Source organism: Temnothorax longispinosus, chromosome 7 (genome assembly GCF_030848805.1).
Source record: "Temnothorax longispinosus isolate EJ_2023e chromosome 7, Tlon_JGU_v1, whole genome shotgun sequence".
Taxonomy (NCBI): Eukaryota; Metazoa; Arthropoda; class Insecta; order Hymenoptera; family Formicidae; genus Temnothorax; species Temnothorax longispinosus.
Window position 1 is genome coordinate 13,084,595 of NC_092364.1, and position 144,179 is coordinate 13,228,773.

The 144,179-nt window shown below is 35.7% G+C and overlaps 5 protein-coding genes, 2 long non-coding RNA genes and 2 pseudogenes across 20 annotated transcripts in view; 6 read left to right on the forward strand and 3 right to left on the reverse strand.

Annotated features, from left to right (window-relative positions):
- Nucleotides 1-20,198: 20,198 nt before the first annotated feature.
- Nucleotides 20,199-22,041, reverse strand: LOC139816040 (uncharacterized). Its single transcript, XM_071783331.1, has 3 exons — nucleotides 21,934-22,041; nucleotides 21,500-21,716; nucleotides 20,199-20,736 (listed from the first exon to the last, which is right to left on the reverse strand). Exons 1-3 carry the CDS (start codon nucleotides 21,985-21,987, stop codon nucleotides 20,546-20,548), a joined length of 462 nt encoding a protein of 153 aa, XP_071639432.1. The 5' UTR covers nucleotides 21,988-22,041; the 3' UTR covers nucleotides 20,199-20,545.
- Nucleotides 22,042-28,026: 5,985 nt separating this feature from the next.
- On the forward strand, nucleotides 28,027-33,974 carry LOC139816001 (uncharacterized). The gene is made up of 6 exons (XM_071783287.1): nucleotides 28,027-28,138; nucleotides 29,077-29,244; nucleotides 29,350-29,634; nucleotides 30,107-30,331; nucleotides 30,840-30,960; nucleotides 33,832-33,974. Exons 2-4 carry the CDS (start codon nucleotides 29,242-29,244, stop codon nucleotides 30,236-30,238), a joined length of 420 nt encoding a protein of 139 aa, XP_071639388.1. The 5' UTR covers nucleotides 28,027-28,138; nucleotides 29,077-29,241; the 3' UTR covers nucleotides 30,239-30,331; nucleotides 30,840-30,960; nucleotides 33,832-33,974.
- A 15,118-nt stretch (nucleotides 33,975-49,092) lies between these two features.
- On the forward strand, nucleotides 49,093-67,274 carry LOC139815972 (aromatic-L-amino-acid decarboxylase-like). The gene is made up of 12 exons (XM_071783261.1): nucleotides 49,093-49,219; nucleotides 52,202-52,404; nucleotides 56,262-56,358; nucleotides 57,061-57,181; nucleotides 57,401-57,514; nucleotides 57,873-57,992; nucleotides 58,131-58,260; nucleotides 63,547-63,695; nucleotides 64,011-64,122; nucleotides 64,222-64,430; nucleotides 64,560-64,760; nucleotides 65,017-67,274. Exons 3-12 carry the CDS (start codon nucleotides 56,279-56,281, stop codon nucleotides 65,221-65,223), a joined length of 1,443 nt encoding a protein of 480 aa, XP_071639362.1. The 5' UTR covers nucleotides 49,093-49,219; nucleotides 52,202-52,404; nucleotides 56,262-56,278; the 3' UTR covers nucleotides 65,224-67,274.
- Nucleotides 65,235-71,911, reverse strand: LOC139815973 (uncharacterized). Of its 2 annotated transcripts, none has more exons than XR_011732873.1 (4): nucleotides 71,722-71,910; nucleotides 70,584-70,761; nucleotides 69,907-70,167; nucleotides 65,235-65,371 (listed from the first exon to the last, which is right to left on the reverse strand). It is a non-coding gene; the product is annotated as an uncharacterized lncRNA (long non-coding RNA). The 2 variants fall into 2 exon arrangements; XR_011732874.1 differs by lacking the exon at nucleotides 65,235-65,371 and adding an exon at nucleotides 67,413-69,814 and having other exon boundaries at nucleotides 71,722-71,911.
- Nucleotides 71,912-74,237: 2,326 nt separating this feature from the next.
- LOC139816657 (uncharacterized) lies at nucleotides 74,238-85,231 on the forward strand. Of its 2 annotated transcripts, XM_071784309.1 has the most exons (5): nucleotides 74,261-74,342; nucleotides 74,413-74,672; nucleotides 75,596-75,765; nucleotides 79,517-79,615; nucleotides 84,991-85,231. In XM_071784309.1, the coding sequence occupies exons 2-5, from the start codon at nucleotides 74,494-74,496 to the stop codon at nucleotides 85,014-85,016; spliced, it is 474 nt and encodes a 157-aa protein (XP_071640410.1). In that variant the 5' UTR covers nucleotides 74,261-74,342; nucleotides 74,413-74,493; the 3' UTR covers nucleotides 85,017-85,231. The 2 variants fall into 2 exon arrangements, with proteins under 2 accessions (XP_071640409.1, XP_071640410.1); XM_071784308.1 differs by having other exon boundaries at nucleotides 74,238-74,672.
- A 4,904-nt stretch (nucleotides 85,232-90,135) lies between these two features.
- LOC139816989 (uncharacterized) lies at nucleotides 90,136-94,344 on the reverse strand (annotated as a pseudogene).
- Nucleotides 94,345-97,794: 3,450 nt separating this feature from the next.
- Nucleotides 97,795-109,478, forward strand: LOC139816990 (uncharacterized; annotated as a pseudogene).
- A 17,443-nt stretch (nucleotides 109,479-126,921) lies between these two features.
- LOC139816671 (uncharacterized) lies at nucleotides 126,922-128,850 on the forward strand. The gene is made up of 3 exons (XR_011733057.1): nucleotides 126,922-127,508; nucleotides 127,926-128,207; nucleotides 128,489-128,850. It is a non-coding gene; the product is annotated as an uncharacterized lncRNA (long non-coding RNA).
- Nucleotides 128,851-138,544: 9,694 nt separating this feature from the next.
- Nucleotides 138,545-144,179, forward strand: part of LOC139816446 (peptidoglycan-recognition protein LC-like) — a 7,105-nt gene continuing 1,470 nt past the window's right edge. The window contains exons 1-4 of one of the 12 annotated variants that reach the window (XM_071783943.1): nucleotides 138,545-139,633; nucleotides 139,839-139,941; nucleotides 141,648-142,270; nucleotides 143,847-144,023. In XM_071783943.1, coding sequence (XP_071640044.1) covers nucleotides 141,952-142,270; nucleotides 143,847-144,023 — 496 coding nt within the window. In that variant the 5' untranslated portion in view covers nucleotides 138,545-139,633; nucleotides 139,839-139,941; nucleotides 141,648-141,951. Of the gene's footprint in view, nucleotides 139,942-141,563; nucleotides 142,271-143,846; nucleotides 144,024-144,179 lie in introns of all 12 variants that reach the window. The other 11 variants (XM_071783952.1, XM_071783941.1, XM_071783942.1 and 8 more) reach the window with 11 other exon arrangements.

Below are 144,179 nucleotides of genomic sequence, written 5' to 3' on the forward strand. Positions count from 1 at the left end.
AATAGTCGATATATAATGATTCATTACTTGAATCATTTAATATGGCGGTACATGTATTATTCCACACTTCTGATCCGAAAATAATATGAAAATTACATTTAATTCTACGAACAATTAAACATCACCGTTGAGGTATACTATTGTTGATGCGTTTTTTTTTTAGTGGTTTCCCCAGTAGGCCTATTCCACTGTCAAATAAAAAATGTCCTAACTTTGTGTAGTGGGAGCAAAGTGTCTTTTGTCATTCAAACTTATGTCGTCAATTACAATTATATCATCGGTGATGATTCCGTCACTTTCTACTTTTGAAAGAAAAAATTTATTTTATCGCTTTCAGGGACGAAACATTTACGTCAATAGTTTCATCATGGACGATTTCAGTGGTGACGGTTCCATCACTCAAATTGTCAACGTCTACATTGATAAATTAATTTATCAATTACAATTTGTTTCAATTAAAGACGTATAAATGTAGTAAGTTTTACCTTTTGGTGTAGTGCAGGGATCTTCGACAGATACATCGAAGTGTCCTTTGTCAGTTTTATTATTGAAGTTATTGTCTACATTGACAAAACTTAAGTCATCAATCATGATTAGTTTTTCAGTGATGATTCCATCAACTTACTTATGTTTTTTTAAATGTTTGAATAAATATCCATAGTCCGTTATACATTTTATTACTATTCCGCATTTATTACATTGTTCTTTATATTCTCCTAAGTCTGTGTAATGGTTTCGTAATTTCTCAGGTAATGTGCGATTTTCGGGACACATCTTATGTTCCAACCTTTTTACGAGTTCTTCTTTTACCTATGTAATATTGAACAGGAGCTATAGGTATAGTTGCCACAAGACTTAAAATATGTCATCTGTTGATATTCATTTCTATTAAGGTGATCGAATTGATTTTCTAAACAATGGCCTCAAAAAAACGGAACGTGTTGTGAGAGTATTTTGATACAAACGGAGACGCATGGAAATGCAGAAAATGCGGAGAAGACATTCGGGTGCGTTCTAATAACGCAATAAGAACATTTAGAAAACATTTACTTACAAACTGAAGTAATTGTCATAGACACAATTTTAGCTGTGGATCAAAGCTCAGATTTGCAGCGGCACCTAAAATATTATCAGACACACCAAAATGTGTGTCTCCTACATTATGTGCTAATCGTTGCAATGCGTTCTAGCAGTTATTCATTAAAGTGTCTGCCGTGGTTAAATTTTTGTGACTCTTACCTAACGTCTGCATAACGTCTACAGCTAAATAAAAATGGCGACGCTGCTAAACTTTTATTTATCCATATGTTATTACTAAAATTTAGCTACCGCACGCAAATTCTTGCTGCCGCAGCTAATCTTTTTTTTCCGTGATATATTTAAATTATTAAACATTATTACAAATATTATTATAAATGATTGGTAATTATGCAGTTTAGGGGAAGCACCTCCGACGGACATAAAAGCAAATTTGAAATATGAAGATTGCTCGGGGGGGTGTTAATCGCCCCGGATTTGCGATCGGTCTACGAGATTTCGCGGTTCGAAGGACCAGAGGGGCAATCCCCTCACAATTTTAATTAGGCGAATAAAGCGGGAGCAAGCTAAAAGCGACTCACCGTATCGTTGCCCGATGGTCTTGTCGCGGCCTCGTGGCGTCCGGTCCTCCCTGTCGTGATGGAGATCGGAAGGCGTGCAGCAGGCTAGGATGTGCAGGCACTCACGTACCGCGGCAGGCAGGCAGGCAGGCAATAACGTGCAATACGGCAAGCAAGCGATATAGCAGGCACATGTGCAGGCAAACACTCAAGCCCGAGATTGCTGAGACGAATTGTCGAGCTCCGAAAGATTGCTGAGGCGAATTGTCGAGCTCCGGAATTGCGAGTTCACTCCGTTTACTCCGAACCGTGCGAGCGCCAGGCGAGTGTGTGTTCTCGAGTCCACGTTTGCACAGCGAATCTTCCCACGGTACCCCTCGGCTTGCGCACCTGCGAATAGCGGCCGGAGCGAGTACTCATGGTTCCAAATAATTGCGGGCCACCCGTGGGCGGGCAGCACGAGTCGGGTGAGTCGCGCGAGTGTTGCTATCTGTCGCGATCCGCCAACGTCTCGCGCGAGTCACGAAAAACACGATTTCGTACGTTACTTGTACGCGCAACTTATCAACTAATATATACAACGATTACTAATGACACGGACATCTAATATGTACAGGCGAGCGCCAAACATGCCGCCCACCAAATACAATGCTTTGTATTTTTTTTTTGTTTTTACTCGGAGTCCGCGTCCCGTGGTGTGCCCGTCGGCAAAGGGCGCAGCTTAACCGGGAGACGCGAGATTGAGCCGTCCGCCACCCGAACCGTGGCGACACGCGGGACGCTATCGCTACCGAAATGTAGCGTTTTCTACACGGCCGCGTTTCCAGCGTAACGGGAACGCGTTGTCGTCTTTAGTGGCTGAGTCTGCCGCCCACCCTGAGAAGTCCCGTTGGGTCTAGGAATGGAGCGAGTGAGCTGAGTGACTTGGGTAGTCTCTTCCCGTTCCCCAGTCGATCGATCCCCCTACCGACGGACCCCAGCTGAATCAATTTTACCACCGCTAGTAGCGCCGAATGCGCTTCGAGTTGATCCACGGCCAAGGTCGCGGGCACCGGCTTGGCCCTGGATCGAGTCGCAACCTTATGAGATACGCGATTACCCTACGAATTTTATCTAACGACGAATCTGCTTAATTGTAACGAGATTTGAACGAGTAGATTTGTAAAATCCGTGAAAAGCGAAGGGTCGGACACAAATGGATGCGAGACAACGACGCGACCCGAATGATTGCGCTAATGGGTTTGTCAAGCGAATCGAGATAATAGGGCGCGCGTGTGCGCAACATTTGTTGACGACCTCCGGCGGAGGTCTGGCCGTCTGGCAGCACCCGCAGCCCTCCGTGATCGCGGGAGAAGCGCGAGTCCTACGCCAAGACGTCGGTAATTTTTGGCCTCTGAATGAGGTCCGGCCGTTTGGCGACACCCGTAGCCCTCCGTGATAGCGGGAGAACCCATGGTGAATCGCCAAGACGGAGATATCCACGATACCGGGAGTGTGTGGTGACTCGCCGGTTATGATCTCCGAGTGAGGTCCGGCCGTTTGGCGACACCCGAATGGTGACGCGCCAAGACGGCGGTAATGCGGTCCTACCGTTCGGCGTCACCCGAGTGGTGACACGCCAAAACGGCGGTGTCCTCGGACACCGTGAGTGTCTGATGACTCGACGGTGCACGATAACGGGGCGAGGATGTAGGGCCTCGCCCTCGTTCAGCGAGCTACGATTACGCGAATATCTTCGCCGCGACGTGCCCATGCGACGTGCGGACGAGAGACATCACGCGTGACGGTGTGTGACCTCCGAATGAGGTCCAGCCGTTCGGCGACACCCTAAGCCCTCCGTGATAGCGGGAGGAGCAATAGTGAGACGCCAAGACGGCGGGAGTCGAAGACCTCCGAATGAGGTCCGACCGTTTGGCGACACCCGAATGCCTCCGTGATAGCGGGAGAACGATGGTGCTACGCCAAGACGGCGGTAACAAGGTCCTACCGTTCGGCGACACCCTAAGCCCTCCGTGATAGCGGGAGGAGCAATAGTGAGACGCCAAGACGGCGGGAGTCGAAGACCTCCGAATGAGGTGTGACCGTTTGGCGACACCCGAAGCCCTCCGTGATAGCGGAGAACGATGGTGCTACGCCAAGACGGCGGTAACGAGGTCCTACCGTTCGGCGCCACCCGAGTGGTGATGCGCCAAGACGGCGGTGTCCAAAAGCACCGTGAGTGTATGGTGACTCGACGGTGCACGATAAGTCGTAAGGGACCCGAGACGGGGTGAGTGTGTAAGACTCGACCTCGTCCAAACGAACTACAATTACACGGATATTGTCACATTCAATTACACATATTGTCGCCGCGAACGTGCCCATGCGACAAACGGGCGAGAGACATCACGCGTGGCGACGGGCGCGCGGTTATGTCTCGAGGCAATGCTTGCTTAGTGTCCGCCTGTATTCTCCGGTGCCGCGACGTCGACGACCGGAGTTACCGCCGGAGCGGTCTCGAGAGACGGGACGCTAGCCTGCTCGAAGTGCAGGAGAGAGTGGTGCTTCGCCTGACAGGACCGGCAAGTCCAAAGGCTAGGGCAAGTCTTCCAGTTATGGCCCGCGCGGAGGCAATTCAGACAAAGTCCCCGTTCGCGTGCGAAGCTATACCGTTCTTGGGCCGAGAGCTGAAGGAAAACGGGGCACTTAGTCAGCAGATGCTGCTCCGTGCACTTTGGGCACGCGGCGCTTTGAGCGACGAGCGAAGTGGTCGACGCGGTTTTCGTTGACGGCTGAGGTTTTGCTTTACTCGACTGTGCCGAAGGGTTGGATGCCGACGCGAGAACCGTGCAGTATCCCGCTAGAAATCTCGTTAATTGGTCATACCGCGGCGATTCCACGGTCATGTGGGCCGCTTCGAACTTCTCCCGGAGCGTGGGAGTGAGCTTTTCGAGTAACTGATTAAGCAGCATGAAGTCCCACGCGTCGACAGGATAATCCAGCATACTCAGGGCGCGCGTGTTCTCGGTGAACACGTCCAGTAACGCGCGGAGGGATTCGGCGGAATCCGCAACCAACGGTTTGGCGTGCACAAACGAACGCCAGTACTGCGTCGCTAATTTGCGCCTATTCTGGTAGCGCTCCCGAAGCGCATCATACGCGATCTCGTAATTTTCCGCGGTCAATGGCAGGTTTCTCACCACGCCGAGAGCCTCCCCCGATAGTGAGGCCAGCAAATATTGATATTTCTCGATCGCGGACACACTGCGATTCTCGTGGATCGCCTGGTTATACAGCGCGATAAAAGACGGCCATTTGTCAAGATCACCGTTGAATTGAGGAAGGGCGATCTTCGGCAATTTAATCGCGGAGTGATGCGCCGGCGGCGCGCCCCGTGCGGAGTCGTCGGTCTCCTGCGCGGGAACGAAGCTTTCGTAACGCCCTATTACCGCGAACCGCATTGTGTCAAAGTCATTACGTATCACGTCTTCTTGGGCGAATTCTTCATCCGTAGCGTCTTGGATTATTTGGAGGTGGGCCTCCTCAAAATCCTGAACTAATTGCGCTACCGCCGGATACCGAACAAGGAAGGTTGGCCTCATGGCCACGTTGTCTACCGCGAGCATCGAATATTGATGCACTTCCTGCATGCGCCGAATGCACAGCTCGCGGCGCCGCGCGCTGCTGCCTCGAGTCATCTTGAAATCGGAGTACTAAATGTACTTGTCTCAAATTGAAGGCCGCTCGTGAACGCGCGACGCTATGCTCGTCAGCCGGTAGCGAAAATATATACACAACGCACGAAGCGAAGCAACGAGTTCGAAAGTCGAGAGAATTCAGGGGGGTGGCAGCCAGCACAACAAACGCAAGAAGTATGTCTCGCTCCGGAATGCGGAGACCAAATAATGAGCGAAAGCCGCGCCGCTCGCCAAGGTCGAAGGGGGGCGGACGACTCGAGCTCGAAAACAAAGATTGATGGCGATGAAAGTTCACGAATAGTCGATCGCCTTTCGCAATTAATTTTCCAAATGCAAGATCCGCAACAATTATGCCACGATTTGCTCGAGAGATCGGAGTAATGGCGTGCGCGCGAAAACCACGAATACGCGGATATATTCGCCGCGACGTGCCGTGCGACGTGCGGACAAGATATATTCCGCGAAAGGCACACCCCGATTATCCGATTCTAATGTCCCGATGGACCGCGAGATCAATGTTCGATTAATGAACCAACTAGGTGGTCGAGTGATAGCACGCGCGCAAGCAATTACTCCTACGCGGCTATCCTCGTCGCCCCGTGCCGAGTGCGACGAAGGACGAGAGATCTCACGCAGGGCAAGGGGGCACGCGCCGATCACACGATGCAATAAAATTCGAATGATGGCCCGCACGCAGGCGAGACCACAATAACGCACGCCGATTAGTCGAATGTAATGACAAACGCTCGCGCGGAGTTCCGGTGAATCGCGCGAAAGGTCGGCGGAAGATTCTAGACGCGAGAAGGAAAGAGATCCGGCTCGAAGGACCAATGCTCGGGGGGGTGTTAATCGCCCCGGATTTGCGATCGGTCTACGGGATTTCGCGGTTCGAAGGACCAGAGGGGCAATCCCCTCACAATTTTTAATTAGGCGAATAAAGCGGGAGCAAGCGAAAAGCGACTCACCGTATCGTTGCCCGATGGTCTTGTCGCGGCCTCGTGGCGTCCGGTCCTCCCTGTCGTGATGGAGAGCGGAAGGCGTGCAGGCTAGGATGTGCAGGCACATAACGTGCAATACGGCAAGCAAGCGATATAGCAGGCACATGTGCAGGCAAACACTCAAGCCCGAGATTGCTGAGACGAATTGTCGAGCTCCGAAAGATTGCTGAGGCGAATTGTCGAGCTCCGGAATTGCGAGTTCACTCCGTTTACTCCGAACCGTGCGAGCGCCAGGCGAGTGTGTGTTCTCGAGTCCACGTTTGCACAGCGAATCTTCCCACGGTACCCCTCGGCTCGCGCACCTGCGAATAGCGGCCGGAGCGAGTACTCATGGTTCCAAATAATTGCGGGCCACCCGTGGGCGGGCAGCACGAGTCGGGTGAGTCGCGCGAGTGTTGCTATCTGTCGCGATCCGCCAACGTCTCGCGCGAGTCACGAAAAACACGATTTCGTACGTTACTTGTACGCGCAACTTATCAACTAATATATACAACGATTACTAATGACACGGACATCTAATATGTACAGGCGAGCGCCAAACAAAGATACTTTCATACTTACTTTCTTAAATCAGATTTTATTCTTCATTAACACCATGTATTTATATTTTATTAGAAGCAAGGCATGTTTCGGATACCAAAGCCTACGATGTGTACGTCCACTGCAACGACAATTACAAAACGTCCCAAGCAGGCCCAAAGTTGCCACTACTGCACCTTACAAACTGTGTGCTTTTGTATATAATAGCTGTAGGAGTGGGCCCTTAGTTCGGTGGCGTTAACGGCAGAGGACCCGCGCGCGAGGCGCTTGCGCGAGGACAGGAGTGTAGGTCAGGGAGCGCACGGAAGAGAGAGTAGTCGACCGCGCTCAGAGAAGGACTGTATTACATATATATCCGCATTAAAGTCATTAAGTTTTATTAAAGAAAACGTCCGTTCCTTCACCATCCTCGGTATCGTAACCCTACAGTTGGGGGCTCGTCCGGGATCGAGGCCGACAGCGTGTGTGGGAACGGTGAAGTCGAAAAGAAAGGTCGAGTTACGTTGTAAAGTCGGGCGATTCGGAATCGCAACCAAAAAGTCGTGAGCGGGCTCGAACGTGTCGCACGCGTAACGTTCAGCTAGCCAACAAGTTGTTACAGTCGAAGTTGTGCGGATTTCCATCAAACGTGCGAAACGGTGTGTACCGCGGAAGTCGCCGCGTGCAAGCCAACGTTGAAGTTTGCGTACGTTTGATCGAGTTCGCGATACGGCGGCCATCATAGAACGTGGCACAAGCCGAGCAGTCGTGTAAGAGAGACAGTGGTTTTTGAGACGGTTGTGGACGGAAGACGGTCGCGTACGAGAGGCAGCCGTGTGTCGAGTGCATCATCGTACGCAGGACATAATCGTGCAACGTAAAGTGCCGAAATGTTTACGACGCCGCGGACGCCGCCTCCCAAAGAAAAGGCGCCAACGGTCACCGGAAACGAAGAAGGCGACCGTACGGCGGATACAGAGGGCGCGTCGAACGTCGTGCGAAAGATGGACGGCGTCGGTAATACCGACAGAAGAGCGGGAAAACAAGTAGCCGACCAAGTCGACTCGCAAACACCGCAGATACCGATTGAAAAGATGACAGTGTTAAAACTCCAAGACGATTACGGAAGAAAGGCTTATCGATAGCAGGGAAAAAGAAGGTCCTGACAGATCGTTTGCGAAAAGCAATAGACGACGAGGACGATAGATCGGAGATCGACGCGACGGATGACAGCAGCGACGATGAAGAGGTTAGACAACTGACAGTGGGGCATGGTGCTCAGGATCGAAGACCGCGCCATTCGCAGCCACTGGGGCGTACCACACGTCAGCAGACGAGACGTCATAGCTCGCCGAAGCGAACCGACCGGCGAGTTCGAGCACAAGAATCGGAAAGCGACAGTGAAGACGACCCAGAAGAAACGCAAGACGAAACGCGAGTGCAAGCAAATCGTCGGCACGGCGTGCCAAACGAAAGAGAAATGACACAGGTAAATCACATGAAGGCTGCATTTACTATCAAAGACGTTGAAGGAAGTATCCCTACTTTCACCGGTGACGATAAGATGACCATCCAAAATTGGATTGAGGAGTTCGAAGATACGAGCGCCCTGTTGCAATGGAGCGATTTACAGAAGGTAATTTACGGGAAAAAGATGCTTCGCGGGTCGGCGAAACAATTCATTGCCTTACAGCGAGGATTGGTGTCGTGGGCAGCTCTCAAAGATTGTCTCACTAAAGAATTCGAAGTGGAGGTTAACAGCGCAACAATCCACTCTCAATTACAGAAACGTAAGCGTCAAGCCAACGAGACTCCGCGTCAATACGTGTACGCTATGCGAACGATCGCGAATCAAGGCCGTGTAGAAGACGAGGCCCTTATCCAATACATTATTGACGGCATACCGGATCTCGAAGCGAACAAGCAGATTTTGTACAACTCACGGACGATCGACGAGATGAAGAAGAATCTGGAGCTTTATGACCGCATGCGCGAGAAGTCAGGTCGGAAGAAACCAACAGGTAAAGCTGACGTAAAGGGCGAATCAAGCAAAGATGGTAAGGACGCGAAGGAAAAGAAGGACGTAAAGCAAACGACAAAGAAGGCTCATTGTTTTGCATGTGGATCACCGGATCATGCGGTTAAGGATTGTCCCCACAAAGACAAAGGACCGAAATGCTTCCGATGCGACCAGTTTGGGCACGTGTCAAGTAATTGCGAGCAACCAGCTAAGACAAGCAACAAAGACGAAAAAATCAACCGAGTGACTGATGACGAAGAGACCATCGCGATTCAAGTTAACGGTATAGACACGCTGGCTATACTGGATACAGGCAGTTCCAAAACTATTTTACGGGAAGATGAATACGTGAAGATCGGCAGTCCTACGCTAAAACCGACGGCGCGCTTATTTAGAGGATTTGGAAACGCGCGAAGCAAGGCGAAAGGCGTCTTTGATGCAGAGTTGACAATTCAAGACGAAGTTTATCGCAACGAAGTATATGTCGTTCCAGTCGAAACAATGGACACGAGGATGCTCATGGGGAAAGACCTACTCAAACAGATGGATATCCGTATTCTCGGTGGACAGACAACATTCCGGAAGATAACGGCAATTGAAGATGGAACACCCGCGCACGAGGTCAAGGGCGAAGAGAGTGTGCCGGGTAACCAGCCCAAAGACGAAGATGGCGATGAGGTCAGTGCAGAATGGGAGCGATGTGGTTTGTCTACAATCAACTACGTCGAACCCGATGAAGTCAATGTGCGAGGACCTTACGCAGAAGAGATCAGGAAGCTGATAGACGATTACAAGCCGATCAAGCAGGTGCAGCCTAAAGTCGAGATGAAGATCGTGCTGAAAGATCAAGAACCCGTTCGCGCCAAACCACGGCGGCTGTCAGTGCAAGAAAGACAGATCCTACAGAAGCAAGTCGATGAATGGTTGAGAGACGGAATCATTAAGCCCAGTAGAAGCCCGTATTCGAGTGCCGTGGTACTCGTGAAGAAAAAAGACGGAACTTATCGCGTCTGTATTGATTATCGTCCAATCAACAAGAAGATTATTCGAGGCCAGTTTCCAACACCGTTGATTGAAGACTGTATCGATGATTTGGCCTCAGCCCGAGTTTTCTCGGTGATCGACCTGAAGAATGGCTTCTTCCACGTCCCAGTTGCGGAAGACAGTCAACAGTATACGTCCTTTGTGACGCCTGACGGACAGTACGATTTCCTGTTTTCCCCATTCGGTCTGTGTAACAGTCCGACCGAATTTTTGATATTCATGGAGGAAGTTTTCTATGAACTCATCAGGCGACGCATTCTCCGCAAGTATTTAGATGACGTCGTCATACCGGGTAGAAATGAAGAAGAAGGCACGAACACGATAACCGGGGCCCCTTGATTTGACTGTGGTTTCTGGTAGTATTTTTTACGCTAAACAAAAAATTATATAGGTCTTATAGGGCTAACTGCTTTAGTTTTCGAGATATGCAGTATTAAAGCTCAAAATTAATATAACTTGGTAAATGTCTAGATTAAAGGCGACCTCACCGGTGTGAGGTATGCGTGAACTATTTCGGGACTACCGCACCTCCCCCGAAAGCACGGGGGGGTGTGCGTGAACCTCGGTTCGCGTGGAAAGTGTATGCGTGAACTATTTCGGGACTACCGCACCTCCCCCGAAAGCACGGGGGGGGTGTGCGTGAACCTCGGTTCGCGTGGAAAGTATATGCGTGAACTATTTCGGGACTACCGCACCTCCCCCGAAAGCACGGGGGGGGTGTGCGTGAACCTCGGTTCGCGTGGAAAGTATATGCGTGAACTATTTCGGGACTACCGCACCTCCCCCGAAAGCACGGGGGGGGTGTGCGTGAACCTCGGTTCGCGTGGAAAGTGTATGCGTGAACTATTTCGACATATATATTAGTTATTATGCTTTCCAATACTCAAAATAGCTGCTATATTTTCAAAACTTTTTTTTGTTAATAACTTTTTAATGAATAACGAGCGACGGCTAAAACCTTCTGAAGGTCACTCGGGGTCGTGACTTTGACAACATATATCAAGGTCATTGAAATCGGTGAGGTCGCCCTTAATCTAGACATTTACCAAGTTATATTTATTTTGAGCTTTAATACTGCATATCTCGAAAACTAAAGCAGTTAGCCCTATAAGACCTATATAATTTTTTGTTCAGCGTAAAAAATACTACCAGAAACCACAGTCAAATCATCAAGGGGCACCAGTTATCGTGTTCTCCCCAAGAAGAAGCAATGTACGGACTTCGCGAAACCCTGAGAGTTGCAGCTGAAAACGGGTTGGTGATCAACTGGAAGAAATGCAAGTTCCTGGAACGAGAGGTGGAGTTCCTTGGACATATTGTCGGAGGTGGCTGTGTTCGTCCCTCCAACGAAAAGATCAAAGCGGTGCAGAAGTTTCCGAGGCCCAAGTGTCGAAAGGATCTCCAAAGTTTCCTTGGTTTAACAGGCTATTTTCGCAAGTTTGTTTTAGATTACGCAATTATTGCTCGACCATTATCTGATCTCCTGAAGGACAATAAGGGGTTCGGTTTTGGAGCGGCGCAAGAGGAGGCGTTTGACAGGTTGAAGGCGATATTGTCGAAGGAGCCCGTGCTGCGAATCTATAAGCCGGACGCAATCACGGAACTCCATACGGACGCCAGCAAGCTGGGTTACGGGGCAATTCTGCTGCAGAAGGACTCAGTAGACGACAGCTTCCATCCAGTCTACTACATGAGCCGCAAGACGTCGGATGCCGAGCAGAAGCTTCATTCGTATGAATTGGAGGTGCTCGCCATCGTCAACGCGTTGAAGAAATTCCGAGTCTACCTACAGGGCATTAAATTCAGGATCGTAACGGACTGTGATGCATTCCGGAAGACATTGGACAAGCGTGACCTGCCGGCCAAGGTAGCAAGGTGGGCGTTGTTCATGGAAGAATTCCAGTACGAGGTAGAACATCGAGCAGGATCACGTCTACGACATGTAGACGCCCTCAGTCGCTATCCCGTCCTAATAGTGGACGACACGGTTACGCAGATGATACAGAAACGACAGGACGAAGATGAGAGACTACGAGCGTTAAAACGGATACTGGAGACGGAGCCGTACGAAGATTACATAGTCGAGAACGGTTTATTAATGAAAAGAATCGATAACAAGGTTGTCATAGCACTTCCCAGTAGTATGCACATGGACATCATTCGCAGAGCCCATGAAAACGGACACTTTGGTGTGAAGAAGATGTCTGAAAGTATCAAGGAGGACTTCTACATCCCTAAGTTGAAAGAGAAGCTTGAGAGGTTCGTCGGTTGTTGCGTACCATGCATTCTGGCGGACAGAAAGAAGGGAAAGATGGAAGGAGAACTCATGCCTATCCCGAAAGTTATTGATGGCTTCTCAAAGTTCGTGTGGTTATACCCCACCAAAACAACGAATGCGAAAGAGGTAGTTGCCAAGTTGACGACGCAGCAAGTGACGTTTGGCAGCCCACAACGGATCATCAGCGATCGAGGCACGGCATTCACATCAAGCGAATTTACAGAATACTGCACGTCAGAGAATATAGAGCACATCAGAATCACCACTGGAGTACCTAGAGGGAATGGCCAAGTCGAGAGAGTCAACAGAATCATTATACCAATACTAACGAAGCTGGCTTTGGATCATCCCGACAGATGGTATCGCTATGTGGACCAGGTTCAAAGTTGCCTAAACAGCACATATCAACGGAGTATTGGAATGACGCCATTTGAACTGATGTTTGGCGTAAAGATGCGGCGGAAGGAAGATCCACGTATTCTGGAGCTGATCGAGCAAGAATCGGCCGAATTGTTCGAGAATAATCGAGAGGACCTACGTAGTTTAGCCAAGGCAAATTTGTATAAGATACAAGAAGAGAATCGACGTACGTTCAACCGAAACCGCAAGGCCGCTATATTGTACAAGAGGGGCGACATCGTGGCCATCAAACGGACACAGTTTGGTCCCGGACTGAAAATTAAAAAGAAGTTTCTCGGTCCATACAAAGTATCGCAGGTAAACGGCAATCATCGTTATGAGGTGATTCGAGTCGGAGAAGGAGAAGGTCCGAAAATAACTACTACGGCAGCGGACTACATGAAGCCATACCTGTACCAGGGAGATGAATCTTCGGGGACCGAAGATTAGCAGAATGGCCGAGTGTAGGAGTGGGCCCTTAGTTCGGTGGCGTTAACGGCAGAGGACCCGCGCGCGAGGCGCTTGCGCGAGGACAGGAGTGTAGGTCAGGGAGCGCACGGAAGAGAGAGTAGTCGACCGCGCTCAGAGAAGGACTGTATTACATATATATCCGCATTAAAGTCATTAAGTTTTATTAAAGAAAACGTCCGTTCCTTCACCATCCTCGGTATCGTAACCCTACATAGCAATGGAAGAAAGTGTCAGAATCCAGTCCCAAAATTAGACAGAAGAGATGTCTCGAGTATATCTTCTTGTGGTATCCAACAAGATTTCCAAAACTCTTTTTTGAGAAAAATTAATGCATTTATCTTTTGCAAGTACTGCAGTCGACATTCTAGGAAAGCGCAAATTGAAGTATTAAAAGAGCTTTTGGTGTCGTTTACGTTAGATGATAAAGTCGAGCTTGAATTTGTCTTGTGAAGTTTTCTTACGTTTTCTTACAATATCCATTCAGGATGCAAATCTTTTTCTACAGGCTTCAAAAGGTGAGAATGCTACACAAAACGACGTTGTGAATTGCTACGTATACCGTAATCCATATATTTCTCACCTTTACTGTAAATAAATTTCATATATTATTAAATATATATACTTTCAAGTTTCCTTAATTAAGTTATGTACATCAAGAGACATAAACTCAGCATCAAGATACGTACCATTCATTCTGCCAATCTTTTCTAAATGCCCACAAAGATCTTGGCTCTGCCGTTCTCCGTGAAAACCACCACCAGCCCCTATCACGTAATTCAACAACGCTAATGGAAAAATACCCTGTTTTCTAAATGACTTGACCTTTATATCACCTTGTCTTTTCGACAACTTGGATCCATCTGCATTCAATATTAAAGGTAAGTGTCCATATATGGGAGGATCCCAGCCAAGTGTTCTGTAATAGATAAAATTTATAATACAGCTAATTATAAGAATTTTATACGAGATTTAATTATCTCAAGTTAAACTACTTATATACTTACTTATAAAGCATAATATGTTTAGTTTATATAAAATTTAAATAATAAAATAGTTTTATTAACATTTAAATTTATAACTATAGTTTATATATGCTTGGTATATGTAATATTCCATGAAATTAATAATAATCTATAAAAATTTAATTGTCCTAAGATAAGATTATGATAAGAAATATTCTTTGTTCTATGATAAGAAATTATACTTTTAAAAGATAAGTACATAATATAAATATACATTGGCCTAAGACGTATGAAATGTAGAAGACGTATATGAAATGTCTGTTTGCTTCTCCCGATGTCACACCTCCTCATATGCGGTTATTATCCAATTATCTGGTATAACAAAATCCGCAAAAACCACAAAAGAGATTGGTCCTGAGTTATCCAGGACGGCGCCTTCTTGTTCTTCTGCGTGTTTAGTAGAAGGCAGTCCCTCGTGTGGAGGTGAGATACCAGGAACATTTCTGTTTACGGCACAATTGAAAACAATACATGCGATAGTCATTTTGATTATGATAACTTAATTATAATTTATTTTGCAATTTTTAATAAGTTCTTGAATGTGTACTTACATATCTGGAGACTGTATTGTTTCGTGTGTTTTTAAATGGTTGTGTAAATCGGAGTAATTCCATATATATGAAATTACTTTCTCACATGTATTACATTGCGCCTTATGTTCTGGCAAGTCGGTGTATGAATCCTGTAACCTCTTTGGTAGTGTGTGCTTTTTATCAGGAAAAATTTCATGTGCTCTATCTAAATGTACTCTCATCGTACCAATCAGTGAGGTTTTGTGGGATACTTGTATGTTTTTTCGACATCTTTTACATTTCACTACCAAATTTCCTAATTGTTTGAAGTCATCCCATAGAACACTTTTCTTTGAAATATTATTCCATTTCGATGTTATTATATCCGTCCTGCATTACAAAATGTTTGATACTAAATGTGGTATAAAAATTGCCTCAACAAATGTTTGCAAAATTGTTCAGAGATCGAAGGGAGAAGAATGCTTTATTTATTGGGATGTATGTAAATACGGATGTATAATTTAATTTGTTCAGCTACCAGATTGTATATAATACTGTTTATTACATATGTCCTCCGGGGCGAAGCCCGGGTGACCAGCTAGTATATAATACTGTTATTACATATGTTCTCCGGGGCGAAGCCCGGGTAACCAGCTAGTAATCTATAAAAATTTAATTGTCCTAAGATAAGATTATAATAAGAAATATTCTTTGTTCTATGATAAGAAATTATACTTTTAAAAGATAAGTACATAATATAAATATACATTGGCCTAAGACGTATGAAATGTAGAAGACGTATATGAAATGTCTGTTTGCTTCTCCCGATGTCACACCTCCTCATATGCGGTTATTATCCAATTATCTGGTATAACAGAATCCGCAAAAACCACAAAAGAGATTGGTCCTGAGTTATCCAGGATGGCATCTTCTTGTTCTTCTACTTGTTTAGAAGAAGGCAGTTCCTCGTGTGAAGGTGAGATACCAGAAACATTTCTGTTTACGGCACAATTGAAAATAATACATGTGATAGTCATTTTAATTATGATAACTTAATTATGCGTGCAACGTCACAGTATATGTAACTGTATGTACCTACATCGTAAGCCACAAGAATGAATACTAAAGTCAAGACTACGCGATTATTGTTGTTTTGAAATATTTAATACTTTATAAAATAAATAATTTCGAATATGTTTTTTGCATTCTGACTAATTTTGACGAATGTGCTGTCATCGCACACTGAATCTAGTAATTAAATAATAAAATTAACTGTTGAATATGGCGCTCTAGCGCCTTGAAGCGCCTCTATGTTCGCACAGACACGCCACGCATGCTAGGGAAAATTAAAGTTCCGTTGCGTGAGCGCTTACTGCTTTTCACTATATACTCTCACTATCTATGTACTCTACCTGTCTTGTCGTTCGTTCGTTACGTTGCAGTGTGTATAAAGTTTCTTTTCGTTGCATTACCTTTTTCCAAAAGACACACTGCCTATTGTATTCAAGTCTTATAATTACACGTATCTTAACCCACAATACCTGGCGTAAGTCATTACATAACCCTGCGCAACAGGTTATGGGCCCAGGACAGCCCGCAGAGAGTACTTGTGCGTTATTTACGAGAGAGGTTAGATTCAAGTCTCGTTCGTAAAAGTAAGTCGAGCCTATCTTGCACATTCTTGATAATCCGTTGAAAGCAGATCACAATCAAAATGTCGACTCACGAAGATCTGCGTGTTCCCGTCTTGACGAAAGCATCGTATCAACGCTGGAAGTTTGAGGTTACTGCTTGTCTCAAGAGCGTCGGCGTCTACGAGGTCGTGCATGGCAGCGAGGTATATCCGACGGACGGAAGACCGGAAGAAATAAAAGAATGGCAAAAGAAGGATGCAAAGGCAATGCGTATTCTGTCAGGCGGCTTAAGTGATGATGATCATTCGGCAATACGAGAATGCAACACCTCGAAAGCGATGTTTATAAAAATAAAATCACTTTACGAGACGAAGACTGAAGCAAATAAATATCTGCTGAATCAGGCATTGCACGCCATGAAATTCAAAGAAGGACAGTCCGTCCAGAGTTACTGTTCCGAGTTAGCAGTCATCGTGCAACAACTTGAAGCCATCGGCGAGAAGATCAGTGACGCAACATTGGTAGCGAAGTTAATCAATGATTTACCTACAAAATTCGACACATTCCGTGAGACGTATTACATACAAGCAACAGGTGACAAAACGATAAAATTTGATGACATCCGTCAACAGCTTGTACTGATTGAATCACGAAGAGATGAAACCTGCAGCAAATCAGACAGCGGTGATGCACTTATCACAAAATCACAAACGTCAAGTAAAGATAAAAAACCGAACGTTGATAAGAAGCCACGAAGCAAAGCTGAATGCTTTGAATGTCACAAGCCTGGTCATTTTCGGAAAGATTGTCGCAAATACAAAGCCAGAATTGCAAAAGAGCAGTCACAAGGTAAATCGACCGAAGCAAATCAAACGTACAGCAAGTCACTAATGCTCGCATGTCGGTATACACAGCAGTCAAAAGTCAAGACTCATGGATAGGTGACAGTGGTGCCTCGAATCATATGACGTACCGAAGAGATATATTCACATCATTTGAAGAGATCAACGACGGCTCATATCCAATCACAGTAGGCAACAATGAAGTCATTTATGCTAAAGGCAAAGGAATGGTTGATGTTAAATCGTTATCAGGAGGCGATGTTACGCTAACAAATGTATTATACGTGCCGAAACTTGGTCGTAATTTGCTTTCACTTGGTGCAGCAACGAAGATGCAAGTCAACGTGAAGTTTGGTGAAGATGTGATCGAGATGTCGAAGGATGGTCGACGACTGGCAACAGGACATCGTTTACCAAACAATCTTTACGAGATGGACTTTATTCAAGTCGGCAGTGCAGCTAATATTAGCGTTCAAGAGGCTTCGCTTCAGGTATGGCATGAACGGTTAGGCCACGTAAACTATGGTTCAGTTCGTCAACTTGCAAGCAGTTCAGCGGTTGAAGGTATGAAATTAGCGAAATGCTCAACCAGTGGGAGCGATAATTGTTTCTGCGAAGCATGTGTTTATGCAAAACATTGTAGACAGCCATTTAATGAAAGTAGTACTCGAGCCACTAATCCAGGTGAGCTGATACACTATGATATATGCGGACCAATGTCGACTGAGTCGTATGGTGGTGCAAAATTAATGGCGGTATTCGTAGATGACTATTCTGGTTTTCTGTTTGTCAAACCACTGGCAGCTAAGTCGCAAATACTTGAAGCCATACAGGAGGTAATTGCTGAGGTAAAGGCAACCGGTAACGAGGTAAGACGTACACGTTCAGACAATGCACCTGAATTTCAAAGCGCTGAAATGCGTAAACTAATGAGAAAACACTCAATTGTACAAGAGTTTTCAGCACCAGGCGCTCCACAGATGAATGGACGTGTTGAACGCCAGAATCGCACGATAGTCGAAATGGCTAGAGCGATGCTTACAGGTGCAGACTTACCACGTGGACTATGGGCAGAAGCGGTAACGACAGCAGCGAAGATTCGTAATTGCATTCCGTTGAAGCGATTAAACAACAAGACTCCACAAGAAGCGTTTACTGGATACAAGCCAGATATTGGACATTTGCGTATTTATGGTAGCAAAGCATACGTTCTGATAAATGAAGGGAAGAGATCAAAGTTTGATCGAAAATCTGAAGAAATGTTACTTGTTGGATATGCATACAAAGCATATCGTCTTTGGAAACCAGGTACTCGACGTGTCGTAATTCGGAGAGATGTCATTATAGTCGAACCTCGAACACAGCAAATGGCAAGAATTGTCATACCAGATGACAAAAATGATTCAAAAACGACAGATACAGACATCAAAACCGAAGATGATTACGCTAATACTGAAGAGGAGGCAAGTGAAAAAGAAGAGGAGGCAAGTGAAGAAGAAGAGGAGGCTAGCACGAAACCGCGCAAGAAACGTGAAAAGCGTATGGTCGAAGTTAGAGCTGATAGCATTGCAAATCAAACGCGAAGCAAAACACAATGTGTTACATCAATGACTAGCGTACAATTATGCGCAAGTGCGTTTATTGCAAATGTTGAATTACCTACAACACTTGAAGAAGCGAAAACATCTCCAGATGCAAAGAAATGGAAATTGGCAATGGCAGAAGAGCTTGACTCGCTCAAACGCAACAAAACCTGGACGCTCGTCGAAGCACCAAAGGATCGTAAGCCAATTCGTAATAAATGGATCTTTCGTTTGAAAATCAAACCAGACGGAAGTGTTGATCGGTATAAAGCGAGACTTGTCGTAAAAGGGTGCTCACAGAAACCAGGTATTGATTTCTCAGAGACGTTTTCACCAGTAGCACGATTTGATTCAGTGCGTACGTTACTAGCAGTGGCAGCAGCGAAGGATTTCGAAATAGTCCAACTAGATGTCAAGACCGCATTCTTACATGGCAAACTTACAGAGACGGTTTATATGGAACAACCAGAAGGATTCAACGATGGTACGAATCGTGTGTGTCTTCTAAACAAGAGTCTCTACGGTCTTCGACAAGCGCCACGCCAATGGCATGAAGAGTTTGACGACTTCATGACAGAATTTGGTCTTGAACCGACAGATGCAGATCCGTGCGTATACATTTCAGAGGACGGCGAACTAATGGTCGCATTATATGTTGATGATGGTCTCGTATTTGGCAAATCAAAAAGGAAAATCATCAAGTTATTGAAAGCGATGCAACAACGATTCGAGATAACAAGCTCGGATGCGACATTTTATCTTGGCGTCGAAATTATACGTAATCGAGAAGAGAAAACCATACGGTTGGTACAGACAGCATATGCAAAAGCTATACTCGAGAAGTTTGGAATGACAAATTGTAATCCGATAGCTACTCCGGCAGATGCAGGCACTACATTGAAGACAAACATCAATGAAGATTCCAGAAATGTGCCATATAGACAGTTGGGTCGTTAATGTATTTAGCAGTTGTGACACGACCAGACCTGGCATATATAGTGGCGACTCTCTCAAAATTTCTTCAATCGCCAACAGATGAGCACTGGAACGCTGGCAAGCGTGCCTTGAGGTATCTAGCAGGTACAACGGACTTCGGAATCACGTATGGATGCGACAAGTCGAATGAGCTGATCGCATATTCGGATGCAGATTGGGCGAATTGTGTCGACACGCGAAGAAGTATGAGTGGTGTTGTGCTCTTACTCAATGGTGGACCAGTCACTTGGTTCTCACGCAAACAAGGAGTCGTCGCGACATCAACAACCGATGCGGAATACGTAGCAGTACATGACGCAGGAAAGGAGATTGTATGGGTTAGAAGACTACTAAAGGAGATCGGATGCAATCAAGATAAACCAACTACGTTATTTTGCGACAATGCAGCAGCCGAAAAGCTCATTGCAAATCCAATACTTCATTGCAGAACTAAACACATCGACGTAAAATTCCATTATACCCGTGAGTTGGTCAAGAGCGGAATAATCGAGATCAAGCATGTAAGCAGCAGTGGACAACTCGCAGACATATTTACGAAGCCACAAACGAGGAATCTTTTTGAGGCTAATCGGAAGCTACTTGGAGTATACATAGCGAACATTTCAGCGAGTGGGAGTGTTGAATATGGCGCTCTAGCGCCTTGAAGCGCCTCTATGTTCGCACAGACACGCCACGCATGCTAGGGAAATTAAAGTTCCGTTGCGTGAGCGCTTACTGCGTTTCACTATATACTCTCACTATCTATGTACTCTACCTGTCTTGTCGTTCGTTCGTTACGTTGCAGTGTGTATAAAGTTTTTTTTCGTTGCATTACCTTTTTCCAAAAGACACACTGCCTATTGTATTCAAGTCTTATAATTACACGTATCTTAACCACAATACCTGGCGTAAGTCATTACATAACCCTGCGCAATAATTTCTTTATTTATTCATATGTTATATAACTATACTGTTAATATTGCATTACCTCTCTGCATTCCCAGCAATCCGAGCCCTTCAGCTTTGCTCTGTCAGCTTTACATCGTATGTTAAGATGTTTTGTAATGACCTTTCTTTTTGACCTTTTAAACTTATTCAATAACGTCTTCTTTTCAGGTAGCTTGTTTTCTGTGTCATCCATATCATTTAAATTTGTAACTTGCTCTGCAGGCAGATAAAAAGTTTCGTGTTTGTAGGCAAAATCATTTATATTACAACTTATGTTACTTTTACCTTTCAATGTATTAACTGCAGTATTAATCAAGAATTTATTACTTTCCATTTGCGTAGAAGTATAAGTACTTTTCGAGATATTTTAAATTTCGTCCTGATACTTTTTAATATAAAATATAAAATATATCATATTCACTTTTTGATGACTTTATCTTAACATTTTTAGGCGTTTAATACTAAAAGGAATTGATTAATTAAAAAAACAAAGAATTAGATTTAAAATTTTTATTGGATTTTTTAATTGCATTAGTGGTTTTTGCAAAACTCTATATTTAAAAATTAATTCTATTAATCGATTTCTTTTATTATTCTACATCTGAAAGTATTAAGGTAAAGTCATTGAAAAGTGAATATGAGATATTTCATATTTTATATTAAAAAAAATCAGGACGAAATTTGAAATATCTTGAAATGTAAAAGTTAACAAAAATATACTCAATTATAGTGTTGTGGAAACCTCTCGAGATAAGCTACAAGAATATGCAATAAAAAACATGAGGTTCCATTTAAGAAGTTGAAGGTGACCTTTACGTGACCTTCAAATGACTATCCTTATCTCACTACCTTATGTCCCCCTTAAAACCATGCAATTTTTGTCTAAAACATTTTTTCTATAAAATGTTTTTCTAAAGAGTTACTTCAGTGGATAAATTAAAATTGCCTACCCTGTATACTGATTACATTACTGTTTTACCTGATAAATTTGAAGGCTCGACATTTTGAAAACTATTAGTCATATCAATCAGTATGTTATTTTCTGCATTACGAGTAAGATTTTGATCATTAGATGATACACGAAAGCTGTCAGTCACACTGCCTATGCTTCTACTGCTCTCAAAATCGCCAGTTTCCTCAAACAAATTCCGAAAACTAGCTGTTGTATCTCCTATACTCTGTAAATCAATGTCTTCCTGAAATATATTATAATTATAATTATATTCGGCTAGATCTTATATATGGAAACAGATCTGCTCAAGTATAATAAATTAAAGATAAAATCATATCGCGCCAAATATCGAATATTATTATATGTAATCATATAAAATTAAATATTTTATCAAATTTTTTTATATCTATTTACATCTGATCCATATTACACCCATTTTTTTCGGAGAGAATAAAACTTACTTCAAAACTTGCATTGAAGGATTCTACTGGATTTTCATTCACGTTATCAGACATCTTTATACAGTTTTTAGCTAGTCACAAAGAAATTCTGTAGAATCCTATAAAAATATTAAAAACATATTAGATTTTGGCAAATGGTATTTATAAATAATTTATATAAATAAACGTAATGTATGTCTATTGTAAGGTATCCACTTTGTAATGTAAGGTATCTAGCTCGTAAGATCTAGTTTTAAGGTAACTTAACTTGTATCCATTTAGTTTGACTCTAATTGTAATATGAATCTTCCGTTTAAACATTAACGCGCTTATATTAGTGGACGCACTAGGAGCGCGCTTAACCCTTGTGTCCATGATGCCAGAACTCGGTCCGAGATCTCGGTCCGAGAAACGTATAGTCAATGAAATTGCCGCTTTTTCGTAAAAGCTGCACTTTGATTAACTACAAACTTCTCGGATCGAGATCTCGGACCGAGTTCTAGCATCGTTGTCCTACCCGATCTTTACAATATCAATCAGTACAATAACAATACACAATCCGTAATAAATAATATTGATAATTTTAGTTTCAAAAAACTCGAAAGACACGTATACACGCGCAATTTTAGAGTTATCAAAAACCACAGAAATTAAACAAAAGAAACTGTAAGTACTAAGTGCGCAAACCTTACCTGTGGAAGTCGGAAAATCAATTATAAAGAAACTTCATTCGCGTCAATCGCGCCAGAATCGAGGAACGAAACGGGACTGCGGCCAGTCAGACTTTCCAGATCCGAACCTCTGCCACATAGAAGATCGGATGGTGCGGGGAGACGACTCACATGAGTTTAGCCAGGCAATACAGTGGTGCAAGCTTGTGACCGTCGATACGCAAGTGGCAACTGTGTCCATATGCGCACATAGACATAAAGCCAGTTTACACACACAATGATTAGTGGCGCCAACTGACTGCAATGTCTTTTTCTAACACGCGAGGTGGTGGGGATGCGAAGAGAAGAAGTTGCTATGCGTCTCTGATGTAGCGATTCCCCTCCATACTCCTCCCCGTTCTTTTTAGTGTGCGAGAGAGAGAGCACGATTCGATCTTCCATTGTCTTCCATCACTGAGTTCAGATCTGGAAAGCCTGACTGCCGCAATCGAGGCCGCAATCCTGTTTCGTTTCCCGATTCTGGCACGATCGATGCGAATAAAGCTTTTTTAACCGATTTTCTGATTTCCACAGGTAAGGTTTGCGCATTTAGTACAGTTTTTTTTGTTTAATTTCTGTAGTTTTTGATAACTCTAAAATTGTGCGTGTACACGTGTCTTTCGAGTCTTGAAACTGAAATTATCAATATTATTTATTCTTTTACATCTCTATGATGTCCAAAACTCGGTAAGATATTTTACTATAGTCTCCACATTTTTTGGTAATTGAAAAATAATCTAAAATAAGTAGCGCTTGCATGACAACTATAACCTACAAAATTTAGAAAAATTTAAAAGTTGTAATTTAGTTGTATAAAAGTAACATATAATCTATAACTAAAATACAATCCTATGCAGTCATATATGTTGTATCGTACTTGTGGGGACGACCGATCGTGTACGTGATGAGGGCTTTTTGTGCCCTTCCGCGCTTGCTCTCGGAAAGGCTGCTTCGACAGCCGCGCGGATGAGAAAACAGTGTTTCTCTCGTTTTAAGAATAAACGCACTTTTCGTTGGTGTATGTGTTACACGAACGTCCTTTTTCAATGAGAATTAATACACTCGATCTTCCTTCCAGTGCAACGAACAGTAAAATTTTGAGTTACCGTGCGGCGCGCGCACGCATACAAGAGGCACCAACAAGGAGCTCGTCGGCCAATATGAGGATCACGCGTCGGTGAGCGCGTAGCGACGCAGCTCGCGCGAAGTACGAAATATCGAGTTGGCACTTATAACGATACATATGTTTTCTGCACATTACACACATTTGCATAATTAAAATAATCGCTCAAAAATTCGTTAAAGAAAATGCTGTTCATAGACTACATCTTGAAAGTAAAAAAGTTGAAAGAATTAACATTTTTCATTATAATTAACTTACAGTTATGGCTTGTGTAACACACGCAAAAATAAAATTTTTGAACGCTTATGACAAAGCAGATGTCATAATTGTGAAAATAGAAGAAATTTTAGAATTTACAAAGAAACCTCCAGAACATGTACAAGATTTTAATAAAGAATGTATTTACAATTGTCTGTGGAAGGATGACAAGAATCCAGATATTGTGAAAGTGCCTGTTCAAATTTCGGATTTAGCTGGTAAGATTAGCTAATTATGTATAGTATTTTGTTCCTATTATTGTCATTGCCATTATTTATTATACGTTAATATATATATTGCTTACCATTACTTAACCTTAATAAATATATTTTTATATACATATTTTTAATCTACAGAATAATAATAAATTATTGTATTTCTGTAGAACAATTCTTTTTTGCTTCTATTAATATATCAGTAACTTTTGTGGTCAATATTAGACACAACTAATTATTATGAAAATGTAGTAAAAGTAATTTTCTCTTTTAAGTTATAACCAATGCAGAAGACATGGAAAAATTTAAAAATAAAAGAGGTGTTTTTAAAAGAATTAGTAACACTATATTAGATGATTACTATGCAGAAGACAGCGAGATCGAAGATGATAAAGATGTACATAGTGAAGAAGATGTTGAAATAAATAACAATATTCAGAAAGAAGGAAAAGCAAAACAAAAAGCTGTTAGTTTATATTTCATATATATTTGGTATATGGATACTATATAATTAATTTTGCAAGAGAAAAATGTGTTAAAAAATAAAACTGAAATTTTTTATTTTTTTTTACGAAAAACCTAATTGTAGCATAATCTCTGTGTATATTTTTCGTCTGAGCCCTCAGATGTACTGTACTAAAAATTAAAAGTTGATGGAAAGATTCTATGTAAAAAATTTAACAAAATTTTTTTAGAAACAGGCCAAAATCGCAGTAGCTGAAAAAGCTGCTCAAGAAGAAATTTTGAAAAGAAAAATGGAAACTTTTATAAATAGAACAGTAGATTTTACTTTAGGAAATAAACAAATTCCAATTTACCCGCCATGAGTAGCAGTTCCATGGTCAGTAAAAATGAATATGATAAATTGCTATGCAAAGTTGAAAAATTGCAGAAAGAGAATAGTTCTCTGAAAACTAAATATAATTACGTGAACGAAAGATTGAATACATTACAAATTCTAAATGAACGACTACAGATGAAGTTACTTTATATCTAATGAAGAAGACATAAGCCATAAAGGTAAATAATTTAATTTATTAATTTGCAAAAAAAGAAAAATAAAATATATTAAATGCGAATGAATCATACAAAAATTTCTGACATCTGTTGCATCATGCAGGTAAATCGGTACAATTACCCAGTCATAAAAACCCAGGAAAAAATGGAGGAGATCTGACCATGTCTGATTTGATAAAATGAGATACAACAAGATCTGAAATTCAAGTAAAGTCAGATCTGATTGGATACAATTTTATCTCGCTAGATCTGCATGGCCATATTTAATCACATGCAGCCAGATATGCTGAACTATAATCCGATCTCACCAGATCTGACCATTGCTGCCGTTCAATATTGAATCGCAGATCCAATCGAATCTCTTCTGATCTAATCGGACATTATCTGATTGCTTCAGATCTCCTGAAGTACGAACAGACATTATGCCTCAGATCTTGTTGGATCTGAGCAGACCTAGCCAGACATGTCTTGATCTCACCAGATAAGACCAATCTTGGCTTACAAAGTTGTGTTGCTGATCCAATCAGATCTCTTCCGATCTTGCTGGATCTGAGCAGACCTAGTCAGACATATCTTGATCTCACCAGATAAGACCAATCTTGGCTTACAAATTTGTGTTGCTGATTCAATCAGATCTCTTCCGATCTTGCCGGATCTGAGCAGACCTAGTCAGACATATCTTGATCTCACCAGATAAGTCCAATCTTGGCTTACAAAGTTGTGTTGCTGATCCAATCAGATCTCTTCCGATCTTGCCGGATCTGAGCAGATCTCGCCAGTATAGAACTTATAAAAATTTTGTTCTCAAATCGTCCATTATTAATTTTTACACCCAATGTTGGACATTATATCAAATATAATATTAACTCTGTAAAGGGGAAGCTTTTAAATGATTTTTGGTCAAAAAATCAATTAATTTTTATATTAAAAACAGTTTTCTCAATTTTGAAACATTAACATATATATAATAAATATAGTCCTGCCAATTTAATAATAATTGTTAATTTCGACACCATATTTAGAATTTATTATAAATATTCCATTAAAAAAGTTTCGTGCAAAATTAATTAATAATAGGTAAATATAAAAGATTAATGTGTATATGTATATATAAAACATAAATCTTTTAAATTATTTTGCAAACATACCTTATAATTTAAACTGATAAAATAATATAATCACATATAAACTTATATAGTCATATAAAATTATATATGATCAGATCATAATGTTGCATCTCAAAGTATCCGATAGATGGCATCCGACGGAATCTGATTCTCGTGTTTAAAATTTGATGAACAGTGGTATAAGAACGGTATCAGACACGCCAGTGTCGTGCTAAGTTGCGCCAAGTTATGTAAATCGTGGAACGACGGCACAACTTTTGTATCGTGGAGTCCACTTATAATAAAATGACACATTTAAAAAATAACATTTGAAAACAACAATTTTCTGCAGTGGATGGACACCGGATCGGATCAGATCTACTCATGTCTGATTGGATCTGAGCAGATATAATAGATTATTATTCTCGTTACATATCTGACTCTATCTTCTAGGATCGGATCAGATCTACTCATGTCTGATTGGATCTGATCAGATAGGGCCAATATTTTGATCAAACCAGATCTGAGTGGATTGGATCTGATGAGATCTGCTCAAATCTGTTCAGATCTCTTCTATTTTTTCCCGGGTTAGTTTGCAAATAAAGAAAGATGTACTTGGTGCCGAAGAGACGGACGTTGCAGGATCATCAATAGCAAAAAGTGATACTTCCCCAGAAAGAGCAAACGTACGACAGTTGTTATCAGTAAGGATAAGAAACGATATTTTTTGCATCATCTGATTGGAATAATATGATACCAAATAGTTCATTTTGATTCAGTTGTTTTATCATAGGAGTGCACAATACAATATAAGCTTCTATATTAGAAAATGTTTTAAATTAACTTTTATTTTATCTACATCTGTCTACCGTATGTTTATTTATACAATATCATGCATTTTTAAGATACCATAAAGAGCCTTGGAGCGGAATGTGTTTTGTGAAATCTCATTTAAACCTATAAGTACTTGTAAGTAAAAGAGGTATATGGAGAATCAAGCTATCTATTACTATTATGGGTTTAAATGATACATCATATGATGCACATTCTGCACCATGTAAACGTAGTCTAAGTTACGTAAATCAGATATATTATTATAAACAAATTTATATAAACTGATCTTTCATTTAAATACACTTGCATACACAAAAAATAATTTTTAGAAATCTTTTATTGATGGATTTGAAAAGTGCAACAAATCGACTCCATTAACAAGTATGTAAAGATTAAAAACGAGAGTGTACAGGCTCCGGGTAATGATAGGATTGCATAAATGTAACTAAAAATAAAATATAAAGACTTATCAAAGTAACTAGACCAAAGTTTTAAGGCCATATCTGGTATTCACGTAATCCATTAAATACTCAAGGCTCGTAATTATATTACAACCTCTTATCTGTTATATCTGATGACAGTCACGTAAATCTTCACTTAATACTCATAAAAGTAATTTTATAGCCTATTAAACTAAACCTTCAGAGGCAGTCATGAGTGCCATAAATTTCATCCAAAAACAATATTCTTTGAGTTCAGCAAAATTTATGACTCGGAGACCGTGCACTCTCCTTGAAAAATAATATATAATTGCATGTTAATGATTAATACAATTATCAGAATAAATTCAAAGAAATTTATAGTTATATGTGACATGAATTTAAAAAATATGTATTTTGTTCTTGTATAGCACCACAATCTGAAAAGACATGGAATGAACTGCCAAACGAAGGAAACAACACATTTATTCAATCGCCAAATAAATGGAATGATTTGCCATGCAAGAATGATTCGATTATTGAGGTAAAAATAACTAATTATTTTTAATAAACAATTCACTCAAAAAATGGTTAAAACAAGTTAATTTATTAAAAATTTATCTTAAAAAGTTCTTTTAAGTAAAATATTATTTATATAATGGTTAATATGTGCGCAAAATACATTATGCTTCTGAAAAGCATATTAGTCAATTACAATTGTACAACAATAATGTATACAAATTATTACAAGTCCAAATTGTTTATTCATAATTAATTAATGCAGGAAACATGGGGCAAAGTAGACCTCGAAGAAAAGTAAATCATCCCTTTGTTTGAATCATAAGGGATTTTTATCACCTCATACGTGTCCAAAATATGTCTACGTAACTTTTTAAAATTTGTATCAAGTTACTTGATATACTCAATATTTTTACAATATTTTTTATTTTTTAGTCTTCCTTTTTGATTGAAATAAATAAAAATTGTTTCATTTTATTAAAAAATTATGAGTTTTACGTTATACAGCAAATCACAAACTATAAAAGTCGACTTGAATAGTATTAAATAGCTTCAACCAGGTTGTATGATAAGCTTAAATTGTGTAATGAAAAAAAGAGCATCAAAGCAACGAGTGCACCAGGGAAAAGTAGGCCTACGTAAAGCAATCATATTTTAGCTATTATCATATTTGTTGAACTTAAGTAAAGGAAAATTGTCCATTTTACCCCATGGTTTTTTATAAGTAAAATAATCAAACTTTTTCAATTTACTAAAAAAATTTTATATTTAAAATGAAAAAAATTTCTACTGTAAAAGTCCTTTTAGTAGTTAATATATTAATAAAGAAATCTGGACAATAAAACCTGCATATTTATCTTTATAAATGCATTTAAAATACCCATAATATATTTTTTATATTTAATATATATTTAAAAAAGAATGCAATTATTTTTTACAAGTAATATTTTATTAAATTTGTAGGCAGCATCTTTTCCAATAAATGAGGATGTAACTCCCAAAAAAAGTAAAAACTATCCCTTCCACGAAAGTATAAAACACTTGAGCAAGCAATTATTTAATAATAGTTCAACACAAAATGAAAACTGTAAAGAAAGTGATACAGACAATAAAATAAAAAAGAATAAAATGGTACGTATTTTTACTACTTACAACTACCTACTATAGTGTTCACATAATTATAATTGACCTTTTTTATTTATTTCAATAACCTCTCTTATTTCAATTATTGTATAGAATAATGCACAGATAAAGGAAAAGAAAGACAATAGGAAACGGAAAAATACAGAATCAGAAGATGAAAAAGACGGAAAAATCGAGAAAACAGAAAAAAAAAATAACAAAAAGGCGAGAACGGAAAAAAAGCAATTTGGAAGCAAATCGGAAGATGATGCTACAGATTCGGAAAAAGAAACAGAAAAAGAAAAAAAAGAGAAGAAAAATAGAACAAACGATGGAAAGAAGGAAGAGAAAATGTTATTTGGCGACAAATGGATAAAAGTAGATGAAGATGGGGAAGAGGTAAATATTCTTAGAACTTAAACTACTTTGACTCTGAATATCACTCCCATTTATTTTTTAAACTCTACTTCAGTGAGTGTTTGTATATGAATGATGTATTTTCTAAATTGTTTTTTTTTTACATATTCTCTAAATATGAATGATTAATATTTCTACTTGAAAAGCTTACTGAGGCTTAATTCTGGCATGATTTGAGTCAGTGACATTTCATTTGTTCGGATTTCGAGAGTGTGTACACTTACATACACACACTTACTAAAGTAGGATTTTAAGGATGAATGTATTCTGAAGGACATCAAAGTCAAAAATGTTACAAAGTTCTATAAAAATCAAGAAACTGTGTTTGCTTAATCGATAATTTCCTTAAATATTTACATACTTTTTGAAAATTTTTGGTAAAAACCTTTTTGCAAAAGCAACATTAATAATATGTTAATACGATATGTTGACAATATGTGTATTTAATTTACAGATAGAAATGATTTATTTAGCCGAAGGCATTTCTTGTACTGTACACGACTGGACAGAATGTCTTCGATCAAAAACGGAAAGGTTGTTCGCCAAAATATACTGCGAAACATGTATAACAACACTGAGTTATTAAGTCGGTGTGTTAGTACCGATAAGAATTGTAAGACTCTTAATGGACGCAATTTATGTACAGCGATTAGCCCTGCAAAAGATAAAGTTATAGATGGTAAGAATGTAAAATTTTGTATAATAATAGTAATTCTTAAGGTGACTTCAACGTCTGGTGCTTCTAGTAGTAACAATAGTTAATGTTAAATTTAAATAAAAATATTTTTATGTATAATAATAATTATTATGCAAGTACTGGATATTCTCCCGCATATTATATCACGCATATAATTTTTTCACTTGCTCCTTAACTTTATTTTCAATGTTCTATTACATTTCTCGTAACTTATAATTTACACTTCCAACTTTTTTTCAGTTTTTTTTTTTGTATGCATTAAAATGTAATTTAATTATTGTAAAATAATTGAGTGTCTTATAACAACCTATAGAAAATAATTGAAATTTATAATTTATTTTCTCAGAATTTTGGTCGTTGACCTTCCTTGAAATTTTTCTATCAATAATACAAACGTTCTTTAATTCATTTAAATATCTTGTATTTAAAAGTCTCTGAAGCCACCTTAATACTGTACTTATAAAAATGTAATAAAATATGTTTATTTTAGTATGCATGCGGTATTACATTAAAAAAAAGAAGAAATAAGAACATCCGCAAAATTGAACTGGATGAATGGGTTAAGAGAGAAAAAAATCCTGCCTTAACGGAGGTTATAAACCAAGTAAAAGGTATCGCAAGAAAAGAAATTAAAAAAAAGGGAAGCGTTAGCAAATCCAGAATGAGAAAAATTAGTATATTTAATACACACATATATATTAGTGTAGCGACAAAAGTATTTAACATTTTACAAAGATCTGCTGTAGCCGAACTTGATAAACCGTACTCTGATGAAAATTTTAAAATCGCTAACAATATTTCGGCTTTATTTACAACAAAATTTGTATTAATAGTTTCATTTGTATCATCTTCCTGCAACATTTGTATTAATCTTGTAAACCGTTGCGGAATGTTATGACTATCATTTAAAACTTCATTGTAACTTTTATCCTCTTCACTGGTGTTAAAAATTTCATCATCAATTTCAATATTATTCGAAAACAATGAGTCCTACAAAACCATATATTATCTTCAATCACAAGTAATTTTGATTAAACTAAAAAAAATAAGTTCTATACAGGGTGTCCGATAATTATTGACATAACACTCGTGTGCAGATAGAGTGGACTAAACTGAGTCGAAAAGTCCTCTACCATTTTGCAATTTTCGCAATAGTTAACAAGTTATTAATTATTTATTAAAAATCACCAATTTAGCCCTACTGCTAAATGCAAGCGCGTGCCGAGATACGACCATCCAGCATCATTGTTTCCAAGATCGAGGAGTTGTTTTTCTACAAATAACAAGAAATAGGGGAACAATCACAGCTCAAAACCGCCGCTCGTAGACATAATGCCTACGGGCTATGTAGGCCTATTTCTTGCCATTTGCAGAAAACAATTTCTCGATCCTGGAAACGATGACGCTGGACGGTTGTATCTCGGCACGCGCTTGCATTTAGCAGTAGACTGGGCTAAATTGGTAATTTCAATAATTAATAACTCGTTAACTATTGCGAAAATTGCAAAATGGTAAAGAACTTTTCGACTCAGTTTAGTCCACTCTACCTGCACACGAGCGTTGTGTCAATAATTATCACCCTGTATATATTATTTGTGATAAAAGAAAAGACATGTTTAATTTTATTTTCTAAATGGAATTTTAGTAAAGTATACATAGAAGTAATACAATATAATACAATAATAAAAGCAATTTAATAAAACTAAGTAATGTGTCTGAAGTTTGCAATGTTGAGGGCAACAAAAAAAAATTTTTTTTCAAAATTCGTTACCCAATCAATTTCTTTGCTTTAATTGCTTGCGTTTGACGTAAAACTAAGATATCTACAGTTTCGAAAAATTTACATGTCCGGAAATATCCTTAAGGCTCAAAATAGAGATTAAAGTATCTAAAATTTTTCGAAACTGGGTATTTTTTATTTGCATCAAATGCAAGCAAATAAAACAAAGAAGATTGCGTAAGCAATTTCAAAGAAAAACTAAAAAAAATAAGTTCTATACAGGGTGTCCGATAATTATGACATAACACTCGTGTGCAGATAGAGCGTACTAGGGCATACGGAAGAATGGTAAAAAATAAATGTTTATTCAAGTCTGCAAATAATGTTTGTTATCGATCCGATAATTCATTTGCCCAAACGGTGAACGGTCATTTTATCCACATACAACAATTTATCGTTGATGACGCTAACAATAATGAATACACTGTATATAAAAAGATAAACGTAGAAAACTGTTTCTCTGAAAAATTTACAAGCATAAAAAAAATTATGAATATTAACCCCATTGTTGAATTTTAGAAACAAAAAATGTTGAAAAATTGTGTGTTATCATGACTGTTCACCGACAGCAGTATATATCAGGTATACCCAATATGCATTGGTACAGATAAATGTAAAAATCGGTAAAAAATTTTACAGAATAAAATAAATAATTGGATGAAAAATTGTTTTTAGAAAATGTATTCATAAACTACAAGTGAAAAAATTATGTGTAAAGATGTTAATAATGTTAATGTTAAAAAAGTTTTTATTGTTTAATAACGTTTTCTTAGTACTTTCTCGTTGAAAAGAAAAATTGTAATGCTGTCAAAAAGTCAATGCTGTATTTGTAGGACTATGTATACTTTAGATCTAATAAACTGCATATTTTATTATATTAATTACTGCATATTATATATATATAATTATGTATTACATAATATCATGTATTACATAATAACATTTACGTATTTTAATAATTTTATATTTGTATTTTACACATTTAATAATTATGTATAACTTATGTATATTATGTAAAGTTTAAGTTAAGTCATTAAATACTTATATGAAAAAATAAACTTTCAATATTAGATTTTTTAAATATCATGTTACGATAAAGAGTAGAATTTTTACAAATAAAATATCATTGAATATCTAATGTATTATACATTTTACAAGATCCACGTAGATTTTTGTACCAGAATATCGACAAAATTTTTATAAAATCCATCATAGCTAAGAGAATTTTATCAAAATCTACATGGAAATCTATCTGTATTTTGTAAAAAACTTGTGGATAATCATTTACTTTTTATAACAGTCCATTTGGATATCCATGTTGATTTTGACAATATTTATCTAATAATCTGGATTTTATTTAAAAAAAACGTTGATAATAGTGAATTGTTTTGTCAAAAAACGATATAGAAAACCATGTGGAAAATTATATGAGAAATTATATGGAAACCATGTGAAAAACCATATAAACTGCCATCCAAAAAATGCAGCTGGTTATACATGTGGATAATCATGTGGAAAACCATACAAATCCGACCTGGGATACAGGTAGAAATCTATATGGTTAGCCATATATATAACCATATGAATCTCCATCTGTACCTTTTCAATACAGTTTTCCATCTGGATAACCATAGGAAATCCATACAAAACCATCCGAAATCCATAGGAATCCACATATATATTTATCTAATTATCCATGTAGATTACCATCTGGATTTCCATCTGGATCTTTTCAACGGGGGCGCACTCCACCGGCTCTCGTGGAATCACCACAGGCACGTGGATATTGTCGCTGTCAAGAATTGCTTAGTGAATCTTTAGCCAGATCGAGGTGCACTTTACTTCAAACGTGTGAGTCAAATTTTATTTCAATTTCAGCTGTGAAAGCAATGTGTATTTACATTTCTATTTATCTGAAGCGTTCTGAGAATCAACATTGTAGGAACATATAATATATATAGAATTTTATCTCGCTATATAGGCACTATTGATACGTGTGTAGTATTTAATTTGGAAGCTAATGAGAGGAAAATTTGTTGAATAATTTGTTAAATAAATCATGTCGTCTGCTACCTTCAAAAGTATTTTTAAGCTGCTGTATATGAGTGATGAACTATAAATTGTAGCAATATATGATGTAGATTGCTGTAAAAAAATGTAAACCGATAGTGAATGTTGAAATAGACAAACGATTTGAATAAGCGTGAAAGTATCCTATAATTATGATAAACCGTGATACAACTGTAATAATTGCAATAATTATTATAATTTTATAACAAAATTTCCTTACAAAAAAAAAACGATAAGTTTATATTTAATACTAGCTGCTTACCCGGGCTTTGCCCGGGAGTCGTTTTTCTTCAAACGACTTCATTTGTGTTTCAATATCCTTAATCGAAAAAAATTTCTTTATCAAGCAATGGCTGATAAAATTTAGTCCACTATACACTTTATGACACTCCCCGGGAAATTCTACCCCTGATTCATATACAATTCTTTAAAATTCGGTCAATTATTTCCCAAAAAATTGGAAAAATTTCGAATACCGATTCCCAAAAAGATCGGTAACAAAAAACTATACACTCTATAACACTCCCCGGAAAATTCTACCTCTATTTTATATACTTTGGTAAAATTTTAGGATATAGATAGTATATTTAAGTACACCCGGGAAAAAATGGAAGAGATCTGAACAGATTTGAGCAGATCTCATCAGATCCAATCCACTCAGATCTGGTTTGATCAAAATATTGGCCCTATCTGATCAGATCCAATCAGACATGAGTAGATCTGATCTGATCCTAGAGGATAGAGTCAGATATGTAACGAGAATAATCTATTATATCTGTTCAGATTCAATCAGACATGAGTAGATCTGATCCGATCCGGTGTCCATCCACTGCAGAACATTGTTGTTTTCAAATGTTATTTTTTAAATGTGCCACTTTATTTTAAAAGTGGACTCCACGATACCAAAGTTGTGCCGTTCCACGATTTACATAACTTGGCGCAACTTATAGCACGACACTGCCGTGTCTGATACCGTTCTTATACCACTGTTCATCAAATTTTAAATACGAGAATCAGATTCCGTCAGATGCCATCTATCGGATACTTTGAGATGCAGCATTATGATCTGATCATATATAATCTTATATGACTATATAAGTTTATATGTGATTATATTATTTTATCAGTTTAAATTATAAGGTATGTTTGCAAAATAATTTAAAAGATTTATGTTTTATATATACATATACACATTAATCTTTATATTTACCTATTATTAATTAATTTTGCACGATACTTTTTTAATGGAATATTTATAATAAGTTCTAAATATGGTGTCGAAATTAACAATTATTATTAAATTGGAAGAGACTATATTTATTATATATGTTAATGTTTCAAAATTGAGAAAACTGTTTTTAATATAAAAATTAATTGATTTTTTGACCAAAAATCATTTAAAAGGTTCCCCTTTATAGAGTTAATATTATATTTGATATAATGTCCAACATTGGGTGTAAAAATTAATAATGGACGATTTGAGAACGAAATTTTTATAAGTTCTATACTAGCGAGATCTGCTCAGATCCGGCAAGATCGGAAGAGATCTGATTGGATCAGCAACACAACTTTGTAAGCCAAGATTGGACTTATCTGGTGAGATCAAGATATGTCTGACTAGGTCTGCTCAGATCCGGCAAGATCGGAAGAGATCTGATTGAATCAGCAACACAAACTTTGTAAGCCAAGATTGGTCTTATCTGGTGAGATCAAGACATGTCTGGCTAGGTCTGCTCAGATCCGACAAGATCTGAGGCATAATGTCTGCTCGTACTTCAGGAGATCTAAAGCAATCAGATAATGTCCGATTAGATCGGAAGAGATCCGATTGGATCTGCGATTCAATATCGAACGGCAGCAATGGTCAGATCTGGTGAGATCGGATTATAGTTCAGCATATCTGGCTGCATGTGATTAAATATGGCCATGCAGATCTGGCGAGATAAAATTGTATCCAATCAGATCTGACTTTACTTGAATTTCAGATCTCATTGTATCTCATTTTATCAAATCAGACATGGTCAGATCTCCTCCATTTTTTCCCGGGCATTTACAAGTATATTATACATTTCAGTATGTTTGATAACAGACTGATTGTGAGTAATTTCGAAGCAAGATTGTTTAGGATCTCGCAGGCCCTATAATTGATGTCAAGGAGTTGAACTTTAATAGCGCTTGTTAGTCTCTTGGTCCAACCAATTCACCTTGAGAGTGCAAATTGAAAAACTTTAATTGTGCACATATAACTCGCATATGCAAGGCCAGGTGTCTTGGTTCAACCAATTCACATTAAAAATTTAATTGAAAAATTTCAATTGCATATATACATGACCTTACACATAACATTCTGTGACCCGGATATAATGTAGTATATTGGTTCAAATGATATATTAAAGAAAAGCTATATTCCGAGTATGAACCACCTGTCAATTTCTAAGACAATCTGTTTTTTTCTTTATTGTAACAGGAGGTCACAATGGAACGTTGTGGAAGATAATCATCTTGGGTGGATAAAAGCGGTCATGACTATCCTTACAGGTGATATTATGATAACGATAGGCACAAAGTTATAGCCGGGATTATTATCCGGATGATCACTCGTATGACGATGATTCGTTGGATGACTACGACGGTGAAAATCGAATACGAGGAGTCACTCTTTTCTATTTCGAGTTCCACAGGACGGAACCTGAGTTCTCCTGAGTCAGATGTAGGCAACGAGACTGTTCTAAAGGTTTTCAAAAAAGCGCCATCCGAACAACCATCCGGAGTAACAGGTGATTAAGCAGCTGTAGAAGGGGAAAAAACCTTAGACAAATCGGATGACGTCCGAAAAGAAAAGAGGCTCTCGGCAGAGATCGCATAATGCCGGATAGAATCCTAGCACCGGCGGTGTACAAGGATCTTGCAGTCAGATGAGAAGACATTAGAAAGGGTCTTCCAACTGAAGAGCAAAAAATTCTTTTAAAAAGCCCCCCCCCCCCCGGAAAATTATACGGTAATAGATCCACCAAAAATTAATTTGGAGATTAAGTCTGCTCTAGACAACACTATTGTTAAGAGAGACAAACGTATCGTTGAAGAACCAGCATAAATGGCTGCTGCCATTGCTGGAATTGCAAAGGTTTGGAGTTCTGTGCTGAAAGGAGACCTAGAGAATAAACTGGGTTTTGTGGAACCTTAGCGAGATTATTAGTTGATTTCTGTGATGAGACAATGATTCGCAGGAGTCTTATTTTGAAGCCTATTGTTACATGAAATATGTAGAAAAAACTTTAACATAATTAATTTTGTTGCGATAAATTTCACAGAAACGAAAAGTTATTTGAAAAGGATTTAAAGAGTGGCGCAAAAACCAATTAAAAAAATTTAAAAATCCAAAATACTCGCGGGGGCCATCTCGCTGAAATCGACAGAAGTCATGCGGTCAATCGAAAGCGAGCGGACAAAAATAGACGTACAATCAGCGATAAAACTCACCTTCTTAAGGTCGCAGTACCTATCAAAAGCCGGGGACAAGTGCCTGCGAAAAATAATTAGAAATATTAAGGTTGTAGGTGGACTGGCATAGTTGAAATGTCAATGGTCGTGGTTGATTTCGGATTCAACCATCTTGAGCTAGATTTGAGATATAAGATACTGTTCAAAGGTGAGACAACTCATCCGAAAAAAACACAATGGTCTGAGCAGGAAAAGATTTTGTCCGAGCAGATTCGAGAACAGATTGCGTAGCAATCAAGGAAGCAGGTCATTTCGAAGTGCCTGCCAGTTCCAAATCAATTTATTTCAAGAAATTTTTTCTTTTTTTACTCTTGTGCCTAAACAGAATGGATCTTATAGGCTAATCTTAAATCTACCTTAATCTAAAAACCCCTTAAGCTTATCAATACTGAAAACGATCAAATGAATAATGGCTAAAGGCTATTTCATGACATCGATTAAATTGACGCATACTATTCAATTCGCATGCTCAAGTACAGATAGAAAATGCCCAAAATTCTTGTTCAAAGATGTCTTCTACGACTTTAAATGTACCCTTTGAGTTAAGCACAGCTCCGTACACTTCTACAAAAATTATGAAGCCAGTGAATTATTATATATCTAAGGAAGTCTAATTATCCGTTAATTATTTGGATGAATTGCTTCTTCTAAGCAAGACATATGCGGTGTGTTTGAAAAATGTACGGATAACATGTAGTCTTTTGGAGTCACTAGGATTCATAATAAATAGAGAAAAAGATAAAATAGAGTCGAAGATCGAATATAGGTTTCTTAGTTTTACCCTGCATAAAATGTTGGATTGAAAAGAATTAATTTAAATTCTGCTTTTTAATGCCAAGAAAGGGATTAAAAAGTATTGGTTCGCAAGAATTCACTTAGCTTAAAATATTCCTCGCATTCAATCGCAATCGATAACCTTCAAACAAATGCGAATTCTCGCATTAAAAAGGATTCACTTCTTCTGCTAATTGTTTTTGGATTCAGAGGCATACAAGATTTTCACGTTCTATTCCCAGTATCGCACTGAAAAGTATTGCCCGTGATCCAATCCGAAATTGTTGCAAAGCAGAATTCATGACAAAATCTCGTGAATGCGAAACAATATTTTTGAATATAAGACGTTTTATGCAGGGTAGTTATAATATGACATTGGTTTTATGCCTTGTATTAACATTTCTGAAAGATTTACGATAAAATCTTTCGTTTAAATGTTTCAATTCTTTATTATGTACCAACAAGGGACATTGAATAAAAAAAAAAAAAAAAACAGCTTTATAAGTTTAGCTCGATTATACGATATTCTATTCGAGATTTTCATAGGAACCTTAGGTTCATGTTATACAGTATATAAATTGATTGAGTACATATAATTAAGAGAGGATTCGGACTGATGGGAATCGCATATTGATGCTGCAAAATGTTCCATTAAGAGTTAAACCTGCTCTAGAAATAATTTCGGATGCGTTACTCTCAGGCTAGAGTAATTCCTTGCTAAGATCAACGGGCTCACGGATATTGGAATGCCGTATCAATTATCATCTTGAGTTGTTAGTAGGTTTTTGGTCTTAAGTATTTTGCGAGAAGATTCAGAAGTAGCGATATCTTGTTACGTACTGATAATACGACTGCGATCACTTATATAAACAAAAGGAGCGGCATTCAGTTTAAGAAATTGAGCAAGTTGGCAAAATAGATCCTTGGATTTTCGCATCGTATATACAATCCAAAAAGAATGTCGAGGTAGATTTTGAGTCGAAAGGTCTTGAGCTGAAAGAGGAGTTTACGTTATCAAATGCAGCGTTTTAAATATTAGTACAGCGAGGTTTGGAAAACCAGATACGGAATTATTTGCATCTCGAAGAAATGCGAAATGTTCGCGTTATATCTCGTGAGTAAGAGACCCAGAGACGGTAACTATCGACGCGGTTACGATTGACTAGATATACCTACTTCGAGTTCTGGAAAAGATGAGAGCGGAAGGTTCAAGAGGTATTGTTGTGGTCCCTAAGTGACTGGCTCAGGCATGGTACCCGGTGCCCGGTGTACATACATGACAATGTTACTTTAGTGACTTAACTACTTTAATTTTCTGAAATAAAGATAATTAAAATAAACATATTTTAATTTGAAGTTCTCATAGTTCAAATCTCCTTCTTAATGATATTTATTTGCAAAATAATTTAACAATAATAATGGATGAATAGTAATTGTTGTGTATCGGGAAAAGGAAGAATCTGGCACCTGAGTATTAACTCTTTATTTCCAAGAAAGTTATTGCGCTCTTATAGCTGTCGCGAACGGGAGAGAGAGATCCGCAGCAAGCCAACGGCTACGTATATCAACCTACGTTAGCGCGTGCGTTCCTAGGCTCTCTACTTCCCGGTCGTATTCCCAGCGAGAAATGACCCATCGAATCCCATCGAATCGATGTCTAATCAACGTCGAAATCATGATTTTGATGGGTCATTTCTCGCTGGGTTGTTTCGGGCGGAAACGAAAACAATAATGGCGCGCATCTACGAAATGTATAACTACATAACCCCTCTCCCTTCATGAAAGGAAAAACTACCTTCTAACTAAACTTCGTATAGAAAGCCGCGAATCTCGCGGCTAATTTTCTGTTTCGGGTTGACGGCTCTCTTTGGTTTCGCTTTTCCAGAGGTGGTTGTATTTCCCTTAATTGGTTTTTACTCTTGTGCCGCTTTTTCATCTTACACATTATCGCCTAAGTTCCCTGAGTTGTTTAGTGGCTCCGGTTCTTTTGGATTATCCCCAGCTTCATCATCAGATGGTTTCTCATCGTATGAGTCTCCACCTGAGTACCAGTCTTGTCTTTGATTCTTATCTTCTCCTGTCTTGCAAATTTAGTCTATGTGCCGCTCCCAGATTCGACCATTATCTAACGCGATCGTATAGTGTAATTTCCCGGTACGTTGAATGACTTTTCTAAACGCCATTTAACTCTATTCATATAATCTCTACATTATATTCTCTCTCCCATCTCAAATGTTGTACATGTCTTAAATGTATTTGTATTTGTACATTTCTTTAGCTCGTCCGGTAAACATAAAGTTAAGTTTGTACGCATTCTTCCTTTAGAAATTCGATCATACGCCCGTAATACATTGGGGAGTTACTCTATATTGCACTAAAAAGTCTTGCATTGCATTTTCTAGCGTTATAATAATAATAATAATAATAAACTTTATTAACGGGTAATAAACCCTTTAGCATACAAAGAGAAGAGAAAAAACAAGAACAATAAGATAAAATAAAAATTTTACAACATAATATGGAGAAATTCAGGTTACAAGAGCAGACGAGAAAGTTTTTGTTTAAAAGTTGATACAGAGCCACCAAAAAAGTCAACCCTATTGGAGAAATTACTTGCAGATATTATTAGCCTATTTACACACGAATTTGCGCTATACAAAGTACGGTGATACTCGAGGTGGAAGATGGAGTACTGTCTTAATTCTCTAGTCGGGATGTTAAAATAGATACGTTCCAACAAATCCGGACAATCAATAGAGTGATTAAGAAGCTTAAAAATAAATGTAAGATCGAAGGTCTCTCCTCAAACGTTACGTCATTTTGCCTCCTCATCCTTCAATGCTTCCGAAACATTTACTTTTACTCCAATCACTCCCACTGAGCTTTACAATGTCCTTAAGCGTATACGTCTCACCTCTGCCGGTCCGTACGATCTCTCTGGTCGTATGCTGCTTCTCTGCCTGCCACAATGTCTCGAACCTCTCCTACACATTTTGAATTACTCCCTCTCCTCCAATACTTTTCCCTCCTCGTGGAAACACGCAGTTGTCCTCCCCATTCCCAAAACTCACAACCCCTCCACTTTCTCCTCTCTTCGCCCCATCTCTCTCCCCTTATTTCTCTCCAAACTCCTTGAGCGCATATGCTTCCTTCAGCTATATGCATTTGTAAACAAAGAAAAGATAATTCCGGAGTGTCAGTCTGGTTTTCGTGGCATGCATAGCACCACGTCCGAGCTTCTCTACCTCTCCAATTCCGTCCTGCGGGGTTTTGACTCGGGCTGTCTCACTGCATTGATTACTCTAGACTTCACGAAGGCGTTCGATACGGTCAACCTTTATCTTCTCCTAGCTAAGCTCGAGTACTACGGCTTATCTCCTTCAGCCTTGTCCTTTATGCAATCTTACCTAATAAATCGCTTCCAGCGCGTTCTTTTATATAATCCCTTGCCTATCTTCTCCCCTACTCGCGCTGTTCTCTCGGGCGTACCTCAGGGCTCCGTTCTCGGACCTTTATTATTCATCATTTTCATCGCTGATCTGTGCTCCACTCCTTTCTTTGCCGAACTTCTTAAATATGCCGATGACGTGATTTTTTCGCAAAACATTCCGTGTGTCGGACGTCTCTTCTACCGTTGCTGCATTGAACATCGACCTTGAAGCGGTAGCTAAATGGGCATCCTCAAATGGACTGCACCTTAACCCTTCCAAATCCTCACTTCTCATTGCAGGTTCTCCAGTGCTGTTGTCTCAGCTTCAATCCTTCGATCTTTATCTGAACTCCGTACCCATACCCATCCTCAATTAAAATACTCGGCGTTCACGTCGACTCTTCCTGGTCATTTAAACAACATGTTGACGTAAAATGTCGGGCTGCCTTTGCTAGACTTCGTCTTCTATATCCGTTCCGGCACATACTCTCCACTTCTCAGAAGCTTCATGTATCCCAAGCGCTTGTCGTCTCACTCTTCGACTACGCCGACGTCGTTTATATTCCAGCACTTAACCAACAACTATTGAATCGTATCCAATATATTCAAAACTCATGTCTCCGCTTCTCCTACAATGTCCGGAAATTTGACCATGTATCTCCACTCTATTCTAACTCCCGTTGGTTAAAAATCCAACATCGTTTTATGCTTCATCTCTGCTGCCTGGTTTTCCGTCTTCTTCAGTCTAATACTCCTCCTTACCTCCGACGTCTCTTGCATCTGAACTCTGAGCTCCATGCCGTTAACGCCCCAAATACTCGTTACCCTGACCTTCTTTCCTTTCCATCGCATCACTCCGCCAAGTTTCGTGCTTTGTTCTCCTACTGTGCAGTCAAATATTTCAATGACCTTCCCTCTTCCATAAGATCCTTATCCTCCCTGCCCTCCTTTCGTACAGCTACGTCCACTTTTATTCTATCAACTGCACTTCCTGCCAGAAATGCATCTCAACCTGCGCATTGCTGATTGCTTGCACGGTCGTGTCTGCTAACGCGCACATGTGCGAGTGTTGCGTACGTATATCCTATGCGTTCACTGTGTGTGTATTTTTAGTTCTGCGACAAATATATTAATGACTGAAATTTACTCCCGTGAGCGAATCCATTGTTTCTGTATTATTTATTGTTTCTATATTATATTACATATTTAGTATTTAGTATTGAGTGAATCCCGTGAGCGAATCCATTATTTCTGTATCATTTATTGTTTCTATATTATATTATATTTAGTATTTAGTATTATGTCAACTCACACTGTCTCCACTGGTAGGCATAGAAACAACAATTTGTTGATGCCTTACCATTTGCGTGCACTCATTATACTCTAACTGTATCCACTACTAAGCATCGCAATAAATTAAATTAAATTAAAAAGGTTAGTCTCTTATTTTCTAACGATAGCAGATTTAATCTATTTAATATAGTGCAGTATTCATGGCAAGTAACTGACATGGGATTACCTAGCCGATAAGCAGCCATACGCAGGAATTTGTGCTGCACACGTTCAATCAATAACTGATGACATTCAAAATACGGAGACCAAACTATGGAACAGTACTCCAACTTGGGGCGAACTAACGTACAGTATAATAGTTTGAAAGTGGTTATGTTCTTAAAAAATCTACCCCATCGGAGGATGAATCCAAGCGTTCTATAAGCAGATGAAACTATTGATTGTATATGTGTATTAAATGATAAGTCCGCACTGAACAAGACCCCGAGATCTCGAGCTTCGCGCACTGCTGAGAGAGGTAAACCATCAAGAGTATAGTTATATAAATATGAGTTACGTCTACGAGAAAAGTGAATAACAAAACATTTAGAGACGTTAAGCCGAAGACAGTTCCTCCTACACTAGGCCTCAAGTTCAAATAAGTCACAGCAGGTCCATTAATCCGGCGGTATAATTTAAGGTCATCAGCATACAGTAAGAAAAAGCAGAATTTAATAAAAGCAGCTATGTCATTAATAAATAAAACAAATAAAAGAGGGCCGAGATGTGAGCCCTGCGGCACTCCAGACAAAACATTTATACTTCTGGAGAATTATTATTATTATTATACTATTATAGTCCCTTATTCCTAGGATCCGCAAGCATCTTTCGCAATAGTATATTGTGCACCAAGGGGCAAAAGTAGCGTTTTTCAGACGAGTGTGAAGTTTGCCGCCCTCGCTTCCGGCTCGGGCGGCAAATCACACGAGTCTGAAAAAGCTTTCGCCACGAGGTGCACACGATATTTTTCACAATATCTTTACGAAAAATTCGACCTCCATGCCTAGAGAGAGGCGAGAGTGGCCATTTCACGCCAGGACGGCATAGCGGGACGAAAGTAACCACTTTCCTCCCTAGGGCGGAAAGTGATCACTTTCATCCCGCTAAACAGGGACGAAAGTGGCCACTTTCGTCCCGTTAATGCCGTTCTCGGCGTGAAATTGGTCACTTTCGCCCCTCTCTACAGGCATGGAAAGTCGAACTTTCCGTGGAGGTGTTGTGAAAAGAGTTTTTCATTGTTTGCACGAACCTTTCTGCTAATCCGTTTGTTGACGGATGGTATGGAGCAGTAAATTTCGGTGTAATACCTTTTGATCTTAAAAATTGTAGTAAAAATTCCGTGGAACGGAAATTGCGACCGTTATCCATTTTATTGCGTTTTATAATTACATTTTTAAATTACTTAAATTTTAAATATTACATATGTATTTCAATTAGAATTACCATTAAATATTATTAATTACTGTGATACTTTTAATGAAAACAAATGCTATTTATGAAAGCAGTTGCAATACAAAAATTATAAAAAAAGTAAAATTTTTGAACTTTTTCCAAATAAATAAAACATTTTTAGAAAAAAGTTGCCTTTTCTCTAGAATTTCTAATTTTCGCTTAGATTCTTTTGTATTATCTTCAATTAGTGAACTTTTAATCTCCTTAAGGGGATGCTAAAGCCGTCCAAATTACCGACAATTACATTTCAAAGCTCTCATTTTGAAACGGCTTTATAGATCGCAAAATCCTTTTACAGGAGTAAAGTAGAGGTACTAATGAAGGGTGGGATTGTCAAATAATTAGTAATAATTGAAAAAAATTTTTAAATGTTGTCATCTCATAACTTTATTTTCTGATATAAATAGTTGTATACGTAATATGTACGAAATTAAAGTTTCCCACCCTTCAGAAGACGTGCACAAACAATAACGTACCTTTGAAATTGAGATTGAAAGCCTGGAATAAAAATGAGAGCTTTGAAACGATCGTGTATATTTTTCACAAAAATATTCACGCAGAGCAGCAATTATGTCACAGCAGTAGTTCACGGATCTTGCGAGAGATGGCGAGCAATCGAAAAAAGGACAGATGTCATTTCGTTAGACAAAGACAGATATAGGGAAAACAAAATTAGAAAGGTTGACATTATCGACATCGAGGAAGTTCGCCAGTCACTGTAGGATCCCCTTAAAGTACATAAGCGGATAATATTTAACTGGAAGAAATTAGCGGTTACCACTTCAAATGAAGAATGAAGAGGATTAGACGGAAATAAATCAATCGAGAGTCTGAAAAGAAAGGAGACGCGGACAAGAGTTTTCCATTAACCGGCCACATAGAGTTCTCCGGGTTACATCAAAGTACTTGTTACGTGATTCAAAAGGTAAACTTGTGAGAATTAAAGAATTTCTTCTAATCGTACCCGTAGTAAATCGCTTCTTATTTTCTCTAACAAAACATTATAGATGGAAAATGTAAGGTGCAAAATCATAAGTAAGTGACAAAGTAGCCGTATTACGATTCTGACAATGGCTGAGGATTCACTGTTGAAGCTCGTCACCTCCACAGAGACACACGGTACGGTTGAATAACTTCGGAGCTGGCACTCAACTAGGTAAAGAGCACCAGGAAATTGCCGTCTCTTCAATCTACCCTCTCTTTTGTCTGCTCCTTATGCGGTTGACAATTTCGCTACGTAAATGCGGATTACAGTTAAAGGATGACGTCATACAGTTAAAGGAGATCACCATTGGAAAGTAAAAGCTATAATTTTCCATAAAAGATTAAAATTCTAAGAACATTCTTCTTTTTAAATAAAAAATAAAAATTTTGCTTTGAGTAAATTATGAGATGCCTGACGTCATTCCTCGTGTTTGCAAAATTGATTTTATAACATATTTTTCAAGACTCTCTCTAAGTGGAATTTTCTGATAAAATCATAATAAAGTAATGTGTAGTAAAATAGAGGCAATACATGATAACACACAATCCAAATTAAATAAGACTTTTAAAACAATTCTTTGCCTATGCCGTCAAAAGAACACTCGTTCGCTTCATTTTTATTTACATAATATGATATAGTACTCTTCACTAAAGCAGGATCTCACTGAGACGTTAGCACGTAAAAACCAAATTACTTTTCAGGAAACTGATTGCTCGGAGAGGAACGCCTTTCTCCGCGCTATCTGCGATAGATTATACTTTTCTTAACGCCGAGACCGGCTCTTGACGTCAGAGATACAACTCCGCAGTCGAGTTGAATCTCTGACGTGTGCGAGAGTGGCCCAATCTGACTCGCGACACATTCCCGAAAAGTCCCGGCGATTACTCCGGAGCCGATCTGACGGGTAGCCATGACGACGGCACAGTGTATCTGAGAAAAGTATTCGTATCCGTTCGACTTCTCTCGACGCGTAAGGAGCACGGTAATAAAAGAAAAGAGAAGAAAGAGCAAAGGAGGTGGTGGCGGCTGTAGCGCGGCAAGTTAAAGAGGGAAATCCGACCGAGCGGAAAGTCCTCGGAGAGTCAGTCGACTACTCTAAGCGCGACTTATTCATCCCTCTTTTCTGCCCTCGGGTAAAAGGAAATGACTTTCTTCGTGCACACGCACCGGTTCCTGCTCTCCTCGCGTTCTTATGTCGAGCCGTTTCAAGATTATTATAGACTCTGCATACCAGGCGAATTAACATTTTCCGCTCGGGGGGATTTACCGTCCGATCCTGTACTATGATAAAATCTTCAATCATGGAAAATTATTACGAGCATGCCAGTAGTTCTCATACGTTATGCATGACGTTATTTCGTCTATTTAGTTGCAGTTCAATATTCATATAAGTGTATATATAAAAATAAGATAATCGGGAAGAATGAGATAATTCAAGAAAAAATCTGATTACTTTTTCAGGTGTAAACTTGTAGCATTTAAGATGACATTTTAGTAGCAGAGATAGATTTTCAATCAAATTTATAGAAATAATGAGACATTATTTTAAATAATATTTTAATAGCATTATTTTTACCGTAACATTCGAATATTTGGCGAAATATATATCATTATATTTGTAAAATGTAACAATAACAACAACAACTGGAAGATTACAAACATGTATAATTAAGTTAATACATAAATATTCTTGAAAAGATTGCGCAGATAATTATTTTCGACTCAGGCGGCCTGCAATTGTGTGTTCACTAATGACTAACGCAATCAACATAGCCTGTGTTATAAATAAATATTCATTAACATTGCGCAACACTGTGCAAGTTCTTATGTACTTAGACAATTGTTCTTTCTCATAAAATCGGTGATCTCATAAATTTCCTAACCATTATAGGAAAAAAACGGAGTTTATTAGATGTCCTTCTCTCGATTAAAATAATTTTCGTAACTGTAGAAAGAAATAATAAAGTATTAAAAAAAACGTTTATAAAATTCAAACAATATTCGAGTTCAGCTTTTTTTTATATTCGATTTCTATAGGGAATAACCTTCGTTTACTCAATAATTGTGAAAGAACAGTTGTTTTTCGTTTCTAAAGTTCCTTTCTAGATCACGATCAGATTACCCAAGATCTCATGTCAGCAATGCCAGCGAGAGCGTTAAGCGTTTCTTTCTGGAGTCGTGACAGGAGGTGTACGATTGAAAACCATCAGGATCGTGCTTATCTGGAGTAATTCGATTTACCGCCTGAATGCTTCCTTGATTTCGCACTTATAATCAAGTTACAAATGATGTCGCTTTAAACGGCGACGCCCTAATTTTGCCTTCCAGGTGCTCCTATATGCCTCTTCAATTTCACGATATCGTTTTCTTAACGCAATCTGTGATGCCGTTACCTTGAAAGACGTTAATTAAGAACAGTAAATACATTTCGGCAATAGCTCATTTAAAATAATAAACTGATATATCAAGTATAGAGTAAAACGACGAATTATAAGCTTACATAACATAGTAATTTATTAAACAATAATTAGAAAAACGCTCTCAAGATATTCAATCAATATAATTAAGATAAGGCAAATAAGAGTAACACCCTGTTATTAAAACACAATAAATTCTTTACAGTATTTTAGATGTTTATTAGCATCAATTAATCGGTGAGGGATAGAGGATTTTAATGCTCCAACGAAAACTGTGTTTTAATACAATATTACTACATGCCTCAGTGGTCGAATTGCGTATTACATGGAAGCGGGGAGGTTCCATGTTCGAACTCTGGCTGAGGTAATATTTTTCGCAATAAATTCTCTACAGTATTTTAGATGCTTATTACAATCAATTAATCGAAGAGGGGTAGGGAATTTTAGTGTTCCAATAAAAACTGGGCTTTAAAGTCCGACAAGAAATCGGCGCGCAGTTAAGTAAATTGGAAAAATTTGTGTGCTTGGAAATATATAAAATTATTTCATATCTCTCGTTTTAATAACGACGCGTTGCTCTTATTTGTCTTATCTTAATTATATTAATTTATTAAGTTTGTGATTTTTTCTCTACAAATTTCATTAATTTCATATATGTCTCTTTCGCAACCATGCGTAATTAAATAACACATTCTTTGCGTAATATTATCGCTAAAAGAGTAATACTGAAATCTTGTATTTCTGTTTAGAGAGATTTAATCATCTATTTAATTACCAACCAGTCCATGCATGGCGAAACGTCAAACAAACAGATCGCACGGGCAAGTAAAATTAAATTGCACTTGCTGTCACTGCCAGAGCGCAAAAGTTAACGCGTCCACCACCTACGCATCGCTAACCGAGTGACCAGCTGCTATCGATTGCATATTCGTTATCGATCTTTGACCACGGTATTCGCGACGGGACGAGGCAAGTGAATCCCGACGTGCGACGTGATCGCGCGATTGGTCGAACGGCACCTCTGGTGAACGCTGAAGAAGTGGGGAGTTACATAAAGTCGTGGCACGACGCGGATGCAGCGGCAATTCGTTGTGGAACACCGCCGGTCGCGAGCACTCCACCGCATAGTGTAAGGATACATGGTGTGCTCAATTAGTGTCTTTCTTTCTCTAAATTCGTTTCTCTCTCCTGCTGTTCACGTCGAATTGTGCAAGCAGTGGTACCACCACTAAAAGTAACTAGGAAATAGGAAATTTGAACGGATTATGTTGCAAAACTGCCTCCTGAAAATGTATTGCAACGATGAATGATATTTGAAGATACGTTATACTGTATTTATTAAAAATTATTGAAAAGTATTATTGTTTAGGGCTTTAATGATTTCTCAACAAATGGAAAAGTATTAAAGAAAATTTTAAAAAATAATACTTGTAAAGCCTTATGTACAAAGAATGTAATAGTATTAAAATTGCAATGCTTCCTTTTTTCGAATTTTTTAATGCTTTTGACTATTTTTTCCTTTACTGGTTTTGAATGAATTAACGCAAAAAGACAAAATTATTGTCATCGATTAATGGCATGAACAAAGCCTAACCTTCTGCCCGATGATAATGTATATATTACGTATAAAAGCACTCTAGTATCTTACTGGCTCAAAGGATGTGGCGATAACTTTCGAATGCAGGGGTCATACGTTCGAATCAATTGTTTTTTTTTAATTATTTGTTGCCCGTAAAAGTAACATAACAATTATTAATTTGATATAAAATTGGCGTTTAAAAATATGTATTGGCGAAGTATAATATAACTAATTATAGGTATACATAATCAACGAAAAATTAAATTATTGAAATTTAATATAATTTATTAATTACTTGTTACAATTTCATGTATTTTTGATTTACATTTCTTATTTCTGTTTCAATAATTTTACCTATTTCAAATTAATTTGTTTACAACACAAGGTGGTACATCAATAAACCGCTTAAAAGGAAAGTCGATACACGACAATCAGATCGTTGGAAAAAAATTTGTCGTCACATTTTTTACATTTAAAATATTATTACTGATATTTTTGAAGAGAGAGAGGTGATTAATGTTTGTGAAAAGAAATGCAAAGAAGCAAAAATAATTAGTATAACAACTTTTATTCGTAATTGGACTTTTCTTCTGAAAAGGTAGTTGAAAATGTTTAATATATAACAAGAGATTTAATATTATATTTATATAAATATAATTTTGAAACATTCTTTCAGTGATGTTAGAGGGAATCGTTAGTTACAATTAACGAAATTAAGAACGCATTTCAATGTAATGAAAATAAAAATGCTTGCGTATCAATCGATATGCATTGTATAACAAGGAATGCATTTAAAAGCATGAGAAGTTTGGAAGCCTATGAATTGACTGAAATTCATTTTTGAATGTTCATTTCAATGTACTGAAACTTTCAATGCATGTCAATTAATTTCCGATTGGTATTACATTTTTTTGACATGATAATTAGAAAGGAGAATATGTAAAGAAATCCCAATTTGTTGGCATTTCATATTTTACTATATTTTTGCTGCGAACTTTTAAATCGTGAAATTTATGTTGTTGGTTTCCTATATATACATTAATATTTGAACAATTGTCATTAAAAAAAAATTAGAACAAAAAGTAATATTAATAGAAAAATTATTGTATTGATATTTCATACAATAATTTGTTTACATGTATGACAATCTGGAAAAAAAAATAACTATAATGACAATAAAAAAATTATTTTTTAACAAATGTGTACAATTTTTGGTATAAAATAATATATAATGTCGGTATTAAAAAAATACTTTGTTAGAATGAAGGACAATGTAATACCACATTTATTTTTTTTATCTACATATGAAACTTGGCCCTTTTAAATAATTTCACTATATTTTTTTTTTAACACCGACATTATCATTTATACTTATACCAAAAATTGTAAACATTTGCTAAAAAATAATTTTTTGATAAATTATTGGTAGACAGTCCTATTTTTATATAGATATGGTTTATATATAAGACTTTGATAAGAATACTACTCCACAGGGTACATCTTGGGCAATGCTAATGCCGGCGGTAGCCGATTTAAAACGTGGAAACATAGCAAAAAATTGTCGGACATTATTTGTCGTAAAAATTTGAAATTTTGTTTATTTGGATTAATGCGTCTTGTAGAGCATTAAATTATCCTTAAAATGACAGAAAACAATGTTTTTTTTTTTACCAAAATTGAGGGAGATAATTCAGGTTGAATTCAGAAAAAATAAGGCCTCTCTATTATACAGTTCACATGTTATTCAGAGGAATTCTATTTATTTAAATTTTTTCAAGTCGATTTTTAATTGCAAACTGACCTGATCCCATAATTTCAACTATACTGTCATAAAGGCAATATATACAACATTTTATGTGATTTTTTCAGAATTTTAAAAAGGGTCCTTTCTTTGAAAAATGTACATTAAAAACTTTAAAACAATTTTTTGTCCTCATACAATAATATCTCGTCTAAATGAATATTTTTACAAGAAAGGTCATTAAAAAACTACGAAAATCATATCCTAGTTATTCTACATTAATTGTTTATAATGATACTTTTGCGTCTAAATAAATTAAGTGAAATGAGGACAGAAAATTACATTTTTCCAAACAGACACACGACTTTCAATATAATTGAAATAAAAATGCTGTATATGGTCAACAAGACTTCTTTTGCATGTACTAACGATAATTAAATGATAAAAATTTAACTTTTAGTGGTAAAACATAGCCTCCTATTTTTTTCAGCCATCCTTCCCGCATCACTTCATTTTTAGGTAGCTGAAAAAAATTCACAGCTTCCTCACACGAACCCCCGTTGTTTTATTTCTACAACTTTTAACAATACATCGCACCATTTTTATTTTAAATTTATATATTGTCACTGTTTACCACACAAACAATGTACCGTACTTCTAATTACCGTATATATGTACAACTTGACTTATGATTATACATAAACAAACACGAGTGGCATAAGCGGCATGAGTGTGACAAGAATGCATGAACATGTGCCAATATTACAACACCAAAAATGTTTTACTTCTAGACGTTTGCTACTCTGTTTACACAATTCGACACGAGTGACGTCATTACCCGAATTCCCCCAGGCAATTGAGCACACCATGTAATCCTTACACCATGCTCCACCGGCTCTCGCGGAATCACCACGGGCACGTGGATATCGTCGTTGTCAAGGATTACTCAGTGAATCTTTAGCCAGATTATCGAGGTGCACCTTACTTCAAACGTGTGAGTCAAATTTTATTTCAATTTCAGCTGTAAAAGCAAAGTGTATTTGTATTTCTATTTATCTGAAGCGTTCCTGAGAATCAACATTGTAGGAACATATATATAGAATTTTATCTCGCTATAGGCACTATTGGTACGTTTGTAGTATTTAATTTAGAAGCTAATGAGAGGAAAATTTGTTGAATAATTTGTTAAATGAATCATGTCGTCTGCTACCTTCAAAAGTAATTTTTAAGCTGCTGTATATGAGTGATGAGCTATAAATTTTGTAGCAATATATAATGTAGATTGCTGTAAAAAAAAATGTAATTTATCGATAGTGAAAGTTGAAATAGAAAAACAATTTGAATAAGCATGAAAGTATCTTATAGATCGTGATACAACTGTAATAATTTTTATAATTTTATAACAAGATTTTTTTACAAAAAGAAAACGATAAGTTTATATTTTATATAGTATATTTGAGTACATTTACGAGTACATTTCAGTATGTTTGTAAAGAGACTGAGTGACTTCGAAGTAAGATTGTTTAGGATCTCGAAGGTCCTATAATTGATGTCAAGGAGTTGAACTTTAATAGCGCTTGTTAGTCTCTAAACGCGCAGAGTGTATCCAAAACTAATTATTGAGCTTTCGCTTTGTTACGGCTTTCGCTCCGACATGTAGTCCGATTGAAAAGCTTGCTAATTGTGTTAGCTCGTTAAATTAATCTGTCATTCTCGTCAAAAACGACGATTAAATTTCGGAAGGAAAGATTAAATGGTATTTTGAGATTGTCTAATATTTGCGAGCTATCTTTAACATATTGGCGTGTTATAAATAGGAATTGCCGTCTGAATAATTGTACGAATAAGAGTAACGTTTTCGACGCGTACTATATTTGAGATCCACATAAATTTAACACGCGAGTATCTTGGTTGATTTCATTCACTCCAATAATGCATTTGCGATTTTTTTTTATCTTTTTTGAGATTTTCTTTTATCGCGTTAATCAGTATCTGAGGAAACGCATCAACCGAAAGATTAACAATCGCTAAATAAACGAACTGTATGTAACATTATTTTAACTTGATAAGTTAACGTTATCTGCTTTTTCTTATCAGAAATTATTATTAATGTAATTATCATCAAATTGTTGCTCTTACGACATAATGTCCGTGTGAGCGATATCAATCTTATTCAATACTTAATTACTAAAAAGAAATTCAATAACATTAAATACTAAAAAAAATAATTTCTAAAATCTTGTTTGACATTTAGCTTAAATTTTCTTGTAGAATTTAAAGAAACAGTGAGATTGGTCATGGTCGAGCTGGTTGACATTTCACGTTATCACAAAATACACGGTAGCAGATGCTTCTTTCCATAATGCAATTTCAATCTTTGAATACCTAAATGAGTTTTCTTTTATGTGTGTAATACGAGATATGTAAATCAATGGATACTAAAAAATTTCTTAATAAAATATTGTACGATTGAATTATATGCAAATTGTTGTCTGGTGCGTAGAATTATCTCGCGAGAATTATTCTATCTAGCGAAACGATTCAAATAAATAAATCATGATGGCTTTATGATAACCCGGTGGGGTCAGAAGTAGCTGTATTTATCTCTAATTATTAACGCGAAAAGCGCATTCATACTTTTCTTCCGATAAATATTGGATTATCCCATGAGTAATGCGATTTTTAAGAGATATTTTTGAAATAAAATAAGAAATTTATCATTTTAATTTTAATCCAAAATATATTTTCCATTATTATTTACAACTTTTTCCCATCTTAATCTTAAATTTTCAATTCCTTGGAATTAGAAATCTTTCAGTTTTGAGCTAAAGAGTAAATCAAGCTCCCTTTTATACCGCATTATTTATGAGATGACCCAATATTCTCTGATATCAGCATCAAGAGGGGATTCCCTGACCATCACGAGAGTTTCCTGTATTGTGTGAAAAGGAGTCATTCGTTTTTCTACGTTACTCATTCGTTTTCTTTTTTTTTTTGCTTTTCCTCATGTGCCAGGCCAGGACGTTTCGAAAGTAAATGATTATTATTCTCTATAAATCGAGTATCCTTGAAATAGTTGGAATAAATGCAACGATATTATTCGTGCTTTATTTTTCTATGTTTTTCAGTTCTTAGCAATGCTACTATTCTTGGTGAGCAAACTTTTAATTAATACAATTCATTTTAATTTTCTAAAATAAAAATAATTAAAGTAAAAAATATCTTAATCTGAGGTTCTCATAGTTCAAATCTCCTTTGTAATGATATTTATTTGCAAAGTAATTTAACAATAATAATGGAAGAATAGTAATATATGTCAATTTACTTTTCATATCAATTACTAAGGTATTAATTTAAAGGGAACGATTCAACATTTTAAAACAAGAGCAATGTTATTCTGTGAAGTCAAAATCTGCATAAATATCTTATTAGTTACATGTAAATCACGCAAAGAATTGTTTATTAATCGCTCAAGAATTAATTTATTAAAATTTAACTTCTATTCTCTTGCCACGATCGTTCCTTGAAAATCCGCGTTGCAATATTCCGCGAGTATACGTCATAGCGAGCGAGTAAAAAAAACCGACAAAATCGCGCTTCGACACGATAGATAGGCGGCGGCAAACGGCGCTTCGAACGAAACCAGCTCCATGAAAATGAGTCATGGTCATTACGGCGAGTTCACTCTTACTTCGCTACTATACGCGAAGGCGATTTTGCTGATCGTCACGATCGCTCTTTCGATCTTGTTGTCCTTCTCCTTCCACGATCCCGTGGACATTCTATCCGGTAACATAGACACATATGCATCTCCCTCACCTTCCGGCTGCCGAGTTTCTCAAGACCTACGTCATTGGCTCTACGTCGCCAATTATCGCTGTCTAGGCTCATTAAACATTTCGCTCGAAAGGCCGAACGTACATACACATTTTTATAATTTAAAATTTTTCTTAGGATAAGAATAAAAAGGATGTTCAAACTGACGCAATTAGCGATGTTATCCGCTTTCGTTACGCGGTAAATCTGTGTTATCAACTTCTTTGTTGAACATTAATGCATTAATGAACAACGATGTTATGTATAAAGCAACGAAAGATCAAAGAAGCTACAAATCTTCTACTAATTCTCTCCTAGTAGTAGAATTATATATTACAATGAAATTGTTAAACTTACTAATAATCAAGATTTTATTAATAGCATTGCTAATTACTTGCAAAATAATTTACTATATTTAATAAAAGAAACTATGTTAAAAAAATAATAACTCTTGTATTTTTTATCTTGCTTTGAGAGAGACAGCAATTTAAAATATTAAAAGATAATAAATTATTAAGGTAATTTTAACTCCGTTCCACTTAAAATTATATTAAAATGTAGCACATATGCTTATGTAATATCTTGATAGTACCATCCTTATGCAATTTCTGCGCTTTAACTCTTTTAATCCTCGTCATAATGTCACTTTCTCTTTTTATCTAAAATCGTTGTTTAACACACATCCTTGAATCCAGCAAAACAACTTCAACCGCTTCACACGTTTTCTATAAATTATCACGGTTATCTTGATAACAAGATCTTTATGGTCATTTGCATCAGTCACGTAACATGCGGAAATGCAATCGCTATCATTTCTATTTATTCCGATAAACGTTCACGATCAATCTTGAAAAAAAAAAGAACGGCATATGTATGACATATTCGTACCTTGATTTAAAAAGCGCTCGTGCATATTGATATGCCAAGGATACTACAGAATAACACTTACTCCACTTATGTTAATGCACAACAACACAATTGAACGGATATTTTCGATATCGTTACATCTCCATAACAATCTTATCGATATTACAGGTAAAAGAAAACAAATCATGGATCCCGATAGCTTCAAGGATTACGCCAACGAGATGGCGGAATACATCACAAATTATTTGGAAAATATTAGAGACAGGTAGGTGATAACATGTGATCAAAAAATCGTTTGTTTGAAATCGATGAATCTGCATTAAATAATAATATATATCAGTTTATGTTTTTTATATAAATATAAACTCAACCCTCGTTTTACGATAAATACGTTTCGCGTAAGATAAAATCACGTTATTTGAAAAAAGCCTTTGCTGGTCACTGTGTGTAGTGAGCAATGTAAGCTAATTGTAAGAAGCTTTTAGCTTGATACGTACACCCCTTTCGGTTGAAGGTGCATGTACTATGTGCATGATTTCTATTTTATAAAAGGGGGAAATACATGTAAATGTATAATTTCTATTTTATAAAAGGGGGAAATATGTACACATATGGAAGGCTGTTTTCATGAATAATGAATTTAAAGAAAATATAAGGGTGAACAAACAATATAAATGATATAATCGAATTGTGATTGACAATGACTATCAAGCTGATGAAATGTGATTAGAGCTACAACAATGATTGAAAAATAGTCTAGGGTATTATTCGCTTTTTTAACATTAATAATATGAGAGGGCATATGTCCGAGAGAAAAAACATTGATTCAATATTAGAATTTAAAATTAAGATATACATGAGAAATTAGAACAATTATTTGAAAAACCGTGTAAAAATAATCGCGCAAAAAAGGGCGTAAAAAAAGAGTTGGATGTATCTCGTAAACAGAAATTTCAAAAATTTCCAGGAGAGTCTTGCCAACGGTGGAACCAGGATACATGAAACCCCTCTTGCCATCCGAAGCGCCACAAACCCCTGAACAGTGGCAAGATATAATGGCCGATATCGAACGAGTAATAATGCCAGGCGTAAGTGATTTTTAAGTGCTTCAGATGATCGTAAATCACCGATCTATCTGCAGGATCTATAACTGTAATCTGACTATAACTGTATTAATGACTGACTCGCATACATGTAGCGAAACGGATATAATGATACTAAAAAAAAAAAATTAAAGTACTTTATCATCGGCACTTTCGATTGTTGCGTAAGTAAGACAAAAAATAAATTAAGATAAAATTGATTAGGTTACTCATTGGCACAGTCCAAAATTCCACGCATACTTTCCCACTGCGCAATCGTATCCCTCGATTCTAGCCGATATGTTAAGCGGAGCTATTGCGTGTATTGGATTTTCGTGGGTAAGTACAAAAACTTGCAGTTGAAAATGCGATGTTTTATTTATGAATTACGATTATTATAACCTTCGCGTGTTCATGCTTATGTCACTTAATGTTCTGTAGTGATAGTTTATATAAAGATCCTTAATTTATATCTTTAAGAGTAACAAAATCTATTTCCATGCATGACACATAAAAATCCAAGTTAAAATATTGACGGAAATAAAATCTCTTTTTTTTAAATAAAATATGTTACTAATTTTTTGATAAATAAAAAAATAATATAAATCAAGGAAATATGTCGAATGCTGAAATCAAAACGCTAAAGACACATCATCCTTTTATAGTCACTTTTGATATTAAATTTCTTGTATTCCAGATCGCGAGTCCAGCTTGTACTGAACTAGAAGTGATCGTATTAAATTGGCTGGGAAAAATGCTGGATTTGCCGAAGGAATTTCTTGCCTGCAGCGGTGGGAAAGGCGGTGGCGTAATTCAGGTAAACGACATTTTACGAATAACATTACATTTACAAAAGATATCTGAATAGCTAGAGAAAATAGTCATTATCCCTGACTGACATTCCTAAAGAGGAAGACACTATTAAGCATACTTAAGGTATAATTTTCACCTACAGGGCACTGCTAGCGAAGCCACTTTGGTAGCGTTACTAGGAGCGAAGGCTAAAAAGATAAAGCAAGTTAAAGAACAACATCCCGATTGGATGGAAAACGAGATCGTCGAAAAACTAGTCGCATACTGTTCTTGTGAGTATACTATACAATTATTTTGTTACGGAATCTGCTACTGATATGCGAAGTTTTACAAGACATCAAAAATGAATTTATACGCTATACATACAGAGTATTAAATCGCATAAATTGTCTCTTAATCAATTCTTGTCTATCTTTATTGAACAAAGAAGCAGCGCACAACAATGAGCGTTAAGCGTAACGGTTCAGTGACTTTAAATAAACACTTGAACTATGACATGTATCTCGATGAGCGTTAAATGATCTATGACAGTCGCAATTAAGCCTTATATAGAAATGGAGACAGAATTAAAAACAAAAGGACAATGTTTCGTAAATTTTAAAAATATTGTCACGATAATCCACTAAAATTAATCTATAATATTTCATGTGTTATTTTATATGTGAGATATTATAATTCATTATTAGTTTCTTAATATACACATATAGTATTACGGCAAATGAAAGATATATAGCTAAATAACCCCATCTCGTAATTTTTATTTAAAAACTTTTTTTGAAACACAGCATTAATATAAAATTCATCATTTTATTAGAATATAACAAAAAAAATAAACTCATTAATTTACTTGCAACATTTACTTGCAAAAAGTTATTGTTCCGTAATTTGTTCAGCAAATTATAACTTTTTAATGTGTTATATGATCGCAATTAAAGGCTATTACAACGGGTTATTACAACGTATCACTGATTTAATTTAACAATTTTTCATTCGTATTCATTGCATTACTTCGAGGCGCATAGATATAATGCTGAAAAGTGTCCGGTCGCTTTCAGTGACCGGGCGCACAATCAGTGTAAAGGCATGTGAATAGAGGGGGATGAGAGGGATGGAGGTGATAGGGTGAATATGGGGTTCACGGCACTTCATCAAGCAGCACTTTGTCGCCATGGCAACTCGTAATAACCGCTCCAGTTATATTTCAGACCGAACTTTCTCCGCTATTCTCGACGCTCATAATAATTCCGACGCATTTTATCGAAATGGATAAAAAGAAAGAGAAAATTGTTCTAGAATTCTTCTCCGATACGATGAATAATGACCACGGTGTTTTTTCAATTAATAGTATATTACACTACAAGGGCCGAAAGTTGAATTTTCGGCCCTGCGCGTCATGATGCCCCGAGGCGAAGCCGAGGGCATCATGACGAGCAGGACCGAGATTTCAACTTTTGGCCCGCGTAGTGTATACGATTTTTCTTCATAGCCGGTCGAAATAGTCCAGGAGCTAGCGGAATTTTAGGTGACTGATTTTCTTACGCCTGAAATTTTTTCCACGAGTTATTATGGTCATGTCTGCCAAATGTAGACAGGTGGCAGAGTCTGTCCGCGGGACATAGAGCGAACAGAATTTTTGTAACTTGTATTAATTTCCAAAGACATTGACTGATTTCATTACAGCTGATTTTTTTACAGTTGATTATTTAAACCATTTCAACAAGAAAAAATGAGTTGTCCGACAAAAAAGTTGGAACATGACCCGTGTCTGCCATTTGGAATTGGTAATTTTTTCTTTGACTCTTGACTGATTTTCTTACAGCTGAATTTTATTTTACAGTTTAATAATATATTAAGGATGAAGTATATAACCTTGTCCGACAATTTTAGTGGGACAGAACCGCTCTCTGACGTCTTTATTATGTTAATTAATCATCAATTAATGACTGAAGTATTTATGTCGGACAAAGGAGTCAAATTGTTCGAAATTTTATATATTTTTGATTTTCACACGTGTCTGACGAAAATATTGGGACATATTTGCTCTCTGACAAAAATAATGTTGAAAATATGATTATCGGACATGTGATATTATTTACTGAAGTATTTCTGTCGGACAAAGTGGTCAAATTGTTCGAAATTGTATATACTATCGATATTCACTCGTGTCTGATGAAAATAGTGGGACATATTTGCTCTCTGACAATAATAATATTGTAAATATTATTATTGGACATGTGATATTATTTACTGGAGTATTTCTGTCGGACAAAGTGGTCAAATTCTTTGGAATTTTATATACTAACGATATTCACTCGTGTCTGATGAAAATAGTGGGACATATTTGTTCTCTGACAAAAATAATGTTGTGATTATTATTATTGGACATGTGATACTATTTACTGGAGTATTTCTGTCGGACCAAGTTGTCAAATTCTTTGAAATTTTATATACTTTCGATTTTCACACGTGTCTGATGAAAATATTGGGACATGTTAGCTCTCTAGCAATGATAGTGCTGTGACTATTATTATTGGACTTTTCAGCGACATTTTGACAAATTTGCTATAAAATTTTTATTTACTTATTTATTTATACATATATATATATACATATATATATATATATAATATATATATATAATTCCATAATTCGAATTAAAATTTGATAATTTATCCCTCTCTGCACAATTTTATTGTTAAAATGTTTTGTTAGAACTTAAAATTTTCGTTAAAGGGTTATTTTTTGATGCCGTATGGCCTTTATTGAGCAAACAAAATGGCGGACCTATGACGATAGACCCAACGAAAATGTTAAACCCTTACAAAACATTATATCTCTAAAATTGAAGTGTGTAGAGGGGGTGGTCTTTTTGACGGAGAATGCCCCATATATATATAGTATAAAAATTATGCTATATATATAAAAATTGTATTTATTCATAGGTACCTTATATAAATTATACGTAAAGCTCTTAATTTAAAATTATTTGTCGAAACAACTGAGAAACTGTATTCTGTTAAGCCGCGTATAAGATTTTTCTGCTTTTATATCGTGTTGTCCCACCCAAAATGTCGGACGAATATATCAATGTCTTTCTGTTGGCATTTTAAAAGTACACCATAAAAATTAGCTGTAAGAAAATTAGTCAAACATTAATGATTAATTAACATAACAAAGACGTCAGAGAGCGGTTCTGTCCCACTAAAATTGTCGGACAAGGTTATATACTTCATCCTTAATATATTATTAAACTGTAAAATAAAATTCAGCTGTAAGAAAATCAGTCAAGAGTCAAAGAAAAAAATTACCAATTCCAAATGGCAGACACGGGTCATGTCCCAACTTTTTTGTCGGAAAAACTCATTTTTTCTTGTTGAAATGGTTTAAATAATCAAATATAAAAAAATCAGCTGTAATGAAATCAGTCAATGTCTTTGGAAATTAATACAAGTTACAAAAATTCTGTTCGCTCTATGTCCCGCGGACAAAACTCTGCCACCTGTCTACATTTGGCAGACATGACCATAATAACTCGTGGAAAAAATTTCAGGCGTAAGAAAATCAGTCACCTAAAATTCCGCTAGCTCCTGGACTAAAAGTACGTTATTAATTTTACTTTTTTTAACTTTAAATGTTAATAAGCATGTTTTTGATGCCTGCCCCCGACATTTGCGGCACGAGCGAAGCGAGTGCTGCTGGTCGGGGGGGCAGGCATCAAATACTTACATTCCAAGAGTCAAGTCTTGTCATATTTTGTAAAAATAAATTCACGTGCGTGCCAACGGGGTGACCGTTGGTATGTGTGTGCACGTGTGTCGCGCGGATTCGCACGCCAGGACGATCGATAAGCCGTCCGTCGTCGGGATCGCGTCTTCCGGCCGGTGCATTGAATTTAATGTGCTTTTCAAAATTGACCAAACACTCCATAAAGACGGCTTTAATTTTTTAGATAGGTCCTTAAAATACACAACCAAATTATTTTCTTCACAGTTTGACAGTGAAGTTTTGTGTTCTATCTGCCACTTTTTATACGTGTCGTAAACAAGATTGTATTGATCAACAGACTTCTTTGGCAACGTATCTGTATTTATTATCAATCGCGCTTCTGCATCGAAATTTCGTATAACTTCTTCCTCGTCTACGGATTCATCAGATGACATATTGACAGAACAATGTTGATGACTATTTTTAAGGTTAAAGGGCGTAAAGGTTTAAAGTTATAGAGAGCGCGCGTGTACTTCTCACAGGGAGTAAATGTTAAACTTTCGTCCCTGCTATTAGGGACGAAAGTACGTACTTTCGACCGAGGTATGAAGAAAAAAAATATTGAATGGAACAATATTATCAACGAGCCGCTATTGTTCTAAAAGAATGGAGAATTTTTTATATCCTTTTTGCGCTATAATCGCGATTGAAGATGAGACCGACAATTTCGTCAATATTTATAAACAAGATTCTCTTCTCCAAACATTCTATGAGACATTAAAGAGTTACAAGATTCTTATAGAAGTAAAAATTAGAAAAAATTTGGGAAGATGTAAAAAGTTGTAAATTAATAGGAGTATGAAATTTTTGTTATGTATGTCTATTATAAGTACACTTTTAATAATATTTTGGTATAAAATAATTTGATTTTGTAGTAAATATTAATATCGCTGTGTTCATTTTCTAGAATAGCATTTTTTAAAACTATAACCACGATAACTTGAGAACGGTTTATTCGATTAACTTCATGTTTTCACAAATGTTTATCATAATTTGTCTACATCGGTTCACGAATGTGTTTTAATATCACATAAAACTTGTAAACTACTCTCTTCTCAACTTAGGCATTTATACGGTTACGTAATTTATTTACCGTAGCTTCTGTTATTCCCAGAAGTCGAGCAACTTGCATTTGACTTTTAGTTAACTCCATTGTCACATCATCCTAGTAGATACTGCTGACTAAATAGGGACAGAGTTTTCGGTATATTTTAGTCGATTCTATCGATTGTAAGTGTTGTTTATTAAAACATATTTCCATTTTAAGGTATTTAGCAAGAATTTCTATCGTATATTTCCTCACTTCTGACGTCGCAATCTGAGATAATAGGTGATAGATAGCTGAGTGACATACATTGTTGAAAAATAAAATATATTAAAGAAATAGAGATGTTTGTCAAAATTTATAAAATTTATATACCGTATTCATATGGTATTATGTATCTTACAATTAGTTTTACAAGTGCAAGTTACTCTAATGCCCGTTTTCACCAACGTCGTTTAACTTGAACCTTAGTCAAAAAATTCACTCTTTGCCTATTTCTAAGGGAGACTGTTAGAAAGAGACAAAGAGTGAATTGTACTAACGTTCAAGTTAAACGATGTTGGTGATAAAGGGCATAAATCTAGTTAAATATTAAATATCGACATTGCATAAATTATAGGTATAATATAATGTAGTAATAAAAAGAATATGTGTTACGTCAAATCGATATTGCGAATTTCTCGAAAATCGAACAATTATAATAAATTAATCGCAATAAAAATATGCGACAAAATATTGTATTTTTTAGGCCAAGCACATAGTTCAGTTGAACGCGCTGGACTTCTCGGTGGAGTAAAGTTCAGACAATTGGAAGTCGATGAAAAACATAAGCTGCGCGGCGACACATTTGCCGATGCAATCAGAAAGGATAAAGAACAAGGATTCATACCGTTTTACGTAAGTTCAGCTTATCCAATATTTCTTTATTAATCGAATTGCTTCTTCCATTACTTCTATTTGTTAAAAAAAACTAAATAAAGAAAAAAATTAAATGTATTATATAAACGTGAAATAATATAATATAAATATTTCTGAAATAAAAATAATATTCCCAGAAAATTCTCAGAAATACAAAAAATTCTTGGAAATTAAATAATGCAATGTGTTTATTATAACATCACAGAAAAATATTGATATCGCGCTTAATAAAAATTTTTCTCTATAAATAATCTGTATAATTTTCTCTATAAATAAGCTGACTTCTTATCGTAGGCTGTCGCTACTTTGGGTACCACTGTCGATTGCGCCTTTGATCGTCTGGATGAAATGGGTATCGTAGCGAATCGTGAAGACATTTGGTTGCATGTGGACGCTGCTTATGCAGGTATAAATAAATTTTCTCATTTTAACATGAAAATAATTATGGATTCTTCAAATGGCAATTTATATAAAACAGAACTAAAACAAATCAATTTGATTATAGGATCCGCTTTTATCTGTCCGGAATTCAGATATTTAATGAAAGGCATCGAAATGGCGGATTCATTTAATTTCAATCCTCATAAATGGATGTTAGTTAACTTCGACTGCTCTGCCATGTGGCTTAAGGATCCGACATACGTCATAAACGCTTTCAATGTCGATCCTTTGTATCTCAAGCACGATATGCAGGGTTCAGCGCCGGATTATAGGGTAAGGTATTAAAAATCTATTACGAGTCACTTACGTTGATATTGTCGAATTTACATTATTTAATTAATAAAATCAATTTGAAAAACAATTAATAAATACTGTCGTTAATCTGTGTAATTGTCGTTACAGCATTGGCAGATTCCACTTGGACGTAGATTCCGATCTCTGAAACTTTGGTTCGTATTGAGGCTCTATGGGGTCGAGAACCTTCAAAAGTTTATCAGATCACACGTCGCTCAAGCACACGAATTCGAGGCACTAGTCCTCTCCGATCCTCGCTTCGAAATCGTGGGCGAAGTTCTCATGGGATTGGTTTGCTTCCGATTAAAGGTAAGTCAATTACTCTTCACCAATATATTTGAAAATAGGTCTTTTTAAACAAATATATGTATATGTGTTCAATATTGTATTTATTTAAAAAAGATGTCCATAATTTTTATATTAAATTTTAAATTAATGGAAGAACATATATTTAGAAATAATTATTAATTAATTAACAATTAAAAAATATTATGTACATCCTTTTTATAAAAGCGTAAGCAGAATAAATAACAGAATTCCATAATAATTCTATAATAATTTAAAGGGATCAAACGAACTCAATGAAGCCCTGCTAAAGAGGATCAACGGTGCGGGAAATATCCATCTCGTTCCGTCGAAGATAAAGGACACGTACTTTCTGCGACTCGCTGTCTGCTCTCGATTCAGCGAGAGCAAGGATATACAGTATTCCTGGAAGGAGATCAAGCTGAGAGCCAACGAGATACTTGAGGAGCAATCGGTTTCGAAGTGATGGCGCGCTCAGATAGCTCGCGGTTGCAGATCGTTAGCGCCTGCCACTTGCAACCAATCCTAGTTTCAAGTATTTCCTCACACCCAGCGGCTTTTGAGGACCAAATAGACTAAAGCGACGAATGATTAATAGGCGGTCTCAGACAATTCTGCAATAAAAAATAATAATTTTTGCAAACATTTTTAAATTTCAAACGGTTAAACAATACTCCAAAAATGCATTTGTTCGTCAAGTAAGGCATTCTAATTTGGAAGCCATTAAGTCAATGTGGCTTAATTAATCAAATATTTGTTGAAAATCAAGAAATTACGAATAACGGCCGTTGGTGAAATTTTTGAAAATTAACTGAGTAGTCAGAGTTTAAATGTGACATCAAATTGGAATATATAGTATTTTAATATTTTGGATCCAATATATTTCATTACTTTAATGAAATGTTATATGTTAATAATTTAACAGCTTACGAAATGGAGAAAATATATTAGTCTTAGACTTTTAATATATTGCACAAATTTTAGTTTTTTTTTTATTTTCTATATACAATGTATATTCACGTTTATATTTTATTAAGCACAACGAACATGTATATAAATATTCTACTTGTTACAAATATGTAACTGAAATTATATACATCGTTAAAATTATATTCCACTAAGCGCTCAACGTGAATATAATATGAAAACGTCGCCTATAAGTTGAATGCGTGATACTTGTTGTACTGTTATTTATGCACATGTTATTATATATGAATGTTTATATATTATACATCACACAAAATGTGTATTATAAAAAAATAATTTATTGTATAATGAGATAAAGCATTGGATACAAAATTTTGGCAAACGGATGTCACACGTAGTGGAAAACTTTAAAATACACCATGTAAATTTTATAAAGTGATGCGCGTATATAAATCTGTTTGATCATATTATTGAGGAAAACAAATATTTTATTTACGTAAAAAGTTCCATACGAAGAGGTACGTTTTAAAATAATTGCTACTTCAGGAATCGATTTGTGTGTGAGTGTATGTGTGTGTGTGTGTGTGTGTAGTCTGCTGGGTTATATGTTAACAATATAATAGGTGTAATGCAATATTATGTGTCTCCTTGTGCCACTTTTGCCGGCACACTATCAGTGTTACCGTATACGAGCTCCTTAAGCAACCTTGTAAGTACACTACGTAGTGAAAGTCGCGCGTTGCCATTACAAAGTTGCGCGTTGATATATAAGCGTAATTTTTGGCACAATATTAAAAATGCGTGAAATATTCTTTAAATCGCTCAATATCTCAAGTAAACATCGAATGCTTATTTATTATTTTGCAGGCGTAAAGAATTATGAGCGTATGAAATTATCTACGTGTAAAATATTTTAATTCGCTAATTAATATGTGAAGAGTGAGATATGACTAATTATTTAATTTCACGACAAAAGGTAATTTGCCAATCTGGATTTCCCACCGAAATGTTTATATTCCTTTTCAAGCGTCTACGAAGAATTAATAAATCTCGTTTCATATTTCCTCACTATTATAATCTTCGTACACGTTGAAATTGTATGTAGGTAGAAGATTATAGACGCATGTTGTGTACATATGTTACAATTATAAATGATTATAAAGTAAACATATTAGAGAAAGTTGTAAAATCGACGTATGTAACATATCATTATTGTATTCTCTATTTATACATCTATTTTTATTTCCTTATAGGTTTTCTCTAAAACTTGCTTTGAATCTCTACTTTTATCGCAAATATTCACTATGTCGTTGGAACAAAACTGCGAAGATAAATACTTGTAATATTGTAATAATGTCTTTCAAATGGCAAACGATTGGAACGATTATTATAAATGTATGTGCGCTAATATACTTGCTGTAACGTTGTGCTGCAACAGAGACAATAATAGTAATAGAATTAATCAACAAGACATAGCCTGTCGAAAAAGTTGACAACATTCGAATAATCTGAGGTCGAGATAAAAAAAGGATGTAAATTTAAATAATCATTAAGATTACTGCTGCGTTTATTGCCAAGCGATAATATGTTCACGAAGATAAGAATATCAACTAATAACAACAACTAAAAATACAGACGCCAAAACATTCATTGTTATTGAATTATAAAAAGATTTCACAATGCTAGGCAACTAAGGATTAAGCAATAATTTTATTATAGCTTAAAAATTTTATTAAGCTTATCATTTAAAAGCAACGTTAATCTGAAGCAACAATTTCGGTCGTTGTGGGACCAATGAATGATTTGCTATAAACAAAATGATTGTATTTTTGTTGTATATTGTTCGTTAAAAAACTGCAAAATGTATTATTAAGTATTATTATATGTCAATGTGATTGAAAATTTAACTATTAAACTGTTAATGTCGACCAAATTAGATTAATAAATGTACCAAACCACCAGTCCCACCACTCTTATTTCTTTTTTGAAATAATATACCCTTATCTTAAAAAAAAATGTCTATTAATTTACGAAATATATGAATAGCAACGCTTTGAGTACAAAAATTAAAGAAATATTAGATATTAAAACATTCCTGATTTGACATATGTGTGTGTTGCATGTATTATTAAAAATTATTTATATCTGTCAAATGAACCTGTCGGATTTATCAAATAATTATAGAGATTGTTGACGTGGCTAATCACCGGCAATGTAATTTACATCACATAAGATTTATGTTAATTAATATTGATTTAAATAATTATAAACTATATATCAATATATCGTTTAATAAAAGTAATGCACAAAATAAATAGATTTGTCAATATAAAAATATTATATTTCGATGAAAATATCTTGAAAAATCAATAAAAAATTTGTAACTTTATTCATTACGTTTTATTCTATATGCTTAATACCTTCTTCAATTAGATCGATATCAACTCGAAAAAAATTTACGCCTATTTAGCCACAAATAAGCTTTCTACAGTTTATGTCGTAACACCAACACTTGGCCCATTAAAGCAGATGATAATAAACCTTCGCCTTTGTGTCTAAGTAAATGAGTAATGTAAAGAGCAGGCTATGTTAACAAACGAGTAATAAATAGGCGTCTAATAAAATATAATATAATTATGTGTCATTATATGTAATACAACGATAACAATAATGATGTGTAATATTAATAACCAATTAAGAAAAGAAATAGAGAAAAAAGAGAAAGAATGGAAGAAAGGAAAACAAAGAGAAAATTTCATAAGGATATTTTTATGTCTCGCGGAAATTAAAATTATATGTATATCATATGAGAAGAAAATACTGTCACAATTCTAAAAATTTTGATGAGTTAACCTCATAAAAGTATGCCTAAAATGTCATCTATGTGTTATAAATAGTTTTATAACAAAATATCGTAATTGTAATTATCATATGTTGGGGTTATCTCATAATTTTATAAAATTAAATAAATTTGTTTTTTTCTCTCCTAAAATTTATGTATGTTTGAATAGTGACAGTATTCTTCTCGGGATCCGATATGTATATGTATAATTTTAAGGTACATTTGCACATATATACGTGTTTGTGTTTGCGCGCGCGCGTGTGTGTATATGTGTGTGTGTGTATACGTTATATGTATTAATATAAGTATATAATTATATTTGAAAAGAACTGACTATAAGATATAATATTCGTATAAAGCATCAGAATTAATAGAATATATTGTAGAAAAGTATATTATATTTTACCGAAGACCGGTATTATTGCTGCATTTCAAGTTCAGGTAATGGAAATGAAATGTATAATTTTATGATATACTGTACAGAAACAAAGTAACATATAGTGTCAAAGTGTTCATCATTAAATGAATGTTTAGGCCATTCAGGAACTTCAACTTCTTTGTTTTGTACACCACAAAAGTGTTTTACTGGTATTTCTTCGAGTTCATCTAATAACTCTCTAAACAAAAAATTTATTTATTGATATAACATATAACTATGTAACTATGCACAGACATTATTATTAAGTCTGTTTATGGCAAAAGATTTTACTTTATTCAGAAGTCAGAAAAATAACTTTACGGGATATTTTACACTAAATTACAAATTAACATTCCAAATTTTGCTCGGACCTTATTTAAAAATATTGATTATAATAAATTATAGACTGGTTAAAAGGAATCTATAGAAAGAAATTGAAATTTTACGTAGTAATTTATAAAAACTGACATTTCTATACATTTTTCTCATTTATGTGTTGATAAGACTTTGACTCCTTTTTGGAAGATAAGATAATGTGTAAATATTTAACATACTAATTAATTATAAGAAGTACATTAATTCATCATTTACCAATGTTTCATTGATCATCATTCAGTACAAATAAAAAATTCAAATATTTTGAATGTAATGTTTTGGGAAGTATAAAAAACATTTACTTTGTTTTAATCATAAACAGTTATTTGTAAATTATCTCCGTACCTTTGACAAGAATACACAGCGATATAATATTTGCAGAATAATATGTCTCATAAAACTCTAATAGCTTATTTCTAATGTTAATGTTTTTCTCCTTCGGTATTTTGTCCAATGTCTCTCTATTGCCTTCGCCAAATTTTGAATACGGATGATCTGGTCTCACAGATAAATAATTTCTCCAATTGATTAAATCGCCACTTATCGTCCATTAAATGTATTGTGTGTTCTAAATTTATATCATTTACCTCCTGATCAATCAAATTTTCCATAAAGAGAGGTGTTAAGAAAAACTGTGTAAAGTGAAAAAGCGCCTTCCAACTTATCCGGTCTTATATCGAAGTAAAACGTGATGTAATCTAAGCCTGTCGATGAGCTGCTCGAACCGCCATTCCACCACGGATATATATTGTAATTATTTCAGTGAGAAAATTTTTTTGGTCTCAAATGTAACATACGCTCGCACAAGTGCGCTAATCCAGGTAGATCGTCTGGATCGCACACATAGCCTGCAACATATTTCATCTCTAATTAAATAATCCTTTAAATTGATAATTTAGCAGTATTTAATTCCTAATTATTTGCGTTATCACAAAAAAATGACCAATTATATCCAGAAGGAAATGTAAACAGTAATCATACTATAGATAGAGTAACTCAAAAAAGGAAAAGTGCATAAAAAGTGCATCAAAACATTAAATTTATGTATATGCCGAAATACAAAGTTATTAAACAGAAATCATAAAAATCAAAAAGTAACACATGAAAAATATTAAATATATTAAACTGATGAAGAAGTGATGTATCTTCAGACTTATTATATTACAATTTATAATGTATGTACAGAATGATTTTATCAGAAAGTTTTTATGAGAATTATTAAAAACAAGTATATATGTAAAATCTAGCGAAATAATATAATTACCGATATTAACGTCCATTGCGAAAGAACTACTGGCAGTTGTTCGATTGCTTATTAAAAGAACTTTCATTTTATATTAGCGAGTTCTAAGCTCCTGTATTTTCGGTGGTCTTCGGTTTTTCCTATATCATCGTATCGATTCTCCACATCTTTATGAGTCGACATATTGGTCACACTGGAGCTACAGATTCGGAAATATTATTTCTAACATAAAGGAAATACAAATACAGACTTTAAGAATGTATAAATTTGTTTACCTATTTAACCATTATATCTATATTATCTATACAACAACGATGCTGAAAATATATTATTCTAACTGAAGCAAAGTTGTAACTTTTCAAGAATTATTTGCACAATAAACTTTTTTCAAAAAGTCTTTGAATCATAAAACATTTATAGTTACTAATAATAATACAATATTAAATAAAATATTGAATAAAGATATTTTAAAATATTAGGAAAAATTTATTAAGTATGTATGAATGCAACACTCAATGCAACACAATATTGTAGTATAAATTCAAACTGTTACATGGATTAAGTACGGAGTTACAATAGTTTCTATTTTGTTAAATTGTCAAGATAAAATGTTTTCCTTATTTAAGTCATTTTCTTATGAACAAAATTAAAATGTAAGTAGTGTTTCTCTGTTCTCTGTTCTTCGTTCATTTTCTCATTTCAATATATGGTTACATATATGACAAAAATATAACCAGAAAAGTAACATAAAAGGAAACAAAGCAAAACTTAACTTATTTATAAGATTACAATCAAATTATTAATGCAAAAAGAGTCGAATGTAATAAAGTACTATTAGAGAGTAATTTCAATTAAAATGTGTAATGTTTTTCATTGCCAACGTATACGTCATTTCTAAAACTTAATTTGTAATAATTGTTATCTGCAATTATCAGTTATTGAAAAACCTATCCTAACCTAACCTAACTACATGTGTCCGCATTTTAATATTTCCTTGAAAAGACAAGAATTTTGTATGAGTCAAACCGTATTTATTCTAAATTCTCAACAAAAGATATAAGATAGTAGACAAAAAAAGGTTATGATGTCGAAAGTAATATTGATACAATTAAAAATATTACGCATAAGACAGACATTGCCAATGAAAATATAAACCTACCTATAGATAATATAAAGTAAAATAATGCCCAGATATCATCAATCATCACAATACCGATAAATTAGTAAGAAACAGCGACAAATGCGAAAGATATTGATACACCAGTAATATTGAAAACAATTAACAAAGAGAACAATGTAAACTATCCCAGACGGTAGACACGTAAACTCATGACGATCGAGCGTTTGCGCAAATAACACGTAAAGCTGCGTCCACAAATACCTATGCTTAGCAATAATTGAGTTTGTTTCAGGCAACGTATTCAATATTTGTTACATTTATCCAGCAACAGTTTACGCCCAGAGGTTTCATTAATGTATAGTTTACAATTTACATATTATTGATGGAGAAACAATTTACACATTGTATACACACACATATATGTATTATATTCTATAGAGGACGATTTTTATCTTTTTTATCTCATGTAATATTTTTATTAGGGGAGTGTGAGTGGAGAATTTCTTCATAATTTATTTTCTTTATTTATATAATAAATATTTAAAAATATCAGTACTTTACCATATGAGAAAAATAGCCACAAGATTTGGGAAAGTCAAAATATATATGAAATTTTTGTAGTGTTTTTTGTGCCAAAACCAATTAAGCGGGAAGTACACACTTCTTCACAATGCATAATGTGTAAGCATAAGAAAATTGATTGGTCCATACACATGTGCATAAGGAAATAGACCAATCAGTTTTCTTATGCTTACGTATTATGCGTTATGCAAAAGTCTGTGTTCCCATGGCACTGTAATATAACAAACGATAAATAGACAAAATAAATTAAAAAATTCTAAATTATAAAAAAACGCAAACGAAAAGATAAAGTTTAAATAAATTAGTTATTATTAATTACTACAAACTCACCAATATATAAATAGTATTACATAGCAAAGTAATAATTATTTTCCTATTCACAATTATGTATTCAGATCAAATCATTTATTAAGAAATTATACAACTAGTCGAAAGTATATATTTTACATGTTTGTTGTTCTTTCTTATATAGAGCTTAATTATTAATAAGAGAAAAAGGAAGGCATATCTTTTCACACATTTTGATATATATCTGATATAAATAGTATACATATCTGATATATAATAAATAGTATATATTCTTTGAGATTCTGAATCAGGATATCTGCGGTGAGGAAATGACAATATAATATTTATTTGATTTTTATAACAATTTATTGTTATAGAAATTAAAGAAGAATTGAACATGATACAATTTATACCAATTAAGAACGTTTTTTAAGAATGTATAATATCTCTGAACTCTTTCCATTGCGAATATTATATGGAAATCACAATTGCATCCCAAGTAGAGGAATATTCCTAAATTATATTCAAATTATCTTATTTTATTTATATACATCTATCGTTTCATTTAAATACTTAATATAATTAATTTAAACTTTTATTTAAGCTTGTACTTAATAGACATATTTTATTTGTAAAGAAGGCGACGGAGATTCAATATGAAAAATTTATTATTATTGTAGTAGTATTTACTATTTCGCATATCTATTATTTATATGTTATTATATATAGTGTATAAACGAATAAAGATGATTTATATGTGAGCAATCGCGAGATCTCCAGGGAGAAGGGGGCCTATAATTAATAATTTCATTTGCGTTTTGATTTCATTTCTTTTATATAATTTTGGAATCTCTACAAGGACGTCATCGTTGGAATCTAAGGAATTTTTAGGAGAGAAAACTAAGGGCGAGGGGCTGATTGTTTGAGAAAGTCGAGAGGGAGGGGAGGGAGGCCTGTTCGCGCCGTTCGTGGAGCTCGCAGGAGGCTAGCTAAGCGGAAGGGGAGCGCGACGGAGCGCGCGTATAGCGCGTGATCGGCAGGTGACGGAGAAGACTGTCGCAGAGCCCTCCACGGCCAAGGGAAATGAGATGCCCCGACCGATCTCCACGGCACCGATCGGACCCGGAATGGCGAGGTCATCATCCCAGAGGTTCACCGGGAGAGCTCCGGTCGGTAGAAGTGAGGCCCGGCTGTCCGCAGCGCTCGGCGAAAATTTCGAAATGCCATTGCGAAGGCGCGGGCTCGCGAAGCACCCCCGTATTGGCTCCTGCACACAGGACGCGGCAGCGCGGCATTGCGGCAACGCGGCACCGCGGTAACCAATCACCATCTGCCTTTCCGTACTACTTTCAAAAGTAGAACGGAAAGGCAAGACGGTAATTGGTTACCGCGGTGCCGCGTTGCCGGAATGCCGCGCTGCCGCGTCTTGTGTGCAGGAGCCATATGGCTCCTGCACACAGGACGCGGCAGCGCGGCATTGCGGCAACGCGGCACCGCGGTAACCAATCACCATCTGCCTTTCCGTACTACTTTCAGAAGTAGAACGGAAAGGCAAGACGGTAATTGGTTACCGTGGTGCCGCGTTGCCGCATTGTCGCGCTGCCGCGTCCTGTGTGCAGGAGCCAGTAGGACTGACTGTATAGTCGTATACGACACTGCGCGAGTGCGCGACGGGGGGCGTTCAGTTCCCATCAGCCATCAGGACACCGCGCGATACGGCCGCGACGTGGATCCTTCCGACCTTCGATCAGCTCCGATCGTAATCGTATTCGGTCGCGAGCGAGCGTGATGTGTGTAATATGTGTAATCAAATGTGGTGTGATGTGGTAACGATATCGTATTCGTCTCTATTGAACGAAGGTACGAAGGGGACACGGTGTTCGCGAGTACGTTCGACGATCTCGCAATCAGAATAGCCGACATGGCCGCTTATCACGAAAAATGCGAGTTAAATCGTCGTCCAGCATGGTGTACGCGACGCTTGCCACGGAGCCTGCGTTTTCTCGTCGCCGTGTTTCGCGCATGACGGTGGAATCCCTGGAATATCGACCCGCGATCGAAGCCGGCGTTCGAAACAATTTTACATCGAAAGCATCCGAGTATCGTGCCTCCCCTCTCCTGTAAGTACGCAACGCTTCATATTCGTTTGACGCGAGTAATTGCGCTCGCAAACGCGATCGCCAAATCGCCATGTCGATGTCGTTCTGTCGAGAAGCTCGCGCGATTTTCGTCGCGAGCGCGATATATATCCGCCATGTTTCCCGTGCGTCGGTGCCGTTTTCCTGGAAGACGCTCGTCGCGGTCGTTTTTTTTTTTTTCGGGTGACGGGACAAATATTTATACGCGAGCGTTACTTCTGTTAGTAACTTACGATAATTCCACTACGTAAACGGAGATATGTAGTAACTTACGATAATTCAATTCCACGTAAATGAGGGAATTATCGTAAGTTGCTACAGAAGTAACGCTCGCGCAAACGTAATAATGATGAGAATAGTGAGTATATTATGGACGAATTACGATCGGACGCGATTATTATTATCGCTTTCTTGAATGATGTATCGAGGGGAGTTTCGCGTGTGATATATGCGAATTTCTCGGATCTATGAAATTGGCTCGACATTCTACGATAGTAATTTCAAAAATATACCGAGAGTTTTAACAGCACTTTTCATAGTTCTACATATAAAAACATGATAAAAAATAAACTAGTTTCACATTCCTTGTATTAAAAAATCGAAATAGAAAAAATGTGAACTTCGCGAATCTAGCACGGCTTTCTCCTCTGAAGTTATCAAAACGTGTTGACCAATTATATTTGACGAGAGTTCCCGATAGTTTTAATCGAATTCTCCACACATGTATGCAATTTCAAATCGATATCTTCCCATCAATTAACAAGTTTTGAACAATTTTTATCCGCGCCCAGCGATAAGTGTCGCGCTAATGATACGCGATTCTTTCCGTTTTCCGCGGTTCTAACAATTATTTTCGGCAGTTCTATAAGAGAGTTCAGTGTTTTATAATTATTGTTTTTTTGCAGTGGAGATGCTGGTATCCGTGCAGCAAGTACTGTAGTTGTCAGCTGGATTTTCGCTCGTGAACGTCGCCGCGTCGTGAGTGAGTACGCCGACAGAGATGCGACATCGGATGAGGACCACGGAGAAGAGGAGGAGGCCTGGGAGGCATCAGGGGGCTTATTACGGTTTTTGGGTGAGCTCACTCACTTTTCACATTCTCATCTCACGTGACTTTGTTCACCCGATTACAGAAGTGTCGAGTGAAACTGCGAGATCACTTAGGCACTTCCAGCTTAGTGATTTCACATTTTCACGAAACCGCGCAAAAGTATCTAAACGATTAAGAAATAAACATAAAAGGTTGGATTGTTTCTTAAAAAAGAGTACTTTTTTTATATCTCTCTTTCCCTCTTTTTTTGTAATATATTTTTCGAGCTGAATAGATTTAAATAAAATTTTACAAAAAGTGTTAATTCTGACTGTTAACTTTGTTAATTCTGAACTGCGTTCTCTTTTTCACTCGTCTTTTAGTTTATCACTTTATTCTTATTACTTAGGTTTATGTTCTTTACTATTTTAAACAAATACCTCTTTCTTAAGTGTAAAAGGCATTTGTTGTCGTAAGAGCAAAGTAATAATTTGGAACTCTACAATATTTTTATATTTATAATCTACAAATATTTTTACGAACGTTATTTATACATATATAATTTAAACACATTATAATTGTTTACAATAACGTCGTAAAAATATTTGTATCATTGCTTAAAAAAAAAAAATATATATATATATATATATATGTATACAGGGTGCCCCTGAATTCTGGTACTTTTTTCATATTTAGATAGAGCGAGCCAAACTGAGTCGAAAAGTCATGTACCATTTTGCAATTTTCGCAATAGTTGACGAGTTATTAATGATTAAAAATCGCCGTATTAGCCCGCCCACCGCCAATCCAAGCGCGCGGCGAGATGCGGCCGCCCCGCGGTCGGCGCGCGGGCAGTTGTTTATTACAAGCGGTGATGATTTCGCACGAGCGGCGCGTAACGCCGGGCTCCTGTCCTAAGCGATGATAGTTTCTCTCCTTTTTTTAAATAGAAATAAAATTTTCTAACAACATAGAACATTTTTTTGTGCGTACGTATGTACATACGTGTGTACATGCATACAGGAAAATATCAATTGTGCTGCTTAAAAAAGCGATTACTCAATTTACTTTTTTTTTTAGTAAGTAACGGTTGTCTTTAAGAAAGAATATTTTCTTGATAATAGTCTTAAAATGTACAAATTTTAGAAAGAGTCTTTATCATGTACTATGTACTCCAAAAGAAGAATTTATACTCCTTCAAAGAACATAATAAAATTTTATCAAAGAAAAGTCAAAATAATAAATAAAGTAATATGAGGACCCTCGAGATTAAAATAGGAGAAGGCTACAAGGGTCAGACGCAGATCACAGTGCGTAATATCAGAAATAAGTGATTTATTCGTCGTTTTGATACATTACATCGATCCGTACGTTTCGGCTCAGTTTTGAGCCATCTCTTCAGCGGCAGTTACAGAAATTAAGTTACACGTTCTCCGTACCGTATGGTGAGTTTACTGATTCAAAGTATCAGAAACATAAACCAATTGATCCATATCTGTAAATTTGTTCAATTATTGTTGAGATATTAAAAAGATCCCTTAGGAAACTCACCATTCGGTCTGAAAAACGTGGAATACAGAGCCATGTATACATAATGAATACTCTCTGCGAGAAGACTTGACGATCTTATCGACACGACACATGCACAGCAATGATATGAAAGGTCTAAAAAATCCGTGTCATTTTGAGACGGTGTCAAATCGTGCTTTGTTATAATTCTCACCGGTGTGTTGACCTACGACATGCCTCTTCTTGCAAGACCTTTCATATTATTGTGTGTCGTGTCGACAAGATCGTCAAGTCTTCTCGCACAGAGTAGATATTCATTATGTACGCATGGCTCTGTATTCCATGTTTTTCAGACCGAATGATGAGTTTCCTAAGGGATCTTTTTAATATCTCAACATTAATTAAACAAATTTACAGATATGGATCAATTGGTCTATGTTTCTAATACTTTGAATCAGTAAACTCACCATACGGTACGGAGAACGTGTAACTTAATTTTTGTAACTACCGCTGAAGATGGCTCAAAACTGAGCCGAAACGTACGGATCGATGTAATGTATCAAAACGACGAATAAATCACTTATTTCTGATATTACGCACTGTGATCTGCGTCTGACCCTTGTAGCCTTCTCTTATTTTAATCTCGAGGGTCCTCATATTACTTTATTTATTATTTTGACCTTTCTTTGATAAAATTTTATTATGTTCTTTGAAGGAGTATAAATTCTTCTTTCGAGTACATAGTACATGATAAAGACTCTTTCAAAAATTTGTACATTTTAAGACTATTATCAAGAAAATATTCTTTCTTAAAGACAACCGTTACTTACTAAAAAAAAAAGTAAATTGAGTAATCGCTTTTTTAAGCAGCACAATTGATATTTTCCTGTATGCATGTACACACGTATGTACATACGTACGCACAAAAAAATGTTCTATGTTGTTAGAAAATTTTATTTCTATTTAAAAAAAGGAGAGAAACTATCATCGCTTAGGACAGGAGCCCGGCGTTACGCGCCGCTCGTGCGAAATCATCGCCGCTTGTAATAAACAACTGCCCGCGCGCCGACCGCGGGGCGGCCGCATCTCGCCGCGCGCTTGGATTTGGCGGTGGGCGGGCTAATACGGCGATTTTTAATCATTAATAACTCGTCAACTATTGCGAAAATTGCAAATGGTACATGACTTTTCGACTCAGTTTGGCTCGCTCTATCTAAATATGAAAAAGTATCAAGAATTCAGGATTGTATATATATATATTATTGCTTTATTAATAACACAAATTGTATTAACAAATGTTTGAAAAAATAATTTTACAATCTTTGTTTCGATTATTTTTTATAAACATTAAATTGCTGATCAGTTTTAATTATTAAAAAATATATATTAAAGATACAATCTTACTAGAAATGAAGAGTTAAAGCTTTTATAACTTAGAACGTCGAAGTAGTATCAAGAGAAACTCCAAGATATGTAAAATTATATCATTTTAACAAGAGTTTCAAATTAAAACGATTCGTATCGCTTCGGGAACAAATTAATTTCGATTAAATTGAAATGTTCGATTAAAGATATCCCATTGAAACTGTATTTACAAAGAACGTTCGTAAATAAACGTATTAAAAACGATGACTATCTCTCTCTAACTGACTATATACTATTTTATCTTTAACTTTTAGATTTTAGGTATCCGTGTCGAAACGTTTATATACATTTTCAATTATTTTAGGAATGATCTAGATTGCGTTTTAATAAAAAAAAAATATTAACTTGACTTCTCAGCAAAGAAATTTTAATTTCAATTTTTTATGTTTCGCAAAATGTTTCAAAAGTATATAATGTGCGAAAGACTCATTATTTCTGCATACATACACGTAAATACAGATATGCACATTTGCTTGAGACAAGATCTGTTACATCGCGATCTACTCGTCACATTCTTAAACTTTAATTATGACACTGATCACAGTCTAAAGTTTCACGCAGTTTAATTTCGTCACTTTTTAGATTGATAATGCCATGCTTCGTGATGAGAATTGCTAATATAAAGATTATCGTGCGACATCATCTAAATGGCCCACGACATGATTTTTGTTGTTCGTGTTTATATCGTTTCTTTAATTTGAAAGTTATTTTTTACGTATTATTCAATGTTTTCCGCGATTATTAAATTATCCACTGTATACAGAACAGTCTTTTCTCTTCGTCACTCTTGTTTGATTTCATCTTTTCACCTAAAAATTTTGTGTCGAGTCCGCTCACGCGAATAATCTCGTATTTTTATTAGGTGAAATCAACGGTAATTGGGTGAGCTGCTCACTTCCGTCACTTTCACTCAATCCGAGAACCGTAGTAACCCCCCAGGTGACGGCGGAGCAACCGTGGGGTGAGTACTTGATTGTACGTGAATGTTCGTAATGTATTTGCTCGGGTGTAGTAGCTTTCAATTTTAGGATTGGTATTGATATGCTGTCGAATCCCTTCGCGTATGGCCGGGTCCAGTGTCTTATGTTTCTTATATTTTCCTCGTTGATCTGATTCGAGTAGTACATTCGCCAACTTATTCCGTTTTTCCTGTACTGTGCGTACTGTCCGATCATTTATATCTATAAAGTATTAATAAAAATATCTTACACACTCGAGCTTTTTGACCATCTTTATTGAAGTAGAACGCATTATCTCTTGTTGTTTTCTTGTTGTTTTTTTATAGAACGTGTTATCGGTTGTTGAAAGAAAAGCTAAGTAATATTACGGCCGATATTCCGAGCAATATTAGGATGTTAATAAAAAACTATATATAAAATTTAAATTTTAATCATCAAGCCAACGTTTTGACCTTACTTGGTCTTCCTCAAAGCATAAGGTGGTATACATTCAAAGTTACCATAAAAGTATAAAAATAAAATAATAATAACTGTTGGAGTTTACATTAGAAACATTGAAAAATATAGTCATCGTCGGTGAACAAATACGACACACAATAGAAACAAGGTACATCAGATGGTCGATACCGCAGAGTCAATGTTTACACTTAAAGCTAGATAGCTCACTTAAATTGTCAAAATAGGCCCTGTCTAGTATTTACCTGCCTTTTTTCTTTATCAAAATTTTTTCAAACAAAATAATTTGGTTTAATAACTATATACTATCCAATCCAAAATTTTTTTTCTTTCGATTATAATGATCATTTAAATGTGAGACTATTTTGATATTATAAACATTTGAATCAATTTTTTTAAATATATACATATTAAAAATTGTAGTTCAAGTATTAAATGAGGCATATTTAAATAATTATTATATGACATCTGTGCTACTACTTTTTAGATTTCCAAATTTTGAAGTCATATTGATGTATTTCAGATAATATTGATTTCAAAATCGATATTGGTATGTTAACTTTTTCTTCTTTCTTGTTTACTGAATCCTTGTTTGACATTTTCGTTTTTTTCTTTTTTGAACTTGCAGTTAAAAATTATCAAAAAATATTTTAAAAGAAACAATACCTACAGATTTCTCTAAACATTTTTACGTAAAATGTTAATATTTAATTATTTAAAGTATAAAAACTATTAAATTAAAAATATATAAATGTGTAAAACTTAAATTAAATGTATATAATTATTATTATAAATAATTTGGAAACTTGAGTTTGTCAATTATATTTTTAATATCTCTTCGTGTAAAGAAATTTTAAACACATTAAATTTGTTGCGGCAGACATTCGGATTTTAAATATTTTATACAACTATAATATATTCAATGTTAATGGTTGTTAAGGATCGAAAATAGTAACCTCGATGTAAGCATCGAGCCGCGAGGCTGATCGCTACGTGCCTGCTGTCAGTCTCGGGGCACGTATTCGATTCGGGGTTGTCGATCACGCCGCCCCGCGTGGTTGATCACGCGTCGATGTCGCCCCACGCACAGGTGCGAGCATGCCGGCGAGAATCGGAGCACGGCGCAACTCCGGACACGCGCAGTGTCTTTGTTCGCGATAACTGCGCCCCTCGCGCAACGCCGTCAATCATCGGATCAATCAGAGAGCGCCGCGTTCAGGATCTCTCCCCCGTTTCCGTCTCGAGAACTCTCCTGGCGGAAGAGAACGGCCTCGTGGCAGACTCGTTTCGCACGTCTCCAAATCAAGTGATTTCGGCAAAACGGCAAATATTCTGTGTGTGTGGTTTTTTCACCGATTTATGCGCGGCATTGCTGCTCAATAAGTTGTTAAAAGTGCGTGATGTCAAGGAACCCGAGACGTTCTCTAACACGTGCTCCTCCGCTCAACCGGGAGAAGCACGACTCCATATACTCCGAGTCGCCAAGAGCGGTCGATTGCTATCTTCGAGGGTGACCTTTCTGCTCACCAGGTGAGCTTGCCTCCGAGCAACTATCATCGCGTCGCGTTCGCGATCGTCGTCTGCCTCGTGGACAAGGGTTTCCGTCGCAAGGGCATCAAGTCGATGTTCTTGCAAGATTTCCGTATCGCGTTTGCGGCAGACAACAGATGAATCAAGATTTTCGATCGATTCGAATTCTGACAGTGTACGTGAAACGGTCGTTCGACATCGAGCCCCGATGCAATTCATTATTGGCCACGGAAGTCGTTTTCTTATTATGTCAAGACTCTGGCATTCGTCGATTTTAGTATGTGTATACAGATGGTCTATTTTTGACACAAATGAAATATTACTATGTAGTAATATTGTATTACTATATGCGCATCTGCGCATTTGTATTTAAATCATGGTCATGAAAATTAGAAAACTTTCTTAATTTAAATATGCTTAAAGATCAAAATTCTTTACAGATATATGAATTTTCAATAATTGAGCATAGTAATATTACTGCTCGATATTTTTATTTTTGAAATACCACTCCTTTAATTTTAACTTTGTATTTAAAATTGTATGTACGGTGTCTGCACAAAAACTTATATTTTTATATTTTTTTTAATGCAGATTTTTTTAACAGTGATATTATGCTTAATTTCTGATGTTGTAGATGCGATTGATATGATCTTTTCTTAACTTTACTAAATGACGAAATAGAGTTTATAGGTACTAATTTTGGTAAAAACAACCAATTTATTTTTTGTAAATACTGTAATGTTTTATATTCTGAGTTAAAAAGTTCAAAGCCATTTTTTATAATATTTAAAAAAATATTCAAATTTGTAACATCTCTAAATTTTATAGATAAAATATCAACACACAGAAATGTAATTTATACCTATGTCTGTTATAATTTCATGAATAATTTTTCTATTTAAATTTCCACTAGTATACAATTTTGTTATAAAACGAACACAATATTCGGATACTATTTTTTTTAATGTTCAATATTAATTTCACCTGTATCATCAATCGTATCTAATAATTTGGGTTGGCCAATAAGTCCGTGCGTTTTTTTATAAGTAAAATTTATAATTAAAAAACCGCACGGACTTATTGGCCAACCTATTAAACCTATTAGTATGAAAAAATTTAAAAGTATCTTTGACATTACATTTTGGTATATTTTGAGAGACTAATGTTTCATTTTGTTTTACAGAAGCATTCTGTAGAGATAATGTTTTAATATGTATATTTAACACATGTTTCCGTAAATAATAAATGTTATTAACCCTCAATTAGCACACATGTGTTAATTCGCACCACTATTTTTCGTTCAGCACTTTATATATTTCAATTTTTCATATAAAATTATTTCTTTTTCTAAAATAAAGTGCACTACTCGATTGCCAGGGAAATTTTACATAAATTTTTATTACAAATGACTGAAATACGACACTTAAAAGTTGTCAAAATCTCACATCGCGCACTAGTGTGGCATTTGAGGTGGCCCAACCGAGGTGTGCTAATTGAGGGTTAAATATATGTATGCAGTCCTTGAAATTACATTTAATTGTAGAATTTATAAGCAACTTGTGTCTTACTTTTATATGTAACATTAAGGTATCCATGGATAAAAATGTTTGTTCGCAGAAAAAACAAAATCATTGTACAAAATTATAGACTGGCATAGAACCAGCAAACATGTAACTTATAAATGTTTAGTGTGAAAGAACTTAATTAAATTAAAGTTTTAGAAAGGAACAATTAATTATTAGTTAATAATTAATTAACAAGTTCTTGTCATTGTAATTGTAGAACAAAAGATTCTTATTATAATTTTAAAAAATGTTATTTTTAATGATAATGACCATTTAAAAATGTTTTACACAGTAATACTGTCAGAATTAACACTTTTTTTCAAAGGACTTAGATACTTTACTTATTGTTAGTACATATTCTATATTAGGAATTATAGAATCCCATTTTGTAGTAAAATTATAAATACCTTTCTGGATTAGCATCCAAAGGTGTTCACTCATCATAGGATAGTTTACTTGAAAAACATGAAATGTTTTAAAACATATATTGATTGCCTCTAAAGTACTATTTGTTTTGTACAAAATATCCACTTGAACGTCAGTTTCTTTAATTTCATAAGGGGACCCAAGAATAATTATATACGGTTGCAACGTAATTTTTAGCATCAGCATGTTTTCTTGCTTCTTGTTTGATTATAGTCATATCTCTAGGAATCTAAAAATATGACAAAAATTTGTATGACATGGAACTTCAACAGTTGCGTTAGTTATAATTTTATAATAAATTTGTTTACGTTTTGTGCTTATGGAACAAGTGTCTGTGAAGTTGGCATATCATTTTCCAGCAGATCAAAAATAAAAGGCAGTTCTTGTCGCATGCAGTCGAGTTCTATAGTTCCTGATAATTTTTAGTAATAGTTCTGGTGATTTTACCCAAAAAACCAGTCGATCGAAAAATGATCTGCTAACTTCCCGTAGCAGATCATTTTCTAGCAAATTAAAAATAAAAAAGAGTTCTTGTTGCATGCAGTCGAGTTCTATAGTTCTTGATACTTTTTAATAATAGTTCTGTTGATTTTGCCAAAAAAAGTCTATTGAAAAAATTATCTGCTAATTTTCCGAAATCTCGGAGTTCCGGTTTATTTAAAATATTTTTCGAATAGTTCTGAGCATACTGAAGCATTTTCTAAAGAGTTCCCGACATTAGCAATGTTGTACGATTGTTTAAAAAATTAATACCGCCCAAAAACCGCGTACTTAGAAGAGAATAGTGTGATATGCTGTACGAAATGTCGCAGTTCCGGTTTATCTAAAATATTTCTCGAATAGTTCTGAACATACTAAAGCATTTTCTAAAGAGTTCCCGACCCTGGCAATGTCGTATGATTGTTTAAAAAATTAATAAATAGAAAACAGTGATATCAAAATGCTGTGGACAATTATAGGCTTTTGTGTGCTACTGGTTATAATTATGCTCGTGATGTGTAATTATGTTTTAGACGAGCAGTTTTGTATGTATATATTGTATATACAAGTACTGTTAATAATATGGGCCTTTTGTTCCTTTCGTCCCACTATGTGGGACGCCTCACGCGACTCCGAGTATTTAACACGTTGACTGCTAATTCTATGAGTTGACTCGTTGTTGCAATTTATACAGATTAGACTCCAGTTGTTGCGAAATTGAAACTTAGCGTGAACGCGAGGATCGTCCGCGAACTTTCGCGAAGCGCAAACCGAGCCTATTTGCCTTTTTTGGAGTAATCTCGTTGAGTAATCTCGATTTGTCTCTACTAATTTGATTATTTGCTGGTGATCTATTTTTTTTTTAATTATTTGTACGATTATTGTGTGTGCCGCTATATACGGTTGTTCTTCTGTTATAGAAATCTCGACTGATGAACACTTGTAGCTTGCAACAATGCTACACTGACTACACGACGAGTCGTTCGAACGACGATGAAATCACGTACGGAACGGAAATCACGTCCGTAGGATTGACGACGCGACCGGTAACGAGACGACGCTGCTTGCCGGAGGTAAGTGCCGTGACGGTGTCTGTGAAGTTGGCACCTCATTTTCAAAAATTGGCAATTTTATTAAGAGTTCCATTTGCACCCACAATAGTTCTACAGTTCCTGATGTATTTCATAAATAGTTCCGTCGATTTAGATAAAAATATAACGATTTAAAAAATGAGGTGCTAACTTCCCGTGGCACCTCAAGTTTCGAAATATTTATTTTTATCACGGAATTCTATAGTTCTTGAAGAGTTCTATTGTTCCTGATAGGTTTTAGCGATAGTTCTGGTCTTTAAGTATTTTTTAATAATTTTTTAATCTGACCGCTGGCACCTCAAGTTTAAAAAAAATTGATTTTTATCATGGAATTCTATAGTTCTCGAAGAGTTCTACAGTTCCTGATAGGTTTTAGCAACAGTTCTGGCCTCTAAATATTTTTTTTAACAATTTTTATTGTGACCGCTGGCACCGCACACGAGAGTAAAGTCATGAATCGCAGGCAGTTTTGATCGACTTTTTGACAGTTCTCGATAGTTCTCGCATAGTTCCAACAGTTTTTATAGGTTTTAGCAACAGTTCCGGCCTCTAAATATTTTTTTAACAATTTTTTACTGTGACCGCTGCTATCGCACACAAGAGTAAAGTTATGAATCGCAGGCAGTTTCGATCGACTTTTTGACAGTTCTCGATAGTTCTCGCATAGTTCCAACAGTTTTTATAGGTTTTAGCAATAGTTCCGGCCTCTAAATATTTCTTTAACAATTTTTTACTGTGCCCGCTGGCACCGCACACAAGAGTAAAGTCATGAATCGCAGGCAGTTTTGATCGACTTTTTGACAGTTCTCGATAGTTTTCGCATAGTTCCAACAGTTTTTACAGGTTTTAGCAACAGTTCCGGCCTCTAAATATTTTTTTAACAATTTTTTACTGTGACCGCTGGCACCGCACACAAGAGTAAACACGGAGGTGCAGACAGGCAGTTCTGGCCGATTTTTCGGTATTTTCGTACAGTTCTGCGATAGTTCTGAAGACCCCGGTAGGTTTCGATCACAGTTCCGGCTTTTAAATATTTTTTAACAGTTTTTTATTCTCAGAGTTGGCACGTCACCTTCAAGAGAACTAAGGAGTGCTGGCTTGTTTCGCGGTTTTTTTCGACATTCCCCGACAGCTCTTGCATAGTTCCAACAATATGTTCCGAAAAGTTTCCGTTTCTGGTCCCTTTAAAGGCCACTCCGGCCCCAAGAACGGCATGGCAAATATTGAAAATTTTTAAAGTTTAAACTTTAGGGTTTTTGATATCGTTAATCACGATTCTGAGGTCAGATTATCGAAATTTTGCACAGGGACCAAAAACGGAAATTTTTTGGAACATGTTGGTTGTGTATATGCATAAATTTTACGTCAAAAAAATCCAAGGTTTTAATGGAAAAATGCCGGCGGCCCTCTGCAGGTTAAATATCGGAACTGTGGCTAAAACCTATCAAAATTGTTGGAACTATGCAAGAGCTGTTGGGGAGTGTCGAAAAAAACTGCGAAGCAAGCCAGCACTCCTTAGTTCTCTTGAAGGTGAGGTGCCAACTCTGAGAATAAAAAACTGTTAAAAAATATTTAAAAGCCGGAACTGTGATCGAAACCTACCGGGGTCTTCAGAACTATCGCAGAACTGTACGAAAATGCCGAAAAATCGGCCAGAACTGCTTGCCTGCACCTCCGTGTTTACTCTTGTGTGCGGTGCCAGCGGTCACAGTAAAAAATTGTTAAAAAAATATTTAGAGGCCGGAACTGTTGCTAAACCTACCTAGTAGAACTCTTCGAGAACTATAGAATTCCATGATAAAAATCAATTTTTTTGAAACTTGAGGTGCCAGCGGTCAGATTAAAAAATTATTTAAAAATACTTAAAGACTAGAACTATCGCTAAAACCTATCAGGAACTATAGAACTCTTCAAGAACTATAGAATTCCGTGATAAAAATAAATATTTTCGAAACTTGAGGTGCCACGGGAAGTTAGCACCTCATTTTTTAAGTCGTTATATTTTTATCTAAATCGACGGAACTATTTATGAAATACATCAGGAACTGTAGAACTATTGTGGGTGCAAATGGAACTCTTAATAAAATTTCCAATTTTTGAAAATGAGGTGCCAACTTCACAGACACGATATTAAATCTGTCTAGCCGCTATCTAGAAAGAGATAGGGTAAGACTAGGATAACCTAGTTAGATTTAAAATTAATAAATAAATATTAACAAGGGAACCTCGCAAAGTGTCAAATTCTGATTTTAATATAACTTTGTGTATATACAGGCAGGGGTACTTTCACCTCTTAAAACCGTTATTGGCACCAACTCCTATTTTCTAAATTCATCTATTTACACAATCTGTATGTACAACAAAGTTATATTAAAATTAGAATTTGACACTTCGCGAGGTTTCCTTGTAAGACGATTGTAAACTTTATATATAGTAATCTTAGTTACAAAGAAGTAATGCGAGTTATATTTAATAGTATAATCATTTAAGGATTGATCTGATCGTTATTTCTGGCTTTTTTTGATTGATGTAACCGATGACCATTCCAGTCCTTAGCGTTCGTTAAAGTAATGCCTATAGCTGAATATATTTCCTTTTGGGTGTAATACATTTTCCATGCTTCTCAATAATGTTTACAACAACATCTACACAACATATACAATTCAATTATTATGTATAAAACTTTTTATCTCTAAATTAACATAGAATTACTATTAATAGTAATATGGAGAAAAGTTGTATTTTCTTACCAATAATGCAGTCGCAGATCGGAGTTTTTTTAAGGACAATTTTGGCATCAATTTTCTTTTGTGCTGTGCATATTAATGCAAGCTCCCTTGTCACTAATTTTTTCATTATGTTTGCAACACTTTTACTGAATGTTGTAATTGTCCACGCGTATATGTAAATGTCGCCATTTTTTAAGTGGTGCAACATTTTCTTTACGGTTTGAAAATTCATGTCTTGTATTTTTATGCAATTTGTTCGATTTTTTGACATTTCGCTGTTTAGCATAGTTGAGAAGACGCTTAAACAAATTATGAAAGATTAGGGAAAAATTGATGCGTTATAGAAGATAAATTATATTATATCATATATTGAATAAATACCGTGCCACGGCATGATGAACGAGATTGCTACTTGTCGCGGCAAGGTTTGGAAGAGTAATGTAAATTACTCACGGGGGTGATCTCCGACGGTTCAGCATCCGGCGTCCTCGGCGGAACCCGATGCTCTTCTCTTGGTTTCGCCATTTTTCGACTACCACACTGAGAAAAAATACTTCTTAAAATTATCTGTCAAATATTTGCTTCATTAATTTGCGAGAGATTTTTAAGACTATTAAATTGTTCGTTTACGTTAATTTATTGAATTTGAAGCAATCTTGATCATTTTTTTTATCAGTACTTAATGTTTTAAGTATATAACACTAGTTTGATTTTTAACATATTGAATAATATTTTTTTAGTCGACGTATAATTTATCTAATTCGCTGTTATAGTAATAAGCATTCGTATCTGCTAAAGTTTTGAATAATATTTTGCTTATTTTGCTTACAAGGTAGTACTCATTTGAAACACCCCGAAACGTCATGTTTCCTGACAAATTCAACCTTCGAGAGCTTAATTTACCAGATCCGTGAATATTCAATCGAGAACGTCGTTAGTTAAAGCCGAATTTCAATTTTCGCTAATATATAAGCAAGAGTTACGACTTGTCGAAATATAACTCTTCGCTCAGTTACTAATTAATTACGTTATCCGCGACACGGATATGGTCATGCGAGATTAATCGAACGTTAACGTCCCTTGGCCGCGTTTTGAAACGGAATTTGTCGATCGTCTCAGAAATCGATTTATCAGATCGGCGGTAGACTGTAAAAACAAGTGTGTTACTTTAACACATTTCACGCGTGTAAAGCTTGTAGTCACTTTTTACACGTCTACAGCCGTATAAATATGTAACACACAAGAAAGTGTGTATATTTGCAAGAACCATGTAGATATAACACACGAAAAGTGTGTTTTATAGACACGTACCTATAATTCGTGTTGTGCTGAATGCATATAATATGTGTAACAGCTTTTATGCAATAAGCTATAAGCAATAAATCAGAAATTAGAAGCTAGTTGTAAAAAGCTAGCTGACCAATCACGTTAATCCCTGACTTCCTTACAACTAGCCTTTGATTTCTGATTTACTTATAGCTTATTGTAGAAAGGCCTATAAAGCATATAAATGATTCATAAACGATCGATTTTTTAATAACTTTATCTTTATTATTTTTATAGCATCTCATCATGTGATTTAAAAAACTTCCAAATATCTATATAATTCCCAAGAAAAGCAATTACAATTTAGTTTACTTTTCTTCTCTTGACTAATGGTTTTCTGGATATATAATATAAACTTATACTTATTGTATCATGTATATAAATGAAAATTGAAGCAAATTTATATAAACAAAAAAATAAATTGTACTTATACAATACCATAAAAAAAACTTGTCAAAAATTATTTGATCGCGTCTATTTTTCTCTATCTAAATATTTTTTAATAAAATTGTTTCCATTTATCTCTACATTTTTAAAACAAAATAATCATAATCATTATTTTTATTTTTTTTATAGCATCTCATCATGTGAATTCAAAAACTTCAAAAATGCGAATATCTCTATAATTTCTAAGAAATGCAAAAATGCAAATATCTATAATTTCTAAGAAAAGCAATTACAATTCAATTTATTTTTCTTCTCTTGAATAATGGTTTTCTAGATATATAATATAAACTTATACTTTGTATCGTGTATATGAATAAAAATTGAAACATATTTATGTAAAAAAAAATATACACGATACTATTGAAACAAATTTATGTAAAAGAAAAATAAATTGTATCAATACAACACCTAAAGAAAAATTTTTGAAAATTATTTGATCGCGTCTATTTATCTCTATCTAAATATTTTTAAATAAAACTATTTCCATTTGATCTCTTTTTAAAACAATTTTTAAAACAAAGTAATAGAAAATAATAATTTGTGTTGTTTAATGTATAAATAGAATTATACAAGTGATATTTACTTGGATGCACAAAAAATGTGCACATATAGAGATATATTATTTTCACACGAGATACATTACGAGATCACATAAATACATTACTCATAAGACCGGGTGCGGTTGCGATCCCTGATAAATTTGTCTATAGCTGCATTTTCCTTTATTACTGTTCCTAGCACTTCATGGTCAACGTAGTTCATTGTATTTTTATATGCATTGGGGTAATTTGTATCCCAAACATAGTATGAAGCCAATAAACAAGCTACTGATTTGGAAACAGATGGCTCAACTATTTTCATCCTGATCTCATCTGCGACCACATAGGCTGCAGTAATAGCTCCCTCCAGTGTGAACATAACTAGTCGAGGTGAATCGCCTTTCGTAGTCATTAAATCTTGCGTGGAAGAGCCTGATAAAAAAAAAAAATATAAATTTTCTGAAAAATGTAATTTCTATATTAGTAATAATAGATCTGAAAATACATACTTCTTTCACAAGAAATAAAGGGGTTTTTCTAAATCTCTTGTTTGTCACAGATTTGTAGAGTTTAAGCATTATTTCGGCTTTACCTAACTCATTCTGTTCAATATCAAAGTGCTGTCCTAAGACTTCAATCATACCATCTACTTTTGTAATAAACTTTTCTATAGCTCCTTCTTCCTTTTTCCATTTTTTAATACTGCAGAACTCAGATAAAATCTGCATAGAAAAGAAAGATTCTTTTGTAGTTTTTCCTTAACTTACAATTAACCCTAACCCGTATAACATGTTTTTTTTACCCTGCAGCCTGTAACCATGGGTCGTTTATACCAGTTACAATTTTCAACTAAATAGTTGAATTAAATAATGATAATAGAAAATTCTGAAAAAATTCATATAGTATGTTCCATGTTTCTACTAAAAGCCCCCACAAAGCAATTTTAAATATTGTTAAGTTTAGTATTTTTTATGATTAATGTTTGGTATGAAAAACGGGTCATTTACGAGTTTCGTAGAAAAAGCTCGGATATGAAAGACTCATCGTAACAAGATTAGGGTTAATTATTATGTTAAATATAAGAAAAAATTTAACCAAATAAAATCTTACCAAGGTGTCCAATTTGCGATGTGGATATTTTTCCACCACTTCAGAAATTTTTTTCGTATCATTCTTAATCCATTTTCTCCGTTCAGTGAAGGTCTCTTTAAGTAAATACCGCACGTGAGGAGTATCACCTTTGTTCTTTTCTAACTCTTTTAATGCAGTTTCTATGTCAGTTTGTATAGGCCTGTAATAAAACAATTAATTTAATAAGAAACTTGAATTGTGCAAATTTTGAAATAATGGGTGAGAAAATAATTTACTGTTTATCTGCGACTACAGATGCCTGCCTGATGATTTCTGCATACGCAGATCTAACTGGCTTAGGAGAGGCATTATTGTATCTTCTCTTGATATTAGCTTTCCGGTTTCTGATGCATGTGCTTAATTGTGTTTTTACTACACCCTGTAAATAATAGACCATAATACAGACATTACAGAAATATATTAACAAAGAAAATAATGAAACACAAACTTTTCATCTGTAAAAATATATACTTACACAACCACCTTTGCCACCTTTCAATTCAGGATAGGCTGCAACGATGCTTGAAGCGTAGTAAGTAATCTCTTTTTGTAGGTTGGTTGTTAGTTATAACTGATAGATGAGTAGCCCAAAAGTAAATAAACGTTTTTTGTCCTTTCATTAAAATCAATTTTTTATTTAACAGAGTATAGTGTTAGTCATATTACAATATACAGATATTTAACCATTAGGTATTTATTAATATACTGAAACGTCTCTAGCGTAATGTGACGGATACTAATATATTCAAAAGCTGTATTTTATCGGAATGACTGATTTTAATTTATTAATGCTGAAAATTTTTATTTTATTCTTAGTTTTTTTAGAATATTTATTTTATTGGAACAAGTAAATAAACGTTTTTTGTCCTTTTAGTATTCCAATTGTTTTTAGTATGTTTTCCAGCTCGGCTGTTAAGGAGGTTCGATGGCTTCATCGGGGGGAGTAGTGGGACGCGGGGGTTCTGGAAACAGCGCACTAGCGTTTGAAGTAGTGGGAATGAAGGGGATTGCTCTGATTGGTCGCCGCGTGTATAATGCGTGCTGCTGTTCACGTCGTTCACGACCATGACAGTCTATGCAGACGAAAAATCAAGCAATTTATGCTTTAATAATTAATTTTTCTACGAAATGTGCGGTAACCTTCCCCTTTCTTTCGCTCATTTATTTGTAAATTATTAAGTTACATGTGCAAATTTCTTTTTCTTTATCATTTGCATTTTTTCTTGCACTTATTTCATTCTGAAGGTATACGCAATATGTCATTTCCCATAAAAACCATAAGAACCTATGTTAAAAATGCAGCCAGTTTCATGCAATTTTAGTATGTTGTTCTGGAATGCAAAATAGAATTATGTGAATTTTTTGGGAATTTTTCACCGTCCCGTTTTGAAATAAATCTACTCCTAAAATTGTACTTTTTAGGTTTTTGGAGTAGATTTTTTTCAAAACGGGACGGTGAAAAATTCCCAAAAAATTCACATAATTCTATTTTGCATTGCAGAACAACATATTAAAATTTCATGAAATTCTCTGGATTTTGTTGTAGCCATCGAACCACCTTAATTGGGGAAGAGGTGCTGGATTCGGTACTGTGTCTGAACCAAACTCGTTTATTTGATGACATCTGTTTGATGTTTTTGAGTTTGACTCAACATTAGCCTGAACAACACAATGCAGCCCAATAAACATTGACATGATTATAATTATGTAGATTAGGGATGCACCAAATAGTAATTATTTAGCCAAATAGTAATTTTTAACTCAATTATTCAAGTTCTTAAGGAATAGAACGTGAAATAAAAATAAAACGTAAATATGAACGATGTCAACATTTATTATATTAATACAACAAATACACATATTGTGTTACTTAAATAAACAATGTCCATAATAAAAAACTAGACAATAAAATAATGTACTTGTTCCAATAAAATAAATATTCTAAAAAAACTAAGAATAAAATAAAAATTTTCAGCATTAATAAATTAAAATCAGTCATTCCGATAAAATACAGCTTTTGAATATATTAGTATCCGTCACATTACGCTAGAGACGTTTCAGTATATTAATAAATATACCTAATGGTTAAATATCTGTATATTGTAATATGACTAACACTATACTCTGTTAAATAAAAAATTGACCAGCGGCCGGACGAACACTACGTACGAGTTCTTTGTACATTTATTTCGTGCATGTCTATATACAGAAACTCTCTCTACAGCAGTATTACTCCTATGCGCGAGAACTGGTCAACTTTTCGTTGAATAGAGTATAATAATGTATCCAAAAACTGTACTTTATCGCAATGACTGATTTTTATTTATTAATGTTAAACAACTTTATTTTATTTTTTTAGAATATTCATTTTACTGGAACAAGTACATTGTCATATTCTCTGGTTTTCTATTACGAACATTGTTTATTTTAAGTAATGCAATATTATCTAATAATAAACGCTGTTAAAATCATTCATATTTATATTTTATCTTTTCACATTTTACTGTTTAAGAACTTAATTTATTTAAAACTTATTATTCAGTTGCTGAATACCGAATAATACCGAATATTCAATACATCCTTAACACGTTCCGTGTCAGACCGATTTTTTGCTTCTTGCTGGAACACAATAGGCATATCGATGATATTTACGTCCATAACCTCTACTGCTTCTTTCATCTCTTCGTTTTGTGCACAATTCATATTTGCACTGTTTGTAGCAACAATAGATGCTTCAAAAGTAGAAATAACATCCACCAATAAGACCGTAACATCAGTGTCATTACATATTTCGTCGTCGTCTTCAATGTCAACGAGCCTGTTTTTTCCCGGAATAGCTTTTTGTATAGAACAATTTCTTTTCCCTTCATCATATTAGAATGGACATGATCTGAAGCACAGGCCTTGTTCAAGGCTCGGCGCAAACACTCGGCGTCGGACAAATATTTTTCTTTTATAAATTTGATACGTTTGTATCGTTCCCCAATTATGCAAAAAACTTTACGTTCCATGTTCACAACTTCGTTTGAAGTTGAATGTATATCGAAATAGCAAAAAGTATTTGAAACTAAGGAATATGAAATGACTGGAATAAAAAATATATTAATAATAATAAACACGAAAACATATATATATTACACTAAACTAAGTAAATGAAATCACTGAATTATATAACTGCAAGAACTAAATCAATGAGATCACTGAACTATATATTATACTGCAACAACTAAATCAATGCAACCACTCTCGAACTCGTATCACGGTCTTCTTCTGATTTTACGTATCACGTCAACAGGTAACCAGCAGTGATGCAAACTCGAGCCCGCGCACGGCCGCTGGTAAAGGCCTTCACACATAAAATGTCGTAAGGACGTAAAACGTAGGCGTAAGAAAATCGATCAATCCCAATCAAGTATTTCCCCCTACTGTGGTTACGGACAGCACAATACTTGATTGGGATTGGTCGATTTTCTTACGCTTACGTTTTACGTTCTTACGCGATTTTATGTGTGAAGGCCTTAACAGTGGACTAGATCTAACAACGATCGTTGCTAAGCAACGATCTTCTTTTTCCACTCTTGTTGTCTCGCTCGCTCGTGATCGTCATATATTCGCGGCTTAAATGTGTAATGCCCGCTAAGCGTGTAACTCTATTAATGTGTTGTTTCTTCCAAATGTGTTAATCTACGGTTTGTGTATTAATTATACACACATTATATGCATTCAATTTACTGTGTTATAATCTTAACACACATGAAGTGTGTTATCCACTATTACACATCTCGTGTGTATACATCAGTACATTTCGTATGTCGTTTTAACACATCTACAACCGCAGCTGTGTTGTTAAAACACACCACACACAAATTAGTGAATTGTGTGTTGTTTTTACTTCAAAACACGTTATTTTTTACAGTGAATATTAAAACATCGTATATTATCAAGAACAACATCTGAACTTCGGTTGAGATCTCTCCCCCTTTTTCCGCTCCCTTTTTTCACTCGTCCCAGAAACGCTCGTTAACCCTTTCAAGATGGTATTAATTTAGGGGACAGTGGAAAACTTTTTATGTTTTTAGTTTTTTAAATCAATATTTACTTTTTAAATCAGTATTCACTTTTATGCTGTATCGCTGCAGCTTTCTGATTGATTAATTTTTATGTTTTGAGAATCCATATTAATTTGGATTTCTCTTACTTGGCTCCTTATTCTGCTCCACTCGACATGCTTATCAGAGAGCGCCTCATTCAGAGAGCGCAGCCGAACATTTTTTTAAAAGCATTGATAAGTACTGCTACCTGGTATCTTTCTCTCTTATATCCTAAATTGCAAGTTGGCCCATACTCCGATTTATAGAGGGACTCTATCAGAGCCCCTCTTAAAAAAGAAATGTATATAATTTTACGAAACAATGAGAAATTTATTTTCTCAAAGTTTTGAGAATTAAAATTAAAATTACCTTTATTTAGGGAGAATACGTTTATAACTGTTATTTAAAATCTGATTTAATTGATATTATTTAATTCTTGTTTATATACAATTGTAGTTAAGAACCTGATTTAAAGGAAGGATTAATTCCTGTTTCAAAGATTTGTTGAAGTTAAAGTATATAAGTCAGAACTTGATGAATTTGCTCGTGTAAAAACTGTCGGTACACTCTAAGAAATATGGGTGTGAATTTAACACCAATGGTGTGAATCGTAATACCCGTCGTAAGCGGTGAGATCCCAATTTTTCCGACTTTCTTTTATAAAATCTCCACCAGTCGACAAACAGTGCCGTATTGAATTCTTCCAGTCGTTATTAATATTATTTTTTATTTTATAAATGGAGGGGTAAAAATCACAGTGGTGTAAGTCAAACTTTTTTAAATATTTTCTCGTGTGCATAGATGAAATTTATATATTGTACAGATTGCATTTTTGCACACGAGAAAATATTTAAAAAAAAATTGACTTACACCCCACTGTGGTTTTTACCCCTTTATTTATAAAATAAAAATTTTCTAAAATGTAGTTTTATAAAAAATATATACGCATTTTATATGCAATATACATAAAAATTGCTTTACGTCAAATATTAATGTTATTTTTTTACAAGTTTTTCATTTTGTCAGTTATAATTTTTTGAAGCACCATTGTTTCGTGCTCGGTCGGAGATTGGGAAAGAATTTCTATGAATTTAATGTTGTAGTATTAACACAAGAAAATTCAAAGACGAATAACCCTTATGAAAAAATACTAATCGAGTTTAAACGTTCAAATGTATATAGGTGTTTCATGAATGTTACACTCAATTTGATAGTCATTTCGGTTCATCAACGTAAATAAAAATAATGTATTTACTGATTTTACTTGTATTGCTACGTGTTTTCCATCAATAGCACCTATGCAGTGAGGAAGATTCCATTTTTCATTACATTCATCCGCTATACGCAACCAGTCTTTTTGATGAATGATTTTGGTGTAGTAGGATCTTCGACAGATACTCGAAGTGTCCTTTGTCTTCAGTTTTGTCCTCATTATTGAAGTTATTGTCAATTACATTGATAAAACTTACATCCCCAATTACTATTGTATTGTCAGTGATTATTCCATCATAATTCAGTTGCATGATAATTTTAACAAATTTCACTTTCTATCAGGGAAGCAGTTCTATAATTCTTCTTATCTAATCTAAATAAAAAAAAGAAAAGGAAGAAAATATGTATATGTATAATATTACCTAAATACTAAATTTTACATCAATTTTGTGTGCTCGGTGATTTGCGTTGATACTTATCATAGTATGTCAATCAGAGACTCGAATTTCAGTTCGGTTCCGGTTATATGGTTTAATAAAACTTCAAGTAATTGTTCCAGTTTCAGTTTCGGTTTCTTAGTAAAGAAAATCGAAACCGTTAAAATTGAGGTCTATAATTTAAATACTAAATTTCACGTAATTAGACATTTTTCTCTGACAAATTACTAATTTTTTAAGCAATGAGTTATTCACTTTTGCTTAAATATTAATTTTTACGTAATTAGTATTTTTTTGCTAATTAAATAAAAATTTAATTTGTTGTTAAGGCTGATTTATGCTGTATAATCGTTTGTGGCCGCTTGCCACTTACGCTGGGGCGTCGCGCGCCCTTCGCAGAGGATATGCCGGAGCGTGAGAAGGATCGACGAGTGATCTGAGAGACAGATATATGTAATAAATAGGTCGTTTATTCTATGTCCTATGATACAGATGTAGGTGTGTCAGTGTGTCGAAGAAGGCCCTGAGAAGGGCCGTTTGGGCTCTTCAGGTGCTGTGGTCTGGCCAGTGCTTCGTAGTCGATGGCCTGGTGTACAGCATCTGCCCTCGATAAGGCGTCGGCTACGACATTGTCTTATCCTGACACATGTCATATGTCCGTGGTGAACTGAGCCGTATATTCGAAGCGTCGTGTCTGCCGTGGTGAGCTGCTTGGTAGGTGATGGCGGCAGAGGCGACAGGAGTGGAGGCACCGTCCATGATAGTTGAGGAGAAGTGTAGCGCCGGACTCTTACGTCCCACGTTGAGTGTGCGTGGAGGACGAGTCAGTCGTACCGGTGAGAGCTGGTTTCCCCGTGTGGCCAGGACGGTAGTCCAGGGGCCGTTGAGGGTGTCTCGTTGTCGGCAGGCGAAGTGGCGCAGCTTGTCTCGGCGGTGGCCGTAGCTTCGGCGGCGGCAAGGTGGCGGCGAGATGTAAGACTTCTCCTGGTCTTGGCGGTGAGCCTGCGAGCAGTCGATAGCTGCTTAGGCCGTCGCTGTGTGGCCTTTTATTCTTCCCTGTCGGGAAATGAAACGCGAGAAAGTCTGCCACCTATCGGCGGCACTTTCGTATAGCTTCGCGGGCCGTAGTCTGGCCCACGCGCTCGGCGCGTGATCGGTGGTCGCGCGCGCGGCGCGCGTACCATTTCGATTGTGCGGTCGGAAGACCGCCACATCGTTGATTTAAGCCGTAATCCCTAAGAACTTTTCAAAAGACATTGGACAAGTTTTTATACTCTTTGATTGCTGCTGAACGCATTTCCTCCCATGAGTTTAAGGATGTTTTATATAGTTAGGCAAAATGTGTAACGAAGTTGATGACAATTAATTTAATATCATACTCTGTGTACTCTTTCAAAGTTCGGGGCCAAATTTCAAATCGATTCACAATTTAGATAAAAAGTTATCAATTCTTGAATATCCGTTTTACAAAGGGTTTTACAGAGAAAAATGTAAACATTAAAAAATGTAACCAATATAATAATATTTTACACACAAGCAAATCATCAACAAACAAAAATATAGCAACAAAATTTGAAACAATTTACAACAGATTTTTTTAAATTTTTTTCTTTGAAAAAAATAGTAGTAACAGTTATTTACAATCACTAAATCTACGTCTTTTACGTTCTATTAGATGTTCCGTAACTATTTATATACATTTTTTTGTCTTTGGATCTCTGGAGAATTAATATCAGAGTTTTTAATATTTCCTGCATACTTTTGGTTGGGACGGTACCTATAGAACATCCTTAAATTTCCGAATATTGCATAGGCATAATTTGAAGAATAGTCATTAATTGCAAAATTCAATGCTTGACTAAATTTTTTTGAGTACTTTATTTTGATGCATAGTACGAACCAAAGATATTTGAAAAATATCATTCAGCATCTTTTCTTTGTTCTTTATGTATTTTTTTATCGCTGTAGAACGCTTCTTCTCCCATGCATTTAAAATTTCAAATATTGTACCTATAAGCATCTGGTCAGTCATTAAGTGCAAGTGCTTCATCAAATTTTTTGGAGTACTTCAGTTTCGTGCACAGTACGTATCAAAGATACCTGTAAAATACGTTTTATTAAAATTTTATTCAGATAAAATAAAAAGATAAAAAAAAAATCGCATATTATCGCTTCTAGGCTTCATCGTTTTTCATTTTCAATTGCTTTGCAGTCATTCGAATTTGCTATATGGTGGAATAACTGGTTACACTTGAATAAGTAACACAGTAGCGCGATCAGACGGAGTAGAAACGTTTTGTCTCGACGATATGTTCAGATATTTTCGAGCGAAACGTAATTTTACGTTTCTTAGGATATTTAAAATGGATCACGCCGTATGCGATAAACTTCCGTTTAAATCGGCGAAACAGAACAGAGTGTTTTTGTAGGGACACACTCTGTATATGAACATTATGTACACGCGCATTGTATGTATATGAACATATGCTCTCGGTGTTATTGATATTTTCATTTGACCGAAAGTGAATAATAAAAAATTACAAACTTTTACTATACATGTACTATTGATATTTACAATATAAAATGTACATATCCACATATGGAGGGGTAAAAACTACAGTGGTGTAAGTCAAAAATTTTAAAATATTTGACTTACACTACTGTGGTTTTTATCCCTCCATATATGTACTGTTTGTATACATATATTTCTAATATAAAGCAATAAATATATTTATAGTAAATTTTTTCTCAAGTGTACAAAAACAATATTACAAATTTAAAATTATGTCATTTTGAATGTTAAGAATGTAAAATGAGTTTCTCCATTTTTTATTACGGGTCTATTTTTGTGAGAACGCATTCAATATATTTTTTTCGTCTTTCCGGTTTTAATTTACAAATGATACATATGATACACGGAAAAAAATTTACTTGTTTCAAATAGATGAAAAAACGTGGTTACTTTCTTTTACGGAGTACATCCATATAGCGATGATACTTCGTCAGACAAGTACCGTGAAAGAAAAAAAGGACTAGCACGTCGGTGGCGAGCGCAAAGAAATCGTCTGCGCTGCACCGGCTGCACCGAAGCGACCGCGTGTCGTTGCATTCTTTCCGACTCTCTTTTCTCGACTTTTCTTACACGGTATTTAATTTGAGCGCAGATGAGTCGACGACGGCAAACACGGAAATTGAAGAAGCACTCGGGAGCTTAAGCCGACGTCGGTCATTGACGGCTGCGCACGAGTCGCGCGATAGCAATCGGCCGCGTCTCTCTCCCTCCTTTTTCCCTTTCATTTCTCTGTTTCGACTGGCGCGATGCTCCGCATTCAGGAGTCATGATTGCACTTGTCAAAGAGCAAACAGTACCGACGGATCCTCGACTTTGGCGAACACCTTGCACAAAGCTCAAATTCCGAATTGCTCTATAGTGGTGACCTCACTTGTACCAGCAGGTTCAACGAGGCTTTTGTCGTACCGCCTAACTTTCGGAAAATTCATAGAACGAGATCGCAAAACCGTGTAAACCGTGTCATTGATTTAATCCTTTCGTCTCAGTACTTCTTGTTAAACTTATTATAATTTTTATCTTATAATCATAATAAATAAGTTTTCTTATTCAATTAATATTACTCCATTTTACTGAAAATCACTGGGAGATATGTAATATATTATTATTACTCTATTATTACTCTTTAATTTTTTATTTCATTCATGAATTAAACTCATGAAAAAAATGTGAATGATTTTCTCTCGCAAAAAGCACGGCTTAAATCTCGTGAAGATCTCAATATGTTTGTTAAAAATTGACAAATCTTCGTCAGGATGTTGACTTAATAATCAAATAAAAAATTAAAATGCGATCTCAGAACTTTAGCTTACGTTTATTTTCACTAAGATATTAATTCCATTGTGCATAATGCATAATGCGTGTTATACCTAACTTCCTAAAATAATATAAGCGTGATTATACCGTGACTGACAATGAGATTGCGACCATTGTTACAGATGGATAAACAATCGTTCCGATGTGTAAACGCTGATCCCTTCATTTTCCGCAATCAATCGCAATCTCAGCGCGTTTTATTATCAGCGCCATAATATTCATGGCACGGATAACTAATTAGTCGGGCAAAGACAAAGTCAAAGAGTTTTCCGGGAATAAAACTTTCTCTCTCTCTCTCCATCACGAGAATAAATTACGCGGGAAAGACGCTCTTAGAGCAATGCAAAGAAATTCTGAAGAAATGTGCGGATGCAAAATTAGCTCCGCTTCTGCTGCATGCGAAAAAACGAGGACATAATTAATTTATGAAACGCGAATTAAACAGGAAAAATATGCAATTGCTTAATGCTACTTCTTAGAATTAGCGGGATGGAAATGAAGATCTCTAATGAACGAAAAGAGAATACAAAGTCAAAAAATTAACGCTCCCCAACATTAATTTTACACATCTTTCGCAAGTTGTAGTTGCATATCTTTACAGATTTTACTATTCTAACTAATTGTAAAATAAGTAAAATAATTTTATGTTTCCAAGCTTCTCCAAACTCCTTAGTTGGAGGGATAATAATAAAATGAGTAGAACTTATCGGTTTCACGTAATAATAATAGAAGAAAAAAATATCAATTTGAGGCGAATAAGTGTGTGCCTGACTGTAGTTTGCGAGGAACATGCAAGTATGCCAGGATCGATTTCACGACCTAATTTCTATATATGAAACCCGAAGGATCGGCTACGGAATTAAGGCCGTGCGGCGTTCCTACATCGCGCAATTTCCTCTCCGACGCCTTTCCACCGCCAATTTCTGCGAATTTCTACACTATGCCGTCTAGAAGCTGAAAGGATCTCTAATTTTCTGTTGCATGAATGGCCTTTATTTCCGGTTACCTTCTAAGAGAAACGGCAGATCTCTCGCGAGGTGTTAAAGGATTATGCAAGAGTAAACGAAAGATACCGAGTATAAACAATGCGAATATTCATTGTTTTAATTGTCCTTTTCATAAATCATGATTTATGGCCGTAGAGCAACGGAATGCATCTCGGAAAAAGCAGAAACGTTTCCACGTTTTATGTCTTGCGTCGTATCAACGATATTTATTTTCTACGGCAGACGAAAATCCACGTATCATCTCTGGACATTATAGTACGAGAACGATAAATCATCAGCGTTTTAATTATTTCATTTCACGGTGGACGCGGATAAATCACTTCGGGCGTGAGTTCGCGCGCACGTTGTTTAATTTTCCGTGGTCTTATAATTACTCGCTCACTACCTTTCCGGCCGAACTTTTTTTCTCTCTCTCTCTCTCTCTCTCTCTTTCTCTCTCTCTTCCTTTCCTCCGTTTGCCTTATTGTCTTCCGTACCTACCCAACAACGAAGCCGCACGCTGGGAAAATGTCCCTTTAAATAATGTAAAGTGTTTCTGAATAATGCATGCCGAGTAGACTCGCGGAATCGCGCGCGCGTTCTCTCTCTCTCTCTCTACGCTAAGGAAGGATGGAAGAAGGTAGATACGACGAACGGTGTAAGTACCGCGTACCGCATTAACAATTTAAGCTACATTATACGCCGACGTAAGTGCGTCCTAGTCAGATGTTACGCCCGCGGAACAGAAAGCCCATGTCGGTGCTCTCTCGTAGTTTTAATCAGGATTAGAGAGGCGGGCGAACGATTACTCGATTCATCGACTCGACGGATTCTACACTACCGCGCTCGTTAATCAGTGCCGCTGCGCTCGCCGCTCGGATTTTGGATTTGCGTGCCCATTACCCTGCGATCTATCGGTCTAAAGATTACGTATTACCCAATACAGCGTCTGATATCTCAAAATTGCATATGGAATTACACGTATGGAGCTCCGAACTTTTCCGCGAGGAATTTCGAGACGTGAGAAACGCTGATTGGCTCCAAATCGTCGAGCGACCAGACTACTGGTCGCAGTACGAGCGATCACGCGATGTACACCTGTGGTCCGGGCGCGAGCGAAAACACAAAAAAAAAACGGGGGAAAGGCAAATAAACGCGTTTTGGAGCAAATCGAGCGTTCTCGAATATTCCCAACGCTCGCTTTCACTTTTTGAGCGTTAAGGCCGGTTTTCACACGCAATGATTAGTGGCGCCAACTGACTGGCATTCATTGGCGCCAGAACCGACTAGCAAACTCACAAGTATTTACACAGTGATTGGCGTATACTATGGAAAATATTTAACATTTATTAAACACACAGTAAATGACAGCAAGCATATAACCTCCAAATTTGAGGTTATATGCTTTGGCCAATAACCGCCAGTAAACGCCACATTACTAGCGCCAGTTTGTATCAAGTGTTTACACTTGCATTTTTACTGGCGTTAGTCGACTGGCGCCACCAATCATTGCGTGTGAAAACCGGTTACATACATTGAATATCAATTGAATATTAAACTGAATGAAGATATGCACATTTACCGTATTTCAGTCATCGTATGTTCCCTCTCAAATCGATATTGTTCTGATATTTTTCTTAATTTTATTTCGTCCAATTTTGTATGATTAAACTTAAGAATTTTTACGAACATTAATTTTGCAAAATCTTCTAATTCTTCGAATACATCAGGTACTGTAGAAGTGGACACACTCCACGTAGTCCACTTCTCTGCCAATTGGGTAGCTTTCGTCTCCCAAACCGACTTTAAATTCGAGAGAGGGTACGTTTCTCTATGTTTGTATTTGAACCATTCGTTCCATTTTATATTATCTAACATCTGAAAACAACATAAAATTCATTATTTTTAATGCTAAAAATATATGAATACCTATACGAATATACACATTTATGAAAAAGGTGTTACCTCCTTTTTATAATAAAAATATAGATTGAATATTAAACTGAATGAAGATTTGCATATTTACCGCATTTCAGTCATCGTATGTTCTCTATTAAATTTATATTGATCTAATATTTTTTAAATTTTTTTTGTCCAGTTCTGGGTGATATTTAATAAGACATTGTAGAAACAATATTTTCACAAAATCGATAAATGCTTCAGGATAATCAGGTACTTTCTGATATGATATATTCCAAGTAACCCACTTCCTTGCTTGAGACACTTTGTTTTCTATGCGGACAATCTCAGCTCGAAGAGATTCTCGATAGGTTGAGATTCTATATCAAAGAACCACTTTTGCAATTGCATATCATCTAACATCTAAAAACAGCATAAAAATATATCAATAGCGATGAATATGTTGATTCATTGAAAGCAAACTGTAGATGATCAGGTATTGGATATAGCTCTTTTAATAAATTGAATGCTTATCATGACCTTTTTCCTTAATATGGATTCTGATATCTCGAGCTTTGTGTGTTTTGGATACTTTAAAATTTTGGAAATTTTTTGGACAAATGGAACACGTTACTTCTGTTCTTTCGGGATTTGGTTCAAACCATGTGTTCGCCTGACGTTTTATATATAATTTTTCTTGATTTCATTATAATTTGGCAAAGCTCTGTATTGTTCGGTTTGAAACACTATATGTAACACTAAGCGCGATACAGAAATCGCGTTAACAACCGTTTGAAAAACTGCTTACAAAGGTGTAAATATGGATATACGTATAATCTTTTGCCCAACATATTATTAAGTACATATTTACATTTATCTAAGGTTTAGGTAATAATTTATTACTAATAAATAATTAAACCATACTCTCTTTTCGACTAGTTTAGTCTATGAAACGCTCTCTTATGAAATGATATTTCTTGACTCGTACATGTGTTCCTTTTTCTTTAAGAAAATAACGTGTGTATAAATAAATATAAAGAAAACATATAAGTAATAAAATATTAAGAAAATTTTTTAGAAATACTTTTTTAGAAATGTGAATAGTTAATGATTCTATTGTCAGATTAAAAAAAAATTGTTTTTTTTTAGTTTCAACTTATTTGAATTTATATAAAGATACCGGCTTTCTTCTAAAAATTAAAACACTTAAGAAGCACCTAACAACGAACGATAGACTTAAGTCTAATTTAAATATTTTTGAACTATTTGTGATTTCTTTTATTTCTGCATTTTATTGGTTTTCTAATTTTTTATGTCCATTTATGACATCAATGTGTAACGCTAATGTTATCTGTTTCTTTTTAAGACAGTGTTATTACATGTTATACGCATTATTCTACCGATTGTATGACGTACGAAATATATCTTTTTGATTTATATGACTTGCTTTGATGTCGGTGAAGTTGACATATCATTTTCTAGCAGATAAAGAATAAAAGAGTTCTTCTCGCATACAGTCGAGTTCTATAGTTCCTGATACTTTTTAGTAATAGTTCTGATGATTTTACCCAAAAAACAGTCGATCGAAAAAATAATTTGCTAACTTCCCGTAGCAGATCATTTTCTAGCAGAAAAAAAATAAAAGAGTTCCTCTCGCATGTCGAGTTCTATAGTTTTTGATACTTTTTAGCGATAGTTCTGGTAATTTTGCAAAAAAAATCCATTGAAAGAAATCATCATCAAAACTTACGCAAATGATGTTCACGGCAGATCTTCGAAGTTGAATATTTTCTTAACTAGTGACCGGATTGTTTTCGATTATAGAAATTTCTTTCACAATTCTTAGAGTTCTACTAAAAAACGGAACTCTTATCAGAACGTCTAGAATTTTCAAAAAAAAATGTTATGCGGACTTAGTCGAATTTCACACGTTGCATCCTCGAAGTCGAATATTTTTTTAACTAGCCATTAAGAAGTTAATAATATTATGTCTTGCTGAACATTTAGAAATTAAGTTAAAAGTATCAATACTCGGACACGCGTACCTATATCTGGACACCTTTATTATTCATAAGTATAACGCGAATTAAAATAAAAAATAAAAATATTTTTTTTGTAGTTTGAAACTTTAGTTATGGTATCTAAACGTTTATTTTCATAAATTTATATTTTTTTAAAGGTATCCAGGCATAGGTACGTGTCCAGGCATTGGTACATTTACCTACTCTTAAGTGTCCGGGTATTGGTACCTTTATACTTTCATTGGATCTGAAAATTAAGTAATTTCCCTCCGCACAAGCCGAAATAATTAATAAGATATTTATGATGTTCACGAAAGAGTACTTTTCAATGAAAAGTAGATTACAGCGGATATACTATATAAGAATAGTTCGAGCTTGTGAACATATCGTTTTGTTAATGATACTATGTAAATGTAATTTTCAAAAAAGGTAAAAAACGGCGCCAAGTACACTTTTATCATATACATGAATGATACGCGAGATTTATTTACGTGACAAGTTAAACGTCTGTTGTTTTTATTTTGTATACATTGAGTATAATTATGTATTTTTCTTTTGATATTTAAAGGCGCACATTATATTATCGGTTGAAGTTCGGCCAAATCTGTTTGGCCGAAACGGTCGTTTATTATAAGTTTTAATACGATATCGTAACACGCGATTTGGCATAAAAACGTGAACTTTCATTACCGCAGAGAGAAAAAGAGATTCTAAAAATCTCGAGATCCCCCATGTACATGGATTTTTACGTAAATTTAACATTGTAATGACTTAACGCATTTTTATTTTTCGACATCTTCTTTCTATATTTCTAAAGGGTGTAAAAAAGAATGGTGCACGGAAAGGACAGTTTTGCTGAAGTATCTAAAATTTAACTAGATACAGATCTGAAAAATAATTTTGTTGCATCATCAAAATAATTATGTAAAACATTCAAACTGATTACAAAAATATCAAAATTTTACAGCAATATCATCGTACTTCTGCGACCTACTATAATTATTTTAATGGTGCAACAAAGTTATTTTTAAACAGAAAACTGTTCTTTCCGTATATGTATAGATTAAGGGCATGTATTTCCATGATGCGTGAATAAGAAACTCTGCATATCTGAAAATGATTTTGTTGGTCCATCAAAATAATTATGTAGAACTTAAACTGATTGTTAAAATGTCAAAATTTTTTACAGAATCATCATATTTCAGCGACTTACTATAATTATTTTAATGGTGTAACAAAATTATTTTCAGATCTGTATATCTGGCTAAATTTTTAGATATTTAGCAAAACCGTTCTTTCCGGGCACACATTTTTATCAGGGTCTATATATCGCTAATATATATCACTAATGTAAAATACACATAAAAGAAGCCAGTTGTTGCCATTTGTACACGCATTAATTTAATAATTTTTTCGTCTGAACGTTGTTGGAATATTATCGAATTATTAGAGAATCTTAATATCTTGAGTTCGACTGATTGAGATTCAGCGGAAAGGCAAATATGTATAATATATGAGAAGCTTGAAGAAGTGCAGGATGTCTCTACTGAGATTACCCGGAAAGGAACAGACAGTATCTGAACATTTTTAATCCTTTAGGAGCCTGTGTACATAATTATGTACTAAACAAAAAACAAAAAACTAAAAAAATTAAAAAAGAACTAAAAAACTTTTATCAGGGACGTCTTTTAAGACTATACCTTATAAATTATAACATTTTACTCCAACGGGATCGATGTGTGGCCCCTAAAGGGTTAAAGAAAGAGAAAGTTACGACAAATGGATTAATAACGCGTAATAAGTTAATATTTATTTTAACTGGCTCAATAGATTAGTGTGATTGTGGCATTTAAAATTATCACGTGAACGTTATTTGTTACCTTATATATTATCTTTTGTGAATCGCGGCAGAAAGGACAAAAAGTTCATTTACACATAGCTGTCTTATGTGTTGGCGCCGAACGACCGACGACACATATAGTTCGCCTAGTTTCGGCGGATTGCACTGATCCCGTTTTGTGGTAGGTCACTGGTAGGCGAGAATCGGTCGTTCCAGTTTCATTCTACAACTGCACGTGATTTCGACGTTTGTTCTGAGCATTTCCGTGTTTGCCTTATACCTTACACCGACGGTGTCGGAGAAGAAACGTCGATCATCGGAGATGTTTCTTTATGATCCAAACAACGCATTGATGCTCCTGGAACTGAATATGCAACAGCATCGCTATTCTTCGCGCAGTCACCGATCGTTCTACAACGTAAATTAGGTGAGAAGATGCATTCAAGCGAATGGGTATTTCAACCTCCATTGCTGCGCGGAATCAACGTGGAGCTGCTTAATTGAAACCTCTGGCAACAATTCTACGAGAATACAAAAATGATAATTACCAAGAGCGGTCGGCGCATGTTCCCGTCCGTTCAAATAAATGTAAACGGTTTGGAGAAACGTGAGAATTATTATGTTTTTATGGAGATAGCACCGGCCTCCGGTCGCCGCCACAAGTACTGTGGATACCAGAACGGGGGCAAGAACAGCAATATGGGTCGCTGGAGTTTTACGGGGCCGCCAGAGCCGCAACAGCCCTTCGGCTATAGAATTTATAAGCATCCTGAAAGTCCGGCAATGGGGAGCTACTGGATGGACAATCCGATCAGCTTCAATAAATTGAAGCTCACGAACATCAACGATCTCAATAATAATGTGGTATTAACATCGACGGACAAATACGTTCCTAGGATCTGGATAGTCCGTTGCTTCGATGCGAACTACAACGAGCTCTTTACTCATTCAACCACGTTGTTTGCTTTTAAGGAGACGGAATTTATCGCGGTGATGGCATACCAAAACGAGAACATCACAAAGTTGAAGATCAATAACAATCCATTCGCGAAGGGTTTTCGCGAGACGGGTCTGTCACGGTTTAAGCGAAAGCATCATTCGATCGATCATCAGGCCCAATTGGATTCCAGTCCCGACGAAAGGGTCTCATTGACCTACGACTCCGAATCGAATCAGTTGAACGATCTCTCCTTAAGGATTTCAAGCTCATTAAAGCATGCGATTATCTTTTACTTTAGCCGGGGAGTCGAAGTTGGCCGGCCTTGCAACGTGGGAGAAGCGGACGCGAATCCCGCCACCGTTGCGTGTCGATCCCCGGCGCCAGGCATGCTTGAAACGCATTGCCCGTGCACTGCGTTTGACACAGATGGATGGATGGATATCCATTCACGAAATAACTTATTACTATTTATTTCTATTTTAATTTGACACGGCTACTAGGGGCGAATCTCGTCGAGACCGTGGACATGTTCGGACGTGTTTTGTCCTGAATAATTTTTGAAGATTGCTGATGCAATCAGCGCTGAGTTTGGATTGAATCTTTTGAGTCTGTATTTATTATTTTCGACTTGTTCTTGGCCGTTATGTGATCTTGAGGAGGATTAGGTGCCATGAAATTTACAAAGAAGAAGAAGAAGGCTATTGGAGGCCACGGATACTCGTGGCACGAGTTTCGTGCATCAAGAGGCGTAATCGTTTTTATACCCGATAACTAACGCCTACTTTTGAGAAGCCAGCTACGCAGTCACTGGGTGTCTCCGCACTAACCGTGTCATCAATCTCGGATCGTGCGTGCAGTGCTCGGACCATTCGAGAACTCGGGCGTGAAGATTCATTCTTGACTTCATATTTACTGCGTGTTGGGGAGCAAACGGATTGACAGCCGAAACCTTCCCAGATAATCGTGCTCTTCCTTGGCTCCACAACTCACCAGCGATATTTGGGCCTGTATCACTACAGGCTCACCAGAGGCGCAGTCAGATCGCTATTGACGCCACTTGGTTACTGCAGAGCGCGCCGGTTAGCCGACATCAGATCTTGCGACCGAGCCGTACTGAATCGGAACAGCCTCATTGCAGCGGTCCAGCGAGACCACTGGGAGGTGGGTGCATGACTTGACTGGAAGAGGCTATATATTCGCATCACCAGACCGGTAACTGACTCTGATCCCAGGTCCAAAGAGACTCGTGCAGAGAATCAAGAGCCTAAGACAGCCTGACTCCTCCATTACAATACGAGAGTGCTCGCACCAGCATTGTTTTTAGGCCACTTGAATCTTTGGATTCTAACACAGATTCTCCACTTTTTCGCGTTCTTTTCTGCCACGATTTACAAAAGGTAGTAGTCTTGCTACTGTTTGCAATGCGGACGGAAGAGAGGCCGCCGTGGCTAGCGTGATTACCGGTACTTGGTCCGACCGAGAGAATGAATACTGCATACGCGATCGCGTACTTACCTCTGATCGGCGAGCGACCGGTCGGTCGGCCGCGGCGGGTCCGGTACACGGCCAACAGTGCCTTCGATCACGTAATCTGACTGATCGTTTCCAGTTTTGTCGGCGTGAACTCGCTTTTATTTTATCTTTTAATATTTAATAGCGTAGAGGCAACTATAGTAACTATACCATTTTGATTTATATAGAGTATAAATGATTATATGTATAGAAAACTTTGTAATTAATTGTAATTGCAAGCCGTTTTATCATACATTGTAAATCCAAGTGTGCTATTTCTACACGCATATAAACGTTTAAAAATGATACGTTTGACTGAAGCTCGTTTTACATGTTTTGTTGCGTGTTAAATCAACACGTTTAACCGTATTAATATGTTCTATCGTGTTAAATGGCATCATTCAAAACGACAAGAAATGTGTAAGAAGAGCTTTAGTTAAAATAACACACTTGGATTTGTAGTGAATTAGCTGTATAGAAAAAGAATCTCTCATTATTTCATAAAATTATACTTTTTTTTTTCAATGAAAGAAAGTTACGCACTTAACTTTCTTTAACTTTTTAATACGTCATCATGAATATCTGTACTCGATGCAACAAATTATGCGTTTTACTCGTTGATGTTGTTTACGATAATCTTATCGTTGCATCTTTAATCGATTATGCGCGTATATATCGATGCTGCGAGATTTATATCAATATTACTCGTATAACGAACTCCCTCCGTAAATATATCTCCGATTTAACGTCGATTTAGAAATAATTGTGCCGTGCCTGTACCGTTTACGGACAGAAAGATTTAGGCTTGTTTCACACGTAGATATCCGGCACCGAGCTACCGATGCCGGGTATCCGATCGTTTTTCTTTGTTTTCACAATTCGGCTATCGGACAAATGCTCCTATATTAATCCATACACTTCGCGATCGGATACACGGCGTCAGTAGTCCAGTGTCGGATACGTTTGAAACGGGGCTTAGTTGAATTTCATCTGTTGCATCTTCGAATATCTTCTTATTAGTGGCCGGATCGCCACTAGTCAGTGTTATAGTTGCAGGCGTTTTGATGGGAGTTTTAAGAAGATATTCGACTTCAAAGGGCTGCCGTGAATGTCATTTGCATTTTGATGATTATTTTTTAAAACAATTCTAAGGTTTTGCAGTTTTTTACTTATCAGGAACTCTAGAAATTTTTGAAAAGAATCAAGTAAACTACTTAGAACTATTCTGTTTTTAAATTGAATCTTTTTTTTCTCTTTTTTTTTCTTTTTTTTTTTGAAAAAAATTAAAAAACATTTTCTTTTATCAGGAACTTTAGTACATTAAATAGTAATATTAGTGTGACTATAGCTTTGTTAAGGTCACATAAAAATTACTTTGAAATTTTTAAACTAAAATTCCCATTTTTTATTGTTCTCTCTGAGGTGTAAATCCGGGGGGGGGGTCCCGTTTGCCTACAATCCCGATTGCCTACAGAGCAATTGCCTACAAGCATTATTGCGCATATGTAATAGTTAAAAATACGAACGTACGTTTGGCCAAACACATTGCACACATGACTTTATTGCACATTTAAATCATCAAATATTTATTTGTTGCTATAATGTAAAACTGTATTAACCCTTCATGTGTAACGTCTTTTTCGGCACCTGCAACGGGTAACGTGGGGTCACTCGTGTCCGACGCCTAAAAAATACTTTAAAGTGTTCTAAAACAATCTGAAAAAATTCATGTTACCTTATTAACTACTAAGGATCAATCGCTATATTGCCGATTTTTTTATTTGTTTAAACAATATATTTATATAAACAAATAAAAACGTGAAGAATGGACCATTTTTTTCAAAAAAATCGTAATTTTGGCAAAAATTAATATATTAAAAAAAAACAAAAAAATAAAATTTAAGAATAGTACTTTAAAGAAAAAAATATTAGAAGTATGTATAAATTAATGGGATGCTTAAGTTTTGAGCATCAAAATCACGTTTTTTGAAAGTACGTAAATAGGTACAAATTACAGTAAAATACACATTTTATTCATTTTTAATCAATTTTATTCATGAAAATGTAATCAATCACAATTATTTATTACAAAATTATAAAAAAGTATAAAAATATGAAAAAATTATATTGAGGCTAAATTATTTTGCACAGTCAAAACATATTATTTATCGATAACTAAAGATTAAACTATCAATTCCCAATGAAAGAACATGAATTTTTAGTAAAAAAAAAACATCCAAATTAAAATAAACATTTTACTCACCTGCTATTTTAATCAACGTAACGTGTAATGTCGGGTCACTCGTGCACTTTCAAAATTTCGTCTGGCTCTCACAACGACTGTTTACGCACTAGACTTAGACCGTCGGCGCTTGGGGAGCTAGTAGCTTAGTAGCATACAATTTTTTTCAGTATAGTTTGGTCCCGCCCTCCCCCCCTTCCCCCTCCCTTCGAGCTACAGGGGACAGTCACTTTCGCCAGGGCACGAGTGACCCGACGTTACACACGAAGGGTTAAGAAATACACATAGAAAAATTAACAAATTATTTTATAAGTAATTAATATATAATATATATAAAAAATCATTTTTTGCTACATAAATTTTAGCCTCAAATAAATGTGTAATAAAAGTTTTGTAATCTTTTAAATTATCTTGGCTTTCGTATTTAATTTTTTTTGTCAATTCGAGTTCGTAAGCAGTCAAATGTTCAGAATATCCTACAATTGAAAAATGTGTGTAAACAAAATAAACTTTTTGGTTGTTACAATCTAACATAATGACATTAATTTTTCCAAACGCTATAGGTCCATTGTCAGTAATTTTGTTTGTTCGTATTATATTGTTAATCTCATTTTGTACCATTCAACTGAATCCAGTTGAAGCATTGAAAACTTCTATATTTTGTAAATGAAATTGTAGATTTCAAATATAACCATTCTTTTGTATCACTAAAGTTTCTAATTGTAGCACTATGAGATATGCGATTACCAAAACCTTCATCCCTTATAGAAATTTAATACTGTAAGTGATTATTTGGCTAGTAATTAATTACTTATTTTGAGTATTGAAATCATAAAAAACAGTACTTTTAATACTCAAAATAAGTAATTAATCACTAGCCAAATAATTATTTACAGTATTAAATTTTGTAAGGGATTACAAACGAATCTATATAACAAAGTTTTAGTTGATGTTTTAATGCTAATGAATAAGCTATGTTTGTTCGTGAAGACATAGTCTTTGAATAAGCAATCACTTAATTGTGCTTAGCTTCGAACCTTATGCATGATAGGTTTTTTAATGGTCCATATTTTTCATTCATTCATGAATAATGAATGATGTTTGTGATGTTTCGGCTTTAAATTATTTCCGAAAAGATCTATGTTTAACTTTAAATATTTGTTTAGGATTAAGGGGTCATATACGTTTCTCGGTTCTGAAAAGTAGTCCAATAATTATGAGGGATTGCCAGAAAACTATTAGATCGATTAAGTTAAATCTTTTTTATTGTTAAGAGTGTCTTTTGCAGGAAAGAAAACACACTAAGAAAAAAAAATACAAAAAAATGTAGCGGTTTCTCGTTTTTTCTCGAAACACCACTTTTTAAAACGGTGGGTATGAATAACTGCCTCAGCATTCGTCCGAGAGATTAACTTCATTTTTTAAATACATATTCTTAATGAGATTCTTTATCGTGTCACGGGGGCTTTTATTGGTAAGTTCAATCATGTTTTAATAATAATAAAAATGTGACGACTTTTTCAGAAAAAATCACGACAACTTTTTGAAAGTGTGACCATTTCCGTAATTTTTTTTCGAAAAATCCCTTGTGACACGATAAAGTATCTCATTAGGAATATGTATAAAAAAATGAAGTTAATTGGACGAATGCTGAGGCAGTTATCATGCCCACCGTTTTGAAAAGTGGTGTTTCGAGAATAATGAGAAGCCGCTACATTTTTTTTTGTATTTTTTTTCTTAATGTATGTTTTTTTTCCTGCAAAAGACATTCTTTACAGTAAAAAAAAATTAACTTAATTGGTCTAATAGTTTTCTGGCAAACCCTCAACCACTTTTCAGGGCCGAGAAACGTATATTATATGACCCCTTACAATAAAATCGTTACGGTGGGGCGCTGTCGCAACAGCTATATAACGCCTTTGGCGCGAGCACAAACAATCCTCGGGCCTGACCCGAATTTACCCGAAATCACCCGGTTGTCGCGCCTACTACTGTTCCGAGTCGGAACTTCCGACATGCAAAGGTAAAACGCGCACGCGTTTCCTAATTCGCATATACCGCGCAACGCGTTACATCGCGGATTGATGTGATTCGTCACCTAACTTCGTGGATCGACGTGATTCGTCCTTCGTGAATCGTGAGGCAACGACCCCCACCGAGGGTCTCCTAACGGGACGAGGGATGATCGATAGCTATCGATCCGCGCTCTCTTCCGTTTCTGCCGTGCTAAGGAGAAAGTGGAGCTGGCCGTTCGTGGCAATTATATTATCGGAAGTGCCGAAAGTAATTGCGCGAAGTCCGTAATAGTTTCATCGCGAGCCGCACCCGCTCGAGTGGTCGCCGCGTGAAACATCTCATTGTCAGATAGCTTTTCCGTTTACGTGAACGGAGAGTGAGCCGGTTTTCGTCGCGCGCGTACCCGGTCGATTGATCCGCGCGCGAATTTCGGAAAGTTGAGTGCGCTCAGTGCATCTGTGCAAAGGGTTGTATCGTGCGCCCAAGTTTTGTCGCGATCTGCACCCGCTCGAGTGGTCGTCGCGCTAAACATCTTTTTTTCCGAGTTTTCGTCGCCCGTAATACGACGGGACGACCGACGCACATAGACGGATCACGTGATCACCGCGTGCGGTAGCGTGATCCTTGGCGAAAGACTCGTGTCGACGGCGAAACTGTCTCACCACGACGCGAATCCGGTTCTCGCGAGTGCTTCTATCTCGAGCGTCGCGATCACCGAGCGTGAGAGTTGTCGATCATTTCTCATAAAATCAACGTTGGGAGTTCGATCCCGATATCGACCCCGCTCGCGGCCATCTTGTCGTACCGCGCCGTACATTGTGAACGCGGCTTTACCGCGCCTCGTACCTCTGTGATTTAGTGTAAAATTCTTAAAAAAAAATTCTTAAAAAAAAAGGTGGCAGTGTGGTCTTGTGGTAAAGCGCCAGACTCGTAACTCCGAGGAACCGGGTTTGAGTCCACCTGATCACAGGAATTGTTATATTCCAAACTGCACCCCCCGCACGAGTGGGGCTCGTGCGGAGAAACTGGGCTATCTTTCGGAGGGAGACATTAATTTGAAATTGGTCGTCAAGCTTGGGGAGCTTGGGAGTTTTTCAAACCAAACTCCAAAAAATTCACTGAGAGTCAATTGTTCTGTTTGAAGCTTTTTAGTACAAATTTTTGATGGTCGCAATGCTGTACATACATATTTCTTCAATTTTTGACCGTTCAGTATCTTTTAATGTCGCAAAATTTTGAATTTTGTTACAGATAGCTCTTCACAATCTTTTAGTAATAATAAATTTTCAAGCATATTTATTGTAGAACATTATCGAGTTGGACAATCAATTGTAGGTTTTTAAAATTTTGTTTTCTTATTAAATATATAAATGTTTGTGTTCTAAGTTTTTTTGCTAAATTTCTGGCTTTTGAAATTAACTGTGATGCAGTTTTTGTTCTTTTTAAGGCATTATCAACTGCTAATTGCAGAGTATGAGCTGCACATCTAATACCTGAAATTTATGTAAAGTATTGATTATTTATTATACATGTACAAATGTATATACAAATATGTATATCTTTAGTGTGTTCTTGTTTTTATAATTATAAAAATGTGTTTTCAGAAATAATTCGAATACTGATTCGAATACGGTCCTCTTATTTTCATTCCACATTATTAATTCTATAAATTCATCGCATGTTTGTTCTAATTTGGTTGCTAAATATTTTGAAACTTTAGTTAATTTACCATTGAAAATTAAGTCTGTATGACAAGACTCCTAAAACCAACACAAAAATAATTATTTTTTATGCAAACAAAAATTGCTAATTTTAATTTCGGTTACATGAGGTAATAAATATAAACAATTCAAGAATTCTATTCTCCAGATATCTGAATAAGATTTTATTTTTTTCAAACTTTCAGATATTTCTTCGACATTTTCATTCCGCATTATTTCTAATATGAACTCGTCACATGTTTTTTCTACTTTGATTACTAACACTTCCGGAATTTCTATTAATTTACTCGCAAAAATTATGTCTGTATGACGAGACTCCTGAAACCAACACAAAAATAATTATTTTTTATGCAAACAAAAATTGTTAATAAAATTGTTACGTCATTTTTTTTCCCGAAGTACGTTGTCACATCTTCTATCCAATCTTTAGTTTGTATACTTTTGTTTTTATACTACTTCTTGGGCCAAGCTCTTCGATTTTTAATTTTCCCGCAACAATAACAATTCCATGAGCCGGGATGGGTTTTCTTTGCTCATACTCATATACGCGCGTGCGTGCGTGCGTGTGTGTGTGTGTGCGTGCGTGCGTGTGTGTGTGTGTGTGTGTGTGTGTGTGTGTGTGTGTGTGTGTGTGTGTGTGTGTGTACGTGTACGTGTGTGAGTAATCAAATAGTTAATATTTTACCTTTTTTATTAAATTACGTTTTACTTTTTTTATTAAAAAATTCTTTATTTCTCCATCAATGAATGTCGCTCGATAAATAATTTTATTATACAAAAACATATTGAAACTCTTATATATAACCATAATTTGTTATAATTTTTTGGTGGAATTAAGTAATATTTCGATTGGGTATTTGCAATGTGTTGTGCTAAAATTTTTGTTTGATGAGTTTCATCAGTATGTGTGTATGTGCCAAATTTACCAAATTTATCTTTCGGAAGAGACATTAAATTTAGAAAATGGTCGTCAAGCTTGGGGAGCTTGGGAGTTTTGGGTATTTTCGATACGCTTCCATTGGTTGATATGGAATTTTTTGGATCTCTTGCTTGTACACCATCCAAATGTATAATTTATTAAAATGTTGAATAAGAGTAATAGCGCGATCAGACGGAGTAGAAACGTTTTGCTTTACTTACCTCGAAGATATAAAATCATTATTTTTAATAAATGTGTTAAATAAAAAATTGTTACCTCATCAAAGTAACTGATGAAACGTGTCATATATTCCTTCTAATCTCGTGTATTTATACTTTTGTCTTTATACGTAAAAAAAAATGTTTTTAAAAATAATACGAATATAGTTTTTCCTCCTACTTTTTGTTCGTAATCTAGAAGAAATATCGTTCCTAATTCGTACGGAACATATTTACAATATTCATTGTTATATTCTAACTGCACCCCCCGCACGAGTGGGGTTCGTGCGGAGAAACTGGGCTATCTTTTGGAGGGAGACATTAAATTTGAAATTGGTCGTCAAGCTTGGGGAGCTTGGGAGTTTTGGGTCAATAATTGACGAGCTTCTGATTGCAACTTTGGAGAGCAGCTCCGTGTTGTGACATGTTGTGTTCTTTGTTTGGCGACGGCGACTCAATTCTATCTGCCGCCCGTCTGCCTTCCTTCAGAACGCGCGAAGGCTTTCCCCTACTTCAGTTAATGAACATTAAATCATTTTTTATGGAATTATTCAAGAGGATACAAATGTTAATTATCGTAATGCAGAACAGATCCGTTTTTTTTTTTCAGATTTATATGGCTTGTTCTGCCGCACAATGGGTTTAGACAATATTTGTATTGCACATATAGGAAATAGATCGGAATATTAAATAAAGATTTTTATTAAAAAAAAGGGTAGCAGTGTGGTCTTGTGGTAAAGCGCCAGACTCGTAACCCCGTGGAGCCGGGTTCGAGTCCACCCGATCACAGGAATTTTTATATTCCAAACTGCACCCTCCGCACGAGTGGGGCTTGTGCGGAGAAACTGGGCTATCTTTTGGAGGAGAAATTAAATTTGAAATTGGTCGTCAAGCTTGGGGAGCTTGGGAGTTTTGGTAAATTTAAAATGTCACAAGTCAATTGTGATACTCATAATTACTGTATTTCAATACTGCGCCGATGAAAGTCGTAAAGCTCTGACATCGACAATACAAATAAGAACAAAACTATCTATAGTTTTATTAACTCCAGAACGCGAAACCCGTTACACAGATCGCTCTTAAAACGATCGGTTGTTAAAATTTGCTGCTCTGTGAGATATTTTTAGCAAGCCCAAAACGACGCAAGAAAGGTCGCCGCTGAATCTGATCGGCGAAATAAATAAGTTCTCTTTGTGGTTTCTCATTTGTAATTTTTTGGAACTCTTGCTTGTACACCACCCAAATGTATAATTTATTAAAATGTTGAATAAGAGTAGATCAGACGGAGTAGAAACGTTTTGTCTTACTTACCTCGAAGATATATCGAGATATTTTCGAGCGAAACGTAGCTTAGCGCCAATAGCTTTTGAAATAGATCACGCAATAAATTTTCGTTTAGATCGAAGAAACAACAGAATGTAGCGCCGCTTAAGAAACCGTTCTTTATGGATCAAAAAAGAGGCATTTTGTTACGAAATTATGTTTGTGCATATTTGTGGGTAAAATTATCGAAAGCCCTCACTTCAAATCCAAGCTTTTATAAAGTTTTTTTTAAATCTTCGCAATCTTTATCAGTATACCAAAACGAGGTAAAAGACCCAAAATATTGTCGTAATTACTGTGTTCGTTGATGTTTGTTCTTAATGGCGATAAAATAAATTTTAATCCAGAGAATAGTCGTTCTACGCTGACTTGAGTAGCAGGTACGGATAGAACAGTCATTGCTAATTGATATAATTTAGGTTGATTTTGTTTCTTTTCCTCCGAAAATTGAATGTGGCACTCGAAGTATACGTCATCCCCTTCTTTAATGTCCTCTGGCTTAAGGTCGATCCGAGGTTTAACGATACTATCTACTATATTATTTATCATTATTGAGAGCGTTATCTTTGTTAAAAATATGATATTATTTTAAGAAAAAAAAAGTACGTATTACGCGATATATTAATTATAAACACATCAAGCTCTTCAACATTTGTACTATATTATGGGTTACCCTAGAAATTCAGAATAAGCTGAAAAGTTTTTACCACTACAACGGTAAAATTGATAGCAACAGCGACGCGTCCCAATTGTTGAAGCCCAGGGAGATGGCGTATGCCGGCAGCAGAATGATGAAGTTGGTATAGCTGATGACGTTGGTGGAGTTGGAGATGAGGATGACGAGGTAGATGGGATCTTTGAGCAGGGTAGCGATCATGTAACTTTTCCTTAGAGCGGAAACGTGAAAAGTGAAAAGTTTCATGTAACTATCTCTTTCTATTGGTGTTGAATAGAAAGAGATAAACTTTTCACTTTTCACGTTTCCGTCCTAGGGGAAAGGATACATGATCGATCCCCAGACTGAAGTCGAAAAATTTGTTCTGTTGATCCTTCTCATCGTGCTCGCGCCGCTTCTACAATGAAAAAATCTTAGTCTTTGTCATCCAAAATTTACAAAATCCCGTCCTTTGCGCAATTTGCCGGGCGATTGGGGAGCCGAAGATATTACGGTAACTGCTTCATAATTTGTAGATACGGAGTTTAAACTCCACAATCTGTTTCGTGCTCGGCCGAAGATGGGTTTTCTTTACTCATATTCATATACGCGCGTGCGTGCGTGTGTGTGTGTGTGTGTGTGTGTGTGTGTGTGTGTGTGTGTGTGTGTGTACGTGTGTGAGTAATCAAATAAGTTAATATTTTACCTTCTTTATTAAATTACGTTTTACTTTTTTTATTAAAAAATTCTTTATTTCTCCATCAATGAATGTCGCTCGATAAATAATTTTATTATACAGAAACATATTGAAACTCTTATATATAACCATAATTTGTTATAATTTTTTGGTGGAATTAAGTAATATTTCGATTGGGTATTTGCAATGTGTTGTGCTAAATTTTTGTTTGATGAGTTTCATCAGTATGTGTGTATGTGCCAAATTTACCAAATTTATCTTTCGGAAGAGACATTAAATTTAGAAAATGGTCGTCAAGCTTGGGGAGCTTGGGAGTTTTTGGTATTTTCGATACGCTTCCATTGGTTGATATGGAATTTTTTGGATCTCTTGCTTGTACACCATCCAAATGTATAATTTATTAAAATGTTGAATAAGAGTAACATAATAGCGCGATCAGACGGAGTAGAAACGTTTTGCTTTACTTACCTCGAAGATATAAAATCATTATTTTTAATAAAATGTGTTAATAAAAAATTGTTACCTCATCAAAGTAACTGATGAAACGTGTCATATATTCCTTCCAATCTCGTGTATTTATACTTTTGTCTTTATACGTAAAAAAAATGTTTTTAAAATAATACGAATATAGTTTTTTTTTTCCTACTTTTTGTTCGTAATCTAGAAGAAATATCGTTCCTAATTCGTACGGAACATATTTACAATATTCATTGTTATATTCTAAACTGCACCCCCCGCACGAGTGGGGCTCGTGCGGAGAAACTGGGCTATCTTTTGGAGGGAGACATTAAATTTGAAATTGGTCGTCAAGCTTGGGGAGCTTGGGAGTTTTGGGTCAATAATTGACGAGCTTCTGATTGCAACTTTGGAGAGCAGCTCCGTGTTGTGACATGTTGTGTTCTTTGTTTGGCGACGGCGACTCAATTCTATCTGCCGCCCGTCTGCCTTCCTTCAGAACGCGCGAAGGCTTTCCCCTACTTCAGTTAATGAACATTAAATCATTTTTATGGAATTATTCAAGAGGATACAAATGTTAATTATCGTAATGCAGAACAGATCCTTTTTTTTTTTTCAGATTTATATGGTTTGTTCTGCCGCACAATGGGTTTAGACAAGATTTGTATTGCACATATAGGAAATAGATCGGAATATTAATAAAGATTTTTTATTTAAAAAAAAGGGTAGCAGTGTGGTCTTGTGGTAAAGCGCCAGACTCGTAACCCCGTGGAGCCGGGTTCGAGTCCACCCGATCACAGGAATTTTTTATATTCCAAACTGCACCCTCCGCACGAGTGGGGCTTGTGCGGAGAAACTGGGCTATCTTTTGGAGGAGAAATTAAATTTGAAATTGGTCGTCAAGCTTGGGGAGCTTGGGAGTTTTGGTAAATTTAAAATGTCACAAGTCAATTGTGATACTCATAATTACTGTATTTCAATACTGCGCCGATGAAAGTCGTAAAGCTCTGACATCGACAGTACAAATAAGAACTAAACTATCTATAGTTTTATTAACTCCAGAACGCGAAACCCGTTACACAGATCGCTCTTAAAACGATCGGTTGTTAAAATTTGCTGCTCTGTGAGATATTTTCAGCAAGCCCAAAAACGACGCAAGAAAGGTCGCCGCTGAATCTGATCGGCGAAATAAATAAGTTCTCTTTGTGGTTTCTCATTTGTAATTTTTTGGAACTCTTGCTTGTACACCACCCAAATGTATAATTTATTAAAATGTTGAATAAGAGTAGATCAGACGGAGTAGAAACGTTTTGTCTTACTTACCTCGAAGATATATCGAGATATTTTCGAGCGAAACGTAGCTTAGCGCCAATAGCTTTTGAAATAGATCACGCAATAAATTTTCGTTTATATCGAAGAAACAACAGAATGTAGCGCCGCTTAAAAAAACCGTTCTTTATGGATCAATAAAGAGGCATTTTGTTACGAAATTATGCTTGTGCATAATTGTGGGTAAAATTATCGAAAGCCCTCACTTCAAATCCAAGCTTTTATAAAGTTTTTTTTAAATCTTCGCAATCTTTATCAGTATACCAAAACGAGGTAAAAGACCCAAAATATTGTCGTAATTACTGTGTTCGTTGATGTTTGTTCTTAATGGCGATAAAATAAATTTTAATCCAGAGAATAGTCGTTCTACGCTGACTTGAGTAGCAGGTACGGATAGAACAGTCATTGCTAATTGATATAATTTAGGTTGATTTTTTTTCTTTTCCTCCGAAAATTGAATGTGGCACTCGAAGTATACGTCATCCCCTTCTTTAATGTACTCTCGGCTTAAGGTCGATCCGAGGTTTAACGATACTATCTACTATATTATTTATCATTATTGAGAGCGTTATCTTTGTTAAAAATATGATATTATTTTAAGAAAAAAAAAGTACGTATTACGCGATATATTAATTATAAACACATCAAGCTCTTCAACATTTGTACTATATTATGGGTTACCCTAGAAATTCAGAATAAGCTGAAAGTTTTTACCACTACAACGGTAAAATTGATAGCAACAGCGACGCGTCCCAATTGTTGAAGCCCAGGGAGATGGCGTATGCCGGCAGCAGAATGATGAAGTTGGTATAGCTGATGACGTTGGTGGAGTTGGAGATGAGGATGACGAGGTAGATGGGATCTTTGAGCAGGGTAGCGATCATGTAACTTTTTCCTTAGAGCGGAAACGTGAAAAGTGAAAAGTTTCATGTAACTATCTCTTTCTATTGGTGTTGAATAGAAAGAGATAAACTTTTCACTTTTCACGTTTCCGTCCTAGGGGAAAGGATACATGATCGATCCCCAGACTGAAGTCGAAGAATTTGTTCTGTTGATCCTTCTCATCGTGCTCGCGCCGCCTCTACAATGAAAAAATCTTAGTCTTTGTCATCCAAAATTTACAAATCCCGTCCTTTGCGCAATTTGCCGGGCGATTGGGGAGCCGAAGATATTACGGTAACTGCTTCATAGTTTGTAGATACGGAGTTTAAAACTCCACAATCTGTTTCGTGCTCGGCCGAAGATGGGTTTTCTTTGCTCATATTCATATACGCGCGTGCGTGCGTGTGTGTGTGTGTGTGTGTGTGTGTGTGTGTACGTGTGTGAGTAATCAAATAAGTTAATATTTTACCTTCTTTATTAAATTACGTTTTACTTTTTTTATTAAAAAATTCTTTATTTCTCCATCAATGAATGTCGCTCGATAAATAATTTTATTATACAGAAACATATTGAAACTCTTATATATAACCATAATTTGTTATAATTTTTTGGTGGAATTAAGTAATATTTCGATTGGGTATTTGCAATGTGTTGTGCTAAAATTTTTGTTTGATGAGTTTCATCAGTATGTGTGTATGTGCCAAATTTACCAAATTTATCTTTCGGAAGAGACATTAAATTTAGAAAATGGTCGTCAAGCTTGGGGAGCTTGGGAGTTTTGGGTATTTTCGATACGCTTCCATTGGTTGATATGGAATTTTTTTGGATCTCTTGCTTGTACACCATCCAAATGTATAATTTATTAAAATGTTGAATAAGAGTAACATAATAGCGCGATCAGACGGAGTAGAAACGTTTTGCTTTACTTACCTCGAAGATATAAAATCATTATTTTTAATAAAATGTGTTAAATAAAAAATTGTTACCTCATCAAAGTAACTGATGAAACGTGTCATATATTCCTTCCAATCTCGTGTATTTATACTTTTGTCTTTATACGTAAAAAAAAAGTTTTTAAAAATAATACGAATATAGTTTTTCCTCCTACTTTTTGTTCGTAATCTAGAAGAAATATCGTTCCTAATTCGTACGGAACATATTTACAATATTCATTGTTATATTCTAAACTGCACCCCCCGCACGAGTGGGGCTCGTGCGGAGAAACTGGGCTATCTTTTGGAGGGAGACATTAAATTTGAAATTGGTCGTCAAGCTTGGGGAGCTTGGGAGTTTTGGGTCAATAATTGACGAGCTTCTGATTGCAACTTTGGAGAGCAGCTCCGTGTTGTGACATGTTGTGTTCTTTGTTTGGCGACGGCGACTCAATTCTCTCTGCCGCCCGTCTGCCTTCCTTCAAAACGCGCGAAGGCTTTCCCCTACTTCAGTTAATGAACATTAAATCATTTTTTATGGAATTATTCAAGAGGATACAAATGTTAATTATCGTAATGCAGAACAGATCCGTTTTTTTTTTCAGATTTATATGGCTTGTTCTGCCGCACAATGAGTTTAGACAATATTTGTATTGCACATATAGGAAATAGATCGGAATATTAAATAAAGATTTTTATTTAAAAAAAAGGGTAACAGTGTGGTCTTGTGGTAAAGCGCCAGACTCGTAACCCCGTGGAGCCGGGTTCGAGTCCACCCGATCACAGGAATTTTTATATTCTAAACTGCACCCTCCGCACGAGTGGGGCTTGTGCGGAGAAACTGGGCTATCTTTTGGAGGAGAAATTAAATTTGAAATTGGTCGTCAAGCTTGGGGAGCTTGGGAGTTTTGGTAAATTTAAAATGTCACAAGTCAATTGTGATACTCATAATTACTGTATTTCAATACTGCGCCGATGAAAGTCGTAAAGCTCTGACATCGACAATACAAATAAGAACAAAACTATCTATAGTTTTTATTAACTCCAGAACGCGACACCCGTTACACAGATCGCTCTTAAAACGATCGGTTGTTAAAATTTGCTGCTCTGTGAGATATTTTCAGCAAGCCCAAAAACGACGCAAGAAAGGTCGCCGCTGAATCTGATCGGCGAAATAAATAAGTTCTCTTTATGGTTTCTCATTTGTAATTTTTTGGAACTCTTGCTTGTACACCACCCAAATGTATAATTTATTAAAATGTTGAATAAGAGTAGATCAGACGGAGTAGAAACGTTTTGTCTTACTTACCTCGAAAATATATCGAGATATTTTCGAGCGAAACGTAGCTTAGCGCCAATAGCTTTTGAAATAGATCACGCAATAAATTTTCGTTTAGATCGAAAAAACAACAGAATGTAGCGCCGCTTAAGAAACCGTTCTTTATGGATCAAAAAAGAGGCATTTTGTTACGAAATTATGCTTGTGCATATTTGTGGGTAAAATTATCGAAAGCCCTCACTTCAAATCCAAGCTTTTATAAAGTTTTTTTTAAATCTTCGCAATCTTTATCAGTATACCAAAACAAGGTAAAAGACCCAAAATATTGTCGTAATTACTGTGTTCGTTGATGTTTGTTCTTAATGGCGATAAAATAAATTTTAATCCAGAGAATAGTCGTTCTACGCTGACTTGAGTAGCAGGTACGGATAGAACAGTCATTGCTAATTGATATAATTTAGGTTGATTTTGTTTCTTTTCCTCCGAAAATTGAATGTGGCACTCGAAGTATACGTCATCCCCTTCTTTAATGTCCTCTGGGCTTAAGGTCGATCCGAGGTTTAACGATACTATCTACTATATTATTTATCATTATTGAGAGCGTTATCTTTGTTAAAAATATGATATTATTTTAAGAAAAAAAAAGTACGTATTACGCGATATATTAATTATAAACACATCAAGCTCTTCAACATTTGTACTATATTATGGGTTACCCTAGAAATTCAGAATAAGCTGAAAAGTTTTTACCACTACAACGGTAAGATTGATAGCAACAGCGACGCGTCCCAATTGTTGAAGCCCAGGGAGATGGCGTATGCCGGCAGCAGAATGATGAAGTTGGTATAGCTGATGACGTTGGTGGAGTTGGAGATGAGGATGACGAGGTAGATGGGATCTTTGAGCAGACTGAAGTCGAAGAATTTGTTCTGTTGATCCTTCTCATCGTGCTCGCGCCGCTTCTACAATGAAAAAATCTTAGTCTTTGTCATCCAAAATTTACAAAATCCCGTCCTTTGCGCAATTTGCCGGGCGATTGAGGAGCCGAAGATATTACGGTAACTGCTTCATAATTTGTAGATACGGAGTTTAAACTCCACAATCTGTTTCGTGCTCGGCCGAGGTGATCTCGGGACACGAACTGAATGCCGGTACCCGGTATCACCCTGACAAGTGCGCGGGGCAAGGTCCGAAAGAGATGGAGTGGGTTTTAGATAACACACGCGGGTCGGGTTTGATTCACAAGCACAATTTAAGTATTTCAATACGGTATTTTTAGAGTTTTCTCGCACTCGCGCGTCCGAGCGGGCTAAGCATCTGCGGTAATGTCGGGACGAAAATTTTACGTCGCTCGTACTCTCTGCGATGGCTCGCGAAACGGAGATCTTGAAGAGCGATTGAGTACCGCCCTCGCGATCGGAGATCTTGAAACGCGACCGGCCGACGGATATTCTTCTCGCGAGGCAGATGAGCGACCGCGAACACGATGACTTGCGAGATGCTCAGGCGCACTTATATATAGTCACTCGGGAACGCGATAGCAGGCACGAGTTTCACACGAATCACAATGAGAAACTCCACTTAATTTAACGAGACGCGGTAATGCCGCGATAACGATGCGAGAACGGCGCGGCACGACAAAAGATGGCCGCGAGCGGGGTCGATATCGGGATCGAACTCCCGCTGCAGATATTGTACAATAATGTACAAGAACTATTCGTCTGAGCTTTTACGCGCGGTTATCGCAACACTTGAGAAAGATGCATTCGCGAAAACCGCGGGTTTGATTCGTGTGACGGTCTCGCCGTCGACACGGTTTTCTTTCTTGAAGAATCACGCTACCGCACGCGGTGATCACGTGATCCGTCCCTTGGCTTCGCCCAACTTCGCCACGTCGTATTGCTGGGGCGAACGAAAAAACTTGCGAAATGAAACCTTTCGCACGACGACCAATCGAGCGGGTGCAGATCGCGACGAAACTTGTGCGCACGATGCGACCCTTTGCACAGCCGGGTGCTCTATATGCGTAACCCGTAACTTCCCGGAATTCGCGCGATGACCAATCGACCGGGTGCTAGCGCGACGAAAACCGGCTCGCTCTTCGCTTCACGTGAACGGAAGAGCGAGTCAGGGGGATCAAACTCCGCGAGTTGTATGGCGACCGAGCTTTAGTTACTGGGTGCATGTTCCAGGCGGCAGCACAATCTGCTTTCTCCTTACCTCTCTTCCCGCTTGCTCACCAAACTCGTTAGCTGCCAAACCGCGCTAAATGTCGTTATGGTTATGCAGTATATGGTGTTGCTGATTTCGCTAATTTTACGTTATTATAAACCATTTACGGTGTTTCTTAGTGTTTTTAGTGATAATTAATTAGTGCAAACACTCCTGTGATTCTGTGTGAAATTTGTGTAATATATTTATTGACGTTCGTGTGTGTGTGGTGTGACAACTTCCTGATAAGTGAAAAGAAGAAAATTTTTTTTATTTAATTATTACATATTGTTTATATATTATATACTTCCTTTCTTATTTTATAACCATAAATTATTTTTCAGACCATGGTTTATAAATGTTGCGTGCCTAAGTGCACGTCAAATAAACAAATTCCCTTGCACGTATTTCCGAAGGATGAACAAAGAAGAAGAAGTTGGTTAATAGCAATCCAAAGAATTGATTTAATTGGTAAGTTTATTAACAGAATTAATAGAAATGTCAAAAAAGTTAAATATATATATATATGTCCTACTGTTTCTCATTTTTTATGATAGACTGGCAAACAGACAAAGAGACAGATAAACACGCACGCACGCACGCACGCACACACACACACACACACATGCGCGCGCACACACACACACACACACACACACACACACACACGCGCGCACGCACGCACGCACGCACGCGCGTATATGAGTATGAGCAAAGAAAACCCATCTTCGGCCGAGCACGAAACAGATTGTAGAGTTTAAACTCCGTATCTACAAATTATAAAGCAGTTACCGTAATATCTTCGGCTCCCCAATCGCCCGGCAAATTGCGCAAAGGACGGGGTTTTGTAAATTTTGGATGACAAAGACAAAGATTTTTTCATTGTAGAAGCGGCGCGAGCACGATGAGAAGGATCAACAGAACAATTGTTAACGAAAGACCTGGCTATGAAAGTTACAAATAATAATGCGACAGAAATAGCATCGTGGGATATAATAAAAACTGCATGGATTATGGATAAAGCGTTACATGTAACCCGTCCACATTTAAGAAAAATCACACCGGAACACATTATTGAAAATAAAATTAAAAAAATGCGTGTAAAACACGCAGTACAAGTTCTAAGCGGTACAATGGCCAGCGTCATCGAAACGTTTGTAAGATCGAAATGTAAGTATTTTTATAATAAATACATATTTAAATTATCAAGAAGGTACAAAATACATATTCAAGGAAAACAGAAAAGTCAAAATATGTTAATTTGATCTTATATTGATCAAATCGTGATAAAAAAATTTGATCAATATGAGGGTCAAATTGCCATTGTTTTGATTTTTCTGTTCTCCTTGAGAATATAACATGAATCTACACAATATATTTCATTTTGTCACAAATAACGTAATAAGAATTATATGCAAATTATATGTAAATACATGTGTTTGTATGTGCAGTAACTGTGAATATAGATAACGAAGATATTAACATCAAAGAAGAAGAAGGATTAGCAACGTTGGAAGCCGTCGATTTCTTCAATAATCTTTTTGATTCTGTGAATGGAGATGCCAAAAATGACAACAGCAATGAACTGCGACGTCCAGTAACCGATAACAGTCAACATCACGCGTTCTGGGTGAGTGCGAAAAATAAATTACATAATATGGGATATGTAGAAAAAATGTCACATAAAATTATTACATCAGTGCCGTCTTTAAAAAACTGGTTATTTACGGTTAATGGTTTTGAAAAACTTTGGAAAGTACTTCATGATCAATATAATTTTCATAAATTAAATACGCGTTATTGTAATCAAGATCCGTTGGAAAATTTTTTGGACAAATTAGAAGCCATGCTATACGTAATGTTAATCCGACACCTAAACAATTTCAAGAGTCATTTCTCACTTTATTAGTTAATAACATGAAATCAGTTTCCTTAACACGTGGTAATTGCGAAGAATCTGATAGTGGAATATTATCTACATTAGAAAAATATTTACAAGAAAAATATAATATTTGTAATACATTTGAAAATGAAGAATCAGAATTAATTTCAAATATAAATGTATGCGATGACTCTATTATTGCATCGTCATTAGATAATCGGGAAGAAATTTTACGATTAATTTTGAAAGAAGTTAACTTTTGTATCGAATGTGAACATGATTTAAGAAGTAGTGAATTTCCAGTTTATATAAGACAAGTAATATGTTTAGTTAATAAGTTATTAAGAACGAGAAGTCATCAACGAAATATTTTGCAAATTATATTAAATTATTTGGAAACATGTACTTTCAATACAGATTGGCACGTATGTATTGAACATTATAATGATATATCAAAAATTGTAATGCGTATAATTACATTGAAAACTATTGTATTGTGGTGTGATAAGAAGAATAAATTATTAAATAATTGTGATATTGAAATTGTACAACGCGATGTTCTAAATGATATATTGGAAAGTAGACGAATGCGTACAAATAATAAAAATAATAAAAATAATAAAATTAATAAAAATGATAAAAATATTAAAAATAAAAAAAAAGTTCATTTTAAAAATGTTAAGAATTTGTGAAACAAAAACAATGTATTACTTAATAATTATTATTGTATAGTGTGAGCGAGTATGAGTAGTTTAATTTAACATAGGTAGGTCCTTCTATTCCGATCAATTATCTACCTGAAGAAGTCATGTTTTCCCTACAGGAAGGCATGCCTTCAGGTTGTGGGTGGCTAGGGGTGGAGATAAGATCGGAAGAAAGATGTGAAGTTTTAGCGAAAGCAAAATGGTAGCATCTGAGAAGAAATGTAGTGGAATGAATGAAGAATATAGGGTGTTTAATATTTATGTGTGTATATGCATGTATTCATTTTGTATTTTATTGTATTTGTGTTTTATATGTATTATTCATAGTGTTTATTTCATTGTATATTTCTTGTAATGTATGAATCTGTGTGTGCTTGTGTATAAGTGATGTGTGGGACACATATGTGTATTGCATCACCTTTTTTAACCACACCGGATATTTAATATTTTTTGATATTGATATCCGACAGTCCGCAGTCTGTTTAAAGTGGGACGGAAAAATGTAATGCATTGCATGTTGGTATTTATGGAAAAAAATATGTTTAAAATATCAATATAGGTAAAATAATAATGAAATAATATTAGTTATTAATTACATTTGCATTAAATTTTATATATATTATAAAATTGTATATGAAATTACTTGCTATAAGGTATATGCACGCGCATGTACAGTTTAAAGTACCGCCAATTCCCCCACTACTTATTTTAGTTCATATCTCTGGGTGCATGTCATAGACGGCGCTGAAAGTGTCCCCCACTTTTCCAAGAGGGAGTTTGGACCCCCTGGAGCGAGTTTTGAGATGTTTCACGTGGCGGCCTATCGAGCCCGCGAGCGGGTGCGACTCGCGATGAAACAGCAGTACGGACTTCGCGCAATTACTTCGAGAACACTCCCGAGATGCTAATTGCCACGAACGGCCGGCTGAGCCGGCTCGACTTTCTCCTTATAGAGAGGCAGAAACGGAAGAGAGCGCCATCGGTCGCCTTGCGCGTCATGAGGATAGATCGACGCTCTTACCGATGATGATCTGGTCGGAAGAGCTATAGGCAGGGCATGTACGTGATGAATTCTGCATCATTACTCAGAGAATTATTTCTCAAATAAATACCAATCACCAATCATTTGAATCACCAATTATATAATCCTCCTTGGTTGAAAGATGAAAATATAAAAATAATAATATTTTCGTCGACGAGCAAAATCGCAGACCATGCAGCTTGATAGCTAGCAAAAGAGTGCGCTCGTGGAAAATTCGCAATTAAGGTAAAGGGCCTTTTACAAGATCAGTTAATCTACTAGCGTTACTCACATGCACATTATTTGGTTGTTCTATAAAATTCTCGTCATCTCGTTCTAGTAATTCTACCGTCTCGGCTAAGCATTGGAAGCGATTAGAAGTATTAAATTTACATTGTAAAAGAGAGTCGGTTTCAACGCAGGGTAATTTGTCCAAGCCGGTTGGGCTGGATAAGTCCTCGTCGGTTTGTCGCTTGCTGCAAATAAAATTAGAACAAATTATTTTTCTGAGGCGTTTACTTGTTGCGTACAATGGTTCAACGATGATGGCTAAGCAAAAATTAAATTAAATTAAAAAATTATTTTGACTTTATCCTGGTACCAACAGCATTCTAGACAAGATAGAATACCCTGAGATTATCTGACATAATGAATCCAACCACAAAATTCGTTGGTAGTAATCTTCGGAGTTTACATTCCATACAGCACAGAAATAATGCAGCACCATTGCAGCAATGTTTTCCTAAAATACTGCAATATTGCAGAAGCATTGCAAAATGTTGCTGCAACGTTGCTGTGGCATTGCAGCAATAGTAAAATGTCCGCTTGCAGAAATATTGCGATATAATATTGCAGCAACATTGTAATCTATACTATTATTATAAAGCAACAGGGTTTGCATTTCTTTGTTCGCCATGATCTCGGAAACCAATGGACCGAATTTTTACCAAACGTATATGAAATAGGGGTAGAATTTCCCGGGGAGTGCTATAGGGTGTATAGTTTTTCGTTACCGATCTTCTGGAAACCGGTTTTTCTAATTTCTTCAATTTTTCGGTAAATCTATACTATCTATACTAGTCTATACTATTATTATAAAGCAACAGGGTTTGCATTTTTTTGTTCGCTATGATCTCGGAAACCAATGGACCGAATTTTTACCAAACGTATATGAAATAGGGGTAGAATTTCCCGGGGAGTGCTATAGGGTGTATAGTTTTTCGTTACCGATCTTCTGGAAACCGGTTTTTCTAATTTCTTCAATTTTTCGGTAAATAATTGACGGAATTTCAAAGAATTGTATATAAAACAGGGGTTGAATTTTCCGTGGAGTGCCATAAAATGTATAATTTTTTGTTACCGATCTTTTTGAAAGCCGGTACTAAAATTTTTGAAATTTTTTGTTACCGATCTCTTTGGAAGCCGGTACTGAAATTTTTGAAATTAAAAATCATTTGACCGAATTTTTATTAAATTTCATATACTTTTAATATCGATTTTTTTGGAAACCGGTATCAGAAGTTTTTTGAATTAAAAACCATTTGACCAAATTTTTATTAAAAGTATATAAAATAGGGGTAGAATTGCCCGGGGAGTGTAGAGGTAGAGTGTATAGTTTTTTTTACCAATTTTCTGGAAACCGGTTTTTTTAATTTTTCTAATTTTTCGAGAAATAATTGTGTTGGAGATACAAAGTGGCTCCACTCGAACTTTTAAAAAATTGTATATAAAACGGGTTGAATTTTCCGGGGAGTGTCATAAAGTGTACAATTTTTTGTTACCGATCTCTTTGGAAGCCGGTACTGAAATTTTTGAAATTTTTTGTTACCGATATCTTTGGAAGCCGGTACTGAGATACGAAGTGGCTCTACTCGAACTTTTAAAAAATTGTATATAAAACGGGTTGAATTTTCCGGGGAGTGCCATAAAGTGTACAATTTTTTGTTACCGATCTCTTTGGAAGCCGGTACTGAAATTTTTGAAATTAATAATCATTTGACCGAATTTTTATTAAATTTCATATACTTTTAATATCGATTTTTTTGGAAACCGGTATCAGAAGTTTTTTGAATTAAAAACCATTTGACCAAATTTTTATTAAAAGTATATGAAATAGGGGTAGAATTTCCCGGGTAACGAAAAACTATACACCCTATAGCACTCCCCAAGAAATTCTATCCCTATTTTACATACTTTTGGTAAAAATTCGGTTGAATAGTTTAAGAGTGTATAAAGAACAGACATACATACATTTATACATACAGACATTCTATTTTTTATATATAGATTACATGATATGTGAAACAAGTAACTTATAAGTCATTCGTTGCTAAGTCATAAAAGACTGTATAAGCTGATAGTTTCACATATTATATGTTAGTCATTTTAGTAATCTGTCACCGAGACGTTTGAATATACTAATATATGTTTTAAAAGATATATTTAAGATTATATTTATTAAAATGGAAAATTTTAACAACGGAGTGTCGAGTGAAGTGTCGAGTGAAGAAGTTAGAAAAAGTAAAAATTAATGAATTATTATTATATAAATAATAATTTAATAAATAATAATAATTTAATTTTTTTAATAAAAAATAATATTTTTTAAATTCTTTAGTTTTGGATGATGGTATGGACGAGGAACTTCTTGAATTTATGATAAAATATGAAGAAACTATTACGGATAAAAGGTATTATAGATGAAATACTTTTGAAAATTATAAAAGAGGAGACAAAGAACTCAGGGTAATTTTCAGGTTCAACGCAGGGTAATTTGTCCAAGCCGGTTGGGCTGGATAAGTCCTCGTCGGTTTGTCGCTTGCTGCAAATAAAATTAGAACAAATTATTCTTCTGAGGCGTTTACTTGTTGCGTACAATGGTTCAACGATGATGGCTAAGCAAAATTAAATTAAATTAAAAAATTATTTTGACTTTATCCTGGTACCAACAGCATTCTAGACAAGATAGAATACCCTGAGATTATCTGACATAATGAATCCAACCACAAAATTTGTTGGTAGTAATCTTCGGAGTTTACATTCCATACAGCACAGAAATAATGCAGCACCATTGCAGCAATGTTTTCCTAAAATACTGCAATATTGCAGAAACATTGCAAAATGTTGCTGCAACGTTGCTGTGGCATTGCAGCAATAGTAAAATGTCCGCTTGCAGAAATATTGCGATATAATATTGCAGCAACATTGTAATATAATATACTAGCTTTTCGGCCCGCGCTTCGCGCGGGCCTCAAATAGATCTATCTGTATATTAATTATATATGCTTCTTTTTATTCTCACTTTAATAATAATTTGTAATTTAAATACATTCTTTTTATTTTTAAAAAGTTTTAATTTTTCAACGTTAATTTTTTAATATTCGTAAATTTTGAGATATCGGGCCTTTTTTTTTTTTTTTTTTTTTTTCGTTGGAGGAGGAAAATGCCTAATGCATACCCTAGGGCCGGTCCCTAGGGTTATGCCGGACTTGCACCGGCTAAAAACCTCCCCCGGCCCCCACCTTTGGTATAAGTCACAGTTTTATTACTTTTACTTTTGTTGACTATGTAATCCGCAATTTTCTCTATACTTTATAAAATTTCTCGATATACCACATTTTTGGTATAAGATGTATTTTTTCCCTCAATTAAATGTCCTTGTTTGTTGGTTTCTTCTATTTTTTTTTTTACATTTTCTTTTTTTGTTGCTCTAGAAAATGCTACATAGAGTTGTCCATGTGCAAATACTGTATTTCGTAGATATATCCCTACCTTTTTTAATGTTTGTCCTTGGGATTTATTTATTGTCATTGCAAATGCGACACGTATTGGAAACTGTCGCCTTTTAAGCTTAAATGGTAATTCAATATCACTTGGTATGAAATCGATTCTTGGTAATAAGACAATTTTTTCCTTTTGCTGGTCCTGCCATAACTTCCGCATGAATCAGGTTTGGTTTCAGTTCTTTTACAATCAATCTTGTTCCATTGCATAATCCTTTCTTTCCCTATCTTTCTCTCTCTCTTTCTCTCTTTCTCTCTTCTCTCTTTCTCTTTCTTATATCTATGATGATCTATGAATATTCTTTTTCTTCTTTCTCCTCTTTCCTTGCGATTTGTCTTTAATAGATGACATATAATATGTGAATGCAGCAACTTATCCTGATTGTCCGCGAGCGATTAATGACGTCACTTGAGCAAATCGAGCATGTATATTTCATATACAATTCTTTAAAATTCGATCGATTATTTCCCGAAAAATTAAAAAAATTAAAAAAATCGGTTTCCAGAAATTGACCGCGAGCGATTACTCGCGGTCAGACAGACAGACAGACTTAAAAATTGGAAAAATTAGAAAAACCGGTTTCCAGAAAATCGATAATGAAAAATTATATACTTTATGGCACTCTCCGGAAAATTCTACCCCTATTTCACGTACTCGTGGTAAAAATTCGATCCACTAACGAATGAGTAGTTCGCGATCAGACAGAAAAATTTAAAAAATAAAAAAAATCGATTTCCAGAAAATCGGTAACGAAAAACTGTATACTTTATGGCACTCCCCGGGAAATTCTACCCCTATTTCATGTACTCGTGGTAAAAATTTGGACAGAAAAATTATATTCTCAGCGATTACTCGCGGTCAGACAGACAGACAGACTTAAAAATTAGAAAAATTAGAAAAACCGGTTTCCAGAAAATTGATAATGAAAAATTATATACTTTATGGCACTCTACGGGAAATTCTACCCCTATTTCACGTACTCGTGGTAAAAATTCGATCCACTAACGAATGAGTAGTTCGCGATCAGACAGAAAAATTTAAAAAATAAAAAAAATCGATTTCCAGAAAATCGGTAACGAAAAACTATATACTTTATGGCACTCCCCGGGAAATTCTACCCCTATTTCATGTACTCGTGGTAAAAATTTGGACAAAAAAATTAAAAAAATAAAAAAAATCGGTTTCCAGAAAATCGGTAACGAAAAACTATACACTTTATGGCACTCCCCGGGAAATTCTACCCCTATTTCATGTACCCTTGATAAAAATTCGATCCACTAACGATTGAGTAGTTCGCGGACAGACGGACGGACGGACGGACGGACGGACGGACGGACAGACAAACAGTCGCGTTTTATATAATAGTATGATATGCAATAATTGTTTATATATTTTTACAATATATATATATACATATAATATAATACGTATATATATATATATATATATATATATATATATATATATATATATCTATATATATATATTATATACAATAGAAAATTTAAAAAATTAAAAATGCAAGAGGAAATAAGAGAGAGAAAGAAGAAAACAATATTGTGATAAAAGAATGGGAGGTTCAAAAAGAGATACTGTAGAAAAAGCGATAGAAAAAATATTACCAGAAAGAACTTCACATTAGAAGTTACGGTAAATTCTGGACAAGGAGAGGAACAAATATGATTACAGAGAAACTGAAAGGTAAGGAAAAGAAAAGGATAGTTATGGTTAAAAAAAAGATCTTAAAGGAGACAAACATAATCGTTGACAATGACTTAACTTGGAAGGTAAGACAGATACAAAGAGAAATATGATTGGTAGGGGAGCAGAGGCGAAAAAGGCAAGGGAAACAAGAGTGAAAATCAAATATAGGAAATTACAAGTAATTGAAAGAAAGTTTACATAGAAAGAAGAGGGAGGTTTAAAAAAGCTAAATTTTTGGAGCAGGCAGGGTTCTGTTGGCCCATAAATAGTCGGGCCGAGAGAAAAGGTGTTTACAATGCGGCCATTCGTACGGGCTACGTGTCGGCGGCGGCGCCGTCGGCGGAGCCTCTATAGTATTATTAAGTATAATATTTTCTTTTTATTCAATAATATTATCATAAAATAAAACAAGTAGAAACTTGCACATTGCTTCCTTATAGTTTTATTTAAGTGTGCAAGTAGAAACCTGCATATTGCTTCCTCTATGAGGAAGTCTGTTTTTTTTATGCATAATTATTAGTAAATATTTATTAATTTAGCTTCCTCATAGAGGAAGCAATGTGCAGGTTTCTACTTGCACACTTAAAAACTATAAGAAAGTAATGTCCAAGTTTCTACTTGCATACTTAAAAACTATGAGAAAGCAATAATGTACAAGTTTCCACTTGCACACTTAAAAACTATGAGGAAGCAATGTGCAAGTTTCTACTTGCACACTTAAAAACTATGACGAAGCGCAATGTGCAAGTTTCTACTTGCACACTTTTTTTTACGGATAAAGTATCATTGAAAATAGATTGGTGTTGAATTTGGCAATGATCGGTAAAGGGGTTACCAATTTTTGCCTAAAAAGTGTACAAGTTATACACGTAATCTTATATATAAGGTATCATTAAAGGGAGATTGTTTTGAATTTGGCGAAGATTAGTGAAAGGGTTACCGATTTCTGCCTAAAAAATGTATAAGGTAGACCGAGGCAAATCGGATTACTAATTAGAACGATAAAATAGCTCGTTTAAAATAAAACATTATCGAAAATTGTCTTGAAACTTATATTAATCCGATTCGCCTCAATCTACCATAAATTTTGAAATATTGGACTATTTCTAATTTTATTATATTCTTCAGTCTTTTTTATCCTTATTTCATATATAAGTCTTTAAGATTTGGTTGATCACTTCTTGAGTTAAAGGCATTTAAAATTTTGAAAAATTCAATATAAAAAAAGAACCTTTTCACCGATTATCGCCAAATTTAATACCAACCTTTTTTTAATGATACTCTACATAAAATTACATGTATAACTAATACATGTAACTTTTTAAGCAAAAAACGGTAACTCTTTCACCGATCTTCGCCAAATTCAATACCTTTCTTAAATGATACTTTATTCATCAAATAACTTACACATTTTTTAAGCAGAAATCGTTACACATTTTTTGAACAGAAATCGGTAATCCTTTCACCTCGCAAAATTCAAAACAACCTTCTTTTAATAATTCTCTATATAAAATTACATGTACAATCTTATACACTTTTTAAGGCGGTAATCCCTTTACCGATTATCGCCAAATTCAATACCAACCTTTCTTAAATAATACTCTATCGATTAAAAAAAAAAATTCAACCCGATATCTCAATATTTGCAGAAATTAAAGCAACCACGGACATTTCTAAAAAAATTCAAAAATTTTTTAAAAAAGAACCCCTTTACCGATCACCGCCAAATTTAATATCAACTTTCCTTAAATGATACTCTATTAATTTAAAAAAAAATTCAGCCCGATATCTCAATATTTGCGGAAGTTAGAACAACCACAAACATCAATAAAACACTCTGAACATATTAGCATCAAAAACTCAAAAAACAATCTTTTCTTTGGTTTCTTCTACCCTTATTTCATATATAATTCTTTTAAATTTAGTTGACTAGACCCAACATTATACGCAATCAAAGGTTCATATACGAAATTTATGAAAACAAAGCTTCCTCTATGAGGAAGCAATACTATATCGAAGTAAAACATGTATTGACATCTCGGTATGTTAAATTCAATTCAATTTATATAATCTTATTGTATTTATATCTCAATCCCGATATCTCAATATTTGCGGAAGTTAGAACAACCACAAACATCAATAAAACACTCTGAACATATTAGCATCAAAAACTCAAAAAACAATCTTTTCTTTGGTTTCTTCTACCCTTATTTCATATATAATTCTTTTAAATTTAGTTGACTAGACCCAACATTATACGCAATCAAAGGTTCATATACGAAATTTATGAAAACAAAGCTTCCTCTATGAGGAAGCAATACTATATCGAAGTAAAACATGTATTGACATCTCGGTATGTTAAATTCAATTCAATTTATATAATCTTATTGTATTTATAATCTCATTGTATCTAAAAGAATATGATCATGGTTCATGCTATTAGATTTTTTCAATGACATAATCTTTTATCTTTAATTGCAAAAAATCATTAGGAATAATATAGATGTTTCGTGTACACTACTGATGTTAGAAATCCCCGGCCATAGAAATAAAAGATACAAGTCCATTTGGCTCCACGGGAAAGACTAAAAATCGTATAAAGTGACGTTATAGCACATATATGCATGCCGCAGTTATGTTTTAAGGGAAAGAGGCAAAGAGTGGGGCCACTGATTTTCCGAGCACATTCGACAAGATAACGCAACAGCAGTCTGTTCTATGTTCTGTGTCGGATTGAATGGAGGATATAATGTCGCCATTATTCGTGCTTTGATTCCATCGGTAGTTCGTCAATGAGTGCTGGACAAGCGGCTTGCGATCGCAAAATCCATTCTTTTCAGTAAAAACGAGTGTCGTGCACTTCCAAGACATATGTACATATTCTCAGATCGCATCGCTTTAAATTTACGGAAGCATTGTTTTAATACGCAGTAATGATATAGATTATAGATTGAGATGCGACCGCGGTGCGACCGCGGTGCTATCCACGTCGTATGGTATCAGCACAGGAATATGTCAGGAATCCAAGGAGTTATTATTCAAATTAAATACGGGACCTATTATGCGAAAGGGATTATTGTGCGATTCGTGCACGCCTGTTCCCGTTCTCCGTTTTTCTCTTCTTCACCTTGCATTGCTTCTCGCGAGCGAGAATGAACGCTTTCCACGATTTCACCTCCAAGGCGCGTCGTCCTTTAGCACCCGCGTAGCATCATCGTTGAAACCAGTATTTATTTGATAGTGTCAATAAAGATAACTGATAATGGCTTAATCCGACTCCACTCTTGTTCGGATTGTACTTTGTTCTCGCGGGACGGTGCATCCTCCAACTGCAGATGGTATCAACAACGTGACAAAAACCGTTAGGGCTAGATTGAATGAAGTTTTTTTCATGGTGACTACGCGAAGCGCTTTTCACGGTGATTACATCTTGTAATAGATTAATGGTGGATTTAGTGTTGACAAAGTGACCACCACCAGCACGAACGATGATTTGTGCGAGGTAATCTTGAGTATGATCGAGTCAGTCAATACTTAATTTAGCGGATAATGCGGATTGTTGATGCCGATCGGCTGGGTTGATTTGGGATATTGATCATGAGTGATGCTTCTCGATTGAGCTTGTCTTTTATTTTACCTACGAGTTCTCGATTAAAATAAAATGTACGCAAAATACGATATTATCGCGATAAACTTCGCTTTTATAGTTGATGTTGTAATTTGTCAAGATAAGGCATGATGGACTATTTATATCTGCTATGAAGATGTCATAACATGATGACATCTTCTGCTATGAATCATACCAAAATTGTAAGTAATTTTATCGCATTAAGAGTTAAACCACGACTATGATAATTTAGAAATTTGCCACTGTGGTATAGATAAGCGAGATACGATTGATCAGCCAGATTGAACGTAATAAAATATTTTAAACGGCGAAGATATAATATTGTGATGTTTAGTCCATTCTACTACAATTGATGTCCATAATTTGTTCACAAAGAAATCAATTTGTTGTAGATGTTCTGCTTCTTATGAAAGATACTCATCGTTTTCTCTTCGCCGTTCTTTTATCATATACATACTTCTATTCGAAACATATACTATTTTAACCGGCGTGAATCTCCATAATCTGTAAAAACGGAATTCAAATAATATATTATTAATACAAAGTTATACATAGAACAATAATTGTACATGGAACATTTTTGAATTGTTCGCGATGGTTTTTATTCATAAAATAACGTAAGATAAAGATGCAAGATAAAAGATACGATGCAAAAAAAGCACAGATGGCGTACGATGCTTAGTATGTGTTCGCTTTCGTAAGAATTCTTAATGACTTAAATAGTATAATTTTTAGATATAATAAAGAATTTATTCACTGAATCAGCGATACACATCCAATGTCTTTAATTTATGTATATTATTTGTATCGATTTACAATAATTAATAAATATCCGCAATATGTAAAATGCACAAGTGCGTTATACCATACCGTATGCAGCACGCATAACGTTGAAGCCTTGTTCAATTAATGGAGGAAGTTTGAATAAGATTGCCATACCAGATAATACTTGGCTTACTGAATTTTATTTTTAATCTAATATATTTATTTAAGCTTCTTATCATTGCTGTTTATATCGCAGAAATTGTTCATCCATACTAATTTTGTTAATTCGCGCATTAAAGTTTTGTTAACATAATTTTCTTGATTAAAACTTTCTATTGTTGTATGGAACAGGGACTCAACAAGCACATCCGACAGTCGTCGATTAGAAACGAACTATAAAGGTGGAAGCACATAAAATTGCAGGAGCCATAAGCAAAACGCAGAAGCCATATGCGCATGCGCTATGGTATCTGCCTGTATTCTGCCCATGGCTGTGGCTTCTGAATTTTCAATCTACATAAACTATGTTTATGTATTTTTATGTAGATTGAAAATTCAGAAGCCATGGGCAGTATGCAGACACCATAGCGCATGCGCATATGACTTCTGCATTCGTGCTCATGGCTCCTGCAATTTTATGTGCTTCCACCTTTACATTCCTCGTCGATTTTATTCAACGATACTAAAATGACCGGTTTCACCAATTAGTCAATTTTAATCATGATTCAGTATATATATCAGTTCTTTTGTAAATCTTACAAGGAAAACTCGAAAGCGTATACTAATTATTTTTATTCGAGTGCTTTAAATATATCAAACGACGATCTTTGGAAAAATCATTTTTAAGACAATTTAAAAGCCGTAGTTTTTCGCAAACTGTTAAAAAAATCCTATATTAACAATAAAAAAAGAATCACATTTCCAAATTGATTTTTCCCTCGTTATAAGTATCTGAAATGAGAGGAAAAAGAGATAAAGAATTAAATCAAACATTTAGGCCGCGGTATTCATAGTCGGTTCTTATAATCTCGAATTATAGTAGCGGTCTGATAAATTTATCTAAAGACCCTACAGCTGTTTCTCGACGAGCGTATTCTGCTGCATGCGGCGTATCGCATTTTAGGACATATAATAAAGAAGGTGAATTTTCCGCGTGGCGCATGTGTATGTGTTGACATTGACATTGCAACAGCAGCAGCAAACGCTCGACGGTAATCACTTATATAGAGTCAGGAGCACCAGGAGCACGGTGCTGTTGTGTCTGCCGAGAGTCACGCGGTCGACAGGTTTCGTGAGACTGGGCAAGGGAAACCGCGGTCGTAGCTCCGGGAAATGATAGCGTTGAAGATTCCTCTACGCATTAGATTGACGTAGACGACAACAATGAGAAAGAGGCGACGAATGTCGAAGAAAGCAATGGCTGAATCATGAATCCGTCGACCATCGTCCAGCAGCATCAAGCGGTCGCCACCACAAATGTCGATGTCGTCCTACCAAACACTGATCTGTCGATTTTCGGTGCCATCTCCGTGACGGATTCGACGGAAGTGCGTGTGGGTAACGAGACCATCTACAATGGGCCGATTACCATAAACCAATTTGTTTACACGAATCCTACTCCGAATCAGGATGCGATTGAACTTGACGTTATCAACGCCTCCGACAATATCTCGGATTTGTCGACGAGTCAGGACAACGAAATTCCAAATGAATCAATTTTTCCACAAAATACTGAATTAAATAAAGGTAATAGTCAATCGTGCGATGCAATAGATTGTTTAGGCCCGTTTTTTTAATTTTTCTATACTTAATTCTTTCTTTCCGTAAGTACACTGCAGGTATGTTTAAGCACAAAATCGCCGGATAATTAAAAAGGACAGATTTCTCATATAAGTTTCTGGATTACAGAATGACAACAGGATAAAGTTTTATATAAGAAATTATAAATCGCGACTCACTAAATTGAATTATAATTGTAAATATGCTAAATATGTTATAAACTGTTATAAATGTCATCGCAACGACACATTACTCTAATATCTTTCCTCTGCATAAGAGAAAATATACTTTCAAGCTTACAATTTGAAAGCGTGTGTAATAAATATCTTGAGTATCTAAATATTATATATTAGGACGAATCAATATTCGTCCTAAAAATTTTAAATATATATATATATATATATATATATATATACACATATATATACACATATATATATTAGTAGAACGTAATGATTACTTGCGGACACTGATTTTAATCTGATAAATTCAAAGACATCATAGAATCAAAGACATCAAATTCACTTTGTATTGCTTACGTATCCAGCCAGAAATAATTAGTCGAATCGACGTCAATGTCGACGTTTGATGTCGACGCATTGATAAATACTTAGTCGATGTCAAATACTGATTATTATGTTTGTAATCTCCGATCTCATCATAATTGTTTTCATGTCAATTAAACAATTGCGAATATTTTTGTAAGATTTCTATTGTCTTTCATCTGGCTCCATATTAAGACAAAAATATATATCAGTATTCGACATCAATCATTCATCGATGAATTGACGTCGATTTGAATAATTATCTCTAGTTAGATCATAGACAAGTCTATGAGTTAGATAGTACTATTTGAGATAAGTGAAAAAGCAAATATAAAAACGGATAAGTGGAGTTTTGATATTGTCGGATAAATGTTTTAATTGTCGAATATTATAGATAAATGCGATAAGAATCAGTGATGTACGATCTTTATCTATTTTGAAGTAGCTTCGATAATTTCTTCCTTTTAGAACATGTCTTTATTTATCTGGAAGAACTTTATTTACAAACTTTGACCTAAATCAGAGCATGGATATTTTCGGAAGGACAACCATTTTTTCTCTTACGTGAAAGATAATAATGTTATCAGAACTATTCAGACTGCAACAATTTTTAAAAGTAATTTTAATGATGCGTCACAAATGTCATTAACTCCTTTGACCAATGGTCTTGTCGTACTATTCCAGAATATAGATTAATATCGACGATATTCTACATTAATAATTGTTACATTTTAGTCGCGCCACAAGAATTACCTATTTTGACCTCACAGTATATACGTATTATATATGCTATTCCTGGCATAGATTGACGAGATGTTGCATGCCGCAAATTCTTTACTCGATTGTGAATAGAATAACAGAAACTAAACAAGAATTATATAATGCTTTACGTGAAAGACTTAATGTAATTATAATACTCCTTTCGTACACACGTGCCGTAATATGATAAGTAGCTCGTGAAACAACCGTTCTAATACAGCTTTTTGTAATTATTCTAGTGACGCAATGGTTCTGGACGTGGAAACGTGCGGTTTTATCGTGCGTTCTAACTTTAATACTTCTGGCTATTGTAGTGCCCATAACTGTACATTTCACTCATCATCCGGACGTATTTTCCGCACCGCTCGAACCGCCCACACCGGTCCCATCAGAAATTCCAGATTTATCGACCGAGGGTAATTGTCTATTTAAAAAATTTTTTCGTTTGCAAGCGCGACATGAAACAAACGCTACTATCTTATCACGATTGTAAACTTAAAATTTGTATCTTAATGCACTCTAATATTTGTATTTATTTCATTTCGGCTACTTAAAAGCGCATCTTTCTTGCT

Excerpts from the sequence above, each read along its gene's own strand:
- LOC139816040 (XM_071783331.1), bottom strand. The coding sequence starts at position 21,987 with ATGTCTGATAACGTGAATGAAAATCCAGTAGAATCCTTCAATGCAAGT. Across the intron at positions 21,717-21,933 it reads CCTTCAATGCAAGTTTTGAA|GAAGACATTGATTTACAGAG; the intron begins GTAAGTTTTATT and ends AATATATTTCAG. Across the intron at positions 20,737-21,499 it reads CGAGCCTTCAAATTTATCAG|AGCAAGTTACAAATTTAAAT; the intron begins GTAAAACAGTAA and ends ATCTGCCTGCAG.
- LOC139816001 (XM_071783287.1), top strand. Across the intron at positions 29,635-30,106 it reads TAGATGAAGATGGGGAAGAG|ATAGAAATGATTTATTTAGC; the intron begins GTAAATATTCTT and ends TTTAATTTACAG.
- LOC139815972 (XM_071783261.1), top strand. The coding sequence starts at position 56,279 with ATGGATCCCGATAGCTTCAAGGATTACGCCAACGAGATGGCGGAATAC. Across the intron at positions 56,359-57,060 it reads TTGGAAAATATTAGAGACAG|GAGAGTCTTGCCAACGGTGG; the intron begins GTAGGTGATAAC and ends AAAAATTTCCAG. Across the intron at positions 58,261-63,546 it reads ACTAGTCGCATACTGTTCTT|GCCAAGCACATAGTTCAGTT; the intron begins GTGAGTATACTA and ends TGTATTTTTTAG.
- LOC139816657 (XM_071784308.1), top strand. The coding sequence starts at position 74,494 with ATGCGAGTTAAATCGTCGTCCAGCATGGTGTACGCGACGCTTGCCACG. Across the intron at positions 74,673-75,595 it reads TATCGTGCCTCCCCTCTCCT|TGGAGATGCTGGTATCCGTG; the intron begins GTAAGTACGCAA and ends GTTTTTTTGCAG. Across the intron at positions 75,766-79,516 it reads GGGCTTATTACGGTTTTTGG|GTGAAATCAACGGTAATTGG; the intron begins GTGAGCTCACTC and ends TATTTTTATTAG.